Genomic DNA, 144,179 nt, shown 5'->3' with positions numbered 1-144,179 from the left:
AAGCATCTTCAAAGTGGAAGATTTTATTCATGTCCACATCATGTAGATCTTAGATTTGTACATGAATTACAGTTTCTGGGCTCCTTAGTTCAACATGTTTGAAATAAGAGCTGTGTTGCAACCCACCAGGGGCAGAGGTTGATAACATGACATGAGCTGGGTGTGTTTCATGCCTTCAGAAACCACCTGAGGGTACAAAGACTGCTGGGGTCATGTTGGAGGACTACTCTGTGTGGTGGAGAAGCCAAACATGGCACATTTTTTGCCATAATGCCTCTTGTCATTGTAGCCTGCTCCCTTCCAGACCAGGCCCAGTTATCATCTCATAGTGGGCTAACTGGGATAGATCAAAACCATGCCACATCCTGAAGGTCACTGTGGTGTTTAAGTTGCTGTTATTTAGCAGCATAGCCACAGTTTGTAATTTGTGAAGCAGCAGTTCTGATTTAGGGAGAATCAGCTCAGATTAAGAACCAGTATAGAAATGGGACCTACAGCCCCAAAGCCAGGGATTAGAGCTGGTCCATCTTTTCACCCTGGACTCACCAGCCCATGAAGAAGTCCCATGCCTGCTTGGCACACATATATGCAAACTGTTGGTGACTTAAGATGAATTTTCCTTGAACAGTAAGTTTTCTGAAAAGATGAAAAATGGATGGTGAAGGAATAAATCTGCCTCCTCCCCTCAAAAGCATCAATGCTGAATGAAGGACCAACCTAATTAAACACCACAGGAGATGCCTTGGTTCTGTAACAAGCTGCTAGGCAAGGGACTGGATAAATGTAGAATACCCTAAAATACCAGGAAAAGCTGATTTCAGTCAAGCTATACTGACACAAAACCTGAAGGAACATAGTTATTGATCAAGTAAAAACCATGGAGGCAATATTTTATTTGCTTTTGTGTCCTCATGCTCTTTTCACTGTGGCTTTGCCACAGCCATGAAAACTACTTGGTTTTGAAGAGTCATAGTTCTCTTTTAATATGTATAATATCTATCCAGAATCATAGATTGATGTTTGAAGGGATCTCTGGAGGTCATCTTGACCAAACTCTCTGCTCAAGCAGGGCCTCCTACAGCCAGTTGCCCAAGACTGTGTCTAGATCATGTCTAGACATCATAACAGTAGCATAAATATTTCCTCCTGACACTCATACACGACTTGGAATTAAAGTTTCATCACTGACTCTTAGTAAAAATAAATTTGTCTTTTTCATCATCCCCAGCCAAGTTCTCTGAGTATCTCTGAGTAAGACTTGTAACTCAGGCAGTGCTGAACTAGGGAGTTTTTGTGCTCTGTGATTCTGTCTTTGAGATCCCAAACAGAATATTTATTCGTTTGTATTGTTTGCTTTTTAAAATTATATTCATAAAACTCTTTTCAGTTCTTTCATCTGAGAAAACCATTTTGGAAGCAGGGACTAGGTCTGTCATGGTCTAGATTATTCTGCCAGTTCCTTGAAAAATCCTTTGGAGATTCTTGGTAAAGGAGTCTGCCACACCTTTTAGTCTTTCTTTCTGGATAATAAGATCTACTTTGCCAATGTGTCCTAAATTCCCCCATTTAAATTCAGCTCCAGGTTGATTCATGATAGCACAAAACATCTGTGACCAAATTAAAACCATGAACTAGCAGCAAGTCAATAGAATTTAATCTCTAAGTAACTAACCAGGGTGCTGCCTGTGGTCATGTTATTCATTAAAAAAGGAGGGATTGATTCTTCCTTCTGAAAGCCACACTACTGCAAACCAGAGCCTGCTGTACTCCAGGGATTTGCTGCAGATTTCCATCCAGTTTGCCACCTTGTAGGCTATGAAATGTTTCTCCCAATGGGCCTCGAATATTGAAGGGGGTTAAGTGGAAGAATCCTTTCCTGACAGTGTGTGTTTGCATGGGTGTGTAGTCAGAGGACAAGGGGCAATGGTTTGAAACCTGAAAGAGGAGATTCAGGTTAAACTTGGAGAAAAAAAATCTTTCCTGTGAGGGTGCTGAGCCCCTGGCACAGGTTTTCCAGGGAAATGTGGCTGCCCCATCCCTGGCAGTGTCCAAGTCCAGGTTGGATGGGGCTTGGAGTAACCTGGGCTGGTGGGAGGTGTCCCTGCCCATCCAGGGGGGTTGGGACTGGATGATCTTCCAGATTCTTTCCATCCCAAACCATTCTGTGGTTGTATGGTAAGATGGGAGCATGATCTCCCCTCTGCAGCCTGGGGACCAAGTAAAATGGGGCAGTTCCCTGGTCCCTAGTACCCCACTGACTGGAGAAGGCATCATCCTGTCTTCTTTACAAGCCCAGGTATCTTGAAGTTTAACACATTTTAAACAGCTCTTTGGACTCCTCCTGTGTTATGGACACAGCTTCTGCAGCCCTTAATAAAAACAATTACCTAGATACAACCACTAACAGCAAAAAGTGCTTCTCTAGATCAAATCAGGTTCCTTGCCCATCCATGAGGTTTGTTCTTCACCTGCCTCAAAGAGGTACCAGCAGAGCACAACTTTGAGATCCGACCTGTGAATAAGCAGAGAGAGAAACCTGAAGTTCAGGAAAGCTCTGGCACCTTTGAACAACCATGGCTCGGCAAGGTTAAGATGGATATTGAGGTAAAATATGTGGTGGCAATGCCAAGGCAGGTTATGGGTTTAAAAGGGTCATTAATTTTGCAACAGAGGTGCCCTTTGTAAGTAGGTCAGGAGAGTATGTGTTGGCCTTAACCCATCCCAATTCCAGAATGTGACCTTCAGCTGTAAGAGACTCACAGAAGAAATGAATGGGTAAAAAACAGGAGAGTGAGAACTACAGTTTTAAAAACTTGGGCTTTTTATCAGTGAAGATGAACTATGACTCTCGTATGGTTTTTAGTTTATCAATGTAATCTCATTTTTCCTTTTTGCCACTGTCCCTAGTAAGTAAGACAAGATGCAAGGGTTTGGAACAGGCTACTTTAGGGCAATTAAATCCCACCCACTGTAGTGGTTTTGGTTCAGCATTGAAGTTTTTGTTAAATACTGCTGAGGCCCTATGCTGCATATGATAAAGGGGTATCTACCTATCATTTTCTGTTCTCCTTTTTAAGGAAAACCAACACAAATTTTGAGCCTTTTGAAAAAAGAGTGCAGACATCAGAGATCTTGAAGTTCTTTTTCTTGTCCTAAAGAGGGAACCTCAGTGACGTCTTTGGAGTTTACATCCAGCTGCAGCTAAACTTTGTCTGTGTATTTATAATGTGTTCATATTCCTGAAATCTGTTTGAAGGGAGAGAACTGGCACATATTACCTGGGAGTCTGGATTGCCAGGAAGCTGAACATGAGCCAGCAGTGTGCCCAGGTAGCCGAGAAGGCCAACGGCATCCTGGGCTGGCTCAGGAACAGTGTGGCCAGCAGGTCCAGGGAAGGGATTCTGCCCCTGTGCTCAGCCCTGGTGAGGCCACAGCTTGAGTCATGTGTCCAGTTCTGGGCCCCTCAGCTCAGGAAGGATATCGAGGTGCTGGAGTAGGTCCAAAGGAGGGCAACCAGGCTGGTGAAGGGACTGGAGCACAGACCCTATGAGGAGAGGCTGAGAGAGCTGGGGCTGTTCAGGCTGGAGAAGAGGAGGCTCAGGGGAGACCTCATCACTCTCTCCAACTCCCTGAAAGGAGGTTGGAGCCAGGGGGGGGTTGGGCTCTTTTCCCAGGCAACTCTCAGCAAGACAAGAGGGCAGGGTCTCAAGTTGTGCCAGGGGAGGTTTAGGTTGGAGATGAGAAAGAATTTCTTTACGGAGAGAGTGATCAAGCATTGGAATGGGCTGCCCAGGGAAGTAGTGGATTCTCCGTGTCTGGAGATATTTCCAAAGAGCCTGGATGTGGCACTGAGTGCCATGGGCTGGGAACTGCAGCAGGAGTGGATCAAGGGTTGGACTCGATGATCTCTGAGGTCCCTTCCAACCCAGCCAATTCTAGGATTCTATGATAATGTCATAGCTCATTATCTGTAACTGACCCTGTGCTCTCACATGGTGCTAATATATAGGATGCTATTGGAAAACTGAAGAGTTGCAGAGAGTCTCTGCAGTCTCCCTGGCCAAAAAAAAAAAGGATCTTTTATGTTTAGAGAGAGCATTTTGTGGAAGTTAATTTTCTTCCTCCAAGCAGAAAATGTTCCCATAAGGGTGGGAAAGGAATCCCCTGATATCTACTTTCTTCCATTCCATCTGAGCTTCTAAGCCCTTTAGGGAGGGAGAAGAAGTGGTCCTGTAAACCCATGGAGAAGGCAAGATGCCTGCAGGAATAAGCCTGCACTTTGCAGCATTTTAAAATGCCTAAATACATGTGATTTAGTGATAACTGGACAGCTGGAAAACTCAATGAATTGTTTCTTTCAAATTAATTGTTTAGCTTAGATGAGCTCATCATTTCACTGTGTTCTCATCCTTGTTAATACCATCCCAGCTACCCCAAGAGAAGGGTTAACAGAGAGCATCTGTCAGCTCTTTAGTTGCCAGCCCAGCATTAAACCTTAACATGAAGGTTCTACTTGAATTTAGATAAAGAAAATTCAAAGTTATGCTTTATTGAGTTCATTTCCCACCACTTTTCCAACTGATCTGAAAGATTTCATTCCACCGAAAATGTAAGGAAAGCTGCAGAAATCATCATATAAGTGATGCCAATACCAAAATATTGGTTTCAAAAGCCCAGGATCCATATGAACTAATCTGATTTTCACTCCTTTGGTTTTCATCACCTTCTACAAATCTTGGGATCACAAAACTGCTTTAGACCTTGTACAAATGCCAAAGATCTTTTCTCTCTTTCTCTCTCCAGAAGTGCCCTTCATAACCACCTGTAAGATAAAAATCCAGTTCAAAGAGAACTCTGTGCCACATGACACAGCTGTGACAGCCAGGCCCAGCTTCACACCCAGGGAAATTCTTTGCTCTTAGGAAACTCAGATTATATTTAACAAGTTCAACAAGTGCATTCAAGGTTAAAACAGGGGTCCAGTCCCAGTGAGGGCCATGAGGTTGACCAGAGGGTTGGAGCACCTCTCCTATGAGGACAGGCTAAAGAATTTGGGGTTGTTCAGCCTGGACTGAAAAAAAGGGTCCAAGAAAAACTTCTAACAACCTTGCAGTACCTGAAGGGACTACAGGAAAGCTGGAGAGGGACTTTTTACAAGGGCCTGGAGTGATGGGACAAGGGTGAACTGATTGAAACTGGAAGAAGGGAGTTTTAGGTTAGACATTAGGAAGAAATTCCTCCCTGTGAGGGTGGTGAGAGGCTGCTCAGGGATACATAGCCACAGTTTGTAATTTGTGAAGCAGAAGTTCTGATTTAGGGAGAACCAGCTCAGATTAAGAACCAGTACAGAAATGGGACCTACAGCCCCAAATCCAGGGATTAGAGCTGGTCCATCTTTTCACCCTGGACTCACCAGCCCATGAAGAAGTCCCATGCCTGCTTGGCACACATATGTACAAACTGTTGGTGACTTAAGATAAATTTTCCTTGAACAGTAAGTTTTCTGAAAAGATGAAAAATGGATGGGGATGGAAGAAATCTCCTCAAAAGCATCAATGCTGAATGAAGGACCAGCCTAATTAAACACCACAGGAGATGCCTTGGTTCTGTAACAAGCTGCTAGGCAAGGGACTGGATAAATGTAGAATACCCTAAAATACCAGGAAAAGCTGATTTCAGTCAAGCTATACTGACACAAAACCTGAAGGAACATAGTTATTGATCAAGTAAAAACCATGGAGACAATATTTTATTTGCTTTTGTGTCCTCATGCTCTTTTCACTGTGGCTTTGCCACAGCCATTAAAACTACTTGGCTTTGAAGAGTCATAGTTCTCTTTTAATATGTATAATATCAGTGCCACCCACGTTGCCCAACCACCTCCTATCTCGTCGCTGCATCAGGAACTCCAGAAAAAAGCTTTCTTGTTCTACAATTTGAAATTTAAAAACAGCTCAGAAGCCCTCATTTCCTAGAAAATTGTTCACAATCACTAACAATAGGTAGAAGGCCAAACTTGGACTTCTGACAGCAGGGACAAGGCTGTTGCCTTGAAGAGCTGAGCCATAGGGCAATAAGTCCCATCACACAATACTTACTAAGGAGTCAACAGAAGTTACACTAGAAGACTCTACATTGAATTAATATATTAATATACTAATTAATATATTCTCAGCTTCAATATCCATGCTTCCTGGCCAGCAGCACTCCACTTGGAGGTCTTGTGATGGGATCTGATTCCCTGGAATTGCCCCACCTGTGTTGCTTCTCAGCCTCTTCTATGCCCTCTCCATCCCAACAGCCATTTGGGGCAGATGGGGAGAAAATGTTCCCAAAATGGATAAAATGGATAGCCCCATGCCAACGTGCTGACATTTGTCCTCTTCTGACATCACTTTTGATATTTCAAGTGAAATGTTCACTCAGTACAAATTGGAACCCAACCAAGAACTCAAACCTCAACTAAATGAGGCTAATGACTCGAGCACAGATCCTATGAGGAGAGGCTGAGGGAGCTGGGGATGTTGAGGCTGGAGAAGAGGAGGCTCAGGGGAGACCTCATCACTCTCTCCAACTCCCTGAAAGGAGGTTGGAGCCAGGGGGGGGTTGGGCTCTTTTCCCAGGCAACTCTCAGCAAGACAAGAGGGCAGGGTCTCAAGTTGTGCCAGGGGAGGTTTAGGTTGGAGATGAGAAAGAATTTCTTTCTGGAGAGGGTGATCAGGCATTGGAATGGGCTGCCCAGGGAAGTAGTGGATTCTCTATCTCTGGAGACATTTAAAAAGAGCCTGGATGTGGCACTCAGTGCCATGGTCTAGCAACCGCAACGGTGGTTCAAGGGTTGGACTTGATGATCTCTGAGGTCCCTTCCAACCCAGCCAATTCTATGATTCTATGATTCTATAAATGGGGATTCATGGCAATTCCTCCTTGTCAAGCAGCACCATGTGACCAATGAAGAAAATTTGTATTTTCTGTTCATGCACACACACAAAATGATTTTACACTTTCTCCAAGTCTCTGCACTTTAATTCTGTGCTCTCCTTCATTCAAAATATTTATATTTGTAGGATAGCTTGTGGTAAACTGCAGCTTTGATAGATGCCAGTGAGCTGGTGAGAAAAGCCTGACTCACCAGATTAAGAGAATTTTACTGATTTACTTTGATTCCCTTGTTTTTTGGCACTGGACTTTTTGGATTTTTTGAGATATTCTGATGTTAAAAATACAAGGGAGTCCATACTGAAAGGTCAGGGTGATGCAAATTGCATTAGATTGCCAGGAGATGTGTGATATTTCTAAGGACTCTGAACATATCCCATAGATCTGAGCCAGCAAACAGACAGAAAATAATTTAGGCAGGAAGTCACTGTCACTTGCTGCCTCTGTCTCTTCCCTGTCACATCTATTTTGGCATCAGCAAATTTCTCCTTCCCAGTGCTGAAAGTCTTTGATATATCAGAGAGATCAATCACTGCAGACAGGAATCAATCTAGAGGTGAGTGTTGATCTGATTGCTTACAGACTTGGTGTTTGTTCCTCCCCTCTGGCTTTTACAGAAAACTTTTGAACATATTATTTGTTTTCTCTGCTTCTGGAAAGGAAAGTTCCTCATACTCTCTTCTGATTCTTCTGGACCATTCAGGAAAGGATTCTTCATAAAGACAAAAAGATGCTGAGACCTTCAGGTTAAAAAAAATTGAAATCCTTACCAGCAGTGTTAAGAATGCTTATTTTTCATTTAAATGCACTTTTCTGTAAGAGTTCCTCATTACAGATAAATGTGAAGAGACACTTTAGAAAGGTAACCCAAAAAGAAGAAGTTATAAAAATTCAATCATTGAAAATGGGGAAACCAATCACTTTTTTTGTATTAACTTTCACTAAAGCAATAACTATTATGGTGTTTAAAAAAAAATACAGTTAAAATGAACCTGGAGAGAAGCTATTCCAAAGCAGCTCTGCTTATCAGTGTGCTTTGTAGAAACTCTTCTCTTTCTTCTTCTCATCTTTGCTCATTCTTCTCCTCACATCCTTTCACTGAGGGTATTCACATTTCCTGACTCACAGTTTACCTTTTAAAGCAAATGTGTAGAAAAAGGGATAATTTATATGTTGTTAACAATTCTAGTAGCCTTGACTAGTTAACAATAGGAAGAAAAGGAAGAAATATGAAAAGAGATCTGCTTGCTAGAAGTATTAGGACCCATAGGTCAAAGTCAATCAGCAAATCTTGACGTCATGATGTGGAGCTGGAAGATGTTCAGGTTTGAATAAGGGAGAAAAAAATTTTTCCCCAGGAAGTGGTTTCCTGAAAGTGGTGTGTTATCTTTGTAGTAATCCTGGAAAAAAAGGAGGGGTCACTTTTTGTTTCTTTAGTTTTTGCATTTGCTCTTTGTGTCATTTAATCTCTGTAAGAAGAAGGAAACTCAAGACTTACTCTGGTGGAAATGCCCCATGGAAATTAAGTAGATATGGACACAGACCTGAGTCATGCTCTACCTGTTCACCACAGGTGTGTTCTTCTTCTGGTAGCTCCAAAAAAAATCTGACTGTCTAAGCAGGGCATCTTGGCACTTTCTGGATTACTTCATCTCTGGAAGGATTTGTCAAGAACACTCTAATAGCATTTATCTTTAAACTGAAAATTCCTGAAAATATGGTCATTTGGATGAAAATTTCATTGAGAACCAGGAGAAAATGAGAATGGTGACTCTATCTGCCTTGCCCCCAGGAGGCAGAGTGCAGCACAGTGACTGGAGCCCTCTCTGGGATGCAGGAACCACTGAAGTGGCTTCTTGTTAGGAGACGAAAGGCAGGGGATAAACTGTATTAATTTCATTTCAGGGAGAAATCCCATGGCTGAGGCTTGTGCAAAGCTCTGATCTCATAACCTGAGCTTTCTTCCAACAATCTTGCAGTTGAGAGTTCTTGATGAAGTCGTTTAGAGTAAGAGACTCTGCAGCTGAAGGAGAAGATGAAGAATGATGTTATTTCTGCAGATATAACCCTTTGGTGCTGTTCTGTTCAGTGTCAGCTGTGTACCCACAACCCCTGTGCTGACTGCAGGCATTATGAAAGTGCATTTTAAGTTCAGAAAGAAAGCAAGAAAAAGCCTGATTTTTTTCTTTTTTTTTCTTTTGTTCCTAAAGCATTTATTTAGCAGTTTATTGCTACAGATCTGTAGGAATATACTGTCCTCATGTGAACATTGAAACCTATTAAAATCTCAACAAGTAGCAATGTCAGTGGTTTCCTTGATATTTATAGTGTAGCTTCTACCCTAGAACCTGTGACCAACTCCTGTCATTTACAAGGAGTTATTCTACAACTAAGAGGAACTTAATCCTACATAGATTCTTTCAAGGTGGACTGTAAGACCCTATACCAATTTCTATTCTTTGCACAGTATTGAAGAATCCCATTTCTGAATCTACTTCTAAAAGACTGTGATTTGAGTTGATCACAGCTCTTCCCCAAGAATCTAAGGGTCTGAGTCCAGTAAAAAGTGATAGAAATGGCTACTTCATTTTGCATTGGCTCTTGCTAACTCCCATGGCCTATTTCACCAGCTGAGAACTGACTGAACTAGCAAAGTATTTTTGCATTCTCTGTCCCAGAAGCTGGAACTAGGGGGAAAAGAACAGGAACTCTGAGAAAGGAAATTCCTACCCTTAAGCTGGAACATAGGGCCATGGAAAGAATTCCATGGATAACCTCTGTGCTGGTCCTTAAAGCAGTCTGTTGTTGCCACTTGATAATAACTGTGATATTATAAGTAATATCTGGTATTAGTAACAGATCTGATCTGATTTTTAATAAGCAAGGAAAAAAATCTGTTTACATTTGTATTTTTACCCCATTGCCTGAGTTCTTCTCTTACCAACCCCATAGCAGTCCCATTCATCACAGTGGGGTAGTTACTTCTATTGCAGAAAAAATAAATCACAGAATCCCAGGATGTCAGGTTGGAAGGGACCTTAAGGATCCCCTGCTCCAACCCTTCTGATATTATTGTTTATCTGAGATCTTTCAGCACCCCATGAGCTGAGACTTCAAACTTCCCAAAGTGGGGGAATCCATCCTTTCCCCTGGGAGACCATCCCAAGGTCTGACTGTCCTCATGAGGAAAAATTTCCCTCTTGTGTCCAATGGGAATCTCCCCAGGAGCACCTTGTGCCCATTGCCCCTTGTCCTGTCCAGGTGACTCCTTGTGAACAGGGAGGCTCCAGCTGATTTGCAGCCCCCACTTGAAGTTCTGGAACATCATAATAAGGTCTCCCCTGAGCCTTTTCTTCTCAAGGCTGAACAAACCCATTTTTCTCAGCCTTAAAAAGATTTATTAACATGTGCACTGTGACCAGCAAAGTACCTGGATTGTCAGGAGCTTGCATCAGTCAGTATATAATTTTTTTATCCCTCAGAAGAGGCCGTGGAGTTATAAGACATAATTGGGATCTGAACAAAGAAACTAGATTTTAGAAGAGTAAGGAGTCCACCTAGCACTGGAAGACTTTGGCAGGGGAGAGAAAAAAACAAAGAGGGTTTGGTCCTCAGCCAGATAAAAATTCAGTGGAGGAACTGAGCTGCACTTAGAGCAGCCTGATGAAGGAGGGGGACTTGGCTTTTTACATTAAAATCTATAATGCATGTAATTTACTGTCATAAATTGTAATATTGTCATACGCAAAATGTAATGACTTAGGAAGCCAGAGAAAATTATAAGCCTAAAACCTCTGACCTGCTAAATGCTGGACAGAGCTTCCATACACTGTAGGCTATTCATAGAATCATAGAATCATAGAATTGGCTGGGTTGGAAGGGACCTCAGAGATCATCGAGTCCAACCCTTGATCCACTCCCGCTGCAGTTCCCAGCCCATGGCACTCAGTGCCACATCCAGGCTCTTTGGAAATATCTCCAGACACAGAGAATCCACTACTTCCCTGGGCAGCCCATTCCAATGCCTGATCACCCTCTCCAGAAAGAAATTCTTTCTCATCTCCAACCTAAACCTCCCCTGGCACAACTTGAGACCCTGCCCTCTTGTCTTGCTGAGAGTTGCCTGGGAAAAGAGCCCAACCCCCCCTGGCTCCAACCTCCTTTCAGGGAGTTGTAGAGAGTGATGAGGTCTCCCCTGAGCCTCCTCTTCTCCAGGCTGAACAGCCCCAGCTCTCTCAGCCTCTCCTCATATTCCACAAGTTCATCTTCTCAGATCTTAATTGATAGGAACTCAATGAGAATGAATTAGGTTCTTCATTAATCAATATCTTGCAGAACCCAAAGGGAAAGTTCAGTATACACCATTAGCATAGAAGTGATAATTGGGCCTAAAACCAGACAGAGCAGGGTTGGAAGCTGCTCAGATTGCATTGATGTAGTGTAACCATGCTCAAGGTGCTTTTCATATGTGAGAAGACAGAAGTTTGATCATTTTTGCATCCTCCACAAGCTTCCAGTCCCAAAACTCTCTCAGCAAAAGTCCCATCTTCCAGTAAAGTTGAAGGAAAATCCTTTTTCTAAGCCTAGATATGGGAGGTGGAGGTCAGCTGCATTCTTTATCTGTTATTGCCGTGGATGAGTACAAATGAAGAGCCACATTTTATGAAGTAGAACCTCAAGGGTGATATGAGTGTCACACAAAAGAACTGCATATAAGAAAGCCACAGAATCATGTAATTGTGGAATTGGTTTGGTTGGAAAAGATCTTTCAGATCAAGTCTAACTGTAAGCCCAACCCTGCCAAGTCCACCACTCAACCATGTCCCCAAGTACCACATCCACACATCTTTTAGATACCTCCAGGGATGGTGACTCAAGCACTTCTCTGGGCAGCCTGTTCCAGTGTCTGACAATCCTTTTGATGAAGACATTTTTCTTGATATCCAATCTTAACCTCTCCTGGCACCATTTGAGGCCATTTCTTTTTGTTCTATCACTTCTTAGCTGGGAGAAGAGACCAACCTCCACCTCCCTGCAGCCTCATTTCAGGCAGTTGCAGAGAGCAAAAAGGTCTCCCCACAACCTCCTTTTCTCCAGGCTAAACAACCTTGTGCCCTAGAGCTTTCACCACCTTCACTGCCCTTCTCTGGACACACTCCATCCCCTCAATGTCCTCCTTGTAGTGAGGGGCCCAGAACTGGACAGAGTACTGGAGATGCAGCCTCACCAGTGCCAAGTACTGGGGGACAGTTACAACCCAGTTTGTGGGTTGTAGACAACAACCCCAGCGTTTCCCTCATCCACTAAGTGGGTCACCTGGTTATAGAAGGAGATCAGGTTAGTCAAGCAGGACCTGCCTTTCATAAACCCACACTTGGGTGCACCTGATGACCTGGTTGTGCCATGTGATGGCACTCAAGGTGATCTGCTCCATCCCTGCCACCCAGGTCAGAATGATGAGGCTGTAGCTCCCAGGTTCTCCTTTTGTCCTTTGTGTAGACCCACATAAATCCATGACACTCAGAGCAAAGTTTATGGTTTTATTGCCCATAAACTATGTCCTAGCTACCTAAAATAACCCTCTTTTTGTAGGCATTTCAATGTGTATATGTTGCCCTTTTTCTTTTTTCTTTCCGTGAGCTCCGTGACACGAATGTTTTATGAGGCCGTAGCTGATATATTTTTTTATGTCATGGCAAACTCTTCAGCAGAATCTGCTGATCCCACAGCAAGCAACACTGAGCCACACATCCAATATCTTAACCTCTAAACTAGAATTTTCCATCTGCTAATAGGTTGTCTTGGAAAGCTTCTAACAATGTGCTAGAAAAACTGAAGTCCAGCTTTATACAACATGGATGTGTCTTTTTCTTATTAGGTGAAGCAAGAATTGGCTCAAAATGCCTTTCATTTGCATGGTGACTCTAATTCAAAGTGATATATTTGATGAACAAAGGCCTGGGGAATCTGCCCCATGAGGAAAGACTGAAGGATTTAGGGGTTTTCTCCCTGGAGAAGACACAGAGGGGACCTCACCACAGCATTTCAGTTTTTATATGGTAAGTGCAAAGAGGGCAGAGGCTCTCTCTTCACTAATAACCCCAAGGGGAAGACAAGGCTCAAGTTGCACAAGGGAAGATTTTACTTCAACATAAGAAAGAAATTTTTTACAGTGAGAGCACCTGAACTGTGTAAGAACCTCCCCAGGGATGCAGCAGAGCTCCCATCATGGGAGGTTTTCAAGGTGCAGTTGGAAAGGATGCTAAATAATCTCACCTTTCCCATGAAGGGTTTGACCAAATGATCTGATATTCCTTCCAACCTGGGCTGTTCTATCATTCTGTAATTCCCAAAAAATGAACTCTTTTTTTTTTTTTTTTCCCCCTCCAAAAAGAAAAATCTCCTGGTGTTCAAGAACTTAAAATTTGAAATGTATTTGAAAATTCCTGGGAAATGCAACCAAAAGACATTTATCTGTGGGTATTTTTATTTTTAGATTTGTCATCCTCAAAATGTAAGACACTAAAGAAATCAGGATTCTTAAGGCACAATGAATTCAGACGTATTAAGACCACTAATATCAGGTCAAGGTTGAATGAAGACCAAGTCTCTGTATTGTAGAACTGTAAAAGAGTACAGAATTTTATAGTTCAAGAGTAGACCATAGTCCTGATACAAAAAGACTTCCCAGATATGTTTAGTAGTAACATCTGAGTTGGAGTAGTTGAGTTTTTTCAGTGCAATCATAAGGTTGCATGGATGAGATGAGAGGTGATTCCTTACTCTTGCACATCAATGACACTTCCGTATGGGCAATTTCTTCCCAATCCTCGTGTTTCTTTTCCAGTGAAGGAAAAAAGGACAGTGTTATCCCATGGATCTGTGCAGGGGGAGGAGCCATTCTTGCTCCTGAAGCTCGACGAGCTGCTGGTCTCTTCCAGGACTCCAGCCACCACACAGCGCTTCCAGGGTAGAAGTGTAGCGGGAAGAGCCCTTCTTGCTCCAGAGGCTCAACGAGCTGCTGACCTCTCCATGCCTTGCACCAGAGTGAACTGAGCTTCTCTCTGTGGGTGTGTGTCCCACCTTTATTGGCCCCCTGGTCTTGCTCATGCCCAATAGGGGCCTGTCCTAATCAGGCACAGGTGGACTCACACCCACTCACTGGCAATTCGAGGCACCTGGTTTATCTCGTTTCTCTACAGATCTGGATAACAAAATGAGTTACACTGCTACTAATACCAGCTCTGAGCTCAGCCCTCCCACCTGTACCATAGCACCTGGGTTGTAGGGAACCACAGGGGTTCCCAGCCTGATAACCACATTAACTTGTGCTTGTATTTTCTCAGCCAAATCTGAGAATAATCCACAATAAAACTACCAACACCTGGCAGCACCTGCATTTCCAGTCAACATGGGCTTTTTTATGTTTTTACAAACAGAGTCTGATTAACACTCCAGGTTGTAGCAGGAAGAGAATGCCATAACCCCTGTGCTTACAAAATGTCCTGTTTATTTTGTCACATTTATAGATAAGTCACACTTATAGATAAAGGAAAAGAATCCATCACCTCTCAATTGTGGCTGTTAAGTGAAAAATAGGCCAACTGGACTGGATAGATGAGAATGGCTTTTAAAGTATTAATAAAAAAAATTAGCCATATATAAGCAAGAGACTGAAATAAACAGAAGGAAACCCACAATTTACTCAGAGTTGGAAGCAGCTTTCACTGCCTGAAAACAAGGGTGAGTGGACTTGTCAAGCCAAGGTTTCCTGGCATCCTCTTCCACAGTTTCCCTCTATCCTTGAGGGAAAAATCAGAGATGTTGTGTTACAGTGCACTGGGAGAGCTCTCCCAGAGGAGAAAAGAGTCCTTAGTGAATTAGAAACACCCCTTTCTGGGGTGGAAAACAAAGGGGAAAAATAGCACATGGGCCTTGAGAGTACTAAAGAAACCAGAGGATGCCCAGGATTTCTCTAGAAGCCCTGGTTTGTGCAGACACTGAGGCTTCAACCTCCCAAGCTATCATTTTCAGATAAACCAGGAGGAATCCAATGCACACAAACCAGAAGAGCAGGATTTGAAAGGATCCCAGAGATAGACTTAGAATCTCTGTTGCTTATTTTACTTCACTTTAAGGTCCCTTCCAACTCAAACCTTTCCATCATTCTATGGTTATTCAGTGACATTTCTAACTGTGCCAAGTGACTCTCTTCCCAAGAGACTGATACAGAGGTGGTCTTTAGTAAATAGTAGGGGTTTATTCTGGCCTGAACTTCCAATTTTATCAATAAGTTATTTTATCATTTGAGGGTCATTTTTCTCTTCACTTGGCTTTTTTTCCCAGTTTACATTTACATGCACTCTGCTTTTGAGTTCAGACCTGAATATGCTTTCTGTATGTGCTCCAAAGTGACACTTCAAGCTCAAGAGAGGTCAGAATTGAACAAATAGTCCTAGCCTTAAAACCTCTTTTCAGTGAGGTCTTAATGTAGGACAGCATGAGAGTGAATATCAGAATTGTGGACCTGTGATTTCCCCACCCCAGTTTCCTCATCTCAAAGCAAGGGTTGATGATAAAGGTAAAATAACTACTGTGCTTAAATGCTGTGTAAATCAACTAATATATGTATAACATCTCAACCTGGAGGTTTCTTTAATTTAAAATGCATCTGAAGATCCACCAGCAGTTCATTTTTACCAGAGAAGGGGTAAAGTCTCCCCTCAGTTCTGTGTTGTTATTCACAAAATCAAAATATCACCTCCTTCAACACCAAAAAGAGTTGGAAAAGACCCTTAAGATCATCAGGGGCAGCTGGGTGGTTCTGGGTAAGAGAGGGCAGGACTTCAGAGCATGAGCACATGTGATGTGCTGGTGCCCAGCTCTATGGAAGGAAGGAAAAAAAGGATGTGGAATTAGGTTTTAGATGTAGCTGGACCAGAAATAGAGAAAACTAAACAAACAAATAGCAGGAAAAAAGAGATAAAGACAAATCTCTCTCTAATTAAGCAAGCTACATAATCACAAGAGTGTAAACCAGAAATAGGTTAATGTTAGGGTGTGAACAGATCTTGGCTTTCTGTGAACTGCTCCAGATCATTAGCCCTGTGTTCAAAATAATCTCTAATAGGAAAACAATTCATAACTATTATCCAGCTCCAACATTCAGGCCATTTCTAAGCTCTTATCCCAGGTCATGTTTACAGACTGGACCAAAAGCTTCCTCCATCTGCAGTGCAGCCAGGCACAAAGCAGAAACAAAACTTTACACAAGGTCATGGAATCCATGTTAAATTCAGAATTTGGACCTCAAAGACAGTAAAATCTTTATGAGCTGTAACTTCAGTTAACACCCTCAGTCCTGCAAAAACCTTCAGTCTGTCAACTAGGATTTATATTTTGGGGGATTGCCTGCTGTACAGATAATTCTATCGTTTAGATAAGCAAATGAAGTATGAAATAATTTAGATCCTGACCCATCAACTCCTGCATTTTAAAGGGATTTTTACTTCAAACATGTCAAGAAATCAATTGCTTTACTACTAGGATAACTGTGTGAGTTGTCTGGTGTTAACTCTTCAAGCTGCTCTACTTGCTTATGGTTATGCAGCCACTCCAAAAAGTGCTCAGATTTTCATTTGCCCTTGGAAAACTTCAAGATGTAAGGAAAATATGACTGGCAGACCACTTGTACTGGTTAAAAGTCCAGTCCAGAGTGGAGAATGATGAATAGCCTGAAATATTCTTTGGCTGGTGATGTGTTTTCCTCAAGACTTGATTTCATTTCTAGATTAAATCAGAGAGATTTAGGATTTGTACAAATATATTCCTCATGCTGACTGACACTGAGACTGGAGCTACACTAGGCAGGTGTCAATGGTTTCATTAGTTTAATTGCTTTTGTGGTCTTTATATTCAGGAAAAGCCCAAAGAGTTATTGAAATATGTCAGAGAGAAAGCATTTTTGGGGGTAATGGGATTTATTTCCCAATTAAAGAATTTGTGTGATTTATATTTTCAAGTGATATGTCTCTTAAAAACTCATTGTCACACAATCATGACATCATTGTGTGCATAATAAATGAAATAATAATGAAATAATTAAGACTTTTGGACTTCACCTGGGCCAGCTTCTTGGACAAACTCTATGGTTCTAACTTCAATGTTAAATCAGGTTGCTCAGAAGCCACTGCTTCTCCAGGTACCTTTTCCAGTGCTTCCCCAACCATTTTGAACTCTGCCTTTTCACATATCCAACCAGAATTTTCCCTCCTTCACCCAGAGATCATTGCCTCTGAGAAGAGCTTGGCCATCTCCTCCTCCAAGAAATGGAAAGCAGCAATTAAATTCACTCATCTCTTCTCCAGACTCAGCAAAGCCTGGAGGAGCATCCTCACCCTCTGCTTCTGATGCTTTGACCCCTCGAGCATCTTCAGAGCCCTCAGCTGAGGTCCCATCCATCTGATCCACATCTCACTCTTGTCCCAGGGGCTCCAGAACTTTAAAGGATACTGCAGAGGCAGCATCCCAAATGCCAAGTCATCATCCATTACCACTTTTCTTGACTTCCAGCCCAGGCTGCCATTACTCTTTCTTCTGTAATCACGTTTTAAGAGCAGCACTTACTCACATGGAGATCTGTTAGAATAGTGAGGAATCAAACTGATGAAATGCTGGAAAGTTCTCAGAGTTCTAACCCTTAATTCAAGAATTTCTACAGGTGGTGGGAGTTTTCATTGGGAATCTGTATCCATTTCTCAGGGCAGCTAAATTCCTACCATCAACTAAAGCTTAAATATACAAGGTAAGCATTATGGAAAAAAGTCAGGATTAGTTCTTCGTGTTTCTACAGAAGTCACCAACCATTTTTAATACTTAATTTTGCCTAATTTTGCTCTATTTGAAAGCAGAGCACTTCTGAAAATACTGAATAAACAGCAATGTTGGTTTTGCTTTCTTGAAATTGAAATTTATTGAAATGAATATAAATCGAATATTATTCCCATTATATTTTAATTTTTATTTTTCAAGAGCAACCTCCATAGCTGAAGGAAATTGGTGGGTTTTTTTCCCCAGTAGTCACTAGGTGTGAAACTTCCTCTCAGAATGGGGTTAAGAGTTCCTCCCCTTCCAGGAACAGTTGAGCAGAGGGAATGCAGCTGAACTGCTTTGTTTAATTAGTCAGTTTGTCTGGATTACAGATGGACTAACACTCCTAGGACAAGTGGTATAAAAGAGGGCTGGCAGTGCTCAAGAGGAGAAACTGAAGATTCACTGGAAGGATGTGTAAGAAAATAAATGTCAGCCTGAGTTAAGAATACAGTAAGTAGGATATTATATTTACTAAAATAGTTGGGTTTTTTTTTCATATATATTTGCTTGGTTTCTTGCAAGCTGAGATGGTGAATTGGGGCATACATTAGAATTATTTAAATATCTCCATATCTGTTTGGGTTTTTTCTAGTATTTCAGGCAAAGGTTTAACTTGCAAGTGTGACTTTTTAATTTTTTTTTTCCTTAAAACATATTTACTGTTTCTTAAAACATATTTACATGTTTATTTACATATTTACATATTTACTTAAAACATATTTACTCTTTTGGCTCTCATCAGACATGAGGTCTTTCTTCCACTCGTGTGTTCACCTTTCTATCTGTTACTCTGCTCCAGTGACTCAGGATATGGCTTCTAAATCAAAAAAGAAACACCACAAAATTTTTAAAAAACTAATTTAAAAAAACATTCATACCAAATCTTGAAATATTCCTGTTCCCTGACCTACCTCCAGCACCTGCCCAACTTTCAGGAGGGGTCTTTTCCTTTGGATAATGTTGTGGTTGCTACAGCTGCTGGGTACCTGACACTGGGGCTGTTGGCATCAGCACTGAGAACCCCACAACTTCCATCCTTTGAGACAGAAAATTAATCACAATTTATTCTTCAATAAAACTTTGCATTTACTATAAAACCCCAGAGGTATGTTTTTATTCCATAACACCTTAATTCATCCCCTTATGCATAACATAATATAGTTTGGTAGTGCTACCTCTCCCATGAACATGCATTTAGTAGTATCAGAAGAGAAAGTTCTCCTGCAAGACTAAGCTGGTTTGGTGCAAATAATCTTCATAAAAAGGAGCATTCAGTGACTGCCAATGTAAAGACTAATAGAGAGGAGCAGAAATATCTGTTACATAAATACTTCATTATTAAATAAATGTGGTTTTTACCAAAGTCAAGTAAACATCTGTGCATACTTAACATAGTTCTTTAAAGGGAAAGTAGCTTAAAAGTCAGGTCTTCAATTTCTCAAAATACAAATACTATCCACTGAAAACAAGTTTAGGTTATTCACTTATCTTCTAGGGTTTCTCTTTCTGTGTATGAATGTAGCACTGCTTTATATATACAGATTTTTATGGTGGTTTTTTTCAGTACTGTGCTCGTGTAAAGCCTTCTAGAAATTAATCCACATAGCTCTGTAAATTGTACTGCTTGTTCTGTGCTCCAAAACTGAACATGGCTTGGTCTGGTTCAGCAGAAAAAAATAAAATAATAAATATATATATATATATATATAAAGATTCACTGTGGGAAATAAAGGTATATTATCTGGACTGAATATATACTTGAGGGAGTATGAAATGCATTAAATTTCTTCCATTGTTTCAACAAGTTTCTTCTCCTATTCCATCAGAGTTTTAGTGTCTGGATTAATCCCTCGTGCAGTTCCCCAGAGAAGGAATTTTAGTACAGGGGTCAGCTTGCTGATGGCCAGGATGTCTCTTGAGATCAGAGATTAACCACTGGGTTGAATACTTGGGTATTTTTTCCATCTAGGGCCAATCTCCTTCCAGAATGTACCTGAACTCCTTGAGTCCTGTGTTCAGTTCTGGGCCCCTCATTTCAAGAAGGATATCAAGGTGCTGGAGCAGGTCCAAAGGAGGGCAACCAAGCTGGTGAAGGGACTCAAACACAGATCCTATGAGGAGAGGCTGAGGGAGCTGGGGGTGTTCAGCCTAAAGAAGAGGAGGCTCAGGGGAGACCTCATCACTCTCTACAACTCCCTGAAAGGAGGTTGGAGCCAGGGGGGGGTTGGGCTCTTTTCCCAGGCAACTCTCAGCAAGACAAGAGGGCAGGGTCTTAAATTGTGCCAGGGGAAGTTCATATTGGATATTAGAAAGAATTTTTTCATGGAAAGGGTGATCAGAGATTGGAACGGGCTGCCTGGGGAGGTGGTGGACTCCTCGTCCCTGGAGACATTTAAAAAGCAACTCGATATGGCACTCAGTGCCATAGTCTAGTGACTGTGGCGGTAGTTGATCAAGGGTTGGACTCGATGATCTCTGAGGTCCCTTCCAACCCAGCCTATTCTATGATTCTATGATTCTATAACTCAGCCTGCTGTGCCCAACAAGAGGCTTGACAGCCTTTGATGCAATATTTGCAACATCTTGAGTTCTTAATGTATGTGAGCTCCTAGGAAAACTCCTTCAGCTTTATTTTGGTGTCACCTGTGCACAGCCTTTTTTTTTATAATTTTTTCCTACCTGCAGCTGCTTCTGCTTCCCCAAAATTCAGGGAGCTGGTGTCACCTCCCAGCCCAATGGCAAAGGGGAAGTTTTGGGGGCTGGTTCTGTGCTGTGCCCTTCCCTGCTGACAGCTCTGTGCCCACTGGGCTGATGTCCCCAACACTGCCTCCTGTCCCTCAGCCAGCTTGGAGCCTCTCCATGTCCATCTCCTGCCACTCTGGAGCCAGACTGCAGATTAACAGGATTAATTGGGTTTAATTTGGCATATTGGGTTTAATTCAACACGGGATTTAGATGGAATTGGAACATTCAAAGCTGACCTTCTAAAAGCCCAGCAAACTTCAGTGAGTTTTAAACTCACTGGTGTGAAACTGATAGCTCCAAGGACAAATGCCCTTGGTTCCTCTCTCTGCAGCCTCTGCAGAACCCACAGTGCTCAGTTTGGGTTCAAATGAGATCAATGGTCTCCAGCATCAGTCTCCTCTGAGCAGCTCTCTGAGCAGATGCACTCAGAGCATCTGCTTTGCACCTCAAAAAGCATCTCAAAGCAGCAGCTAAGACCACAGCTGGAAAAAAAAAAGAAAAGAAAAAAAGGCAGCTGTGGCCATGTAGCTGGAGGAGCATCTTCAATGCCCTCTTCACTGGTGCAGGTTACTCCTGTGAAGGTCCCAATTGCACATCAGAAGAAAATTTGTCACCTTAAGAACAGTCAGACATGGGAACAACCTCCCCAGGGAAGTGGTAGATTCTCTTACACTCCACACTTTTTAGACTCAGCTTGAAGTGATGCTGAGCCAGCTCATGGAAACCATTGTTCCTACCTAGAAAGGTCCTTGGGATCCCTTCCAACCTGGCATTTATGATTCTAACACTTTCAAAGGATTCTATGACTTTCTCACCTCAACTCACAGGCTGCTCTCAGGTGTAGGAATGTGTTGTTCTGCAGATGACACAAACAGCATCCTGTCTTGTGCTTGTTCAAGCAAGAGTATTGCAGGCTATGAGCATGACTTTGTACTAGAGTGCCAGACATTCCACACCCTCAAGCTTTCCCTTAGCTATGTTTTGGGTTTTTTTCTCTCTAGTGAACCTCATCTTCATTGCTGTGCAGGTTGGAGTGGTGCCTTTCCAAGTGTCCCATAGCCTAAGCCTGCTCTGTGCAAGAAATGGAGACTTTCCAACTTTCCTTTTGCTGATGCCAGCTTTCCCACTTCTTAGGCTGTTAGGTGTGATGGATCATAGGTGTCTTGGGGTTTTTTTAGGGGAGAAAAAAAAACAGGCAGTGGGTATTAGTCTGTCCCCCCCAAAAAAAAACCCACAAAACATCTGCTGGTGGTGTCTTCTCAGAATGTTTCTGACCTGTGTCTCCAAAGCAGTAAGAATGAAGAGATGACACCAGACAAACTTGGCAGCATGCTCTGTGGCTCTCTGTCCATCCTATGTGCCCCTTTCAGAAGCATTTCCATAGTCCTGAGATGCAAACTCCTCAGCAAAGTTCATGGCTCAGAGAGAGCCCTGAAAACTGTTCAGTGCTTCTTGAAATCCTTCATCCCTTACTGGTTCCAGCAGGCTGAGATGCAAGTGACTAACTGGGACTCCTTTCTTCTTTTGCTTTTTGTTCTCATCTGATTTTCTTCCCCCCAAAATGCTGGGAATGCTCTACCAAGGGACTATTTACCTGGTGGACAGTGGAGCAGAATGCTAACCCAAGGGCTTGTAGTTGCTACTGTGTAAATATTTAATATCAGTGATAATGGCTCTTTGGGAAAAAGGGTGTCTCACCCCTAAGTGTTACTGGCACTGCTCTTACAGTCTCCTGGGTCCAAGCCAGAAGATCTGGCAGATGTTCAAAGAGGCACACTCAGAGCTCTCAGAGAAGCACTAAGTTAAATACAACAGTGTTCTCTCTCTGTTCAAGCTGTGAGGGGTCACTTTGGCTGAGTCTGGGAGCTGCCCATCTCTTGTGAGCCCCGTGGTTGAGTTCCAGTAAGGTCCAGGCTGGCAAAGATGCTGATCAGAGTTCAGAAACAACCAACTAGGTTGTGGAGTCAACTTCAAGTGTAATGAATTTGTTACCATCTGTGTGACTGAGGCTGAAAAATGCAGGAATTCTTAGATGTTTCTTCTTGCACTACTCAGCCTGTCTCTTCTTCAGAGCTCTCTATAAGGTAAGATCAAACAAAAAATAGCAAATGCAGAACTGGGTATTTCAATGAATACCAATTCTGTGTTAGTTTGTTTAATGTCAAATCCAGAAAGCTGTGGTTTTGTTGTTGTTTGGTTTGGGTTTTTTTTCCCTAGCCCAAAGACTTTTTAAGGTAGGAACTATTGTCTTTATAAGGCTTGGGTTGCAATAAAACAGATTGACAGGCAAACTAATGAAACAAAGCAAATAAATGCATGCTTTGTCTAGAGACTTACTATGCCTATCTTGTTCTTTCATCTTCATTCTAGTACACTTAATTGTTTAATATTAAACAACCAGATTAGCTATGCTGCCCTGCACTTCTTCACCTCCCACCTGACTTGGTTCCTTCTGCACCATTCAGCTCCTTCCATACAGGGAAAAGTTGAGCACTGATCAAGTCATCAAAAGTCCAAGACACGGGAAGTTTTCTTGATAAAGGAAGGTGGGTTTTGTGATGTCTTTGGTGCCAGTAATCCAGAGGGACAGTGAGACCTCAGGAGTTTCTGGCCTCCTGGGACACCTCTCCCTCCTCCATCACCCAGGCACTGCCTGAACCTTCCTTGCAGACAGGGCTTGGCTGGCTTTCCTATCCCTGTCCTGAGTCCTTTCTGCTGACTGGGAGGAAAGGAAGAGTTTTCTCAGTTTCTCATCACTTGTCATGAGTGTTAGCACAGCTGAGGATCCCCAGTGATCACTCAGCTGTTTACTGATTAAAAAAAAATTATTTGTAAGGGAAACCTTGTGATTGCAAGGAGTCTGTGTGTGCAATGCTACAAGCTTTTATCTTTGGAAGGCACTGTCTGTAACCACAGCAGTCCTTGGGGACAACAGGTTCTCTAATGCTTTCTTTAATGGCTGTAAGTATGGATTAATCAGATGCTGACTTGGCAAAGGGCTTTATTGCAAATTGCTTCTCAGCTCCTTGCATAAATGCTGAGCTGTAAACGTGGGGTCTGGCATAAATACCCTAACACCTACCCATGTGCTGTCTTTGAACCCTATGCATAAATACTTTTTCAGAAATGGTCTATTCAGTTGTCCACAGTGTGTTGGAGTACTATGTTTGTATGCTCAAGCCCCAAAATATTTTATTTGGAAGAACTAAAAAATCCACTTGCCTTAAGTCAAAGCTCTGAGGCTGGAAGTCAGGCTGGCTGGGAACTCCAACCTGGCAGTAAGTGCTGCCCTCTTGTTTTGGGTGGACTGTCCCACTGGATGTATTTTAACTGTAATATAAGGAGATGAGAAAAATGTGTATTAAATCCAAATGTTTCCAATAGCCTCAGATATCTGCACTGGTTACATGGTTTGCTTTGTACTGGCAGGGAACAGGGGAGCTGATGTTGGCTTCTGCATGGAGTCCTCTTTGCTTCTTAAGCAGCAAAACCTGACATCTCCCTGTCAGGACAGTATTAGCTCTCTCCCTATAAGTTCCTGTTCTTCCCATCTTTGTATACCCCATTTATCCCTTCCTTTCCTCCTAACTCTGGGGAAGTGTTTTAGGTTTCAGCCTGAGGATGAGATTTTATCTGGTTTGGACAGTTGTGAGAGGACAGGGGCAAAAGAAGAGGAAAGTGGCTGCAGACAAAAAACTGAAAGACAGAAAAATATGCTTCTCAATTCTGGTAATCTGTGCTTGTATTGGTTTGGTTGTGGGTTTTTTTCTGAAAGGCAGCACTGTGCTGAAGCATGGGCTGGTGTCCCTCATCCAATGTCAGATCCTACCCACATGGTTAACTCTGTACCACAGGGGTCTATGTTTCCTCACTGATTCTTATGTTAAGGTAACAAAACCTAAAAGTTATAGGTTCCACAAATGTACAGAAAATCCCTGAAAATTAATCTTCAGTCCTCCTTCACAGGAAAAAACAAGGGCAGGTAAGAAACAGAAAATAACTCCTTAGGCTGTAATCCTCATTGCTTAAAACCAGTTTATCTCTACTTGTATCTTCAAATCAGACAAAACTGATCCATAAATAAGCAGAAAGTGGACATGTAATGGAGTGGGGGATTTTCTTACTCTTCCCACTGCAATGAAACAGAAGAATCCTACCCAGAAGTTGTTCCTCATTCCCAACCCTGGTGTTAAAGAGCAAGAAATCTTCTGACTCATCCTGGACTTTTACTATAAAGAAACTTTATGAGCAGACCACAGACAATGGGGAGAGGGAAAGAGATTTGTTTAACTAAGGAGTTGTCAAATCAGCTTGTTAAAGTGCACAAGGATCCAGTGTTATGCTAAGAAGTTTGGGGAATAAGTGCTTGTTAGTGTTCTATCACTTTATTACTGCTTTTTAATTTACAAATAAGCAAGGTTGGTTTATTTGGAGGTTTTTTTGTGGTCACACCACAGCTACACATTTTTAATTGAAGTTTAAAAGGAAGAAGAGCTAGGTAATACTGGAAGATGCCTGAATTTCCAGGTGAAAAGCAACCTCAGATTCTGAAATAGAAAGCTATTCCAGTATAATTTTCTTTTTAATTGCAAGGTTTTTTCCAAACAGGATTAAAAAAAATAACTTATTGGAGCTCTTGTGCAGCTGAAGCAAATAGAATGAGATCATAACACAGTGTCTATTGTCAGAACACTTTGAAAAGCCTGGTGGCAACTTTTCCACTTAGGCAAAGGGGTTGGATTCATCCTTCACTGCTACAGAAACTGAGTGGATCCATTTGATGCAAAAAACCACCTAACAGTAACCTTGAGGAGGAGCAACTATAGTTAAAAATGTTTTGTCTGCCAAGCTGTCAGTATTTCAAGGTAATCCTTGCAAACATGAAAGCACATGTTGTAGAGAAGAGGGCAGCTTAAAAGCAAGTCACAGCCAGATCTCCCTCTCCTTGGGTTTTGGAAAAAAAGAAATTAAACAGCATATGACCAGAAGCTGTGAGGGCTTGTTCTCAATCTCTGGAGGTATTTGAAGCTGTCACATTACCCCTTTCACTACTCATATCTACAAGCTCCCTTGCTTTGATCTCCAAGCATTTCCTTGACAACTTGGAGAGAACAATTCCTATCAGTAGCTGAGATCACTTCAGCTTTAGAGGTGATGGAGAATTAGGATGGGCTTGGGTGGTCAGTGAGCAAACACAGTTGGTATCTTCTCAATGTTCCCTTTCAGGTGTAGCCCACCACAACAGAGAAACCTAAGCCTGCAGATAATATCTTACAGAATCTGCTATCTCCAAAATCTGTGGTCAGTCAGACTTGATCAACAAACAAGTCTTGATCTGGCCAGAGAGGGCTGTGGCTTCTGTGGGACTGTGTGCAGGCATGAATCACAGCAAAGATGTGCATGTAAATGTCCTGCAACATAACCTCTGCCTTGATTATCTTGTCCTTGATATATCCTAGCCCACAAAGGATGGCAGGCAGGCTTTAATCAGCCAGTGTAGGTCAAAACAGAGGTCATTTAATGAGTCCTGAATGTCATAGGGGCTGCTGTGGTAAGCAGCCTTGTGGGTTTGGAGGTGAGGTGTTGGGCATAGATGTCCCAGAAAGAGATGAGGAACAGCACATTAATTCCAGCTAGAATTAGGTTTAAATTACTCTACACATAGGAGATAAAGAGTTACAGCTAGGGTTTCAGGCAACACTGAGGCTGGGATAATTGCAGCCAGCAGGATGCTGTGGTAGTGTTTTGCACCTAACGAGAAATAAAGACTAATCAAAAGGATTAAAAGATAAACTAAACCACGAGGATGTGGGGGCCACGGGGCAGAACTGAGCCTTGGATAACACGATGTTCTGGTCTTGCAAAAATATGAGGAGAAACGAGATGGGGGCAGGAGCTTAAGGAGCTTCAGGAATGAATTTTGTGCCTTGGTTGAATGCTGTGGGAGGTGGAACAGGAAACTGTAGTAACCAAAACCAGCTGTAAGAGTCTGAATGGAGGAAACCACTGAAATTGTACTTCTCTCAAAACAGAGATTTGGACAAAGTCTCTCAGATCTGCAGAATATACCACTGACACCATCTTGTTGAGACCCTATCAAACCAGTTGCCATTGGCACTGAACTATTTCATCGAGTGACATATATGCAGGGCACTCCATGGAAATAGCATCCATGTCCATGGTGGATGGCTTCTGTACCCACCTTCTGATGGCAGAACTTCAGTGAGAGAGCTCACGTCCCTACAGCATCTCCTTTTCCTTCCCATGAGACAGGAAAAACACAGGAGTAACAGCAGCTACATTAAAAGCTTGTCTGGCTTTTCCTGCCACATTTTTTAACTGTGTCTTACAAGCTGTCTAGAAGAAATGTCTCTTTTGCAACAGTAATTACACAACTTAGGTGTTTTCTTGTGTTTTGATTTTTTTTTTTTTTTCCTTTTCCTGCTTCCCTGGGTTTTGCAGCCGAATGAAACAATCAGGCAAGTTTCCAACTGCTGGAGAATTGATCTGTTCCCTGTTAGGAAAGAATGGGGAATAGCAAACAGAGTCTGTGCTAACCAAGGAAACAACATCACGAGTTTCATTTTAAGCAGATCAATGGTGTTCCCCTCTTCTTTCCCTCTTCGCTCTTGAGTACACAGTGGTTAAAAAAAAAAAATCAAACCAGCAGCGACATTATTATCATGTTTGCTTGCAGATTATCAGCTTGTTCTGATGCAGCTGATAAAGCAGTATTTGGTTCTATTTAAATGTTATCCCCTTTATTGCTAATCAATTATAAAAATAAGGGGTGGGACAGGTTTGTGGTGTTTCTTGAAAGCACTGTGTTACACTTTAAAAGTTCTTTAGGCTGATGTTTGAGCACCATGCAGAAGATCCTTTCAGGAACAGGGTTGATTTGTTGTCTTAATCTCACCAGGTAATGGGCAGGTTTAGACTTAGCCATCTGTTGAGCAGAGCTCTTATTGTTGTATATCAGAGCTGCAAACCTCACGTTCAGAATGAAATTGTTAAGGGGCTTGGGGAGGAGAATAAAAGGAAATGTATGTAAGAACAAAGAAGTATTTTGCTGTATGTGGTGAATTAGTAAAATATCTCAGAAGCTGCTGTAAAATCTGTTTCTGCTGCTAGCTGAGCCAGACCTAGTCTGTAATTAGTAGACAGATAAACAGGATCTATCAGATCCCTCTTTCCTGGACACATTTAGGATCTGAAGCAGGAAGAGCATAAAGAATTATTAAATAAGGTGGGAGAGAACATTGTGAAATCCATTCTGAGATGAAGCAGACTAAGTATCAAGGAACTTTATTGCAGGAAGCTTGAGTGGGGGGGGAAAAAATGAATGAAATTTTGCCCCAAAGGCAAAAAATAATGATTTGGAATAGCGTGGTAGTAGTTTAGTCTTCCTCAGGATGTTTGAGTTCTCTGCTCTATCCACTCTCAGCCTCTTGGTCTAAGAGAGGGTATTTAAATTAGAAGTCTATACAAGCATCAGGCTCCTTCTGTAGGCTGCAGTGCTCCTTTTTGTTGCTAATTCCCCTTTGCTGGCTTCCCAGCAAGCAGGGATGCTTGGTGCCCTGCTTCCCTCTGACCTCCAGGGTCTGGGTCTAACTTGGTTTTGCATCCAGAGTGAGGAACCTCTTGCCCCAGCTCCTGGCAGGACTGCAGCACTCAGGAGAAGCAGAGAATCTCTACCAAAACAGGCATTCCCCCTGCAGAGCAATTCTGCTTGAAAACAGACACCAAACCATCACTGATAGAGAAGAAATCTGCCTGTTACAGTGTTAGATGAGAGGAGATTTCCTTGGCACGCTGGGGAAGTGAGGGTGCAAGTCACTGTGGTGCTTTTATTTGAACTGGGGTAAACTAAGATGTGTTCTGGCTTGTAAGGAAAAGGAGTCCTGGAGCATGTGAACTGGATGTTTTTCTAAAGGTTAGGAAAATGAGAGCTGTTTTAATGACTAATTTCGATACAGCCTCTGAGGCATAATTGCTTCATGTGGCACAACAGGAATGTGCCCAAGAGTTGATGTACAAATCTGCACCCGAACCAGTACAACTTAGTTTAGGAAGGGTATGGCTGATAAATCTCACAACACAAGACCTGGGGAGCTTGTCATCAGAGGAGTAATCAGAAAAGATGGACTTGACCTTGGGTGTTGATCCTGTGGCAGGAAAAATATAAATCAATTGGAGAAGTGAGATGGGAGCATGAAAAGTAGATTCAGAGAATCACAGAATGGTTTGGTTTGGAAGGGACCTTAAAGCTCATCCAGTCCCAACCCCCTGCATGGTTGGGACTATGCAGCCATAGTCCCAGGTTGCTCCAAGCCCCATCCAACCTGGACTTGGACACTGCCAGGGATGGGGCAGCCACAACTTCCCTGGGCAGCCTGTGCCAGTGTTTGCAGTACATACTTAAGGAAGTTCCTAGGAAACTGATAACCAGAAGCTGGGCAGGTGAATTGAGGAAAGCTTTTCCTATACTTGTTTGGTTTCCCATTGCAGCCTTGAATATACTCTTCTAACCATTAGAAGATGTGACTATGGAGCTGCACCAAACACAGCTCTGGGGAGTTTTAGGAAAGTGAGACTACGTAGTTGTCTCTACTACTTGCAAAAGTTCTGCAAGAAAATGACAACTCAAGGGAAAGGACACATCACTCTCCATATCCCTGAGAAATCCTTAGTCCTTTTAGTCTCCCTCTGTAGCATTCATCATTTTTGTCCTTCTCAACTATTTTTTTTACCTCCCCAGTACCTTTAAGAGAAGACCTGGGACAGACAGTACCTCTGGCTGTGTCAGGATTGATGGAAGCAGAAGGACCCTTAAGACTTATATTAATGCTTTGCTTGTTTTGTCTGAGAGGGAACTGAGCCAGGACTATCCCACAGTGATTTAAAGATCTTCCCAAATTAAAAACCTATCTGGGAGCCCCTTGCTCTATGTGCATTAAAGGGTTTTTTTCAGTATTCAGTAATATGAATGCATGCATAAAAAAATCTTTTTTCTCACTGAAAACACAACGTGACTTCCTAGAATTTTGGACTCAGCTTTAGAGCTGCCTGTCCCCAGTACAGAGTTATCCAAACATTCTGCTCTGCTTTTCAACATAAATCAATGATCAGTTGAGCAATGAAATCCCCAGATAGTGATGGTGCTGCCAGCATGACCAATATCCAGTCAGCATGGTGGCGTAGGACATAACTTGCTCCTGTCTTTAGATTCCATGTTCTTGCATCCTGCACTGGTCTGGAAGGGTGAATTTCCTTTTGCAGACTGGGTCATGCAAAGTACTTAAAACCTTGATTTTCATTATAAATAGGAAGTGAGAGGGATCTATACCTAAAACTCCACTATGCAATTACCAATTATTTCAATATATACTTGGGGAATGAACCCATGACATTCTTCCTGATGGTTTAGTGTGTGCTGCCTATAGATTCCTGTGTCAGTTCTCAGGTTAATGTTTTATGAAATAACAACATAAATCTTAACATGAAAGTAATGCCCCTTGAACCAAGAGCAGATGGAATGCAGAAACATGGTGTCATTCCAGGATTTTTTCAAATACAAGGCATGAGTCACACCCTTGGATATGATTCACTTCCTTTAACATCCCATTGGCACAGTTGGCAATAAAATTTGAATCTCCTGAAATGTCCCAGTTTCTTCTGATAATCTAGTGACAATCTTACTGTTAATGACTTGTTTTATGTTGGTGTTTCCCCTTTCACACCCCATCTTACACCAGGAAATCACAGTCGCTTGCTCAGCTTGCAAACTTCCCTCAGCAAGAGTGGGATGAGGTCAACTCCAAGTGAACTTAAAACCCAGAATTTAAGACTCAACAGACCCAAAGGTTGCTACCATGGGAAATGCTCCAGCATGAAAAGGTGAAAAGAAACTTCAGATGGTAGCTGACAACCCAAGTGGGCCACAACCCAAGTGACAACCCAAACAGAGGAGACCAAGCTGATAGAATTTTATGCAGATTTCTAACCTGATGTTTTTAGGTGACCTGAGAACTGTGCAAACACCTATCTGGAAGCTTGAGCAGTTACAGGGTAGGCTTCTTCTCCCTGGAAGAGCTCTTTTGCCAAGAGCCATTCACCAAATGGATTTTACCTTCCTGTGGGGCTTTGGGATTTTCTCTGAGGGCTCATCCTTGAGGAGCTCACTCTTGCCTCCTGCCCTTTGTTACAAAGTTGTGTTCTGTCCACCACAAGGAGAACATAAAAAATAGAATTTATGGTGCTATTTCATAATATGATGTAGGGGATTTGAACTGATGAGTGGTTATTCCTGCAAAGTCATCCTCAGCCTTCAGTCCCACAACAAGAGATGTGCTCAGTTCCTTGCAGAAATGGGCTTCAAATGTAACAAAATTTGTGTGATGAGTAGCAATATGAGTTCATCTGTCTTGAGTTATTCTTCTTTCCATATGAAAGATTTAGATCCAAAATAATGGATTTCTGTTCGTGTTCTTTCTTTCCATAAAGAAGGATACTTTATTCAGTTGGCATCAGTGAAGTTAATTTAATTTCTAGTGTCTTCCTGGAATATGCTGCTCTGCTTACATAGCCATTTCTCTTAATTATTAGATCACCTAAATAATTAGGTTGTTAAGAAGTATTATCACCTTGAGCAAAGACTTGGCAATTCAGTTTAATGCAGAAAAATTGCTTTAAAATTCATCTACAATTGAAAGAAAGATGACCCTTTTTTTTTCCATGGAGACATTCCTTTTCCTATTACTAATGTTAGTCAAAAGAGTTTTGTTTGGGCCCACTAAAGACACCATTTTAAGCTCTTGTAGGGTCATCTACCTCCCACTCTAGAGAACATAGTTGAAATTATCCTGGTTTCTGGAGTAGAAAAGCATGGGACAGAAACACCCTTATGCTCAAGATATTGCTTATGAGCAAAGAGGAAACACTCCTTGGATCTACTAAGAAGAATTTTTGTTAATTGTGGGCTTGTTACTATAAGTGGAATGTTAAGAATGTTGTTCTTAGTCCTGATATATTTATTTACAGAGGCAGAGAGAATAACAATGCAGTCAGAAGTTCTAGAACATGCTCACCCATCCCCTGCTCCTCTAGGCATCCCCTGAGGTTGATGGTTTCATCCTGGTGGAGAGAAGAAGTCATCTGTGCCTCCAGCACCCATGTTCTTTTTATTTTGTTGTTGTTGGTGGTGGTCTGCAGCTCCATCTGGTACCTGAATTTACCCTGGAACAGGGTGTTCTATGTGCCTTAGCTACCTTCTCTTTGTTGACTATTTCTTTGCTTGGCTACCAGTCACCTGGTGGCAGTGACCAGGTTGACAGAATCACAGGCTGTTAGGGCTTGGAAGGGACCTCAGAAGATCATTGAGTCCAAACCCCTCTGCCAGAGCAAGGTCACCTTCAGCAAGTCACACAAGAATGAATCCAGGTGGGTTTTGAATGTCCCCACGGATGAAGACTCCACAACCTCCCTGGGCAGCCTGAGCCAGGGCTCCCTCACCCTTACAGTGAAAAAAGTTTAATATTGATGTGGAACCTCCTATGGTCCAGCTTGTACCTGTAACCCCTTGTCCTGTCATGGGACATAACTGGTTGTGTCCTCTTGACACTCACCCTTTATGTATTTATAAATATTAATGAGGCCACCCCTCAGTCTCCTCTTCTCCAAGCTCTATCAGCCGTTCCTCTTAAAGATGCTCCACTCCATCATCTTGGTTGCTCTGCACTGGACTCTCAAGCCCTTTCCTGTCCTCCTGGAACTGAAGGGCCCAGAACTGGACAAAATTTTCCAGATGCAGCCTCACTAGGGCAGAGTAAAGGGGCAGGGGAACCTCTCTCAACCTACTAGACACCCCAGGGTGCCATTGGCCTTCTTGGCCACCAGGACACATTGTTGGCTCATGGGCATCCTTCCATCCACCAGCACACCCAGATCCCTTTCACCCATCCTGCTCTCCAAGAGCTCAGTCCCCAGCCTATCCTGGTACTTGGGGTTGTCCTTTCCCAGACAAAGGATTCAGGTTGAGTCAAGAGCATCAACATGGAGGGAATCCTGGGGTGATGAGGCAGGTCTAGGGTTCAGATGAGGATTGAAGTCAGCAAGTCAGGGTGATGCCTGTTACCCCAGCACCCAGGGTTGGGCAAAGCCCTGTGACCAACTCCATGGGGAGTCCTGTTTTGAGATGCAACGTTGAGCCTGCTGGTGGGGATAAAGGTCCAGATGAGACTGATGTGGACCAAGGGGAATGTCTGAGAATGACCACTCACTGTGCCCTTCTGGGTGAAGGTGAAGGAGAGTCCTCAAAGAGGCTTTCCTCATGGCTGGGTGCCTGCACCCACCCTCTAAGCTGACCCTGAGTCCAGGACAGGCTATGTTCTTTGGGTCTGGACACCAAGAACTGCTGTAAATAGTAATACCTAACAGACTTTGACCCTGAGCCCAGGACAGGCTATGTTCTTTGGGCCCTGACATCAAGAACTGCTGAAAATGGTAATACCTAACAGACTTTGACCCTGATAGCTTTGGAAATGCAAAGCAGGAACTTCAGCCATCAGCCTTTCCAGAATTTCATAACTCCTGAAAGCACAAGGGAGATTCACATCTTTGCATTCATGTAACTGAAACCTAATGAGTGTGATGAACTCTTTTTTTTATTATTATTTTTATTTTTAAACGTACAACAAAAGGCATTTCAATGCCCCTGCAAACCCCAGCTAAAGCTTGGGAGTGGTGGGAAGGTCTCTCATTAGTTTTTCCTTTCCTTCTTCAGTTCCTCAAAATGGGAGAAAAACACCAATGTTCACAACATACAAAAAAACCCCCATGTTTACATATGAAGCTTTAATTCCACAAATAAATGTAGTGGCCAACCTTAAAGACAGTTCTTATCTTGCATTATCTTTCCCTGCTTTTAAAGGGGACTGCATTGGTAATATCTCTTAGCTTTTAAGAGACTACAGGGTGAGCTGCTGCTTGGAAGGTTTCATGAATCTGTGCAGAGAATAATTTGTCAAGCAAATATCTCCGTGTTATTTTTAGTCCCTAGCTGAAGAAAAATAAGTTATCAGACCTAAAACTCCAGCTAGACGAGCTAGAAGGATCTGGGGCAGCTTGGAGCCAAGCTGGGATCAGGGCTATTTAAAGTAACTGGGCAGGTTGGACAGGGCAAAGTTTGGCAAAGTTTATTTTCCTAGCTTGATTTCCAGGACCAGCTTTCACAAGAAAGCAATAAGAGTGTCTATTTCTCCTCTGGGTTTGCTCTACCTCCTTTTTAGGCACATTCAGCATGGTAAGGAATGTGTAGACTCTGGGCTTGAGCAGCATTCCCTACTCCCAGGGGGCTGGAATTCGAGTCCTGCAACTCAGGCTTTGAGCAAGCTGGAGGCTTTCTGAGAGTGCAGGGCAGGCAAAGGCACTTGGGTCTCCTTTGCCCCTCCAGAGAGGTCAAGAGGGATGCCTAAGGCTGGAAGGAGGAGTCATTATCTTCTTGAACATGATAGTGAGGCAGAACATAGAGCTTCACCTGGAGGGGCCAGGTGTGAGCAGTTCAAGTGACCCTCCAGCAAAGCTCACCAGTTCTCTGAAAATTCCAAGAGGAGGAGTAAACAACTCCCAAGTGTAATAATACTTAGAACTGGCAAAGCTGCTTCTGTAGGAACTGCCTGCCTGACCTTGATGTCTATAATGAAACTTTGGGGAAAGCCTTGTAAAGAATTAATCTGCCAGGATATACCTGAAGGTGGTTTTGCTACTACATGAAGAGAGTGGGAAGGCTGAAGCCCTTGGTACCCTGGTGAGATACTTACCTGGATGCTTATGGCATTAATAAAGACAGCAGAAGCTGCTCAAACGTTGGGAATTTTGTGAGTGTTCTCTGAGGTTCAACCAAAAAACCCTTAGATACCCAAATTTCCCACTATAAAAGGACTTAATTTGGGGGATTAATCCTTCTTTGTAATAAAAGTTACTTTAAGCCTGTTTCCTTTCCACCTGAAATGACCCTGTGCCCAGGAGCAGCTTTGGTCTTAATTCGGGGCACGACCTTACAACATAAAAGCTTTCACTTGTCAATATTTAATTCAACATTTACTAAAGAGCAGGTGGATGCTAGGCTGACTTCATTGAAAACAATCTGGCAAAGATTTAGCTAGATGTGATCTACACAAAAAAGCAATGTTAGAAATAACCCTAACATAGACTCATGGCTCATAAGAATTTCTCCTAAATGATGACATGCCAGACCTGCATGTGTGAATGAGAAAGTGGTTAAAACAACACTAATGGCCAACACAACAAAAGCTAATTATTAACCACCTTTTCCTTCCAAAGAACTGGGAAATACTCCCCTGTAGCTGACCCGAGGCTGTTGGGTAATAACCAGTAAAAAACGTTTTCAAATATTCAATATTTTTCGTACACCTGCTTGTAGAGACATCCATATATTGGGAACTTTGACTTTTTTAAGCTACTAAAAGACTACTAAATAATAATGGTTGGTGTTGGCTTTTGTCTGAAAATTATGGTTTTATCAGTGCAAGAATACAATATACATTTGTTGAGGACATGCAGCCAGGAAAGACACCAAATTCCAGTGATGGAAGACCGACCAAGAAAGCAGCTAGATGGAGATTCTCACTTTCACTGGAAGAGTATTGTGTACATGATTAATTTTCTTCTGGAACCAGGTTTAAAGCTAGGTTGTATGCTACTGCTTTGCCATCTCAGGGCATTTTATAGAGCTAAAAATCTAAGTATTGGTTTGTTTTAGCAGTTTGAGACTAAATTTCCCAAGGGACCAACCTGTGTGAATGAGCAGGCTCACAGATAGCTACAGGTACCCTCTGGTTATTATGTGGACTCCAGCATTTCTGGTTCTAACATCCTGACAATGAAAAGATGCTGAGAGGCTGAGAGGCTGAGAAAACTGGGTCTGTCCAGCCTTGAAAAGAGAAGGCTTAGGGGAGACATTATTATGATGTTCCTGTACTTAAAGGGGGGTTAAAATCAGCTGGAGACTCCCTGTTCACAAGGAGCCACCTGGACAGGACAAGGGGCAATGGGCACAAGGTGCTCCTGGGGAGATTCCCATTGGACACAAGAGGGAAATTTTTCCCCATGAATCCTAGAATCATAGAATTGGCTGGGTTGGAAGGGACCTCAGAGATCATCAAGTCCAACCCTTGATCCACTCCCGCTGCAGTTCCCAGCCCATGGCACTGAGTGCCACATCCAGGCTCTTTTGAAATAGCTCCAGACACGGAGAATCCACTACTTCCCTGGGCAGCCCATTCCAATGCCTGATCACCCTCTCCATAGAGAAACTCTTTCTCATCTCCAACCTAAACTTCCCCTGGCACAACTTAAGACCATGCCTTCTTGTCTTGTTGAAAGTCTTCTGGCAAAAGAGACCAAAAGTCAGACCTTGGAATGGTCTCCCAGGGGAAGTGGAGGATTCCCTGACTTTGGAAAGTCTCAGTTTGACAGGGTGCTGAGAGATCTCAGAGAAACAATAATATCAGAAGGGTTGGAGCAGGGGATCCTTGAGGTCCCTTCCAACCTAACATTCTATGATCTTGAACCCAAAAAATAAAATTTCAGACTTCTGGCTGAAAATTCAGTTGGTGAGCTTTCAACTTATGCTTGCTTGTAAAGTTTCTAAATTTTTCTGTTGTCTTTAAAGTCAATTTAAGAAAATCTTTGCTTTCTTTTCATGTGTGGTATCCATTAAAGCAATTCTTATACATGCTCTTTCTTGGCCATGGCTGTGTCAGTTGTCCTGGATATGGTTTATTTGTGTTCTTGCTCAAGCTGATAGAGGCCACATTTATAAACTTGAACCAAAAACTTGGATCAAAGAGCTATTTAGTCTGAAATGATTAGCATGGAATGGACTGCTCTTAAAAAAACATTGTATTCATGCTTTTTGAACAGGACCATCTTCCCAAAGCTTCCTCAACCATCTCTACCTGGGTTTGTAATGTAGCAGGGCCAGCTTTATAACCTTGTCTTGCTTCTCTCCTTATGCTGAGCAACAAAGTGATGCTCAGCAGTGATGCTTTCCAGAAATGATGGATGCTCCTAGAAGCAGTGCATCCTGCCTTTAGATGTCAACAAACCTAAGCACTTTGGATTAATTTAAAAGTTGTGAAGATTTCAGTAAAAATGTAGATTATGTAAAATGTACTAAGACCACTGTAACACCTGTGCTATGAAGGGCTAAGTTACATGGCTTTACTTTTGTCCTGTTGATTATAAGGTTGTGGATGGCAAGTTTAAGACACTCCTAGAAAAAAAATGCAAGCAGATCTTATGGAAAACTTCTTCCCTGTCCCCCCAAACCAGGGTTTTCATTGACCAGAATCTTGTAACTGGAGCAAGATGCCTATGTTCAGCTGAAGCATTTTGATGGTAATATCTTTTGAGAACTTCAATGACATTTATGTAACAGGGTCCAAATGTGATCTCTGGGAGCTGCCAGAACAAGCAAAATAAGCACCACATGCCTGGTAATGCACCTTCCCCTAAAAAAACCAAGGTTACTTCAAATTCCAGACAGAATTTACAGTTTCAGACAACTTGTCTCTGTAGACCTGCCTCTTTAGAGTCACAGAATGATTTGGGTTGGAAGGGACCTCTCAAGGTCACCCAGCCCAACCCCTGCAGTATCAGGGACACCCTCACCCAGATCAGGTTGCTCAGAGCCTCCTCAAGCCTCACCTTGAACATCTCCAGGGATGAGGCCTCAACCCCCTTCCTGGGCAACCTGGGCTATGGTTCCACTGCCCTCATGAGAAAGAATTTTTTCCTAACATCCAGTCTAAATCTGCTCCTCTAATTTAAACCATCCTATCACTCCAGGTCCTTGCAAACAGTCCCTCTCCAGCCTTCCTGCAGCCCCTTCAGATACTGGAAGGTCACTCTTAGATCTTCCCAAAGTCTTCTCCAGGCTGAACAACCCCAGCTCCCTCAGCCTGGCTTCTTAGGAGAAGTGTTCCAGCCCCCTGAGCATTTTCTTGACTCTCCTCTCCATCAGGTCCGTGTCCTTCCTGTACTGAGGGCTCCAGAGCTGGATGCAGCACTCCAGGGAAAAAAAAAAAGCATCCATCTAAAGCATCTTGGGTAGCATCTGCAAGCTGACAGAGAAACCAATTAAATTCACTTTTAAGGTTCTTCAGGAAATGCTGATGAGCCTAATTTAACATCTATTGGGTTTTCAGAGAAAGTTATACCTGTACCAGCAGGGAAAAGCCAAAACAGAGAGCACCTTTTTCACACCAAAGAGCATTCTTCCCCCTGTTTAGAATTTAAATGAACATTACTATGGAATTCCTCTCTGTGGCACAAAGCCAGACCAGCAAATCAGGTAAATCTCTTCAGGAACCACTGTGGGTTTTGTTACTGTACAGTATGTCTTGTCCCAGCCTTCCTAAACCTTGTAAAGGTTTGGAAACCTCTTGACACTGTCTCTCCCATCAGTACAGGACCAACACATCACTGTCAAAAGCCATTTAGAGCACTTGGAATGCTGTGGGTGTTCTTCCACCTGGTCCCTTGTAATCAGCTCAGGGTATATGAATGCAAGTCCTTGCCTTGGGCACTTGCATTTCAAATATCTATTGATTGAAACGTGGGAAGCAAAGCTTGCTCAAGTTTTGTGGCAACCCAAACAAAGACCTTTTGTATGGGATTGCAGCCATACAAGGCAGTTTCTTTTCTCTTGGGTAGGAAAGAATGTTTTGCATGAATTCCAGCTGAAGTGTCATACTCTTTGTTTTTACAGTTAATTATTTATTGCTTCTGAAGAGGTATAAAAGAGTTAAAGCTGGCTCTGAATTGGATTCAGTGATTTCCATGTCCCTGTTTCAGAGAAGGGGGCTGCTGTAGCAATCCTGAAGCTTCTGAGCAGCACTGAACTTCAGAAAGCACTGGAAGTGAAGAACACTTTGGATAAGTGGTGAGTAGAACCTAAGCACTGGACTTGGTGCCTTGTAGCATCTTCTCAAATTTGGCAATATTGACTCAGGAAATAGATTTCTCTTAATATAAGCTAATTCTGCAAAATTTATAAACAATTTTCCATGCTAGTTGAGTACTCAGTTTTTATATAAGCTGTTATTGTCTCTGAAATCTCTGTCATCTTCTGGTCAATAGGTTTATATGGGAAGCATCTTTATTTTTTCCCCAAATTTATATTTAAAGAACAAAATACTTCATTTGGAAAAATCAGTTCAATCTTTCCCCCTTCTCATTATGAGAGATCAGATTGTAATTTGTGTGAAACACTGAAATACAGCCCCAAGAAGTCATCGCCTTGTAAAGACACTTGAGGACTGATACTACAGATAGAGATAAGAGATAAAACCTGTCAGCTTATTACTTAAGAGAACAAGTATTTCTGGAAGCTGAGGTAGCTACAATATTTAGGATTAACTCTTGCTAAATGGTTCAGTACCACAGGAATTCTCTGTGCCAAATTAGCCATACCCCACCTGACTCCAGCAATGGTATTGTAATATTGTGACTGTCTGACAGACTCTCTGAACAGCAGGACCAGCATTTACTTGAACAATTTTACTTGCACAAGAGTAGATCTAACTTAAAAAAACGAGTTGAGAAGACAAGAATCCTTTCCAGCTGATAATGGACCTCCAGAACCCTTCATTTAACCTGATACTTATTCCACTTATCAGGATCTAACACAAAGTATTCCTGATTTGGGGGACATAGAATCTTCAAATGGGTTCCTCACGTTGGATGCTCTAATGAATCAATTTTATCATTAATGGATGGTGGATTTCTTTTGTGTGAGTGTTTATGTGTGATTTACAGCACCAGGGAGAGAAGCCTGGTATCTACACTGAGGTATCCACAATATTTAAGATTAAATCTTGCTAAATGGTTCAGTACCACAGGAATACCAGTGACAGAACCAGCTCCCTGGAAGCACAGGGAAGTCCTCAGCTGAGGTTTGTTACCTTGCAAGGATGGCTTTAAAAATTTTTGTGGCTGAAAGCCACAGATGGTCAGCCACAGAGAACTGAGCCTTGAGCAACCTGGGCTGCTGGGAGGTGTCCCTGCCCATGCAGGGGGTTGGAGCTGGATGAGCTTTAAGGTCCCTTCCAACCCAAACCATTTTATGAATCTATTGTGCTTCTATTAATTTTGGCTGTGAGTTGAGCAGAAAAAGAAAAAATTTTTTAAAAAGCCTTAAAGCACACAAGGTGTGGGATAGGAGTCAGATTCAAAACCTTTCTCCTCCATCTTCTTTGTTGTGCTGAATCAGAAAAAAAAACCTTGTGAAGGACCTACCTATTTCCAGGTCAGTGCATCAGGAACTGAAGTTCTTAAGTTGGACAATTTTGCCTTCCCAAAGGCAAAAATTATTAGCTAGCAGTCTACCATGGCCCAATAGAATTTCTTGAGGTTATTTTTAGGTTACTAAGGTTATTTCAGCTTATTTTTACACTGTTTTCCAAAGCTTTGTAATTCACACCCTATCTCAATGTCATCTCTTAATGCTTCTTTTTCCATTTAAAAAAAAAAATCAAACTATTTCATGCTACATCTGAAAGCTTCCCCCAGTACAAAACTGTCCCTTTCCATCCCTGAGAGGCTGTGTTGGTTTATAATTACAAGTTAATTTTGTCTGTAGGAAACTGCTCCTTTGACTTCCACAGTTTCTCCAATCATAGCAGTGCCATGTTGACATGGCCATAAACTTTTTTAAGAGGTTAATGTGTTTTGCAGAGACAGACATGGAATCTTTGTGAGCCCATCATGAGAAACTTCCCAGCAGAACCTTTTATATTGCAGATAAGCTCTCTGAAGCTTGGTTGTGTTCACAGAAACACAGAATCACCTTGGTTGGAAAAGACCTTCAAGATCATCAAGTCCAACTGTTACCCTAACATTGACAAGTCCTTAGCTAAACCATATCCCTAAATATCATAGAATCATAGAATTGGCTGGGTTGGAAGGGACCTCAGAGATCATCGAGTCCAACCCTTGATACACTCCCGCTGCAGTTCCCAGCCCATGGCACTCAGTGCCACATCCAGTCTCTTTTGAAATATCTCCAGGGACGGAGAATCCACTACTTCCCTGGGCAGCCCATTCCAATGCCTGATCACCCTCTCCGGAAAGAAATTCTTTCTAATATCTAACCTAAACTTCCCCTGGCACAACTTGAGACCCTGCCCTCTTGTCTTGTTGAAAGTCGTCTGGCAAAAGAGCCCAACCCCCCCCCTGGCTCCAATCTCCTTTCAGGGAGTTGGAGAGAGTGATGAGGTCTCCCCTGAGCCACCTTATCTTTAGGCTGAACACCCCCAGCTCCCTCAGCCCTTCCTCATAGGATCTGTGCTCGAGTCCCTTCACCAGCCTGGTTGCCCTCCTTTGGACCTGCTCCAGTACCTCGATATCCTTCCTGAGCTGAGGGGCCCAGAACTGGATACAGGACTCAAGCTGTGGCCTCACCAGGGCTGAGCACAGGGGCAGAATCCCTTCCCTGGACCTGCTGGCCACGCTGTTTCTGATCCAGGCCAGGATGCCATTGGCCTTCTTGGCCACCTGGGCACACTGCTGGCTCCTGTTCAGCTTCCCGTCAATCCAGACTCCCAGGTCCCTTTATGGGAGGCCTGTATGGTTCTCAAACACCTCCAGGGATGGTGACTCCATCACTGCTCTGGGCAGCCTGTTGTGCCTTGGGTCAGTGACTGGTTGGTTAATCTAAGTCCAGTAATGTGAAAAAGATGGCAAATGGTCCCTGGTTGGGTAGTGTCCCAGGTGGCACTCAGACTTAACAACAACAAAAACTTATCTATTCCAGGTCTATAAAGGTCTTATAATATTTTTAGGGTTTTTTTCCTTCTTAAAAACTATGACTTATAACTCAGTTTTCTCAGATAGCCAACTCCTTGGTGGTTTTGTCATCGAAGATAACAAATACAGCTGTTTAAAATCAGAGTTCACCTGAAGCTGTTCCCTTTTTGTATATTTACAAACGTGACAGGTTTCCAATTGCTTCTGTTTTTCCTGACTTGCAGGCAGTTAATGAATGCCAAATGTTCAATAGAAGTTCAAAACCAAAGGTAGATCACAGGAGGTTTATTTAAACCTCTCTCAAGTCAGTTTGCTCTGCCAGTCACAGTGCTCCTGCTCTGCTCATTGCTGAGCCATCCTTGCCAGGGCCAACAGTTTGTAGGAGATGGTTGGAGTGCATGTCCTGATAATGAATTTAACCTCTACACTGCTAAATAAATTCCTGGAGAATCAGCTGGGCAAACTGTAGCTCTGTTTGTAATGCTGAAGGTGTCCCCTAGGCTGACATAAACAAAGCTTTCCCAATTCATGGCTTGCCTCCTGATCTAGGTAGGGAACAGACAGATCTAATCTTCCATGATGAAGAGTGAATAATGAATTAATGTCTGGACCCACAATTTAAGCAGCTTTTCTAGACCAAGCAATATATATGAACTTCAGGGAAGAGGAAGAGACTTCTCCACCCTGTCTGGTAAAACCAGGAGCAGCAGTGCAGGTCAGATGCAGATCATTCCTCCAAGTGGAGCTTCTGAAGATCCTGTGAAACATTGCAATCTGAAGACCACCTTTCTGCTTGCTGTGATGTTGTCTCTCTTCACAGAACCACAGAATCCTTAAGGTTAGAAAGAACCTCTGAGATCATCAAGTCCAACCATCAACCCAACACCACCAGCCAACTAAACCATCTCCTCAAGTGCCATGTCCACACTTTTTGACCACCTTTTGAAGTCAAAAGAGTGCAAAAGTAACACTGACTGTGCAGGATTTCAGTGATTTCTCCTCTTTCCCCAGTCCACAAAGCTAGCACCCCTTTCTGCACAGAAATAGAATAAAGAAATACCTTGGCTCTGTGTTATAAACTGGATTATTGCACACTGGATAAATGAACCCTGTTTGGGGACAACAGCCTGACATTATTTTTGCTGTCCTTGTTAAATGGGATGTGGCCCAGGTGACCTGTTTGAGATTAAGCTTTGCTCTTATAAAGGAAAATACATTTGCCTTGAAAGCTCTATTTTAAGAACAATTTAGCAAGAATTGGCTAAGCCTTTTTGCAGCAGAGGGAAAAGAATTGTTTGCAGGGTTTCAGTATTTACTGTACTGAAAGAAAAAGGCAAGAGGTAATTTTTCTGGCTGTTGCACTTTTAGGATACTGTCACATCTCTATCTTCTCTTGCCTAAAAGCTCAGCTTGATTTCTTGGAAAAATCTGAAATGATGGCCCCAGTGCTGCCAATGGCAATACTTTTATCAGACAGAATTTCTTCTTTGAAAACCTCTTGTGTATGTGATGGCCTCAACACAATTTCCACTCCAACCTGCTGTTTAACCACAGCCACTCTTCAGTGTTACTCCCAACATATCAAAAAATCATATCATCAAATGGTTTGGGTTGGAAAGGACCTCACAGAACATCTAGTTCCAGCCCAGTGTCTCACCACCCTCACAGGGAAAAATTTCTTCCTAATATCTAACCTAAATCTCCCCTTTTCTGGCTTAAAGCACTTCCCCTTGTCCCATCACTCCATGTCCTTGTAAAAAGTTCCTCTCCAGCTTTGCTGTAGCCCCTTCATGGGCTGGATGATCTTGCTGGGCACAGAGGTGATATTGACTGGTTTATGTTTTGTGGGTCTTCTTTCCTTTCTTCCTTCCCAATTGGAGTGATGTTTTCCCTCTTCCAGTCAGTGAGAATTTCACCTGATTTCCCTAACTTTCCAAAAATGATTGAAAGTGTCTTTGCACCTTTATCTGCCAGTTCTCTCAGAAGCTGCAGATGGATCTTGTCAGGTCCCATGGACTTCTGCACTTTCAGGTTCTTTAGATGGTCTTGAACCTGCTCTTCTTTCTCCCTGATCTCAGGGTGGTTGAAATCCCCCATGAGGACCATGGCCTGGGAATGAGAAGCTGCCAAAAGATTTAAAAAAAAAAAAAAAAAAAATAGCAGACAACCCATTGTCTCTGAAACCTCAGAAATCATCTTAGTTTCTTAAGAAATGATGATTAAAATTTCCTTTAACACTTCTAAAGCACACAAAGTTCTGTTCAAGCAGTAATTGCCTTCCCAGAGGAGTGAATTCATGCACCCCTCCTCTGCAAATGTGTTCAGGCAATGTCCCAGCCAATATGAGGTCTAAAAGTCAATAGAATCACACCACCAAATGCCCTGGCTTCAGCCCAGCTATAATAATGTAGTTCCACCTGATTTTCTAAACTTCTTTTGTAGCTGCAGTGATCTGATGTTCCTCTTCTGACAAAGAGAGAGCATCTCCTGAAGGGCCTGGTACTGAAGCTTTTTGCCTCCTCCTGCTTTAGTTGTGCTGGGAACCACTTTCCTGCCTCAAAAAGCATGCTGCCCAATTAATTAATTAATTAACACATGATTTTTTTGGTTGCTTTTAACTGCATTCAGCTCATTTCTGCTGTGCCTTGCTGGCTGCAGGTTTGACTCATGACAGAAGGAGCAAGGCTTCTTATACATGTTTTTTTCAGGTCTTTCCTGGGTCAAATTTGTGATTTTTTTTTTTTTAAAGTAAATAAATAAAAAGCCTCAGCTGAACACTACCACAACTTCCCCTCTTTTATTCCTCAGCTTTTGCCTAACCAGGTGACAGCATGGAGAACAAAGAGCAAAGCAATGGTGAGAAGAAAGAAAAAATAGTGGTGAAGAAAAAAATGGTGAGTGAATTCCTCAAATCTTCCATTTACACAGTTGCTTGCTTTGGGGGGGACTGGAGGCAGAAAACAGCTATTTGGAATCTATTTGAATACTTGTAGGCATGTGCTCAGTGTCCTTAACATAAGAGTGATGCTGTTTCCTTTCTCCCTTTGCTACCTGGACTGCTAATGGGATTACTGTGCAGCTGCACCACAGAACTCTCATTTTTGTTTCAGGTTTTTTTCTTGGTATGTGTGTTGACTTTTGAACAAAGCAAAAAACTGTTTAGGCAAACTCTTCTGGGGTTATGTGATTTTAGGACAGGTTAAAGCCACTCTTCAATGAGAGGGACTCCATCACCAAAGGCAGTGATAACATTTTGGAGAGGAGTTTCTGTGTCTTCGAAAGGAGTATTGGGGAGGATGTATTCTGTGGGAATAAGAAGCTTTGATTTTTGTCTCTGACACCTTTCTGCTACAGGAATCCACAAAGCTGTGTTTTATCTCTTTTTTTTTTCCCTTTCCCCACTAACATGCAAGAGAAAAGCCAACTGGTTTACTGTGTTTAAGTGTTCAGTTCTGGGCCCCTCACCACAAGAAAGACATTGAGCTGCTGGAGCATCTTCAGAGAAGAGCAACCAAGCTTCTAAAGGGTCTGGAGAACAAGTCCTGTGAGGAGAGGTTGAGGGAATTGGGAATGTTTAGTTTGGAGAAGAGGAGGCTGAGAGGAAAATTATTGCTCTCTACACCTGAAAGAAGGTTGTAGGGGGGTGGGTGTTGGGCTCTTCTCTCAAGTAAATAACAATAGGACCAGAGGAAATGACCTGAAGTTGTGGCAGGGGAGGTTTAGACTGGATATGAGGAAGAATTTCTTTACTGAGAGAGCTGTCAGGCACCAAAGGGGCTGCCCAGGGAGGTGGTGGAATCCCCATCCCTGCGGGTATTTAGAAACTGTGTGGATGAGGCACTTCAGGACATGCTCTAAGTGGCCATGGTGATATAGATAGATACTTTTGATTTGTTTTATTTTATTTGGGGGGGTGGGGGTGGGAGGGATGTTGACAGTTAGATGTGGTGATCTTAGAGGTCTTTTTCAACCATAACAATTTTGGGTGGGATTCTGGCCGTGATGCTTCATTCTATGTGAATACAGAGATTGGAGCAAGGGAAAGCTGCCAGGATGAAAATTTGAGGGGCGTAGAGAGGAACATGTTTAGTTTGAGTAATTTTCCAACAGCACTTATAAAAGGTCAAAAAATGAGTGTTAAGGTGAGAAATTATGTACATATTAACCACATGCAGCCATGTTATTTACAGTTGGGTATGAACTGAACTACTTTCACTGTGCTGTTTCAAATGAAACCAAACAAAACATGGATGCCTGATTAATCCCAAATATACCCCACGTATTTTAGAGACATGATTCTCCTAAACTGACTTTTTCACTGCTTCTGACCATTCAGAGATTATAAATTATGTCTGGGTCATCTTTCCATGCTGGCATTTCTCACTATGTACAACAATTAAACAACTTAATGAGTAGCATCTGGCTTTCTATTCAAACCCTGCTCATCTTGAGCCCAAGACCCTTCAGAGCTGCAGCATCATGAACTGCTTTCAAACCTGCAGTTTGCTTTATGCCATTATTTAGTGGGTCTTTGAGAGCTCTAAGCCTGCTCTGGAGGTATGTAGCACGTCAGAAGTGGAAACAGCACAGATTTACACCAATATGAACTGCATAATCCCCATCCATTGCCAACTAGAAGGTGTCGTTTAACTCCTGGCAGTTCAAAATCCCCACGTTTGCCACCAAATAACCTCAAATTCATAGCTGAAAACTTTTATTTCCACCAGGTAGGATGCCTAATGCCCAGCTGGTGCTGTGGTGGGGCAGATCTAAACCTCCTCGGGATGTAGCAACACCCACGCCCCGTGTGGTTAGCATCTTAATTGACTACAAGCCTTGTGCTAACTTTTCCCGGTGTTGCCGAGGCTGGAAGGAGAACTCTTCCCCAGCAGCTGGTAGAAGGGCACCCCCTGAGCCACTCGGCTGAGGGGAGGAGAGGGAAAGGTATCGTGACCAACACTCAGTCGCGACATTTCCTTTCTTTGCTGAGGAAAGAGGTTTGGGGGGGGGAAGAAACCAAACACACATTTGCTCAACTTCTGTCCAAGCACACGGATCAATCAGCTCGGCATCCTTCAGCCCCCAAGGCGGGTGCCAGGCACTGCCTCTCTCTCCTTCCCACCCACCCACCCACGCCCCGCGGGGGGCGATGTCCTCTTGCCAAACGGGGCAAGCTATATATCATGTCGTGGCTGTTTGTCCCCCCTTGTCCTCCCGCTGCCGCCTCCCCCAGTAGCCGCCCCTCCCTGCGCGCTGCTCGGCGGAGATGCGCGGGCTCTGCGCCCGTGCGGCAGCGATATGGACCGAGCGGCCGAGCCGGAGGCGGCCACGCTGGTGGAGGCGGCGGTGACTGAGGGGGGCGGTGGTGGCAGCAGCCGCGCAAGCAAGAGCGTAAGTTGCGCGAAGGGGGGGTGGAGGGAGATGGAGGTAGGGTGTTGTTTTGGGAGTGCCCGTGGGTGAGCGGAGGGGAGGCGGGCAGCCGGCCCGGGGCAGAGGGTGGGGAGCTCGGCCTGCGCTTGCCCGCACCTCGGGGATGATTAACTGGATCAGGGGGGAGGGGGGAAAAGATTAGGGGTCGTTTGGCAGTGTGGTGGGAAGGGGGGGGAAATGAGGCTGGGGGCGGGGGAGCCGGAGGGAATCCCCCTCTGCTTCCCCTGAAGCTCAGGATTGCGCCGGCTCTGAGTCTTTTCCCCTCTCGGAAAGTTGTGGGTGTGCGGGTGGAGGAAAGGCCGGCGGGAGTAAAGCAAAAAAAAAAAAAACGCGGCAGGCAAGCCAGGACCCAGAGGACAGGAGGGGAGGGCAGCGCCCGAAACCGGTGTGAGCCCCGACGGTGAGAGCAGCTCCCTCCCCCACGGGGATGCGGGGCAAGGCGGGGGCGCGTCCGGCTGTACCGCTCCAGCCCTCCCGTAGAATCCTCAGGGCAAGGAGAGACCCGGGGAGAAGGGGTTGGGGGGGTTCCCTTCTTCTGCCGACCCCCCAGAGAGTCTGAGCAGCCCCGGGGAGCGCGGTGCCCGTGGGCAGAGCTGCCGGCAGCGCCCGGCTTGAGGCGGAGCCGTGGCCCGGGGTTGCTCGCTCGGGTATTGGGTGATTTCCTAGAACTGGATGGCGTGAAGGGTACAGGTTAAGGTGGTCCGAAATCCGGAGCTGTCGAAAGTCTGATCAGAACGCGTTTAAAGAGCATCGAAGCTTCCTTACGTGTGCGTGCGGTTGGGTTTTAATGTGAGGAAGGGAGTTCTAACCTTCGGTCACACTTTCCTGTCCCTGTGTTGCCCTGGCAGCTATCCGTGGGCACAGGTGAAGTCAAGGAACACCTATGAGGGAGGCGTGGTGACCGTTTTCATTTCCCTGTCACTGTAAAACACCTCTTTCCCCCTTTCCTTTTGCTAACGTTGTCACAGGGTTAATATTTTTCTGAGCAAGAGTTTGATTTCTGCGTGCGTGTGTGTTCTTGCTTCATTGTCCTTTCTTCTTTTATCTGGCATTGCTGAAGCCTGAGCAAATATTTAAAATAGTGTGTGAGATGACAGGTCATGGAGAAGTTGAAGTTTGTGTTCCAAGAACTTTAAACTCTGAATCAGGTAAGTCTGAGATTTTCTCCAGCAGGCTCTATGCTTTCAGCATTCTTGGTAGCCTTTAAGCTGGGGCTATTCCCAGCTCTTGAAAATAAAGCAGACACGGGGTTTTTCTAATTTGGCAGCACTTCTGGGAGTTGTCCTGCATGCTCTTCCACTTAGCCTCACATACATGCAATGCAACTCTGCTGAAAGGTTGAAGCATTCACTGGGGTTTTTACATATATGGTCTGGGTAACTTTGCTTGCAGGACTTTTCTCATAGGCCAAGTGATGTTGGAGCAGAGCCCCCTAGGAATACTGCATCAAGATTATCCCGTAGAACTTGGGGATTTGTGCTTAGGAGCTGTGAACTCGCTGGGAGCAGCATGGGAGACCTCCAGGAACCTTCTGAGAGTCATTAATTCAGAGCAGCATCACTCCCTCCTAAGTGCAGGAAAGCTTGTGCACAGTGGAGAAATAATGGGCACCTAATAGGAGGTGTAATCACCACAAATTTAATAAAAGCTTGCATCAAAATTTCTGTTTCTCACTAGCAAAGTAATGGTGCAAGGCTTTGTGCCTGTGTGGTGGGTTCATTTGAAGAAGCAAATTGCATTTGGCTGATGTAATGAACTCCACAGGATCTGTTTCTTACACGGGGCTTTTTCCCCTCCCCGTACATTTCCTTCTGACCTGACTGAAAACAAGCTGGGTAATGAACTGTGTAATCTCTTCAAAAGTTCCCACATCACGTGGGAGAAGTTAAAACTGCTCGGGTTTCCCACAGGGAATGTTTTGAACCCTTAGGAGTGGCAGCTGGGCAGCGTGGCAGACCCCAGGCATGCTGTGGTCCCTTCCCTGGTACCTGGATGCTTCATCCCTTCTTAATGGAGCAAAAAGAGGCTGGGATGAGAGTGTGGAAATGTGAGCTCTGGCATGTGCTACCAACCTCAGAGTATTCCTTTGGCCAGCTCTGTCCCTCCTGAGGCTGGTGGAGCTCCTTCTGGTGTATCACTGCCACTGGGATGCCCTGTGCTAGCTACACAAGCCTGGTTCATGCTCCAAATCTTCATTTTCCAAAGGGAACACTAACCTCTTGTGTCTGCTAGAAGTGAGATCACTGAAGCTGGGTTCATTAGGCCTGCTGAAGCTCATTTTTCTCCTTTTGAAAGGCTTCAGTGAGTCTGGAGAGAAAAAAAAAATGACAGTGAGCTGTGCCTGACATTCTAGATGGTTAGTGGAGTGGGGTTTTAAGGCAAAATATTCAAAACACATTATAAAGCCTTTTACTTTAACATGTTCAGAAGTCAAGAAAGGTGAGTTCTCTTCCATGATCCACAACACAATGTTCACAACTGGCCAGACATCAAACATGTCTTGGGATTTTTACATCAATGCAATGGTCACTTCTGGCACTCTGTAATCCGTCAAGAGGGCTGAGTGGCAGGAGGTGATGCTGGGGAAGGTGGAAAGGACCTAGAAATGCAGTCCTTTATCCTGAACCCCAGTGTCTAAGCAGACCTACTTTTATTCAAAGCTGGCATAGAAGACAAAAGTGTCAGAGGTGGGCTAAAAACAAGGGCAGGGGGGTGGAAGGAGGAGGTGAGAAGGAGGAGTTATATTTGTAGCACTGGGCAAAAAGGGCAAATGGCATCTCCACTGTAATGTTTGTGTGTGTGACTGTTGGAAACTTGCTTTTGGGTCCCAAAACCTAGTTTGGAGAAACAATTTACCTTTTTTGGGGGGGGCACAGGTTCACTAATCCTCATACTCAAGGGAGTGGGGTGCACACCATCTGCCAGGCTGTCACTTAAGTCAGGTCTACACACAGCCCTGTTGCATCAAATAGGTACTGTTGGTGGCTTTGGGGCTTTAATGATGTTGTCAACAGTTTCCTCTGCTGAAACTGTGTTTCTCCAGCATTTTACTTTTTGCTGTGGGCACTGATGGGATGCTTGCAAGACAAATCTGTGAGGAAGTTCAGAGGCTCACTTACATCTTGGTAAATGCTAACTGAGATGCTACCAGTTCAGATTCAGTTTCTGGGGTTGCAGCAATGTGCTCTTGTGGCCAAAAAGGCCAATGGCATCCTGGGTTGCATTGGAAGGGGGTGGTCAGGAGTTTCTCCTTCCCCTCTACTCTAGTGAGGCTGCATCTGGAAAATTGTGTCCAATTTTGGGGCCCTCAGTTCCAGGAGGACAGGGAACTGCTTGAGAGTCCAGTGTGGAGCAACCAAGGTAGTTGAGGGAGTGGAACATCTCCCTGGTGAGGAAAGGCTGAGGGGTCTTCAGCTTGGAGAAGAGGAGATTGAGGGGCAACCTCATTAATGTTTATAAATAAAGGGTGAGTGTCAGGAGGATGGAGCCAGGCTCTTAGTTATGCCCAATGATAGGACAAGGGGTAACAGATGCAAGCTGGAGCATAGGAGGATCCACATCAATATAAAGAAAAACTTCCACTGTGAGGGTGAAGGAATCCAGGGATGCTGTAGAGTCTCCTTCTCTGGAGACATTCAAACCCCACTTGGATGTGTCCCTCTGGGGCTGCTCTGGGGTGATTTGCTTTGGCAGAGGGCCTTGAACCCGCTGGTCTTTTAATATCCCTTCCAAGCCCTGACTTTCTGTGGGTCTGTGAAGTGTTTCAGGACATGACTCTGCCTGCAGGAGCTGTGCAAGGGAGCACCAGGGGTGCTGTAAAACCTGGGGTCCACTCATTGAAAGCATACTAAAAGCAGCTGCATCTTTTCTTTGTCTTTTTGTTTTGGTTTTTTTTTTTTGCAGAACTGGTCTGGGAGTCTTATTGTAGCCTCTCTAACTGGTGCTTTTGGGTCGTCTTTTCTCTACGGCTACAACCTCTCGGTGGTGAACGCTCCCGCAGTGGTAAGTGATGGAATAAACCTGGAATTTCTTATCAGCAGAGGGCAGCCTTGTCCAGGCAGTGTGGGCTCCTCAGCATCCTGCTTGAATAATCCACCTGCGGGTGTAGGAGAGGTTAAATCCTTTTTAACCTCTTTTAAGTTTAAAAACTTAACTTTGCCTGGAAGCTTCTTTCTGCTGCCCTTGAGTTTTTTGGCATAAATTCAGTAGCTGTGAGGAAATGAAATGCTGGGGTGAGTGGCTGCATGTGATTTGCTTCTTAACTCTCCCCAAGCCCAGACTTCTGGTACACTTGTGTCTGAAAAGGCATTTTTAATACCTTTTTCTGGTATTTTAACACCAGAATAATCTGTTATTCTGACTATTGGGTGTTTGACCTGGTCATGTTGTTCAGTTCTTGAGGCTTGGATACCATTTTATTCTCCCAGTACTGATATAATAAATAATCCTTTCCTCTTAAATAATGGACCCCTTCTGTGTTTTGTGGTGATGCTGTGTTTGGTTCTGATTCCCAACTGCTCTGGTCACCATCTGTTGGCTACAACACATGGAATAGATTCGATTCAGAGTACTCTGAAATCCTTGTGCAGTGTTTGGAGGGATTTCATGAAAAAATCACTTGCCACAAATGGAAATCTGAACCTTTCTGGTTTTCCAGGATCTGTGCAGCAGTGTGTAATTTAGGGGAGTGGCAAGCCAACATGGTATCAGAAATGTATCTAGTAAATTTTGGGAACTAACTGTTGAAATTCTGTTTCAAAATTCCTCATTTCCAAAGCTAAGCTCCTTCTTTTATGGGAATATTTTACTAGTTAGGTTTTCACCTGAAGAGGTTGGTACTCCCAAAAAATGGATGCAATATTTATGCAAATAACAAAATAATATTTTAAAATAAAAATTATGCTTCACACAAGTATTTTATTTGGTAAACTGAGGACCCAAAGGACTAGAAAGGGACTCACCTTATCAGAAATTTAATTGATCCCTTCGTAACTGCTGGGAATTTTCTTGAAGGTACTTTTTATACCAGTAACACAGGGTTGGACAAATTAGGCATTTATTTTGGCATTACATGGCTGGGTGGGCATCACTTCACTTTGCAGCCATCAGATGGTAAGCATGGCTTAGAAGAACTAAGCAGGAAGATGTTCTGTGAGCTCTGGTATTGATTGTCCTGCTGGTAGATATCTGTACTGTCAGCAGAGCAGTCAGAATGATTCCATTTCTAAACTTTAAAGTGCAATTCTAAAAATTGGCTGTCCTGGTGACCAGAGCTCTCCTGTCACTTTCTGCAGGGGTAGAGGAAAGTAAGGATGATAGGAAATGACAGCACTCAGACACTTAGGTCTGAGCTGTCTGGTAGATTGTAGAGGTGACCAGAGAGCAGGTGAGGAGGTTGATGGTGCAACCATACCCTGATGAAGATCCCAGGTGTTGTGGTCAGTAACATTTCCAAAATTCTCCATTTGTGCTCCAGATCTCTACTGTTGCTTTTAGACTGAAACTGGGCACCATGCTGATGATCATAGAACCATAGAATGGCTGAGGTTGGAAGGGACCTTAGAGCTCCTCTGCTCCAACCCCCCTGCCATGGGCAGGGACACCTCTCATCCAGACAAGGATGCTCAAAGACTCATCCAACCTGGGCTTGAACACCTCCAGGGATGGGGCAGCCACAACTTCTCTGGGCAATCTGTTCCAGAGTCTCACCACCCTTGTACTAAAGAATTCTTCCTAAGATCCAGTCTCAACCTCTTCTCCTTCAGTTTGAAACCATTTCTCCTTGTCCCATCTCTGGATGAAGAGTCATCTCTTGTGAAAAGTCCCTCTCTGGGCTTCCTGTAGGTTCCCTTCAATCCTTGAATGCAGCCATGAAGTCCCCCTGAGTCTTCTCCAGGCTGAACAATCCCACCTCCCTCAGCCTCTCCTTGTAGCAGAAATACTCCAGCCCCTGGATCATCTTTGTGGCCCTGATTTTTTGTCATATTGTTGGCAGGTATGCATGGAGTCTGCCCTTTTCCATCGTGGGGTCTCTGATTGGGAACTTCTTCTTTTTCTTATTCATCTTAAGCCATGCATGAGTTGCAGCTAAGGAGTAGTCCTAGTGGCAAGGACTTGACAGGTGCCTAGTTCAAGAACAAAATACCAAGTGTATCCTCTGACCCTAAATTTTAACTCCAGGATTAATCTTTGTCATCTGTTTGCCTTGGAGAGGCCACCTGCCCATCCCTGTCCCTGGAGCTGCAGTGTCCAGGGTGAAGGAAAGAGTCTGGGTGCTGCTTGTAGTCAATGTGGAACAAACTGTCCCAAAGCTGTGCTTCCTGGAGCACAAGAAAAGAAACCTTTTCCCCATCTTTCTTTCCCCAGATGTCACTGAATCAGATTGCTGCAGGCTGACTACTGAATGGAGGTGCCAGGAAAAGAAAAGGGGAGCAGCTTCCAGCTGTAGATCAAGAGCACTCTTTTCAGAGATTACATTGGGAGTGTGCTAATTCCTGAAAGATGCAATCACCTATAAACTTGGACAATTTTTTTTTCTGCTGACATGTGGTCTGCATGGTATGAGGATCTCTCTGTAGGATGTTGGATATCTTCTACCCCTCTTCAGTTTATTTCCTTTTGATATCTAAAGTTCCTCCAGTGTTAGTTAGTGTACAGTGCTTGGGAAGGTGTTGAAAAAATGTTTTGTGATGTCTCTTAACAAAGAGGTGAGATGTTTCCAGGATCCTGCAACCACACACATCAGCACAATGCCAGCTGGAGTGAGGGAGGGAAGCTCACTTTAGACTGAAAGGTTGAAGAACTGTTTGTAAATTCTTGTGTACATTTCCTTTTGGTGATGGAAGTTGTGCCAGCTCCTCAAATAGCAGTGCAAAAGCCACAGAGTTCTCACAGGTGAACTTTACTGCAGGTCATCTGGTAAGGTAGAGTGAGTCCAGCTTCCTTTTTGTTACAAAGGAGGGGAATAAACTTCTCCAGCTCTGCCCAGAGCTGAGATCCTTTCCCACACCCCTTTCTGTGGGAAAGAGCATCACAGGTGTATTGGCCCCACGGGAACCTCAGGTAGAACTTTCCATGGGCTTGTTCAAAGAGCTACCAGAATTAACTAAAAATGGATGGGAGCATTTGGCAGTAGGAAGACAAATGATTTACATGGAGCCCAATTGGAAGCTGTCTTTTTTTTTTCTGAGCTGAATTTTTTAACAGCTCATTTCATGGAAAAGCTGTGGGGAAGGTCTGTGGAACAATGATGCTCTTTCTGCTCTGGGAAGCCAAGTCATGCAATGTTGTCCCCTTCCCAGAGGCAGCTGCAGCTCTTCATCCCTTTGAGAGCTGGGATGGGGAAATTGAGACTATTACAAAAATGTGCAGCCAGCTGTGGCAGCTGGTTCAGTGGTTTTCACTCTTTGTGATGCCCCTGATCACTATGGGTAAGGTCATTTTTCTTCTCTATAAAAGAGCTCATCTCTGCCCTTTGCAGTTAAAGAGACAAGGAAAATGATTTCCTTAAAATTCAAACATAACCTTGGTATTTATATACATATCCTTTATATTCCTCTTAAATTTCCCACCTTAGCACTACTGCCCTAATGAACTGGGGCAGCAGAAGACAAGAAACTGGTACCAGGCAGCTGCCAGTCCTTGTAGGCTTCAGTTAGGGGCTAAAATTTTTGTGTTTATGCTGCTAGCAGTGTTCCAGCAATGGAATAAAATCCCAAAGGAACCTTTCCACAGAATTCAGTGGATTCAAATCCGATGGATTCATTTACTTATTTTTTATTTAACTTTATTTAATTTCTTTTTTATTATTTTGGAAGTTTACTGTGAGATTTCTCTAAATGGGTCACATAGCAAATGAACCTTTTTTTTCTTTCTTGGCTTGATTTTTTTTGTTTTGCTTTGTTTGTTTGTTAGGGTTGGTTTTTTTCTGTCTGTTTGTATAGAAACACAGAAGATGTGATGGGAGAAATATTCCTGTCTTCCTTTTAATTCAGGGCACAAGAAGATATCTATCCTCTATCTCTCCTTCTTCATAGAATGAAGACAGTACAAAGACAAATACAAGGACAGAGCAAGAAACACAGATTAAAGTTTTGGACTGGAAAAATCTGAGGAGGTCCCATGCTGGAGCATCCTTTCATAGAATCATAGAATCCTTGGGGTTGGAAGGGACCTCGAAAGACCATCTAGTCCAACCCCCCCTGCCAGAGCAGGGCCACCTAGAGCACTTCGCATAGGAACGTGTCCAGGCGGGTTTTGAATGTCTCCAGTGAAGGAGACTCCACGACCCCCCTGGGCAGCCTGTTCCAGGGCTCTGTCACCCTTACAGGAAAAAAATTCCCTCGAATATTCAACTTGAACCTCCTGTGCTCCAATTTACACCCATTACCCCTTGTCCTATCACTGGTAATCACTGAGAAAAGCCTAACTCCATCTCCCTGACACTCACCCCTTACATATTTGACAACATTGATGAGGTCACCCCTCAGTCTCCTTTTCTCCAAACTAAAGAGACCCAGCTCCCTCAGCCTTTCCTCATAAGGGAGATGTTCCACTCCCTTAATCATCTTCGTAGCTCTGCGCTGGACTCTTTCAAGCACTTCCCTGTCCTTCTTGAACTGAGGGGCCCAGAACTGGACACAATACTCCAGGTGTGGCCTCACCAATGCAGAATAGAGGGGGAGGAGAACCTCTCTTGACCTACTAACCACACCCTTCCTAATGCACCCCAGGATGCCATTGGCCTTCTTGGCCACAAGGGCACATTGCTGGCTCATGGTCATCCTCTTGTCTACCAGGACCCCCAGGTCTCTTTCACCTACACTGCTCTCCAGCAGATCAGCCCCCAACCTATACTGGGACATCGTGTTGTTCTTCCCCAAATGCAAAACTCTACACTTCCCCTTGTTGAATTTCATCATGTTTCTCTCTGCCCAACTCTCCAGCCTGTCTAAGTCTCTCTGAATGGCCGCACGGCCTTCCGGTGTGTCAGCCACTCCTCCCAGCTTAGTGTCATCAGCAAACTTGCTGAGGGTACACTCTATACCCTCATCCAAGTCGTTGATGAAGATATTGAACAACACCGGTCCCAGTACCGACCCCTGAGGGACTCCACTAGTCACACACCTCCAACCAGATTCTGCCCCATTGACTACAACTCTCTGACTCCTTCCTTTCAACCAGTTTGTATTGGAGAAGCTGAAATGTCAGTGCAGATATGGAATAAAATCAGTGATAATTTTGTGCCAGGTTGTTAAAATCCCTTCACATTTGTTCAAGAGTGAAAAAATAACTCAAAATACAGGCTTCATATCACAGTTCATCTGCTTGTTAAACAGCCTCAGTAACAGAGAGAGGTTGAGTGGGTTAATTTCTGTTTAAGAAAATCGTAGTTTTTAGGGGGAAAACTTGGAACAAAAAATGCTAAGAAGTAGCTATTTCTACCTGAAAAACTAGCAGAAACTATAGCAGAAAAATGAGAACTGGAGGAAGAGCTGGGATGGGTGTTGCAAAGTAGAACCATGGGCTCAGGTATCTTTTGGAGTTCTCCAGAAACTCCAGGGGCACTTGGACTTCCAAAAAACACCATTGAAGGGCCCTTATGGGAGGAAATCAAACTTCCATTTGGGAGATGGAAGAGTTATAAGATCCCTCTCAGGTTTTCATTTCTGAAGAGAAGCAACTTGTCTGGCAGATTCCTACCAGGATCTTAGGTGTCTGATTTCATGTTTGATACATAAATCCTCAATGAAAAGAAATTGCTCGCCTTGTTTAGCAGCCTGAACTTTGTCCAGAAAGCAGCTGAGGTCAATTTGATGGGAAGAAGCTATACTTAGAAAAGTGATTTGGAATTCTTACTTTAAACAGTGTCAGACAACTTGTTCTTTTTGACTGATACTGTGAGTTGTATTTTTTTTTATCCCCATCTGTATCAAACCAACAGCTGCCAGCTCTTCCCTCTCTCCTCAAACAATTATTTATCTTGGCTTAGCAGTTCTTTGGGAGAAAAATGTTACCTTTCAGTGCTTAGCTTAGTAGTTCCTTGATTTCTGTATGGCTGCCAGGTTTGGCAGTGTCATAAATAAATCTTCCCTCAAACCATGAATGCTAATTCACTCTATTTTTTTTTCCCTGTCATTATGCTAAAGTAATTGTAGAATCACTCACTTTTACAACACTATCCCTTTTGGAGGAACAAGCTAGTGAAAGGCACTTAATTTTGAGCATCTGCATTCCAGGACTGAGACACAAAATAGAGCTGATAAATGTTGCCTCGTGGTGAGCACAGTGTGATGGTTTGCTAAAAGGATTCCTCACTTGTAAAATATCTTTTAAAATTTTCCAGGGAATTTCCTAAGTTACTTTGAACCCCCCAAACCTGTCAAAACCCATGGCTCTTGATGCTGTGTCTCTAAGAGAAGCCAAACTCTTCTCTAGATGCCAATCACGTTGTCATCTGCCAGGAATATTGTTGCAGCTCCCTCCCTCTCTTTGTATTTTTCCTAATTCACCAGTTTCTTCAAGCCTTTTTTTTTTCCTCTACTTTCTTACTGGAGCCTCCTCTTCCTCCTCAAGTTATTGGCACTATAGATCCATCAAAAAGTAGGAAAACTTCGCTCTTAAAATCAGGTTCTGATGAAGGCTGATGGGTGACTCCACAAACTGACTACTAATAGTTGGAATTTACACTTTTGTTGCTTGTTCTGTGATTAAAAGTCATGGCAACTGCTTGGCAGTGCCTTTTTGTTTACTTTGTCCCAAAAAACTGTTCTACCAAGACGTGGGGAGACACCTGAGGCTGTGAGGATGTGTGTGAACAGTGAGCAGAGCTCAGCTGATGTGCAGGGCTGTGCACGTGGGGCACGATGCTAGGGAGCCTCCTCCCTCATTAGAATCATAGAATCATAGAATTGGCTGGGTTGGAAGGGACCTCAGAGATCATCAAGTCCAACCCTTGATCCACTCCCACTGCAGTTCCCAGCCCATGGCACTCAGTGCCACATCCAGGCTCTTTTGAAATATCTCCAGACACGGAGAATCCACTACTTCCCTGGGCAGCCCATTCCAATGCCTGATCACCCTCTCCAGAAAGAAATTCTTTCTCATCTCCAACCTAAACCTCCCCTGGCACAACTTGAGACCCTGCCCTCTTGTCTTGCTGAGAGTTGCCTGGGAAAAGAGCCCAACCCCCCCCTGGCTCCAACCTCCTTTCAGGGAGTTGGAGAGAGTGATGAGGTCTCCCCTGAGCCTCCTCTTCTCCAGCCTCAACACCCCCAGCTCCCTCAGCCCTTCCTCACAGGAATTCTGCTGGATCCCTTCACAGCCTCCTTGCTCTTCTCTGGACCTGCTCCAGCACCTCAATCTCCTTCCTGAGCTGAGGGCCCCAGAACTGGACACAGGACTCAAGCTGTGGCCTCACCAGCACTGAGTACAGGGGCTCTTTCTTGATATTCAAACACTACAGACACAGTCTGGGGCAGCTGCTCTACGTGGCCCTACTTGAGCAGGAAGGTTGGAAAAGATGGGCTGTACATCTCCTTCTGACCCCAGCCATGGTCTGTGCCTGATCCCTAGGTTCCAATTGGGCCTGAAAGCATAGAATCATGGAATGGTTTGGGTTGGAAGGGACCTTAAAGCTCATCCAGTCCCAACCCCCTGCATGGGCAGGGACACCTCCCACCAGCCCAGGTTGCTCCAAGCAACCCATCCAACCTGGAGATTTGGACACTGACAGGGATGGGGCAGCCACAACTTCCTTGGGAAACCTGTTACAACATCTCACCACCCTCACAGGAAAGAATTTCTTCCTAATGTCTGACCTAAATCTCCTTTCTTCCAGCTTAAAACCATTCCCCTTTGTCCTATCAATCCATGTCCATGTAAAAAGCTCCATCCCAGCTTTCCTGCAGCCCCTTAGGATACTGGAAAGCCACTCTAAGGTCTCCCTGGAGCCTCCTCTTCTTGAGGCTGAAGAAATCCAGCTCTCTCAGCCCATCCCTACAGGAGAGATGCAGATTGCACACTGCTGGCTCTTGTTGAAGAGGGATTCCCTCAAGCAAGCTACTTTGTGTTTTTTTTAATTCTGTTCCTATCAAGTTGTGTTCTTGATGAGTGATTTTTACAAGAGTTGTGATGTGTTTTCTTTCAGTATATCAAGAAGTTTTACAATGAAACTTGGGAAAGAAGATATGGCTTCTCAGTGGATCAAAGCACACTGACTCTCCTCTGGTCCATAACTGTTTCTATTTTTGCCATTGGTGGCCTCGTGGGTGCCATCATTGTCACCCCAATTGTGAAGTTCTTTGGACGGTAAGTGGATTGGGAAAATTCTGGTTTCTAAAGCAGTTCCTCTCTTGCTTCCCTTCTCCCTTCTCCCTTCTCCCTTCTCCCTTCTCCCTTCTCCCTTCTCCCTTCTCCCTTCTCTCTTCTCTCTTCTCTCTTTTCTCTTTTCTCTTTTCTCTTTTCTCTTTTCTCTTTCCTCTTTCCTCTTTCCTCTTTCCTCTTTCCTCTTTCCTCTTTCCTCTTTCCTCTTTCCTCTTTCCTCTTTCCTCTTTCCTCTTTCCTCTTTCCTCTTTCCTCTTTTCCCTTTCCTTTTTCCTTTTTCTTTTTTCCTTTTTCCTTTTTCTTTTTTCCTTTTTCCTTTTTCCTTCTCTTTTTCCTTTTCCCTTCCCTTTCCCTCTTCCCTTTTCCCTTTTCCTTTTTCCCTTTTCCTTTTCCTTTTTTTTTCTTTTTTTGAGATCTGCATTTTCTTCTGCTCAATAATCAATTTGGCTTTTAAACACTTATTAAATATATGAAGCTGTGCCTGACTGAGAGTGATTAATTGTCAGAATTGTCACCAAGTCTTCTTCACTAAACAGTGAAATAAAAAAAAAAATTGTTCTTAAGAGTCTTGAAGTTTTGGTGATGAGCAGAACAGCTTTTGGTATGGGTTGGTATGGGCTGACCTCAGCCATATAAACACCATTTTGATGAGAGCAGATCAAATTCCCAGGGCAGAGCTTTAAGTCTTAGACACTCTGCCCCTGTTTATTATGTTTATTCCTATTCAATCATGAAAACAGCTCTCCTGGTGTGTGAGTATGGAAAAGGACACTGGATAAAGATTGCTCATCAAAGTGTGGTTCTTGAGTTTGCTTTTCCTCTGGTCCAGGACACCCAGACTCCCATCCCAGTCTGGGAGTTGAGGAGCAGATTATGAAACGTTGAGAAAAGAATAAAATGCTTCAGTGTGGAGTTGTTCAGGTGTAGGCTGGAGGGTTGTGTGCACGATGAAGCTGAGCTCCATTTAGGCTGACACTGAATAATAAACCACGGGGGATCAAAAGCATTAGTCAGAAATAATGTGTGACTTGCAAAAGAGCACCCTTGAATCATATCACTCTCAGGTTAATAACATAATTTCCAAGTTTCCAAATTCCCAGGCTTTACTTACTTCCAGAGAAATGTAATTTTTTCAAAGAGAGCCTTCATCCACTCCTGTCTCATCTTCAGGTCTGGCTTTGACACTTGAGAAATTCCATCCTCTTCTTCAGCCAAATGCTGCAGGTTCCTGAGAACCCTGGTAGGGAGGAGGTTGCAGGAGAGGGACCAAGGTCCCTCAAGCCCAGGGAACCTTTTTGAGGGTGAAGCAACTGAAGGAATGGACTTGGATTTACTTACTCATTTTTTGAGCTTTGTGTTATGCCTTCACTGTTCAAAAACCATTAGAAAGTGGGAAAGGTAATTAAAACACAAGTATGAAAAATATTTCCTCTCACAAACGTGCTGGTCTGTTGTAAGAAGCTGGATGACTTGTTCAATGAGTAGGAGATTTCTGGTTGGTACCCATGTGTTGAACATGGGAAGAATGGGGACTGCTGGGCTGGTTTGTCAGCTGCTTTGAAGAAGAAAAGGGTAGAAAGCTTTTTTAATTATCCCTCCTCTTTTGCATGGAAATTACAATACACAGAGACTAAAAAAAATTTATCTCACTTCAGTGGCATTTTAATCCAAGTGGTGCATTCTGAGCCTGTGACATTTGCTGTCAAAGTTGGTGGATTCCTCATCATTTACATCATCAGTGCTTGTTTATCTCTAGGTAAATTTGTTTTCAAATAATGTTTTTCCCTTTTCCTTCCAATGTTTGGAGTGAGACTGGAGGTTTTGGTAGCACATTGGACCTCTGGAGCCAAAACAAGACTGTGCTTGATTATTTTGCTGCAAAACCTGGCAAAGCTGAAGCTCCATTGCTTTACCAGCTGCAGTTAAGTGAGATTGAGCCATGGGTGGCAAACAGAGAGGGTATGATGCCACAAAACTGTGAAAATTCTGGTCTTTTGTCTTTTGTTTGATTAGAAGCAAGGCAAAGGAGCCTTCTCTTGGTGATGTGCTGTAGAGAAGCCACCACATACCCAGCAGATACCCCAAGAACTCTGCCTGGGAGCCAGAAGAAAGTCTTCAGTCATTTGCAAGGCTGAACTTGATGAGAATGGCACCTCCATCAATGCACCTGCAGGCTCTAATTTAGCAAAAAGCCACTTAAATCCACATTTTTGAGGGATATGTATAAGGTAGCAGTGATTCTCTGAGCTCTGAGTTTTCTGCTTCATCTTTTAGTGGAGAATCACTGCAGCAGAGTTCTTGGTCTCACATCATTAAACCACTCTTCTTCCTTGTCTTCAGGAAATGAGACCTTGGATGTCAGTGCTTGAAACTGACTATCAAAGGCTCAGGAAACTCTACATAAAATTTCTTTTCCCAGGTGTTTCCTTCTGCAGAAGTTGGAGGCCTCCAACTCACTTTCCTGAGTCCCTCAGACTTGAGCAGAAAGTTCTGAAAGATGTAAAAGATCAGACACACAGGTTTTGGGGTAGTGAGAAGGAGAAATTAAGATGTTCTGAATTTCTTAAATTATGTTTTTGTGACTTTTTGTGGTTTGAGTTGTTTTTTTGACAAAATAATAATTTTCCATCAGAAATATTATTTTCTTTGAAATCAGTGAGGTTTTTTTTTCCATCTCATTTGACTTCTATGGGATTAAAAAACGTAAGGGGGGGGGGGGGAGGAAAGGTAAATATTTTTTATTAATTTATTAATAAATTTTTATTAATTTCAACAATTTTTGAAAAAGGGTTGATTTTTACCACTTGTGAGCCCAGCTGTTTTTCTGCTAATCCTACAAGTAGTAAGTAATTTTCCTCAATGTATATTTTAATATCATGGATTTAAGGACAAATTATAATGATATCACTCTGCCAGTGTTGAGAAGGTCTCAAAATGACACAAGGTGTATATAATATAAAAATGCCTGTAGCTATATCAGCTTTTTACCATTGGAAGTGTATTCCTGGTTCCTACACAGACGTTTCCCCAGAGCAGGTTTGTTTCTCTTCATAGACAGAATCCCAGGTGTGGCATTTGGGTTCTTAGGATGTGTAGGATGCTGAATTGCTGTGAATTTGGAGTGCAGCTCTCCAGTTAACCATGATATGTTTGATTTTAAAGGTATGGGCTTAAAACTCTACCCATTTGGGTGTAATGTTGTCTTTGGGACCCTGCACAACACCAAAGAGGCAGTGGTGATCCTGAGCTGGTTGTTTGACATCCTTATTTCTGGATGGTGAAGAATTTAACCATCGTGATGCTTTTACCTACCAAAAAAAAATATCTTTTCCTCTTAGGAAATGTACATTGCTGCTCAACAATGTGTTTGCAGTGGCAGCTGCTTTGTTGATGTCCCTCTCCTTGCTGGTGGGGTCCTTTGAGATGCTCATTCTGGGCCGTGTTGTCATGGGTGTTGATGCAGGTAAGCTCTTAGCACACCTCCTGTGTCTGAAATCCCTGCTCCAGTCTTTCTCCTCTCCTCCACTTGGGTTTTTCTTTCAAGAGGCATTTCACAGCCCATCCACACTGATTTTACTGGGACAAACCAGCAGACTGAAGCTTGGAAGAGCTGATGTCTGGAGAAAACACTTGCATGGACCATTAGCTGCTGCTGTCCACCCTAGTTGTTCCCCCCCTCTTTCCTTCTCCAGCCCTGGTAAAGCATATTTTCCTGCCACAAAAATCCTCTGGCTGGAAAGGTTTAGCTTAATTATTAAATCTGCTTGCTGCTTTGTATTTGGAAGTTGTTGGATGCCATGTTACTACTAGAAAGGTTAAGTGGAAGGTTTGGTACATCATCATTTGCTCCTAGCAACGTGGTCTTCCTGGCTTCAAAACCAAAGGTGGGGGCATTGCTGCACCAGAATATTCTGGCAGAACCTCTGCTGTGAGGGTCTCCAGAACTTCAGGGATCACTAGATGGTGAGAAATATTTACCAAATGGGGAGACAGACCTGATGAATTGAGATGGTTTTATGCTCTCAGTGTAATTATGTGACTCTGAGCAATGGGAAAGGCTTTTCCTACCCAGCCCCCTTTCTGACAAGCTTTGGTGATGTTGTTTGTAAGAACAAATTATGGTTTTTTAGAAGGGGATGTGGCTCTTACTTCCAATGTGAAGTTCATGGGTAATTTTGGAGCTGACTGCTAATTTTTGTCTCAGATGACCACGAAACTACCAAACTTCTGGAGCTGTGTAAATATTGTCCTGGGTGAACAGGCCCCTCAGTTCAAGAAGGACAGGGAAGTGCTTGAAAGAGTCCAGCGCAGAGCTACTAAGATGATTAAGGGAGTGGAACATCTCCCTTATGAGGAAAGGCTGAGGGAGCTGGGTCTCTTTAGTTTGGAGAAAAGGAGACTGAGGGGTGACCTCATCAATGTTGTCAAATATGTAAGGGGTGAGTGTCAGGGAGATGGAGTTAGGCTCTTCTCAGTGGTGACCAGTGATAGGACAAGGGGTAATGGGTGTAAATTGGAGCACAGGAGGTTCAAGTTGAATATTCAAGGGCATTTTTTTCCTGTAAGGGTGACAGAGCCCTGGAACAGGCTGCCCAGGGGGGTCGTGGAGTCTCCTTCACTGGAGACATTCAAAACCCGCCTGGACACGTTCCTATGCGAAGTGCTCTAGGTGGCCCTGCTCTGGCAGGGGGGGTTGGACTAGATGATCTTTCAAGGTCCCTTCCAACCCCAAGGATTCTATGATTCTATGATTCTATGAACCAGAGTCATGCCTTTGGTTTTTTGTGGCTTTGACCCTTTCTTTTTTTATGCCTGCTATTAAGAGTTCATTGCAGCTATGAGCTGTATTGAGAGAGAAAACCTGCTCATACTCTTCTCATTAAAAAGCACTTAATCTGGCAGTGTCTGCTTTCTCTGTCTGACCCATTGGATTTGGTTTTTTTTCCCTTGCCTGCACCAGTGCTAATGAGATTTTTCTTGCTTTGGGAAGAGCAAATTTAAAGCATAAAACCTGTTTTTCTTGTGATTCTCATCTCTGAGTAACTTTTGGTTCTCCTCATCAAACAGCAGCCTGTGCACATCTCTGTAGATCTGTAACAGATACTCAACCCCATGGTTATTAAATGGTACAAGAGTAATTAAATATGCAGGGAAGGTCATTTATATTATCTGTGGTAAGATATAATTCTGTTCTTTGCATGGTTTTGTGCTGGTTTTGTGAGGAGATCAGCACTCAGACTCCTTTCAATAGAAGTTTGTTGCATACCTGATATAATGAAAAGGTATTTTTACTTAATATATGGATTTTTTTCCTTCACAGGCATTTCTCTGAGTGCCCTTCCCATGTATTTGAGTGAAATCTCTCCTAAGGAAATCCGGGGTTCCTTGGGCCAAGTCACAGCAATTTTCATCTGCATTGGTGTTTTCACTGGGCAGGTTTTGGGGCTGCCACAAATATTTGGGCAAGTGAGTATTTATCAGATGTTTTATTTGAAATAAGCAGTTTTCAAGTGTTAGATCTTCACATTTTGACTCAGATTGTTGTTGTTTTGAAGCATTTTGAAAAGTGGTTTTTTCCATGTCTTTTAAAAGCACATCCATGGGGCTGAGACAGGTGGATGGATGTGTTCTGGCAGCTTGAGTGGTTTGTGTGTTTGCACATGCAGGTTTTTGCATTCCCTTTCTTGATCTACATTTCTTTTTGCTGCTTTCCAGTTTCTGGGAATCCCATGGAAGTCCTTAGGAGTTTTTCTGGTTTTCACTGATAATTTTGCAGTGTGAAATAGAATGGGAAAAGGCTTGGTCAGAGTTCATATGAGGACCTGAATAAGCAGATCCTTGCTTAATGACTACAGTTTTCCTTGTAATGTACTCATAATTTTAGGAAATGGAGGAATAGAGCAAGAAAATACCTTTATCTGCTCTGCTACAAGAGGTTATCTTGCTTTTGTAGGCTGACTTTATCTGGGTGGCCACTGGATGTCATCATTCCTCTGACTAAATGAAGTGGAGGTTTATTCAGGTTGGCTCTTGGAAACTTTTCATCCAGAAATAAATATTTAAAGTGGTGTGGAGGAAATGTCTGCAGCAGTCTTCATGCAGGGAAACCTGGGTTAAGAATCCTTTCTGACAGCCAGAAATGGCACTGAACAACTGAAAAGCTTTTCCTCCTCCATCCTAATTCACCTCCCATGGAAATACAGGAAACCATCCTCCCTGACACTTTTATTTTTGCCTGATGACCTCCCCTATTCTGTCCCTTTCTCCTCAGGCTCTCCTGAGGGCAAGTGTTTTGATTCAAATTACCCTTTACTGGAGGGCAGATTGCTTCCCCTTGCTAAAGCAACAGATTTTAGGAAAAAACCTTAAAATGGCTTTTTACTGCCTGTCATGTGGCTTCTACAGAAATCACTTTTCTTGCTCTCAAAGCTAATCTGTTATTTAAAAAAATGTATTAAATATCAAGAGGCTGATTTGACTGCTTAGAGTAATGTCAGCTCATAAGTAATAGGTTTTGTTTCAATTTAATTTATTTTTGAAATATGCATAAACTTTAAGTTTGAAAGTTATTATTTCCCTGTTAGTTCTTTGGGATATTTTGAATAGGAAATACTTATTCCTTGGCTTTAGTCCACTCTTGCTGGTTTTATTTCTCCTCTCCCCTCCCTTCCACTCCCAATTTGCAGGTTGTGATGCTGCTTCTACAACCTGCATTATTATGCAGTTAATTAATGTTACACCATTAAAGACAGCCATTGATTTGTGTAAGCAGAAATACACTTTATCTGTAGATTTAGTTCTTTTGAAGTTGAGCAACATCAGCATGGAAAAGGAGGAAAGTTTTGGCTGTGTGAATTAGCATATTTCCAGGGAAATTATTAGAGCCAAATTGGATTTTCCAGTTGAGGATGTGGGTGTATTTCCCTTTTAACACATTAATAAATTTAGCACTGAGGAGAACCTCAGGCTGTTTGAAATATGATTCTCTCATGCAGCCTTACCCTTCTTTCAAGGCTTTATCAAAATTTCTTGGTTTCAATCAAGCCAGGGATTTTTTTTCCCAGCTTTATGTGCTTCCCATTGGAATCAGTGTTCCCATTGGAACAGCACAGCCAGGGAGGATTTCTGCAGGGGCTACATGTGAGGAGGTCACTTCTGTTGAAGTTGGGAGGCAGCAAACACGGTGTCCTCCTCCTCACTTCTTACCTCCTGGCAGCATTCTCCCCTCTCCCCTCCCCACCAAAGATCTTGCTCAGTTTTCTGTTGCTTTCTTCACGTTCAAAAGCAGGTCCAAGATTTTGCAGGCTCTTTTCTACTTATAGCCTTCTCTCTGACTGATATCACGACTTCAGCTCACTAAGGATGTAAAAGCTTCTTGACAAATTGCTCTCCTAGTACTTAATTTTTTCTCTTTTTCTTCTATTGGAAATGTCTGGGTGACACCAAGTGTTCTACAGACACTGTGTTCTCATAGAATGGGTTGGGTTGGAAGGGACCTTAAAGCTCATCCAGTCCCAACCCCCTGCATGGGCAGGGACACCTCCCACCAGCCCAGGTTGCTCCAAGCCCCATCCAACCTAGACTTGGACACTGCCAGGGATAGGGCAGCCACAACCTCCCTGGACAACCTGTCCCAGCATCTCACCACCCTCACAGGAAAGAATTTCTTCCTAATGTCTGACCTAAATCTCCTTTCTTCCAGCTTAAAACCACTCCCCCTTGTCCTATCACTTCATGCCAAGTCCATCTCCAGCATCTCTGTGGCCTCCTCTGGACTCTCTGATAGCTCCAGGTCCTTTTGTGTTGGGGGCTCCAGAACTGGACCTAGTACTCCAGGTTTCATCAGAGTAGAGAGGAGACAGCTGTGCATTCATAGTGTCTTACTGGTTTCACCTGTAAAGCAAACTCTTGCTTTCCTCAGAAGCCTGAGCTCATTTACATTACACTCCAGCCATTCTGTAATATTGACCAATCCATGGAATAATTCTGCCTCTGTAAAATTCATCACTAGGCACATCTGTGGTTGTACAGGGTGTTCAACATCCCATATATCTGACTGAATAAAAAAAAAATATTTAAGATTATTCAGCCATCTCAGTGCATCCCAGGCTGCCCTTCAGATGTTTCCATTCCCTCTGTTCCTGCCATCCTGCATGTTTAAATCACCCAGCCCATGTTTCTGATAGATTGCTCTCTTTAAAGCAAGATCCAAGATTCTCAACTTCAGTTTTGAAAGCACAAATTTACAATTTGGGCCTTGGTGGGGGGGTGGCAGGAACATTTTGTGGCCTGATTCTGGCATATTCAGGTTATCCTTAGGTATCTGTCTTAAAGTAGCTCATCCAGTTCTTCCTGCAGGTAATCCAATGTCCCACCACTCTCAAGGTTTCCTTAGGATGGAAACAGCTTTTAAATATTGTAGACCACCAGGCTGTCTTTTTTTCAGCTTGTTTAATAGAGATGGGCTTTAATCTTTCTTTAAGTGATGAGGATTTAGTTTATGAACACATCTGATGTTGTTGCATTCATTCTCTTTTTTTTTTTTTAATAACTTGAGGCTCAGTATCTCTTCCAGCTGTGTATGAATATAAGAAAGGGGAGGAAAATATGTTTCACAGTGTATATATGTGCTCAGGACAGAGAAAACTAGAGAACTTCCCTGTTGCCATCTTTTCCTCAACCTCTGCTTGGAGGTTTCCCATGGTATAGAAGGCTTTGCTGATTTATTTCCCTAGAGGTCCCCCAGTGGTTGGCTGGCTCCTGCTGCTGCTCTCTCTAGAACAGCTGTTTGCCATAGGTAGGCTAATGAAAAATTAGATTTTATTTACTTCAGGAACCCCATTTGATACACTCCAAGGGTTTCTGGGTCATACACCCACAGGCGTGTGTAACTAGATCACAGTGTTTCAGTAATCCCTATTGTTACTGTAGCTGTTCCCAGAATAAACAACTAAAAAAACCCAACAACAAACAAAAAAGAGAAAAAAAAAAAGAAAAAAGAAAAAAAACAAGTAGAGAAAACTAAAAAAGCCTGTAAAATTCCTGATGTGCCCATCTCTTGGATGTTGCAGGGAGTTTTGGTGATCCTACTTTAAAAACTGAGCAATCAAATCCTGCAAGGTCTTGACAAATTGCTCTCATATTACTTAAATTTTTCTCTTTTTCTTCTGTTGGGAGTGACACCAAGTGTTCTACAGCCACTGTGTTTTCATAGAGTGGTTTGGGTTGGAAGGGACCTTAAAGCTCATCCACTCCCAACCCCCTGCATGGGCAGGGACACCTCCCACCAGCCCAGGTTGCTCCAAGCCCCATCCAACCTGGACTTGGACACTGCCAGGGATGGGGCAGCCACAGCCTCCCTGGACAACCTGTCCCAGCATCTCACCACCCTCAAAGTGAAGAATTTCTTCCTAATGTCTGACCTAAATCTCCTCTCTTCAAGTTTTAGACCATTTCCCCTTGTCCTCTTGCTACACACCCGTGCAAAAATCCCTCCCCCAGCTTTCTTGTAGCCCCTTTCAGATACTGGAAGGTTGCTATAAGGTTGCTATAAGGTCACCTGGGGTCACCTCCTCTTCTCCAGGCTGAAAAGCCCCCATCCCTCAGCCTGGCTTTATAAGAGAGCTGGTCCATCCCTCTGAGCATCTTTGTGCCTCTCCTCTGGACATGTTCCAGGAGCTCTGTGTCCTTCTCCAGAGCTGAACACAGTACTCCAGGTTTCATGAGAGTAGAGAAGAGGGGAAGAATCCCCTCCCTTGGCCATCTCTCTGTGTATTTTTAGGGGACTGAGCCAAATATCTGTACATATATTTAAATCAATTAGGCTAAGACTAAGAGGCAACATGGAAGTGTCTGTAACCACATGGAAATGGCCTTGTGCTCTTTCTTGAAGTTAATGAGTGACATGATTGTGAGTGGGGGTGACTTGTAGGGTGTGTATTTGAGTATACAGAGTTTGCAGATTTTTACAGGTATAGATTTTGATGTTGAAGGAAAGGAAGGCAGAGGCTTCCCTGTCTCTGTCTGGCAGTCAGGGGATGGCTTGAATTCTGTCTGCCTTGGCTACAGTCATCCCAGGGGGATGAGTCCAGATTTCTTACCAAACTCAGGCAGAAGCCATCACTCTGCTCACTGACATGATGTGTTAAATGATGAAAAGTTAAGAGTATTTCCCATTAAAGGCATTTTTCCTCCTCGTGTCACTGTGGGAGAGTGTTTCTGACTGATGTTTGCATCTGTTTGCAGGAATCTCGGTGGCCTTACTTATTTGGAGCCATCATTGTCCCTTCACTGGTACAAGTGGTGATCCTGCCCTTCCTGCCTGAAAGCCCTCGCTACCTCCTACTTGAAAAACACAACACAAGCAAGGCAGAAAAAGGTATGATGTGCTGATTTCTTCCAACAAGAGGTGTTTGTTGAAGGGCTGCAGCCTGGAAAGTCATTTTGATATCAGAGTAGAAGCAGAATATCCCACTAGCAGAGATTCTTTTGGCAATAATTTTAATTTTTTTTTCCCTTTCCCTTTTTTGTTTCTCTGCGTGTGTGTAAATATCACAGTTTTAATTTTTGCTTTATTTTCTTTTTTTATAAGTGAAATTCTCCAAGAAACCTGACCTCTAGCATTATGCACAGTGATTCAAATCTAACCAGCTCAGCCTGCTGGTGTGTGCCAGTCCCTAGATGTAGGGTTCATTGAGGAGTAAAAAGGGTTTGACAAGGCTGTGATCTTGAAGGTCTTTTCCAGCTTGAGCAATTCTATGATTCAGACTTCACAACTTCTCTACAGTCTTCGCAGTTTAGCTTAAAAAAATCACCCACCCTGTTGCTGGGCTTTGTTCAGTTTTAAGCCCTCTGCATCTGTAACTCAATAACCTCTGCAGGTCTAATAAAATCCTCATATACCTTTTTAAATGAAATTATTTTTCAGGGCTTGCATATAGCTTGTTATGGCTACCAGAATGTGGAAAATTTATTTTTGCTTGTTATAAGGACACATTAAAGATAGGACTGTACAAACAAGGAAGGATTCTTGTCATAAAGTCATAATGATTGCAGAACATAACTGTGCTTGGAAAGCTATTCCCAAAAACCTGGTTTGAACACAACCCTGAACGTTTTCTTTCAGTCACTTAGTTGGTTGCAAAATTGATTGCAAAGTGTCAATCAGCCCCTGAGACATAAATTTAATAATCTTTTAGCACAAGATCAATACAACTCACTCTCTTCTGCTTTAAAATGAGAAACTCTCCTTTTTCTTTTATTGTTCTGATCATCACCCCAGGTGTAGAAATTGCATAAAGAGACTCCAGTGTTGTTTCCATCTGATGCTGAAGGAAGGATTTTCTAAATGCTGAAGCCTCAAGGGTTTATAGATCCAGCTCAGTGATTAAAAAAAAACCCAACAATAAAAAAAAAACAAAACCTCAAAACCCAACCCATTTTGGGTGCAAAGTTTACACTGGTAAAATTATTAAGGTCTTTTCAGAGCTATTGCTGGCAAAGAGTCTGGACCTGCAATGTCATTGCATAATGTCACCCTTGGTAGAGGGATCTACTGGAAATCCTTCCAGTAGCTGGAAACCTCAGCACTGAGAGCAAAAACCTGTAAAAAACTGGCAGTAAAGTAACACCACCTGCCTTGAAATTCACACCATTGCTGGTAATGAGCCAGCAGCAGCCTGGGATGTTCTGAAAAAGATTTGAAAGCTAATCTGGAAGCACTGGAGGTAGATTTTGGACTAGAAGACATCAGGAGGCTGAAGTTACCCACACCTTGGGTAGCTGAAAGAAAATGAGCTTTAGCAACTAGCTTATTGCTTTCCTGAGTTACCACAAAGAGAATAAATTTAGGCACTCAGAGAAAAAAAAAAAAAAGGCTGATATGAAAAGCTTCTAAAAATAGCTGCTTACCAACAGAAGCTTTTGGACCTGGTTAATTATAAAATAAATATTTTGTGCTGAGATGCATTGTAGCACAGGGTGAAACTAATTTGGAGTGTAATTTACTGACCTTCCAAAAAAGCAAGAGACCAGTGATTCTAGACAGAGACTTGCAAAGGACCCCAGGACACTGAGGTGGAGAAATCCCTCTGAATTGCCTTCCCATTCCTTGCCTGTCAAGCAGCCATGCTCCCAGAATTGGCTGCATGAGCATGGTAACCTGTAGGATATCAACTGCAAAATAGGTTAAGATGATTCTTAAATGTCATTTTTGAGTTCATAATCCATCAAACCCACCTGTAAGTCAGCATAGATCATATGCTGACCCCCGTGGCTTGGACAGGAGCACCCTGTGCTGGGTTAGGAACTGGCTGGAGGGCCGGGCCCAGAGAGTGGTGCTGAACGGGGCTGCATCAAAATGGCGGCCGGTCACTAGTGGTGTCCCCCAGGGATCAGTGTTGGGCCCAGTTCTGTTCAATATCTTCATTGATGATTTAGATGAGGGGATTGAGTCCATCATCAGCAAATTCTCAGATGACACTAAGCTGGGGGGAGTGTGGATCAGCTGGAAGGCAGGAGGGCTCTGCAGAGGGACCTGGACAGACTGGAGAGTTGGGCTGATCCCAACAGGATGAGGTTCAACACGGCCAAGTGCCGGGTCCTGCACTTTGGCCACAACAACCCCATGGGGAGCTCCAGGCTGGGCACAGAGTGGCAGAAAGGGACCTGGGAGTCTGGATTGCCAGGAAGCTGAACATGAGCCAGCAGTGTGCCCAGGTAGCCAAGAAGGCCAATGGCATCCTGGGCTGGCTCAGGAACAGTGTGGCCAGCAGGTCCAGGGAAGGGATTCTGCCCCTGTGCTCAGCCCTGGTGAGGCCACAGCTTGAGTCATGTGTCCAGTTCTGGGCCCCTCAGCTCAGGAAGGATATCGAGGTGCTGGAGTAGGTCCAAAGGAGGGCAACCAGGCTGGTGAAGGGACTCGAGCACAGACCCTATGAGGAGAGGCTGAGAGAGCTGGGGCTGTTCAGCCTGGAGAACAGGAGGCTCAGGGGAGACCTCATTGCTGTCTACAACTACCTGAAAGGAGGTTGTAACCAGGTGGACGTTGGTCTCTTTTGCCAGACGACTTTCAACAAGACAAGAGGGCAGGGTCTTAAGTTGTGCCAGGGGAAATTTAGGTTGGACATTAGAAAGAATTTCTTTACAGAGAGAGTGATCCGGCATTGGAATGGGCTGCCCAGGGAAGTAGTGGATTCTCCGTGTCTGGAGATATTTCAAAAGAGACTGGATGTGGCACTCAGTGCCATGGTCTAGCAACCGCAACGGTGGTAAAAGGGTTGGACTCGATGATCTCTGAGGTCCCTTCCAACCCAGCCAATTCTATGATTCTATGATTCTATGATATGTAGTTCTGGTTATAAAGTATCTATGTGTCTTATTATGTTAGGAACACAAGCAATTTCCTTACAACTGGATATTCTTTGGAATATTGTCCTCTCCTAATGTAGATTTGCAAGTGAGAGTGTCTTCAGATTTCTCTTCAGCATGGGGATAGGTGGGGAAAGAAGTTGGTTGGTTTGTGGACCATGGCCAAGGACACCTGTGATGGGTCAAACAAGTGGGTTTGGAGCCTTCCCTCCCACCCCAGGGCATGTGGAGGAATCCAGGCTGGACAAAATCCCAAGCCTCAGGCACCTGGAGTAATGCAAGGGAATAAAGAAAACAAGTGAGGGGGAATTCACAAAATAGGAGGGTGAAGAACTATAAACCCACACTCCAGAAAAATCATCTGGATGGTCTGCAGAAACAGGGGAGGGAAAGCCTGAGTTTCAGGGACACCAGAGGAGTTTGTGGATTATTAGAAAAACAACCTCCTGCTTGTAAGCCATATAATGACAATGTAATGTTCTCATTTTTAATTATGAGTACAGTAATACTTCTGAATTATTTGCCTCTTAGGCTAAATCTACATATTAATATCAGAAATGTACAAGTCTGCTGACTAAATTCTTTTTCTTTTCCCAAATGGATCAAGGCTATCCATGCAAATATACATTTCACTTTGAATTATTGCTTGTTGGAGATTTATAAAAATGTTATTTGTAAAAAGTCTGCTGTATTTAAGGCAGATGACTGTATCAGACTTTATAAAATACTCTAAAATGTTCACGTATGTCAGAGCTTCTAAAATGCAGATGACAACATTAATCTTCCAAATCATCTTAGAGCAATAAAAATTCAGTGGGATAATGTAGGTCATTGAGTTTCCACAAAGTTGGGCTCCTGCTTTCATCCCCTCCTTTTCTTCTGCCCTCAGGGAATAATCAGACTGTAATTACCAGAATACAAGCTGCATTATAATCTTTTTTTGTTTGGTTTTGTTTTAGTTTTTTGTTTTTTTTACAGGTGTAGAAAAGCTTGATGGTTTTAAGTGGGAAATACAAGACTGAAAGAGGGAGAAAGGCCAAAAATATGTTATGTGAGGGATGAAAAATAGAAGAGATGAGGTTAGAGCAGAGTTAGGGCATCATGTGTGAACATAAACCACACCACCAGGAGAGAAGTTACTCTGTGAGCACAGAAGGAGCTTGGCCTCAGATTAGGGCTGTCCCCTAAGCTCCACTAATGGGGATCCAACTGGTTCCACCCTTTCTAATAGTGCAAATGGTGCAGTGTGTGGGTTGCTGAAAGCAATGGTCCTCCTGGAGGTCACCCTCCTGTATCCTGCTCTCTGAGACAAACAGGAGCTGAGATTTCATCTGTGTTGTGCTCACAGAATCCCAGGATGTCAGGTTGGAAGGGACCTCAGGGATCACCTGGTCCAACCCTTCTGATATTATTGTTTATCTGAGATCTCTCAGCACCCTGTCAAACTGAAACTTCAAGCTACCCAAAGTGGGGGAATCCACCCCTTCCCCTGGGAGACTATTCCAAGGTCTGACTGTCCTCATGGGGAAAAATTTCCCTCTTGTCTCCCCAGGAGCAACTTGTGCCCATTCCCCTTTTATTTCCAGGTAACTCCTGGCAAATAGGGAATTTCCATCTGCTTTGTAGCCCCCTTTAAGGACAGAAACATCATGATAAAATCTGCCCTGTTGTGAGGGGCAGAACTGTTGACTGGACCAGCTGCAAAATCTCTAAACCTGCTTTGCTTAAAAGACCAAAGTCTGGTAGTGGGGTGAAGGAAGAACTATCCCAAGTTGCAAGCTAATGTTCTCCTCTCTTGGTAAGTACATCAGAGGAGAAAAATGCCTGGCATTTAACTGTCTGTGGGATCCTTCTTCATAATGCTGACCAGACAGCAGAGGAGAAATGGGCATTTAATTGGTTGAGGAGGAGGAATTTGGAAGGAGATGGTTATTTGGCAATGGGAGTGTAGAGTAACAGGGATGGAGACAGGAAGAAAAAGAAGAAATCTGCTGCTGTAATTACATCAGGGCCTTTACCATCCAAGCTCTAGGCTGGAATTTGACATTTGTTGTCTCAGCTGCATGCCAAGTGGGTCCCTGATCTGTGCCAATGAGGCAATATAAATAAAAACAGTAGTAATAGTGTGATGAAATAGAACAATTTTCTGACTAACAGCATCGGTTGTAAACACTTTCAGTTGGAGAGTTGATGTCTCTCTTTTGAAGAATTCTGTTACCAGGAGGAAATCTGCTTTTTGGATGTAGCTACAATAGCAAGGCATGTGAGACAAGAGTGGAATTCAGCTGGTATCCCAGCTTGCTAGAAAACAAGAATATTGTTCTGTCTTAAGGGTCAAATAACTTAGATAAAATGTCCCAGTAACATCTGTGGGTAATGTAGAAAATCTGTTCATCCAGCATGTTCAGTCATACAGTAAAACTCTTGTGTTTATGAAGGAAGGATTACAGCAGATATAACAAGAAAGACATTTAAATTCTCTTTCTTTATGTCTCTAAACATTATGATCTATTCTTAGGGAAGAAAGAGACAGCCATGACTGCAAGACTTGCTGGCATATGGTAGAGGTTCCACCTCAGATGGTTGCTGACTTCCAAAAGATTGAATTATGCCTGTCTTGTTTGTAAGCTTTTCCTGAAATGTCTTCTCAATATTTACATGCTAATTAAGGCTTTACCATAAGAGCTGACTTCTTTGCAGTCATGGAAATACACCAGAAAAAGATTTAGTAATTCCAGTTGAGTCCTGGAGTGTCCATCTTCTCTTAATTAAGGTTTGATTGGTTTGGAACATGGCACCAATCCAATTTTGCTCAGGCTTTTGAAAGGTTTTTCAGATGTTTCACCTTCACTTAGCTGAGATGGATAAAAGCTGGTGGTGTCTCCTAACTCCTTTCCCTTTGACTGGAACCATCCTCTCCTTTCCCCATTTATAAAGGCACCAGAACAGCTTTTGAAACCCAAGCCCTCCAGACCTTCTGATCCAAGGGAACTAAAAAGAAATCTGGGAAGGCTTTAAAACTTGCCAGAACTGCAACTTCTTAGATGGTTGTAAGCATGATGTGAAAACAGGACTTCCCTAATAGACAGAAGCAGCCAGGAGTGGAGGAAAATCAATCACTGCAGCAGGGAGAGGACTTCTCAGTGCCAATAATGCAGGGATTGAAAATGTCAAATGAAGAGAACTCAGCAATGCAGATTGAAAGCCCTTTGAGTTTCCCCATCTCCCTGCTAATGTGGGATTTATTCCCACATTAATTATGGATAAAACTGGAATTTCTTACTGTACTGAAAAATTGTTCATGGAAGAAGCTTAATGATGTGTGGGGTAGCAGGAAAATGTGGTTTTCCAAGAAGACTGAGAACTGGCTACTCAAAACTATGAATTCACAGTGTTTTCTTAGCATGTGTTGACTTCTGGGTAATTTTAAGGATCTGTCAAAGTTTCCCAGTAGCATTTACAGCTCTGGTCCCAATACCAGGAAGGGAAGAAAAAGAAAGCAGGTGTCTGTATTCTTCTTGCCTTGTGCTCAGTAATTTTGGTAATTGCAATATTTTAATCCTGGTCTCTCTAGAAACGTAGCAAGTTCCCTTGTGCAGAAAAGACAGATTGCTTGCTTTTTACTTGAATGCACCTATATTTTTGACTTGTGTGCCCTACAGGAATGCCAAGGATTCTAAGGGCAGGGAGAATAAAGAAAATTGTGCACTGACCTAATTTACACTGATAAACCAGATGCTTAAAAATCTGAGTGAATCATTTCAAGAAATGTGCAGTGATATCTGTCTGGTTGTTCTCATCTTTCTCTGAATTTTTCTTTAGCAGTGTTCCAGGAATATGGGAAAAAACATAATTCAGGTGTGAGAGATTGGCTGTAACATACCAGAGGCACACATTGTTCTAATTTTACATTTCTTGTCCTAAATACATCACGCTCATTTTAACAAGCATTTAGCTTGTCATTTAGTAAGTGGGCAGTGGCACAAGGACAGAACTCAGCATTTTAAAGTCTGAGTTCTGAGGTCCAAATTTGTTAGCTCATTTCTGCTTCTGAGGGATGTAAAACTCCTAATCCCTCCCAGGACAGAAATTGGGCATCAGAACAAATTAATATGAAATGACTCAATACCCAGGTGTGGTCAGTGTTCATCCCTTAAAAAAAAACCAAACAAAATCACCCTTCTTGTTAAGCAGCCTCATGCAGGGCCCATTAAAATGCAGAAGTGATCAATGCCTCTGAAAACCTTGAGCTCAAGTTATTTCCCCATGGCACCAGGTTGGGAGCCAGGCAGATTGCACAAGCCCTGAGCATTTGCCAAAGGGATGGAGGGGAATGGTCCAGGGAGGCCACCAGTTCATTTGTGTGACCTACCCCTCACAGCTTTGCAGTGCCACTACTTGGTCTTTCTAACTATTGGGGTAGAGGTGAATTTTGTAACTGCAAAACCCTAAATGCAGTCTGGGCATTTTGACCATTTCTAGTCAGTGTCTCTGGCTTGCTTGAGCATCCAAGTCCTTTCTGTGATCCAAAAGAGCATATGTGTACTGGAAAATGTTAAGGTCATTTATTCATAGGCAGTATTATGCAGAGCTCTGGATAAGACAAAAATAAATTTGGCTCTTAGGAGAAATAACTTACTCAGTGAATAAAAAGAACAATTTCAAGTGACCTGCTGTGTAAAGCATCCTACTGGGTCTCAAACCCTTGTTGCAGAGCTATGAGTAATGTAATTGTTTCTCTGCAGTCACTCCAAGCAAAGGTGCATTTTAAATGCACTTAGATCTCTTTAAAAGCCACCCCCTGGGGTATGTTTGTAAGGTTGTGACAAGAGTATCAGAAGCATATTCAGGATCTTTAAAAGATTGTAGGAGATACATCACCTTCAGGAGGCATCTTCGTGGAGATACACCACCTCCAGGAGGTATCTGTTTGGAGTACCTCTTGGAAGAGGTGTGAGTTGGAAAGGTTTTATTGTTCAAAGAGGGAGGACAGGTCAGTAAGTCAGTGATGTGCAATAATAAAATACTAAAAGGTGTGTTCTGGGGGGGCAAGGTTGTTGATTTTCTTACATCTCTCAGGTAAATTCACTCCGGTGTCTCCAGAGTTGACAAAGAGAAAGTCTTGAACCACTCTGGGTGAATTTTCTAATATTAATCAGCTTGACAAAGTGAATTCTTGCCAATATGCTACTAATACAAGAGTTAGTATGAAAAGTAGTAGCTGTTCCTTTCAAATGTCTGCATCACCTTACCAGACATGCATACCTATTTGCATGTCATTACTTCTCCATCCAATCAATCTCCAGCAATGAAATCTGCTATATTGTTAGAGTCCAAAAGTTGCCAAGTCCAATAACATTGGGAACTGCTTTGCTATTAAACCTTTTTTTCCAGAGTACACAGGTTTTTGACTCTGCACTGGACCTCTGGCTGTGTTATCTATGAAATAATACAAGGAGAAACCTGATATGGTGTCAGATAATTTATACTCTTGTTGTCATTTCTAACACCACTTGCAGGGATGAGCCAAAAATCATACCTAGAGCAGAATGATAATAATTTTGGAGAATAATTAAGTTGTAGCCCACTTATGCCTTCTGTTTATCTCATGTGCTTCCACGTCCATCAAACCCAGTGCCAAGGGCTTGGCCTAAGGTAAATGTCCTCACTTTGCAGCATTCCAGACCTTCCTTGGGAAAGCTGATGTGTCCCAGGAAATAGAAGAAGTCCTGGCAGAGTCTCGGGTCCAAAGAAACACCAAGTTGGTGTCAATACTTCAGCTCCTGAGAACCCGCTCCGCGCGTTGGCAGATTGCTACCGTGGTCATCACCATGGGCTGCTACCAGCTCTGTGGCCTAAATGCTGTAAGTGTCCTTTCTTTTTAATACAAAATTTGTTCTATATTATTCAGCAACCTCTCTGACTTGTTATTTTTTGGCTGTTTCTCCTTAGTCATGCTTTTGTTACAGCAGTGGGTGGGAAGGTCGATGGAGAGCTGTATCTTTTGGTAGGGGGGTTTTTAACCAAAAAAAGGAAGCCACATTTTGTTAAATTTGAAGGAATTAATCATTTTGTTAACTTTGAAGGAATTCATCATTATGTTAACATTGAAGGGATTCATGAATAGGTAACACAGGTGAGCACAGAGTGTCCAGCTTCTGATACACAGATTCTCTCTTTCTGGTCCATGTAGAGCTGGTCTGATACACACCATGTTCACATTAGGTAAATTTCTTCTTTTCAGTGCATGTTTCTGTGTGGATTGATTCAGTTCTATATTTATAGAAGCCCTCAAAAGTTCCTGGAAGTGATTTTAAGAGGCTGCAGTGGATGTTTCAATTTTTGTTATTTTTTTTCACACTGAAGAATAAGCTGTACTTTGATATATATGTCTTTCTTGGAAAGTGGAGCAAAAGAGGAAAAAAAGACACAAAATAGTCAATAGCAAGTTTTATCATTAAAGTTCCTGAGGCTAATGGATATCAGAGTCTCCTTTTCCATCTGTTTGAGCCTATTGCATCAGCTAGGAGGTCACAGGACACATTGGAAGGAATCTTTGGAGGTCACCCCTGCCCAAAGAATCAGGACTGGCTTCAGGGTTGTCTCAGGTTACTGAGGGCTTTGTGGAGTTGAGTTTTAAGTATCTCCAATGCTGAAAACTCCACAACCTCCCTAGTCAACCTATGCCAGGTGTTTTCACCACTTAGACTGCCAAAAAAACCCTCTTTTCTTTATATCCAGCCAGAACTCCCCTTGCTGAAGCTCATGGCATCTGGGTTAGATGCTTTGTGTTGCACAACACAAATGTTCTCATGAAGCCCCTCAAAGCAAAAAGGGGTTTTTATCACAGTTTAAAGGTGTTGATTGCTTCTGTGTGTGTAAGAAAGGCAACAGTAATGTTGCTGAAAGGAGGTCTCAGTGTGGTTTTGTGCAGGAACAGCGTGGCCAGCAGGTCCAGGGAAGGGACTCTGCCCCTGTGCTCAGCCCTGGTGAGGCCACAGCTTGAGTCCTGTGTCCAGTTCTGGGCCCCTTAGTTTAGGAAGAATATCGAGGTTCTGGAGCAGGTCCAAAGGAGGGCAACCAGGCTGGTGAAGGGACTCAAGCACAGACCCTATGAGGAGAGGCTGAGGGAGCTGGGGGTGTTGAGGCTGGAGAAGAGGAGGCTCAGGGGAGACCTCATCACTCTCTCCAACTCCCTGAAAGGAGGTTGGAGCCAGGGGGGGGTTGGGCTCTTTTCCCAGGCAACTCTCAGCAAGACAAGAGGGCAGGGTCTCAAGTTGTGCCAGGGGAGGTTTAGGTTGGAGATGAGAAAGAATTTCTTTCTGGAGAGGGTGATCAGGCATTGGAATGGGCTGCCCAGGGAAGTAGTGGATTCTCCGTGTCTGGAGATCTTTCCAAAGAGCCTGGATGTGGCACTGAGTGCCATGGGCTGGGAACTGCAGCGGGAGTGGATCAAGGGTTGGACTTGATGATCTCTGAGGTCCCTTCCAACCCAGCTAATTCTATGATTCTATTCTATGATTCTATGATATTTCAACTATTTTTTTTTCCCAAGGGCTAATCAGCATAAACACTTGTGATACCTAAAACAACTTGTTCAGGCTTATCTCAGGTATCCCTATAGCTTTAAAGTTCCTAAATACTAAGTAAATTTGTCCAAAAACCATTTGAAAGATTAATGCAATTAGAAATTTGGCACTTAGAAGTTTTTAGCAAAATACTAAGAGGGAGCTTGAAGATTCTTTCATGCAGTGGAGTGAAGAATAAAAATGTTTGCATAGGTGGTGTTTTCTCCTAATTGCAGGATTTCAGTGCTAATGACAGGCTATTTTGTCCCACACTGTGGATAATTTTTAAGAAATGGAATTATCTTGTCATCCAGGCTTTCTAAGATTTATCGATGTGTAAATGAAATCAAATGGCATTTGTAAGAAGTAGATTGTTGAGTAGACTGCTGAAAAAAAATATAATAAATGCCATAGCTAAATTTTCAGGGGAAAGAGAAGTTCTTTTTTTCTTTTGAAGAGATTTAATAGATGACAGAAATTGTCTGGTGTTCTGAATAATGCTACACACTCATAGCTTGGGTGGGGGCATGGCAGAACAATGAGACATGTCTGGTCCAAAACTGAGTTGTTTTAGTGTCTCTTCCTCAAAATACACCTCAGAAAAGCTATTTTTGTCAGGAAACCTGTGTATCAATTGGCTGGTTTTAAGCCTTAACTTCTTTTTAATTACTAAATTTTAATTACTAAATTAATTACTAAATATTCACTCAAATTTTGCATTCTGAAATTGATTTTTTTAATTGTTCATCCAGGAAATCCCAGCTCCCATCATTTGCTTTGTCTGTAATGCCCTGTTAGTCAGTTTGGTCTTTTCCACAGCTGCCATCTGGGCAGGATAACTGGGAAAGTTGGGCTTCTTCTAGGCAAGAGTCTCAGGTCACTCTCAGGAGAAATTCCCAACTTCTGCAACTATCCTGCTGCTATCTGAAAACACTTGCTTCCTTTTAAGCTTTACTCTACTTTACAAGAAAAATTCATTTTTGCTTAAAGACAGTAAATTTTTTGATTTTCACATGGAACTGAAATAAATGTCATCATGTTAATTTATCCAATTATAATGAAGGAGCAGACAGTCTGACCCAAGTTGACATAAGGAAATAAATCCGTATTAGATACTTTTCATCCAATAAAATGTATTTATGATGCATGTAATCCATAATAAATCTATTTATCTTCCACCATTATATCTCAGTCCTAAAGAAGACCTAAAACTAGGGTGAAGTTCTCACTGGGGTACTTTATCCTTTTTCATATCAAGAAATACATTGCAATAAATCCCCAAAAGGGATCTTTAGGCTTCTGTGGGGTCAGTCCATAAGGCAGGGATTGGATTTCAAATCACAAAAACTCCTGCTGGAGATGAGGTCCAGGCAGTGATGTTTGTTTCAAGGATGCAAAAGTCCTACCAGAGTGTGTGCTTCATGATTCCTCTAGGGAAGACCCCTCAGAGAGTGTAGGAAGGGATGAGGATACAGGATGCATCCAGTCTGGAACACAAGATATGTCTGGATTGTTGCCCATCTTTTCTATTTTTTTTTTCTTTTTTTTTTTTTTCCTGTTGAGGAGATAAATTTATTAGAAGGAAATGTATGTACATGAGAAACATAAGGACTGTAAAACTCAATGTAATATAGGTAGGGATGTAGGAAGTGTAGGAAGGGATGAGGATACAGGATGCATCCAATATGGAATACAAGATCTGTCTGGGTTGTTGCCCATCTTTTCTATTTTTTTTCTTTTTTTTTTTTTTCCTTTTCCTGTTGAAGAGATAAATTTCTTAGGAGGAAATGTATGTACATGAGAAACATAAGGACTGTAAAACTCAATGCTAGAGGGATCCTGATGTGATAACATTTGGCAGCATCACTGGTAATGGATCCCCTGTGCCACTTGAAGCCAAGAGCTTGTAGGAGGAAAATTTTATGATTAGCAAAGAAAACTTTCATGTGGATACCTGTAACCTCCAGGCAAGGATGCTGAAATGCTTCCAAACTCACAGAATTCAGGCTGTTCCAGGTACAGCTGTTCCCCATGGCAGATATTTAACTGAACAAAGTGAGGAAGTTCTGTGTCATCCTGGAAAGCCACAGAAACCCACACTGAAAGTTGGGAGGCAGATGTCTGTCACGGTTTAACACTGGCCCGGCAATTAAACCGAATAACAGACGCTCTCTATTAATCTCTCTCTCCTTGATAGAGAAAGGAGAGAGAATAAGGGAGAGAGACTTATGGGTTGGAAACTAAACTACACAACTTTAATGAAACAGTAGTGATAAATAGGGAAAAATTACTAAATATATACAAATATACAGGAAAATGGAAACCACATTCCTCCCTCCTTTCCCCCAATAACTCTCACATCACCACCGAGGCTGTAGGGCAGCCCTGGGAAAGTCCAGGCTGGACTCCTGGAGTCGGCAGCAGTCGGGAACTGGAGGCAGGAACACACAGATATGGGCTGGCACGGATCAGGACCACAGGCAGATGAACAGACAGGATCCTTCCAGGATGCCGGGTGAAGGAAGGGAAGCAGGAAAAGATCTGGAAAAGATCTGGCTCGGCCCACGTGATGCCTCAAATTTATACTCAGTGTGACGTATATGGGATGGAATACTCTGTTTGGTCAATTCTGGCATCTATCTTGTCCGTTCCTCCCTAAAGGAGGGTTCAGGTGGGGCCTCTGTGTCCTTGGCTCTGCACACCAGTCTCTAGCAGTAACTATAAACATCAAGTGTTATCAGTCCTAAAAACACACACACTGCATGAGAAACTTGCTGTTAATTTCAGCAAATGCAACTACTTACAAGGGACTTAGCTAAAAGCAAAAGTACAGAAACAGAAAACCACCTTTATCCTGGCCCAAACCAGGACAATGTCCCAGCAGGTTTGGGCTTTGGGACCTTCTGTTCTATTTTCCATAGCTCTTTTGTTCCAGAACTTTTAGCACAAAAAAAAATTAGCTAAAAAACCCCATGTTAGAAGATTAACTTCAGTAGGGTTATCATAGTAAGTTTGTCTCACTGACACCCTAGGGGAATATATTTCCCTGTTTAATGATGCACAGGCTGAAAAAAAACAAAACATTGGCTTTTATTGATTTCAAATGTGTCCATCTTGTTCATCTTTACCCTGATTTATTTCTGTGCTGCTGCAGTGACAAATAACTCAAGGAACCTCAACCTCTTCCAGTTTTTCAATCCAGCTGTGTTACTACCATTCTTGTCCATGGCCAGTCATGCTCTTCTCTAAAACCATTCTGTCAAACCATTACATTCTAGTTGTTACATTTTCATAGAATCATAGAATCATAGAATTAGCCGGGTTAGAAGGGACCTCAGAGATCATCTAGTCCAACCCTTGACCCACCGGAGCAGTTGCTAGACCATGGCACTGAGTGCCACATCCAGTCTTTTTTTAAATGTCTCCAGGGACGGAGAATCTACCACCTCACCGGGCAGTCCATTCCATAGCCTGATCACCCTCTCCGTGAAGAAATTCTTTCTAATATCTAACCTAAACCTCCCCTGGCACAACTTAAGACTGTGTCCTCTTGTCTTGTTGAAGGTCGTCTGTGAAAAGAGTCCAGTTCCCACCTCGCTACAGCCTCCTTTCAGGTAGTTGTAGACAGCAATGAGGTCTCCCCTGAGCCTCCTCTTCTTCAGGCTGAACAGCCCCAGCTCTCTCAGCCTCTCCTCATAGGGCCTGTGCTCGAGTCCCTTCACCAGCCTGGTTGCCCTCCTTTGGACCTGCTCCAGGACCTCTACATCCTTCTTAAACTGAGGGCAATTTTGGTAAATTGCATCTGGGAGTTGTCTGCTTAAGTGATTCCTTGCCTTCTTTCTTCTGGTTCTCTTTCAAGGTTTGCATCATTTTGTATTATCAGCATCATTTTTAGCTCTACCTTCCATGCTGTTATCAAGACTGGAATGCCTAAATTACATGGTTTCTAACTTCCACTGCATGAATTTTTTTCCAATCTTGGAGCTTCTGGTATGGAGAGGAAAAAAAATACTTTTATCACTGTTTTGTGCTACCTTGTTTTCCTTATAATCAGTGGTTTAGGGATATGGGAGGTGATAGGTTGTCAGAGTGCTGGGTTGAAAAAAATTATCAGTTGTCAGAAAAATTTCAGAGGGAAGCAGGAGCTGGTTTTGCTTCAGTTTGTGCTTTGTATCAGGGCAGTAAAATGCAGAATTAGCAACAGGGTGTGAGAGGTGAAGGCAGATTTCTTCACACAGAGGAATTTTCTGCCATCACTTATTGTCACTGTGTTTATTCTGGTGAGACTTTAGGTGCCAGCACTAGGCACAAAAGTCAGATGTTGGTTTTTCTTTATCTGTAAGGTTTTGCTTTTTGATATTTTATTTTACTTTTGTTTTATCTGGGATGAGCTGGATTTTTTCCCATAGACTGGGGCAGGCAGCTTTGCTCAAGAGCTAGTTGGGAATTTGAAATCTCTTGGGTTTTTTTTTTTAATTTTACAAAGCTCCTGACATAGTAGCTTGAGGAACAGATGTAGCATAATATGCTGGCAGGCAGCAGGGTTTTCCTCATGTGATCAAAACACTTTAATTCATAAAAAAAACCCTTTTCTTCAGCACTGCTCACCCTGCTTGGCCTTGTGGCATGGACACAAAACATCCCTGCTACTTTTATATTTAGTGCCATTAATTATCTTTGGTTTTCAGTTTTGTTGTCACAGGCAAACAGCTGTGTTTTATTTTCTTCTGGTAATCTTCTGATAATCAGTTGTTTCAATTGTCTTTTCATTTTCACCAGGAAATCAATCCTCTTTTCTCTCTCCAAGGAAATCTGTCCTTGGTGCATGCATTTATTTGGGTGCCAAAATCTTTGGCTAGTTCTTTGTTGTCACCTTGAGTTCAACATAAATACAATGAGGTTTTCACACTCTGGGATGTGAATGGAGCTCTGATACTTCCCAAATTTGTTATTATAAAGTATATATTCTCTGTCTGAATATTCTCACCGCTGGTTATGGTGGTGAGACAGATTTCCTGGACAAATACAAAAGCTTCTCTAGGCTGGAAAGCCTTTGCTCCCTGGGCTTCTGTCTATCAGTGACAGCTCCTTCTTGCCTATAATTCATTTAATCCTAAAACCAGATGTTTATGTTTCACCAAACAGCTCACACTCCAAAAATATCTTTTCTTTTTGATGATGATGAAGAGAGATGGAGGTGATTGCCTGACTGCAATCCACACACCTTCTGTCCAAAAAAAGAACAGTTCCTGCAATCTCTCCCAGGATTTCTTTCCTGTTTTCTCCTCTGTTGTTTTGTGCCATTGAATTATTCCCCAGAGCCACCCAGACCTGCTTTGTATGGAGTGTGACCCCTGTTTGTGTATCCTCTTGCTCAGGCTTAAAGTGAGTTTCTCTGATTTACTCCTAAAATGAATTAAGGTAAATGGATTTAAAGCTACTTGTAATTCTCTGCAAGCAGTTTAGCAGTGTTGGGATTAATTCACTTGAAATTTGTACCTTTCCTCCATTTGTTGTCCTCTCCAGACAGGAAGGAGTTTTTAGCTTTTAGTAGGTTTTTTTTTTGAAGTACTCAATATTTTAACAAGCCTGGTCTCTGGCAGAGCAGATGCTTGGACTGAATACTGATATGTTTTAGTTCAAGCAGTAATGATTGATAACTCATTTTCTTCTCTTTGATACAGATCTGGTACTACACAAACAACATCTTCAGTGGAGCTGGGATCAATCATGAGACAATTCCCTATGTTACTCTGAGCACTGGTGCTGTTGAGACTTTGGCTGCTGTTTTTTCTGTAAGTGTGATGATAAAAATCCATTAAGGTGCTTGCTGATTTATTATTAACATGCTGATACATGTTACCGGGTTTATTTCCTTTTCCAGTTTACTGGTTTTATTTCCACAGGTTAAAAGATAGACAGAACAGTGTATCGAGGATTAATTGTCATGGGTGCTGAAGCAATTGAAATTCTTATTTCTAGGTTTAATCCTAAAACCAGTTTTGCAGCTTGAGATTTTTTGTTTAAGAGGATGCTCTCTAATTTTGCATAAAAGGAGCATTGAAGGTTGAGGTGCTCTGTGAGTAAAGAGGAAGAAGGCAGGAACAGCAAGGCCTGAAGTATTTTAAGTGTGTCAGGGTTTAACACTGGCCTGGCAATTAAACTGAGTGACAGACACTCTCTGTTAATCTCTCCCTCCTCCCTGATAAAGAAAGGAGAGAGAATAAGGGAGAGAGACTGATGGGTTGGAAACTAAACTACACAACTTTAATGAAACAGTAATGATAAATAGGAGAAATTACTAAATATATACAAATATACAGGAAAATGGATACCACATTCCTCCCCCCTTTTCCCCAATAACTCTCACGTCACCCCCGAGGCTGCAGGGCAGCCCTGGGAAAGTCCAGGCTGGAATCCTGGAGTCAGCAGCAGTTGGGAGCTGGAGGCAGGAACACACAGATATAGGCTGGGATGGATCAGGAGCACAGGCAGAGGAAGGGATGGAATCCTTCCAGGATGTCGGGTGAAGGAAGGGAAGCAGGAAAGGCAGGAAGGGCAGGCAGCTGGAAACTGGAAGCAGGAAATCTGGCTTGGCCCTCGTGATGCCTCAAATTTATCCTGAGTATGAGGTGTATGGGATGGAATCCTCTGTTTGGTCAGTTCTGGCATCTATCTTGTCTGTTCCTCCCCAAAGGAGGCTGCAGGTGGGACCTCTTTATCCTTCTGGAGGGTAAAAGTTTTCCTCAGAGCTGAGCAGTGTCCTTGGCTCTGCACACCAGTCTCTAGCAGTAACTCTAAACATCAAGTGTTATCAGTCCTAGAAGCACACACTGTCTGAGAAACTTGCTGTTCATTTCAGCAAGTGCAACTACTTACAAGAGACTTAGCTAAAAGTAAAAGTACAAGACAAAATCACCTTTATCCTGGCCCAAACCAGGACAAAGTGATAACTTATAAAGTTAGTCCACTAGGGCAAGGTTGTCCCATATGGTGTTAAATTGTGCTGTCTCCTTCAGCGAGGGCAAGCAGGGATCCTTTAAAGGATGGGCAAGTCCCTAAGCAGGTCGTGTATCTTTGCTATGTGCCCACCATAGAAGATGTGAAGAGAAAAAAAATATCCATGCACATTAATTTCTTCTTTCCTATTTCAAAATGAAAAAGTTGACCAGGAAAAAAATATGCACTAAGTGAGCAAACTGAACCAGAAATACAAATTGATACAGGAAATCTGTTTCTGTTTGCATTGCAATAAAGAAGAAACAAGGGAAGAAGCCTCTGCAATGGGAGGTTGCAAAGAAGTAAATATTCTTCTCTTGCATTGTTAGACTTTTTCCTTACCTTCAGATTTTATCTACCAACTCTATTTGCACAGTACTGGACACACCAGACAACCATTTCTAAATGTCAAAAGAATGGTTTGGGCAAAAAAAATCCTTTCCAGGGGCAGAGCAACTGCTTATGACCTATAAGATGTTCAACTAAATCCAGCTATCAAGTACATTTTCTTATAGTTTAGGACATAAAGACTCACAGAGGTCACAAAGGACTTTTTCTAATCTCTGTAAATTTCCACAAATCTATTTTTGGGTAAACCACTATATTGCTTTTTTGCTTTTCTTTAATTAAGTGTGTATTATTTTTAGTAGAGGTGGAAATACTGAAGTATGGAAATCCTTACCTCTTACAATTTCCTCCTTATGTTTGCAGAAGTGCTACTTTGTTTTAAGATATGTGTAAAAATAACAATTCTTCCAGTTACTTAAGTGAAGAATACATTTTTTTTTTTACTTTTTTTTTTTTTTTTTTTTGTGGAACCAGATGAAAATTTTACACACAGAGATGGCTCCATGATATTAAAACCATTCTATAAATAGGGTCTGTCATCTTTTCAGCTCATTCTGTGCTATCAGCTTGTGGGGCTTATTCAGAGAACACTGTTCATCCATAATGAGGTGGATGTGTCTGCTTTGGTTTCTGGTATCTCTGGTAACTTTTTTTGTGCCCAAAGAGGGTGTTTTTAATACCTTTTTATTTGAAGCTACTTCCTGTGCCCCTGGAAATGCTCATGGATTGATATCTCCACCCCCTTCAAATTTAATTTTTCAGTTCAAGAGAAATGCTGCTTTGTAGCCTTTATTTTATTTTATTAATCTCTATTGCTGCTGTTTAAAGGAACAAAAACATGAACTTGCTTTTTCAATTGGAGTTTTTGCAGCCTCCCCCCAGTTCAGGAAGGATATCGAGGTCCTGGAGCAGGTCCAAAGGAGGGCAACCAGGCTGGTGAAGGGACTCAAGCACAGACCCTATGAGGAGAGGCTGAGGGAGCTGGGGGTGTTCAGTCTGGAGAAGAGGAGGCTCAGGGGAGACCTCATCACTCTCTCCAACTCCCTGAAAGGAGGTTGGAGCCAGGGGGGGGTTGGGCTCTTTTCCCAGGCAACTCTCAGCAAGACAAGAGGGCAGGGTCTTAAATTGTGCCAGGGGAAATTTAGGTTAGATATTAGAAAGAATTTCTTTACAGAGAGAGTGATCAGGCATTGGAATGGGCTGCCCAGGGAAGTAGTGGATTCTCCATGTCTGGAGATATTTCAAAAGAGCCTGGATGTGGCACTGAGTGCCATGGGCTGGGAACTGCAGCGGGAGTGGATCAAGGGTTGGACTTGATGATCTCTGAGGTCCCTTCCAACCCAGCCAATTCTATGATTCTATGATTTTTTTTCTACATTTAGAGCTAAGGATGAAGGATTTCCTCCCACTCCCAACCTCTTTTTTTTTTTTCCCAATTTGTTTTAAATGTATTTGACAGCATTAAGTCAGGTGTGTTTGTCTTAAGCACCACTCAGAAGACAGAAGGGAAGAAGCAGGAGAAAGCGAGGGGACAACTTAATTTTTCCAGCTATATTTTTATATATTCTGCTTGCTAGCAGAACCCAGCTTTTACTAGCAATAAACTCCAGGATTTCAACAAATACTTTTCTCAGGTTTAGAAATAGATAATTTTTTTTCTTGTAAATAAAACAGCTGTTAGGAAAGTCTACAATGAAATCCTGTTCCATCTCCAATCATTATTCATATGTTGGGTGGTGATGAGACTGAGCCTCAATAAGAATCCTTGGGGTTGTCCCATTGATGGGCCCGACATGAATGCTAAAAGAAATGACTGAAATAGCTGCATTCACAGAGAAGCAAAATAATATTTTGGAGATAAAATATCATTTGAACTGGAAAAATATGAAAGTCTCCCTTTAACATGTCTCCTGGGAGCAGCAGCACAATAGTAAGAACCTTGTTGTGGTCCTCAAGGAAAAGCCAACAAAATCCCATCCTATTCCTTGCTTTTTATTGCCTCAGATCACTTTCTGCCTGCTAGGAGCATGCTTTGCCTACAGCTCCATCCCTCTCCCTCTTGAGCAAAAGCCTCATGAACAAGACATGGAAAAATAAATGCACACATCATCATTTTCCTTTCATTCATAGAATTTGACTTCAGCTCCTGTTTGCACCATTACTTTGTCATTTAGTTCATTAAATACCTGTGTGCACTGCATACTTAGTGCCCTGGCTTTGGTTTGGGGGCAACAAACATTCTGTAATGGCTTTCTGCTAACTCTCCACCCATCATACAGAACCCAGATTCAGTTTTTAGGACTGGCTACCCAAGCTGCTTTATGATGAGAGTGTCTTTCACCTCAGTTTGCTCCTGAAGAAGCTTGACATCTTCTAGAAAGAAAAAGCAGAACTTTTTTGACTCATAGATATGTCACAGGAGTAATTTATCTAACCTCATGCCCTGCATTCAAGCAGGATGGAATAGACCTAAATCATTCCTTGACAAATATCTGTTTATTGAAGTGTATGCTTTAAATTCTTCACTGAGGGGACTCCATGAACTTAGTTATTCTTCAGTAAAATTGGCCACTGTGGCTTTTTTTTGTAACTTCCAGTAACTGAGGTTAATTTAATTGAGTTGTTGTCTTCCTCCTGGTGGACAAAAAGAACAATTTGCCAGTGTCTGACAAAGCAACAGGCTGACTGGGAAGGGAGGCAGAAGTAAATGTGTGAAAAGCTTCCTCCATGAAACTAGGAGAGAAAAAAAAGGAATTTTATTCAAATTAGCCATCCCACATCCTGCATTTTGCCATCTGTGGCACCACATTTGGTCTTTATATAAAGTTTACAGAAAGGCTACGACTGTATTGAGATGATTGTGCCTTAAGTGTTTCCCATAAGGTGAAGCCTCAAGGTGTTACTAATGTGCTTCCCAAAGCCTGTGACAGAGACAAGCTGTGCAGAGCCTGGGAAAAGTCAAATATAATTCAATAGTAGACCATAAAAAATATAGGAAAACATTTGTAGTATCACACAGAAGCCAAGAAACCAAGTTCCTTGGTGAGATGCTGTTGTTCTGCCTTGGGATGTCATGAGAAAGGGCTCTCAGAATTGGTCTGTGGGGTTTTTTGTGTTAATAGATCTTTAAACAACCAAGGATTCAATGCTTAGGGCAAGGCACATCTTAAAACACAGGTGGTCCTGACACTTAAGTAGCTCTTCTCATCCCTAAGACATTGATTTCCCCTGTGGTATTCAAATGATGATGCAAGATGTCTGCATGGAAAAAAGGGGGTGGCAAATAATCTCAAGATCTCTTAGGAAGTTTTGCTGTAATATCTTCTTTAGTGAGATCTTTAATGCAGCCCCATCTCATGTTGGTCACACCAGGTCAGAATCAGCCTTCAGCTACCTATAAACCCCAATAGGTTGTGAGCAGAGGGCAAAACAGGGGCAAAGATGCAATTTTCCTTTTCCATTCCATTCCACCTGACAGGTTGTTCCTCAAGGAGTATCAGAATTAGAAGCTGACATCTTAAAAGGAAAAAAATTCACTTTGAGGACAGTCAGACCTTGGAATGATCTCCCTGGGGAAGGGGGGGATTCCCCCACTTTGGGAAGTTTTAAGTCTCAGCTCATGGGGTGCTGAGAGATCTCAGATAAACAATAATATCAGAAGGGTTGGAGCAGGGGATCCTTGAGGTCCCCCCCAATCTGACATTCTATGATTCTATGATCTTGGCCTTTAATAGCCTGGATAGAGTTTTTTTCTTTAAATTTATCTGGTTACTTTTCAGGTTTTGTATGGGTTTAGAACCCATGGCTTCCTAAAGCAGTGAATTTCATAGGTTTTTATCCATATTGTGTCAAAAAGTCCATCATGTTGAGACTAGAGAATATAAAATACAGCAGGTGTGGGCTGGATGAAATGATAACAGTGAGGATTCTCAACTAACTGCAAAACTATTCTTAGAGAGCAGCTATCAAACTTTCCTTGTCATACAAAGGAATTTCAAGTCCCTTGTCTCCTGGGTCAGCTAATAATAAAAATATCCATTAATTATATGGGAGAGGTAGCAAAGAGACTTCTATAATCTCAGCTGTGTCATTCAAATGCCCCAAAGGGAGAAACTAAAAGGTATTTGCAAGAACTAGGGAAGATCAGAAGAAATTAGATGTGTGGTCTATAACTGGTAAAATGAAATTCAGGAAGGAAGGGAACAACTTTGGGAAGGAAACAATCATATGCAAAAATACAAAATGTCATATGGAGCTGTCAGAAAGCTTCCTGAAGTCAAAATCTATCATGTTTTTAATTTTCTATCAGCTCAGCCTCCTCCCTGACAGTGATTTGCACTGAGCAAATCTGTTTTGACTGCTCCTAGCACCTTCGCCTCCTCCAGCTGCTGCCAGGCTCTTTGGCCAGTCAATAATTCATCCTAATTCATTGGTTTTTGGGGTGAAAGAAGCAAAACCCTCTCCTCCTTCTCCCTGTGTAGCAGAAGATGACCTGTCTGCCAGATCCACCACTCTCAGATATTATCTTCAGCTCACATGTCTGAGATTTTCATTCATCATCATTAGGAAAACCTCTTTTTTTCACTGATAAATTGTGACTTGAAAAAAAAAATAGTCTTCAGTCAACGTGCTACATCTTATGGATTCGAAGGGAAAAGCTACCTGGCACAGAAGACCATTCATTTTATCCAAGAGAAATATTTATACAACTCATCATTTATGATTTGAAGAAGCCCTAAATAGTTCCTTACATGAGAGAACAGTTGGCTTCCCAAATTGCCTTCCACACTGATTTGTTTTGCCCATGTAAAATTCCAACTGCATGAATTATGTAGATTATTTAAATGTGCTTCACTCAGTCCTATGAAAGCACTGCTGAGGGTGTCTAATAAGTGGAGTCCAAAAAAAAAAAAAAAAGTGATTCATTTAGAATATAAGGTACTGAATTCTTTTAACTGCAGGGGGTCACTGGTTGGTCCCTTGTCACAAATTCATTCTCAGTTCAGCTCTCAAATGTAAATGTGTGAGATCTTTATGGAGACAGTTTCTGAGTGGAAAATTTTATATCAGTGGGCAAAATGTTATCAGAAAAAAATCAGCAGTTGAAAAGAGATATTGACCAAGCAGCTTCCCAGTATAAATTTGTTAGTGGCTGTGTTAATACATGGTAACTTATTAATCCAGATGTCATAAAGACATTATTTCTTCTTCATCATTTTATAAAGCTTTTGGGTAGAAAAAGATTTTGTAGTGATGCTGTAGTGCCTTCTGGGAGAAAAAAAAATGTCCTTGTGAAGGTAAAATGCTCCTTAGGAAGGTTTCTTTTACACCACCCAAGGTGTAGTGGGTTAGAGATTGTATTTGTCCTGTAGAAATCCTAAAGCAGGAACTGAAAGTTTTACAGACTTATCTTCTGCTTTTGAATACATACATACATATTATTTATATATATATATGTAAAAGGTATGTGAATAATTTTCCCCACTCTTTTCATGATCTGCATCTGGTCATTAAAACACCATCATTAGAAAATAAAACACCAGCCATGATAATCTGCTGTAGGTGAAGGTCAAGATCTGGTCTTGCTTTTATAGCATGAACCTGACACGAGACAAAACTTTGTGCTTTTAATAATTAATAAATTTAATAATTAATAAATCATAAGGAATTTTATTTCAGAAATCTCTACAGGTTACTGAAGGGTCACAATAGGAATAAAGCTGTGGGGGTTTTTTGTGCTGCCCCAAGGGCGAAAGCAGCCAGGTAGAGCAAATCCCTGCATGGATTATGGATAGGATGGACTATGTCTTGGTGATGCTGGTCCAGCAGGCACTGAGTGTGGAGCCTCTCATTAGCAACAAAATATTTTAAATGAGCTCTACTGCAAAGTAGTCCAGAATGGGCTTAGAAATTTACCAATTTATTCCTCCCTTTGCTGATAGAAATCTCTAGCCTGGTACCCACAGAACTTGTGTAGGGTCTTATCCTGATCATGGCATTAAGAGAGGGACAAACAAACTGATGTGAGAGGCAGGGTAGGCACAGATTTTTTTAAGGTTTGTGCTTATGGGGTCAAACTCTGTGCTAGTTCTGTAAATTCCAGTTTGGGTGCTTAAATAAGCCATTTGTTTGTTTTACAACTGCATGTTCATACAGTAGGAAAATGGATCTACATAAAAATATCAATTTAAAAGAAAACAAATTAACCTCAAAACAATTTATAGCCCCCAATCTTCTTTTTCTCTCCTTTTTCTGGATGCAAGATACTACCAATCGTGTCAGAAAAAGACCTGACAGTGACATAAATGTGATTATCCATTTTAATCCTGCTGTTTAAAATGGAAATAGCACACAAAGTTAGCTTGTCACATTAAGTCTGAATCTAGACACACAGTCTTACTCAGACCTAGATCCAAAATACATGAGAAAAAAACCCAAATGTGGCTACTCTTGATGTTCTCATACAGACCAAACCTCTGTACAGAGCTGAGATGTCAAGAAAATTTAATAGTGTTTCCTTTGTATAATTTAGGGGCAGGAAATAAGTAGGGAATGGGAGGTCACTGGGCTGTAGAACTGGTTTACATATTCATTTTATCCAAGGATCTTTTTTTAATGTGCTTTGCAATCCTTGTGTCAGCCCTGGGATCTGCAGCTGACTCAAGTGAAAAGATTGACATTTGCTTTTTTAACTCTATTCACAAATGTTTCCTGACAGAATAAAAGTAACTTGTGTGAGCTGGGAACTTAGTTTGCATATCTGCTGCCTTTTTATCACCATTGTTGAGAGATTTTTTTGGTCGTAATGTTTTTTTTACACATTTTCAGGAATTTAAGCTGTGGTAATGACAGTGATTGGGTATAGGCTTCTACAAATGCATGTTTATCATCACACATAAACAAGCATCAACCCACACAATTTGGCAGATTAACTCAGTGTGCTATCACAGAAAACAGATGTAAGATCCTTTTTCTTTTTTTTTTTTTTTAACTCTATTGAGCATATAGTGAATTTCTCATGAAATAAATTACTCAACCATTTAATATATTTTGACTTCTTACAGGTCTTCAGGAGGTAACAGCAGCACATGGCAGTGGAGCCTTCAAAACTATAAATACTTGAAAATAAGTGAATCATCTTTCACTTCTTATGAGTCATAAGCATCTTAGTGGGGTTTGCAAGTTAATAAGTTTCAGATTTGTTTGATCATAACTAAAAATGAAGTTGTTGTCTGCTTATAACCTCAAAACCAGCATTTTTTTCTCCTGAGAAACTTAATGCTATAGAAGACGTTAGACCTTTCTTTTCAAGTAGTTGCTGGAATTTTAGTTTGTTTGAGGGTTGTTTGCTTTTTCCTCCATGAAGAAAAGAGGAATAAAGAGTTCAGCAGAGAAATTAGAAGCAGTGATGTGGTGTTGTAGGTTTCCTTTAAGAAATCCTCAAAAGTCAATCAAATTGAGGGTTAAATTTTAGTTAGAAATGCTATAAACCTAACCAGCTTTACAGACTGGTTGTTGTTGAAGCATTTGTGCCCTTCAACAGTCCAAAAAAAAATTTTTTTTGGCCTTGATGAAAGGTGGTTGTTCCTTCTGAGAGGTTTTTCAGGTGTGAACTGGCTCACAGTGAAACAGCTTTGATTTGCTCATGGGTCCTGGAATGCTTCTGCATCTCCTCCTGACCAGGAAACCTGCACACCCATCTTTTTCCAAAAAAAGGCCACAGCCAAAAGAGGCCACAGCTTTATAATTTACATGCAGGGAGGGGGCATGGTTTTGACCACTTGGCTTTCCATGAGCTTGGCCAAGTGTAGTATTCTGATCCATCAGCCACTGATGGAGAATCTATACCATAGCAGATGTGTTTCGTTGGGTTGGAACTGGTGCTGAAAGAGGTAGGTTACACATTTCAACAATCTCTTATGGAATACATTTAATGAAGGAGTAACTTTGATACCTACCAGGTTAATGCCATTAAAGCTGAATGCACCACTTAGACGTTTTTCGTTTTAATGTGGTCACACTTGTTCTGGAGCAGGGAATCCAGGCATAAAGCTACAACAAGTATGGGATTTAACTGCTTATCCTTTTCCTTTCTTCTTTTTTTTAGTGGTTGTAAATAAGGATCCCATGCTACCTTGATTTTTCCAAGAAGGTTGAATGATGTAAAAACACAATTGTGTCCACAATTCCATCACAGGTGATCCACAGCACAAAGCCAACACTCATGCTTTGCTTATTGGTCTTCATATTTACTAGGAGAAGGTAGAACAGGGTCTAACTTCTTCATCAAGAAAGTGAAATGCCATTTTTTTTGTTTTCCAGGGCTTAGTTATTGAGCGGCTGGGACGCAGACCTCTCCTCATTGGAGGCTTTGGGTTGATGACTGTCTTCTTCGCAGTCCTTACCATCTCTCTGACTTTACAGGTAAAACTACAGTCACTACATACTTATAATATCTCTTTTACCTATTTTAAAAATAGGCCAGGCTTGATACCTTTTTGCCTTGCCAGTCCTTTTAATCAGTGTGACCTCAGGATGTGAAGGTCTCTTGTTTCTTGGTGAATCTCTTGGTTTCGATGTCCTATGGCCAGCCATAGCAGCTTTGGCATTAAAGAGCCACAGATTGTCAGATTTAGCCTCTTTGCTCAAAGATTCATGCATGATGAATTATTATAAAAACAGTTATACCTTTAGCTGAGTAAATAGTTTACTCTCATTCAGTGGTTTTGTCTTTGTTTTTACTGCAGTCCTTTTGAAATTTCTTTTTTGTACTTTCTATGTCGTTCTTACTCTTAGGCTTGCATGGTTTTTTCCATGAAAAGTTTCTTTCCATTGAAAAATTGTCATGTTTGCTGGTGCTTTCAAGTTGCATTCCTGATATTTTAATTGAAAATATATTAATTTTAATTGAAAATATCTTAATTTAAATTGAAAATATACAGCTTTTGCAGAACAACAACTGCACTTAAGTTCATTGGTGTTCCTAGCTGTCAGTTCCCCAGGTATTCCAAACAGAGGAAGATTGTTAAATACTGACCTTAAGTTATTCTTCCTTGTTTAGCTTCCATCATAAGGATGCAGGTTTTTTCTGTTCCTGAGGGATTTTGGGAAGTGAAAGTGGCAGGCTGCAATGGCATGGTTTGGGGTGGCCTTTCATCCAGTTGTTCTTCAGCTATTGTTGATTCCTATTTCTTGATATTTATTTCACTTTCAATAAGTAACTTTGCAAAAATAGTAAAATCCTAATAAATTTTTTTTTCACATTTTGCTGATGGAAAAAAAACCCAAAAAACAACCCAAAAACTGATGAGAGAGAGAGAGAAAGGAATGGGAACCCCTGTTTATTTCCCATCTGTTAGTATTTTTATCAAGCATTCCTATATATGATTTAGATCCTGAAAACTCTATGGAAATTGCTTGTCATGTTATTATATAGAGGTCTGAATAAAGCAGAATCTACTTTGAGGTAGGAAAAAAGATTGCCTAATGAAGGAAATACAATTCCATTTATTATTCCCTTAAAGAACCATTTGGAGTTTGTTCTCTTTTTCCCCCCTACCTCATGTTTGCACACATGGCCCTGCTCCTCTGGAAAACCAAATTATGTCCAAAAATCCCTTAACTGTGCTTTTTAAAGTTCAGAACAGCTGTCCTACCAAAAAGCAGCCTGTCAGGTCTAGACTTCAGCCCAACTTTTAACTATTGGTGACATTTGAGGCTCTGTGAGGCATCAAAGTTGTTTTTTTTTAAAACACAACTGAAACACCTGAGGAGGATGGAGGCACCAGTCTGATCAGTGGAAGGAAAAGCTCTTTTCCAGGTTGGCTGGAAAAGCTGAACTTTAGCACAGCAAGCTCTAAACTTTCAGACTTGTGACCTGGGTGGTGCAAGAGCTTGTCTGGTGTTTAATACAAACCATCTAAGTGCTATAGAAATACTGTGATTTTCTAAATACTAAATTAAATTCTGAAACAGAGACAGAATTGTCAAAAGCACAATTATTATCTATAATAATTTTTTATTTATATTTTACTTGATTAATATTTCATATTGGTGATATGTACAATAGACTTAAATGTCTTTTTATCCTCCCCAGAAATCCGTGGACTGGCTGCCTTATCTCAGTATATTTTGCATCCTTGCAATTATTGCATCATTCTGCATTGGACCAGGTATGTCTCTATTTTTTCACATTTCTTTGGACATCCAAGCACCATGTTAGCAAACTGGTTGTTGAAGACTTCACTTTAGCCTTACCTGAAGACCACAAGGTCTTCAAGACAATAAAAGGTGATAGCAACACAAAAGGAGAGAGAGAAAACTTATTGAGAACGAATGCCTAAACTGCAATCAGGAATAAATTCAAACGTTGGCTGTTATTGTAGGATCACTATGATTTTGTAAACCTATAAAAAACTTTCAAGCTGGAAGGTGAATGTTTTAAGTTTCATTTTCTTCAACAAAGAATATGCTTAAGGTATAAAAAAATGGAAAAAAAAATAGGAATAAAACCAGACCTGTCCAAGAAATGTAGAATGAGAGAACAAGAGCAATGATCTCATTAAGGGCAATTCTGACTGGATAGAAGAGAACAAATTTTACACTGAAGAGTGGTTGGAAGACATTGCTCAAAGAAGTCATAAATTTTCCATCCTTAGAGCTGTTCAAAACTCAGGTGGACAAGTCCAGGAGAAACTTGTCCTGTTTCACCCAGGTCCCTTGCAAGCCAGTTTATCCTTTTGAGTCTAATTGCATTATATCTTTGGAAATCACATTTTAATAGCTTGGTATAACGTGCAAATACTTGCCTGAGTGTAGTATTTCTCCAAAGTGTTGCTGTAGCCTTCATGTGCTTGATCAGAATTGGATCCTGCCAGTATGAAATAAAGAAATGTTAACAAAATTACTTGCAGATAGATAAAGAGAAATTTAATCCAGATTCGATTCACCAAGATGTCAAAACAGGAACTAATTTTTTAATCAGGGAAGTTTGGAATGCCAATGGAGTATCAAATTAATATAATTTATTTAATGGGAAAATCACTGCTGAAAATTAACCTTATCTTTCATTTCCTACTACTGTTAGAGTTTTAGCAAGAGAAAGTGGCTCTTAGTGTCTAGAGGATAAAGGACAAAGAGACACTTTTCCAAAACCAGTACATAGCTTAAGGTCTTAGAGACATAGTTTCTAAGATTCTCTGATCTTCCAAGGATTATATTCTCCATCTGAAACTGCAAAATTCTTTGTCCTTTGGCAAAGAAAATGACATGTCTACCACCTGATAAATACAGCCTTTGTTGTTCTTCGTGTGATGCCCTTGAAGTCCCAGAAGAAGTAGAAAAACTGATCCCCTTCCTCCCTCTTCAAGTTTCTTGTGGTCTTGTAGACTTCTTCTTTATCACCCCATTGTTTTCTGGACTGAGTGGCTCTTTCTTACAGCCTTATTCTCAGTGATATTTTATGGCACACTTTAGCAGGAAAATGTCACACTTCAGTATCTAGTATTTTTTTGTGGCACTCTGGTAGCTTAAAATGAGGCATGACTGAAATTTAATAATAACTTTCCCACCTTTTTGGTCAGTAAAAGGTCTTTTCCCCCCAAGAAAATTAATGCATATTCTTTACTGTTAAGTTGCAGGTTATTAATGGTTTTAGCCCTTTGTAGAAGTTGGGAGCATCATTTGTTTGTATTGGTTACCTGGGTACTGTTGTCATGGTGTTGGTAGCACTCAATATCTGATCTAATTCTTCCTGAGGTTTTTTAGAGCATTTCAGCATTCTTCAAATGATTTGGTTTGTAATGGTTTGGCAGATGCAGATCTTCATCTAGGATCAATCCAGTTTGTGTTCATTGGGCTATTGGTTCTTGTAAGATTTGTCCCATCTGAGACTAGTAAATGAGATCCCCCAGGGATCAGTATTGGGCCCAGTTCTGTTTAATATCTTTATTGACGACTGAGACGAAGGGATTGAGTCCATCATCAGCAAATTCGCAGATGACACCAAGCTGGGAGGAAGTGTGGACCAACTCGAAGGCAGGAGGGCTCTGCAGAGGGACCTGGACAGACTAGAGAGCTGGGCCGATTCCAACGGGATGAGGTTCAACAAGGCCAAGTGCCGGGTCCTGCACTTTGGCCACAACAACCCCATGGGGAGCTCCAGGCTGGGCACAGAGTGGCTGGAGAGCAGCCAGGCAGAAAGGGACCTGGGAGTCTGCATTGACAGGAAGCTGAACATGAGCCAGCAGTGTGCCCAGGTGGCCAAGAAGGCCAATGGCATCCTGGCATGTATCAGAAACAGCGTCACCAGCAGGTCCAGGGAGGTGATTCTTCCCCTGTACTCAGCGCTGGTAAGGCCACAGCTTGAGTCCTGTGTTCAGTTCTGGGCCCCTCAGTTTAAGAAGGATGTAGAGGTCCTGGAACAGGTCCAAAGGAGGGCAACCAGGCTGGTGAAGGGACTTGAACACAGGCCCTATGAGGAGAGGCTGAGAGAGCTGGGGCTGTTCAGCCTGGAGAAGAGGAGGCTCAGGGGAGACCTCATTGCTGTCTACAACTCCCTGAAAGGAGGCTGTAGCGAGGTGGGAACTGGACTCTTTTCACAGATGACCTTCAACAAGACAAGAGGACACAGTCTTAAGTTGTGCCAGGGGAGGTTTAGGTTAGATATTAGAAAGAATTTCTTTCTGGAGAGGGTGATTAGGCTATGGAATGGACTGCCCGGTGAGGTGGTAGATTCTCCGTCCCTGGAGACATTTAAAAAAAGACTGGATGTGGCACTCAGTGCCATGGTCTAGCAACTGCTCCGGTGGGTCAAGGGTTGGACTAGATGATCTCTGAGGTCCCTTCCAACCCGGCTAATTCTATGATTCTATGATTCTATGAGATGAAGAATTTAGCTAATAAAAATACTGCTACAACTTTCTGGAGTATAAAATTGCTTTAAAAAATACAATATTTTCTCTCTTTGTTAGAACATCTGATACTTTCTTGGTAGCTTAGATGTTGTATGGTCTCCCACTTTCTGATGGCATATGGATGAGTCCCATCTGCTCCTTTATAGTGAGGATCAGCTGTTGCCATAAACTGTGGGGTTGTTGGGTTTTTTTATTTATTTATTTCATTTTTCTGAACTCAGCTTTTCAGCTTGCAGGTGTTTTTCAGGTTTATTGCTGGGGACTGAAAGAGTGTTAGCAGCAGGTACATCCAGGCATGCATGTGATTTGGTACTTCGTTTTAATCAAAAAGAAAGATAAAAAGCAGAAAGCTTTCTTGCTTTTACTTAAAAACCTTATGTTCAAGATAGTCAATCTATGATCTGAAAGAAAAATACCTTTCAAAAATCACTTGCTGTTTTATATAACAGGGAGCAACACTGCTCCAGGGAGCTGCTTCATTGGCCCTCTTTGGTTTATTGCATATGTGTTGGTTGCAGAGAAAAATGATGCTTTCCAATATTATTTTTTATTATGGTAACATGTTAGTAAATAATCTTACCTAAGAAAAGGGCAGAAGCTTCATGGAAATGTTTTTCTTCATCTCACACTTGACCTGAAATAATTATGATGCATTTCAGCTGAAGAAGAGAAAAAGGGGCTGAGGGGATTGGTTCTGGTTTGTGTTCTTAAGGAGACAAAAAGCAAAACCAGTGATCAATAGAGAAAAAAAATCAAGGAAAAACAATAAAAGAACTTTCTCAGTATCTCCCCAAAGCATTAGTGGTGTCTGGGTTGGGTGTCCCAAGCCAAATGCACTGATTTGTAATGCATTTACTGGGTGGGTAAATAAGGTGCAGCAGCTTGGAAATTTGGGTGGTGAAAGACAAGCAGGGGTGAATGTGAAATGTCTTCCTTCTTCAACCTTGTCTGAGGTATTATTGAAGGAAAAAGCAAAATCTAAAAGAAGTTATCCCTGCTTGCCCAGTTAAATGTGTGGCTGCCTCTTCGTGGCCACTGACACCTGCTGGATGGGGCTTGCAGAAGCTGAGTCTTTTTCAGGAAAACCCCACTAAAATCTGACTTAAGCAGAAAATGTGTAGGTTCTGCTTATTTTTGCCTATGTACTTTTATTCCCCATTCATTCATTCTCCTTTTGCAACTGTTGCTGTGCAAAGAAGGGACTTTTCATTTTCCTGGGTGGATTGAAAAAGATCTGCAAGCATCAGGTGATTGGAGAGAGATTTATAAAGCTGCTGGAGAGTGATCCCTTTTATCTACCAGGCAAATTAAAAGAAACAAACCCCAAAAGCAACTGACCCAGAATGTGTCCAATCTAGGGACAGTTTTCTTATTTGTGATGTGACCTGGCAGGGAGGCTGCCTCATATTTTGGGATGAGGGTTTTTTAGTCTTTGCTGTTGATGCTGTTCCAGGGCATGGAGCCCATGATGAATTGACATCAACAGAATCATAGAATCAGTGAGAAAAAAGCTGGAGACTCTGCTTAATCCAGGACATCTGACTTGACTGTCTTTACACTATGGAGTGCCTAAGAAATAGATATTCTGGTCCTAAATTGTGTAGGTACTTGTGTGGATGAGTAACACATCCTTTCAGAAGGCATCTTGCTGACTTCAGGGGAGTTTGTGTAAGGTGGCATTGAGTGTGAACAGGAGCAAATGTGAATCAGGGGGATTTTGCTTCAGTTCCTGCTTTTAAAATAATTCCCTATTCAGTATGCATAAGGATGACAACAAGATCTGATCAGTGCTATGTTTCCAGTTCAGTCACGCTCTCAGCTCAGTGAAGGGAAACTGATAAAATTCACTCTCAGATGTAATTTGAAAAAAAAAAAAAAAGAAAAGAAAAAAAGGGAAAAAAAAGTCATTTTATGGTACTGAGATCTTCATTTTTCAGCTGCTGCTTTTTATGCACTCGTATTTTCACACACAGCTAAGAAATGTTAAGAAACCACTTCAGAGAAATGTTTTGCTTGCTTTTTGTATCTTCTTTGAGACTTTTGTCTTATAATTGAATTTGATAATGCCTGTCATGGTTAATAGAGTGAGTGAAGTCTTTCCTAGCACAGCTGAGCACAGGCACAATAGAAACCTGGTAGTGGTATATTCAACATGTGTTCAATTGACATGATGAAGCAAAGAAAAGAAAGAGTGGAGGAAATCACTGCAGTGCCCTGGGGTGTATCAGAGATATTTTGATATTTAAAGTTTAGGCTCTTACTCTGAATGCCATCTTGCAGCTGTCCTGACAGTGGGGAAGTTATAACAAAAGGGTCACTTTGAAAGTCAGGAGTCTGAAATGCTGTCAGGGAAGGAAAAAAAAATTCTCTAGGATGTGAAAGAGCAACAAAGGTGTAGCCATAAAAATACTGAACTGAAAGGCAGCATCAGTATTATTGCCTGAAATAGGCATTTCCAGAAGCTTTGTGTGCTGATGTGTTACCTTCTCCACTTAGAGTGGGATGGAATAATTTCCAGGGCTCGTAGCTACAGCTTGAGTGGAAAAGACTTTCTCTTGGTACTAGAAGAGTATATTGTGTTAAAAAGAAACAAATAAGCCCTTGCTACTATATATTCAATTACAAGTGGCAGATTTGAAAGTTACTGTTAATTTTCAAAATGTCTTTTATTCTCAAAACTCAAAGCCTTTCCAGCAGATAAGCATCCCTTAATAATGTCAAATAGTTCCTGCCTCGAATAGAAGGCTATTTGTGGAGAAATAACCTTTAGTTTTCCTGGGTATTTAAGAAAAAGTTTGGTTTGTTGATAGCTGTGGGCACAAGAGTAGATTTAAACCATGCTGCAGGTAAATATTTCAAATGTGAGTTACAATTCAGCTGGGAAATTCATAAAAACCTGGAGATCTGTAATGATCATGCAATACATACCAGTCTCAGCTGAAGATTTGTGGCTCCATCCTCTGCCCTGTTGTGCTGCTCCTTTGCTGCAGGTGAGCATCCATCCCACATGGATATCATGGAGCTTTAGGGTTGGATTTAAGCCTCCCAGCTGCCCCAAATCACAACCTGCCATATTAATGCCATTGCTTGAATTTAGTTGGGCTGTGAAGCACAGCAGCAGATGGGATTTATCTTTCCTTCTCTGCTTTCCTCCAGGAATGCAAAAAGCAGCTGCCTACTCTTGGGGGCAGGAGCATTTTCCAAAGCAAGGAGATGAAGGGATGGGAAGTGTAAAAGCTTCACATGACAATTTCTCTTTTGGATTGCTTCCTTTCAGTGAAAAAACTGAGTTCTGGGGCTGCTAAGAAATAAAATGAGAGTTGCTTTCAATCTGGCAGCATCTCCATTGGATTTTGGGGGGGAGAAGATAAAATGGCCTTCAAATAAATACAGCATCATTCACCATATACTTTGAGATTAATACCTGGTTTATGGTTTGTTTGACTACTTCTCTCTCTAAATAGAAGCATAGAGTAAATGTGTAGCCTTTAACAGTTCTGTTGCAGAAGTGATGTCAGTTTTTTATAATTAGTGGAAGCTTATAGAAAAAATCAGTATATGAAATGGAACCATATCTGTTGGAGAGAGAAACGACTGGAGATGGCACATGGAGTTCTTAACAGAAGGAAAACTTAGGAACTTTATCCCTTTAACAATAGATTCTAAATAGGTTATACTAATTAGCATCATTGAAGCTTTCAAAATGTGGATGCTTTGACACTTGAGAGCACTCCTCTTACATTAAATCTTCACTAAATCCATCTGCATCTTCATGGCTCACAGCTCCAACGTGTAAGAAATTCACTGCTGGAATTCATTGTGCTTCAGAGATTCACCTGACTGTGAAAAACTGATTTATTCAGAAGCTGTGTAAGTGACATAGGTACAGTATTCAGTTAAATGGGGAGGAAAGTTTAGTAAAAAAAATACATTATTATTCTGAGAATTAATATAAAATATTTGTACTTTAAAAAACTACAACCAAGTTCTTGAATTGCTGCTATTTGAGCCACCACATCCTAAAGACTTCAGGTCCATTGTTTTTTACTCTTGGGGTCCTACAGGATGAATGCAGCTGTATACTGATGAAATTGTGCATTGCTACAATGATTAATTAGTTAAAATATTCCACAAGGAAAGCCTGAGATGCCACTCTCAGTTTTCAAGCCTCTTTTAGTTTGCATAGGTTCCCAACCAGCAGCATTTTGTGCTAAGGGGCTGTCAGCCTGAATTCCTGGCAGGGAAATCATGTCTGATGAGTTTGTATTCCTTTCAGTAGATTATTGTAGAATTCATAAGCCTAAGCTAGATAAATATTGGTTTTTTTTTGTTTTTTTTTTCCTATTTTCAGTCCTGTCAAAGTGATGCCACTAGGAATATTTCACTTACCTAGAGCTGCTCACCTTTGGGAGTCTTTAATTCAGGTGTTTGCACAGTGCTGCCAGCTGTATAGTGGATGAGAATGTGCTTTTATCTGCTTTTATTGAAATCAACACTCTCTCATCACTGAGATAATTGTTTTAATAATGTAATTTTAAGTTGTGTTACTCAGTGTCTGCTCATCGTTGCTACTGAGAATAATTATAAAATTAATTATATCACAACAAGTCCTGGCTACAGCTCAGTAAAGGAGTTTTTTCTTCACATTAAAATAGGAGAAGAGAACGTCAGGGTATAATTAGGGTTCTGATATGATAAACTGAGTCTGTAAATACAGCAGGAAAACTCATAAGACTGTTTACACGTAGTTAAAAGTTAAGTGTATTTTCAATTGTATTTTATTCTTCAGTAGTTATGTGGAGTTATAATGGTAAAGCAAAAAGAAATATTGCTAAGTCTCACAGTAGAATTTTAATGTTGATGTTCAGGGTTTTCTTTTAAGAAAAAAAAAGCTATCACAAAAAAAAAAAATCCAACACCACCAACAAAAAAAAAATCACAAATTGCAGATTGAAAGTGTTATCAAAAGAGCAATGAAAAAGATGTACTGGAGGTGGCAGAATGGGCTCTGTCTGCACTGCTGGTCTCTATAACAAACTCAATTTAAAAAAAAAAAAAAGCAACAAAGGGAAAGTTATTACCTTCCAAGGAGCAGCTGCATTTAAAAGAATTATTATCACTTGTGTAAAGAATGATATCTTAAAAGCACTGAAATTATTTGGGTTCATCAGATACTTTCTACAGATGTGTAGAAAGTCTTTTTCCTTCCTTATAAAAATTTCCAAAGAATGATTCAGACCATAAAAAGCTGCTCATGAAATTCTGCTTGAGAGCACTGCCTCCTGGAACTCAAAATTATAAGAAAAGGCACTAATTGTTATTCAAGAGGGGGAGAAGTTCACTGAAGGAGGAGTTGTCAGATGGTTCAGATAAGGATATTCTTATGTATTGCAAAATCACACAGAATGTCTGCTGTAGAAATAATTACCTAAATGGAAGTAGAAAGAATATTTTGGTTTTTTCTTATTAGCTAATAGGCTTGTTGTTGGATGTCAGCCATTTTAGGGTAAATTACCTAACCAAGAAGTAACATATTAACTAATGATGGTACAACAGAGAATATCTGCACCATTTCTTAGTTTGCTTGGGTTTTTAAATTATTTTTACCCAGAATTGGCTTTCTACCTGATATTAGAGGAGCAGGTTTGACAGGTGCTAAACCAAAATCTCCTTAATCAAAGCAAAAATCCCTTTCCATACAATAATGTATTAAAAACTAGGATATTAATAACTACAGATACTAATCATTATATTACTGGGGGAGCTGCCAGGTTGTGTATTATTTGTCTTTGAATTTGGGGTTATGGTTTGCACTTTTGGTTTGCCAGGGGCTGAGCTGACTTTGAGTGTTCTTTATTTAAGAGGTGTTCAATCTAAGGTAGAAAAGGTCATGCTCTTCAAGTGGTTATTAATTATGTGCTTATTAAAATTAATGTGGTTAGTGAACTGTCCTGCTTTGCACAACTCTCCCCTCCTCTCAACAGGATTAGCTAGCAAACACAATTAATAAAACATTATTAACATAATATAAATATAATATTTATATATTAAATATAAATATATAAATATATAAATATATAAATATAAATATATAAATATAATAACATAATATAAATATATTTAATGTAAATATATATGTAAATATATATATAATGTAAATATACATATATATAGTTTATATACAATATAAAATACTTAGATAAAAGTTATCTTTCTAATGTCATAATGTATCTTTTGTAAAGTTTCTCTACAACTTAGATAAAAGATATCTATGGAATGTTGTAATTTGGTGGAGAATCATTTGATGAGGCACAAATTAAAACAATCTATCAAGTTATGCAGCATCTTTAAAGATTTGAGAGAATGACTGCAAAGTTCCCATTCACTCTCTAGACCCAAAGAGATGGGAGAACCTCAGTAGCTGCATTGCATCCCTCACTTCTGCAGTGCTCTTGCCCATGGGGTTTGGTGAGGATTTTGGGGGTTTTGATCTTTTACAGCTAAGGTCTAGGTAGAAACCAACAGCCTTTTGCTCTCTCACTGAAGAATACTGGGTTGTTTTTTCCAGCAGTTTTTTTCCAGGATCTTTCCCAGAGATGTCCCCTAGAGTTGTCTTGCAAATTTCCTTGATTCAGGGCTTTCCCTCTCTTCTAGTAGGATGTAATCATCCTTCTCTACATGCCTTGCCTTCCAGCCAAAAGCTGGTTTGCTTGATGTTTTCTAGAGCTTCACAGAGATTTATTCCCAAACAGAACAATATTCCAAAGTACCCCTCTGTTTTCTCAAGACATCTCCCTTTCAAGACTCCATCACTCAAAGGATGGAGTTGGAAAATCCCAGAGCTCTTGCCCTAACCTGTGCTCTCAGGGTTTTCAGATGCCCTCCTGGAAGGGCTGAATTTGGAGCTCTGGGTCTTGTGGGAGGCTCTGTGGCCTTGGGGTTCTCCTTTTGGTGGCTCTGGAAGCCCCAGAAAGCTCTGTGGAGCCCCTGCTTGAATGCAGAGCATCTTGGAGAAAAGATGGGCTGAAAGATGGGCTGCTGGGCCAGGGAGTGAGTTCCTTTCTCCTTGCTGATTCTTAGGGCACAAAGTTTTCCCCATCACCTTGAGAGCTGGTTTTCCAATGTAATAAATCTCCCTGATTTGTATCAGACATTTATTTTTTCCTCAGTCCCCCTTTCATAAATCATTTCTATAGCCATGACTTCAGTTCTCATCTTAGGGATCAGAGGATCTCAGTGCTTTCCTTCCTTTTCCATACTTTCTGTATTCAGATGCTTGCACTGAATCGTGCAGCTCCTGCTGAGCAGTATTTATTTCTCACTGCTTACTGAACAAAGCAGTAAACATATTTACTTAATGTTTCCTAAGAAAATGTGTTGATCCTTGTGCAGATGTCAATATATATTTGAAAATCTGTAGTGTGTATTCCAAGGATATTATTTCTGCTCCAGCACTTCAGCTCCATGCATAAAAAGACTCTTGGGTTGAGATCCTGGATGTCTACCAGCACTTAAGACTGCTTCTCAGAGTGATTGGACTAATTATGGAAGAAAATGAATAAAATACAGAGAAACAGCATTGTTGCCAGCCTAATTGTGCCATGTAGGCTTAATCTAGTTTCATTACACAGCCCACTGATATACAAGTCCTGCACTAAAGAGATTTGTGGTTTCCAATGCATGTAACATGCTCCACAGGTATAAAAATCTCTCTTTAATGGCACTGCAGTGTGTCAAGAGCTCCTTCCATTATGCTCACTGCAATGCTGAAAGGAATGAAGTCTTAGAAATTAATCGTTGTCATTATTGTCGTCAAGGCATCACCTCTTGAAATTCATGTTCAGAAGCCACCTTGCTGAAAAACTCCTACAGGAAATCCTAATATACATTTTTGATTTTATGATTAGAGCTGAAATAAAGCTATTTGACTGAAATTTGTGTGGAAAGCCTTTCAGGGGAAATGCTAATGCCAGGCTCATCCCCCATGGGAAAGAACATCGGTTAACTTATTGGTGAAATGATTTCACCCACGCTCAAACACATATTGAAGTTGGAAAGCTCCTGCCAAAATGTTTAAGACTGTTTAAAAAAAAATACAGTGGTTTGGTTGGATTGCTTTTGGCTGTGTTTCCAAGCATCCATGTTTGAGAACAGGTCAGCAGGGAGCCATCTGGCCCTGTTAGAGAGGAGACCTTGCAAGGAGACTGTAAGGAATGGTTGAGAAGATGCCATAATATTGTGTAGCCCAGATTCAATTGACCCAGTCAGAGCTTCCTAAAGCTTCCTTCAGCCCCATGCACCCAGATTCCTGACTCCAAGAAACCATATTCCAGGAGAAGAGGGGTTCTTGAGCACACCTGACACCTTGCAATGACTGAGGGACGACGTCTGGGGCTGGAGGTTCAGAGCTCTCAGGTGCCTTTGCTGGGTCTGAAGGCATTGGGTTTTTCCTTCAGCTTGCCCAAATCTCTTTTACCCATCACTCAGATGGGGACTGAGTTCTTCACAGTGTTATGGCTCCTCATAAGCCTTCTCATCTCCCACTTTGCATCCTAGGAATGCCAAGTTTCCTCTCTTCCAGGGATTTAGCCACATGCAGCTGTGACCAGGTTTCATTTGGTTCCTCACATTTCTAGACCTGGCCTGTTGGGAAGATGCCATAATATTGTGCAGCCCAGATTCAAATGACCCACTCAAAGACTCCTAAAGCTTCCTTCAGCCCCATGCACCCAGACTCCTGACTCCAAAAAAAAAGAAAGTTCCAGAAGAGGGGTTCTTGAGCACACCTGACACCTTGCAATGACTGAGGAAGGATTTCTGGGGTTGGAGGTTCAGAGCTCTCAGGTGCCTTTGCTGGGTCTGAAGGCATTGGGTTTTTCCTTCAGCTTGCCCAAATCTCTTTTACCCATCACTCAGATGGGGACTGAGTTCTTCACAGTGTTATGGCTCCTGATAAGCCTTCTCATCTCCCACTTTGCATCCTAGGAATGCCAAGTTTCCTCTCTTCCAGGGATTTAGCCACATGCAGCTGTGACCAGGTTTCATTTGGTTCCTCACATTTCTAGACCTGGCCTGTTGGGAAGATGCCATAATATTGTGCAGCCCAGATTCAAATGACCCACTCAAAGATTCCTAAAGCTTCCTTCAGCCCCATGCACCCAGATTCCTGACTCCAAAGAAAAAGGTTCCAAGAGAAGAGGGGTTCTTGAGGACACCTGACACCTTGCAATGACTGAGGAGGGATTTCTGGGGCTGGAGGTTCAGAGCTCTCAGGTGCCTTTGCTGGGTCTTAAGGCATTGGATTTTTCCTTCAGCTTGCCCAAAATCTCTTTTACCCATCACTCAGATGGGGACTGAGTTCTTCACAGTGTTATGGCTCCTGATAAGCCTTCTCATCTCCTACTTTGCATCCTAGGAATGCCAAGTTTCCTCTCTTCCAGGGATTTAGCCACATGCAGCTGTGACCAGGTTTCATTTGGTTCCTCACATTTCTAGCCCTGGCCTGTCTGTCCCACCACTCACCTTTTGCTTTTCAGTCTCCTTGATTCCTCCATGCAATTTCTCTCAACTCTGCCCTCTGCAGAATCTGCCTTTCTCTTGGTTTGGGATGGGATGGAAATGTTTGTGTAGTGGGGCCTATCTGTCCCATTCCTCTGGAGAACATTAGAAAGAGCTCAGAGGAGCTGCTAATTTTGGTTTTTTTGTTTGTTAGTTTTTTACCCTTTGCAAAATACTACTTTTACCATCAGTTCTTTGATTGTTTTTCGAATTAGAGTGAAAGGCTTTTGTGGCAAGTGTGACTAATAATTAATTTTAGTGAAGATTAATATCTATCAGGAAATTGCATTTGAATTTCAAGGAGCATTTTTCCAAGTTAGTACCTATGCATTTTTATTTCCATAACACTTATGCTTTCTGATATGTTTCTGTCCTTTTGTACTTTTTTTTTATTCCATTTTATTTTTTGCCTCTGGCTTTTTTTTCCTCTCTTGTACAATGTGTATTTTCCCAGCTGGGTTTCCAACAGCATTTTTTATTACACTGACAAGAACAGCAACACCTCCATAGATTGTCCTACAGCAAAGGCATGACAGAATAAATGAACATAAATAAATCATCTTACATGATTTCTGTGTTTCCAGTCCTTCAGTTCTTCTCTCCAAGGGGCAAGTACCAAAACCTCACATGGCATTGAGACCTGAAACAGATGCTGGAAGAGCAGATGTGATTGTTGTTTTGCTTGCCATATCTTAGGATTTGAACCCAAATCTCAAATGCATGATAGAATTAGGCACTGGAAGCCACCAAGGCTTGATAGACCACATATTGTTTAAATTTCATTAAATTATGCTTGTTCAGCTGTTCATTCTGTGTGTTCAAAGTGCTTCTGGGAGAGGGCACTTTAGTTAGTCCCAGATTTCACATCCTACAGCATGGCTTGTAGAAAGATGCTAAGCTGGTGTTTGGTTGGCCCAACCTCTCTATACCTCAGCCTTTTATGTTTAAAGCAGGCAAAAATAAATTTATTTCCTCTGTATTTTTTTGGTATAAAATATCCTGGCAGTCTTTGGGACAGAAAATTCAGGTGAAGCCTGACACAAGAATGAGATGAGATGCTGATGATGAGAGCTGACACAAGAAGTCGTATTAGCTGATGATGGAGACTGATGCCTACTTTGCCCCATCACATTGCTTTCCTTTTATGCACATGTTCATAGTCCCTGCATCTGAGAGATCTGGAACTGATGAATATCTGATGCCACTTGTCATTTGCACAGCTGTTAGGGGTTTACAGTTCCTATAGGGCTGATGGTTGGACCTGAGGATCTTGAAGGTCTTTCCCAACCTTGATGATTCTGATTTTTTTATTTCATTCTTCTCATAGGGCAGCTTCTGGTGTAAGTTTTAGTGAAGTGCCACTAAAAACAAAGGACTACATGGCAATGTGTTGCAAGAAAACACTTACAGATGTGTTCACAATTGTCCAAAAGTAACATTGGTGCAAAATATAAGCACAGAGATCAAGCAAAGGCATGCAAGGACAAGAGCCAGTGGATGGATAAAGCTTTGGTGGTGTTTTTATCTTAAGTCATATAATTTTTGGAAGTCAGGATTGCTGTAGAGGTTTTTGAGAGGAAGGATGTGCATTAATATGCTTTCTGATTGTCCACATGAACTTGTTAAAATGCTTAAAAATAGAGAAATGGCTTGTACAGGATGTGTGTACATGGGTCTTGCTCACAAAGCTAAGTGATGCTGATGATGCTGGCAGACATGAGGACCCAGATAAAGAACTTGGTAGCACCAGAATACTGAAAACCTGTCTGATGTTATGAGCTTTACAGCTTTCCAATCTGTGATGAAATAGTTCTGCAGGTAGGTGCACATCTGATGTGCAACATTTAACTGAAATATGTAGCCAACCAGCAAAACAAATCCTTTTTTTTTATTTTATTTTTATTATTCTATAAAAATAGAAATATTTCCCCTGAAATATCCTATTGGAACGAAGGAAGCCAAAGATCATAAATTGAGGCTTTCAGCTACCAGACAGCTCTTCCCCAAGGGTATTGTCAGGCCAGCAATATGCCAGGGCTGGACAAAACAGCCCAGTGTGGAAGTGGAAGGAAACATAAGTGACAAATGTGGTGTTCAACTGAGCTTGTTACTGGGGAGGTCAGAGTCCCTCACTGGTGGGAGAAACAGACCTTGCCAGAAGTGCCATCAGTATATTTAGTCCGGGGATGTGTTAAATCAGCATCCATGAGAAGTGTATTCATAGAGAAGCAAACGTTTTGCCTTTTTTATTGCTAAAATAAAGTGGGCAATAATTATCAAAAAATACTGTTTGGTCTCTTCGGAGCCTTCTTTCCAGTTGTTAAGGTCTAAAAGTATTTTGGAATATTTCTGAACTCCCAGCATATGAAAGGTTTTAGTAGAAACCAACCACTCCTTGTGGTACTCCTCCATCTTATGGTACTCTGGGAGTTGTGTGGGTTCAATGCTCTGTTGCCTCTGTGCCATCCCTGGAAAGATGTAACCCAGCAGATGCAGACAAGGACCTTAAAGCTCCTCCAATCCCAACCCCCTGCATGGGCAGGGACACCTCCCACCAGCCCAGGTTGCTCCAAGCCCCATCCAACATGGACTTAGACACTGCCAGGGATGGGGCAGCCACAACTTCCTTGGGAAACCTGTGCCAGGGGCTCATTCCCCCTTGTCCTATCACTCCATGTCCATGTAAAAAGCTCCATCCCAGCTTTTCTCCTTAGGGTACTGGGAAGCCACTCTAAGGTCTCCCTGGAGCCTCCTCTCCTCCAGGCTGAACAACCCCAACTCTTTCAGCCTGCCCTCACAGAAGAGGTGTTCCAGCCCTCTGATCATCTTTGTGACTGTCCCCTGGACTTGCTCCCAAAGCTCCACATCCTTCCTAAGGACCAAAGGGATGAAAAGTCACTTCTCTAAAGCACAATTCTGACCAATCCCACCTTACACCCCAGCAAAGAGCTGCAGAGCAGAGATCACCGAGATGCTGCAGCACAGAGTCAATGAGACAGCTGTTGGCACAGGATTTTTTTTACTAAAATCACTCTTTTTTTATTATTATTTTTTCCCTCTTTCAGGTGGGATTCCATTTGTCCTCACTGGAGAGTTTTTCCAGCAGTCTCAGAGGCCATCAGCATTCATGATAGCTGGGACAGTCAACTGGCTCTCCAACTTCACCGTGGGACTGCTCTTCCCTTTCATTCAGGTATCAGCAGCCTCAGTGGTGGTTCTGCTGATAAAGTGGAGCAGGGGATGTTTGGATGGTAACTTCCAGGTAGAAAAAATGTCTTTTTATTGAATTAAGCTTCCCTTTGAGTGGACTGCTTTATTTCCTTGGCCAAACTTGTTGCGTAGGGGACAGAAGTGTCACCACGAGTTGTCTGGAAACTAGGGTTTGTGTTTTCATAGGCTAAATTTATTTCCTAAAAGAATAAAATTTTAATTGAAAAAAAAATAAAGAAAAATATCAAATAAAACCCAAAGTTCATCCCAGAGCAGCATTTTTCCCCTCTGATTTTGAACACTTCATTACTCTTAACCTGTGACTGCCTGGCTAAGAGGCTTCCAAGCAGCTTCTCATTCAGAACCTCACTGAGCTCCTCTCCCTGCCCGTGGACCTCTCCCAAGGGATGTCTGCAGCCTCTGGAGTTCACACAAGAGCTGATTTTCTATTTCATGAGCTTAAGAACAGCTGATCAGGCTCCCCAAATAAGAAAGTCCTAATAGTTGGGGTTTTTTAATGCCTAGAGCAAAATACTAGGAGCAGGGGAAGGGCACTGCACGGAACCCCTCTGGGGTTCTTGCAGCTCCTCACAAGCAGGAGAAAGATTTTGGATTACCCTCCAAATCAATTTGAGTAAGAAGGAGAGGCAGGGAGGTGTTACTGTTGTTTGTGGCTTCCTACAACTGAAAATTATACAGTGTTTTATCATATGCAATGCTGGATAACATTGGCAGATTCTGTGAAATTCTCCTGGGAGACTAAATATGCACTTTCATTGGAGCAGTAAAGCTGCTTCCCCTGAGTAGTACTGTTTAAAATGGGATGAATGAGAGAATTTATGGGAGGATTTGAGGGTCAAAAAATCCAACCCTTGACCTAAGTTGGATACTTCATTTAAAATTTCTTCTTTTTTAAAATATCTTATATGAGAAAGTCTCTGCTCCTTTTAACTACCTGGATCACCCTCACCAGTTAACATGAGTATAAAGACTCCCATCCTTCCAGACTTTGTGTTGCTACTGATATTAACCCCAATAAAACTGCTCAGAGGTATAAGATTTAAGAGCTTGTTTTAATGCTGACTGAAATCAAGGAGTGTTTTCCAGCAGCATCATGACAGACAGGAAGGACTTGCCAGCTGAGATACCTAAGGTGAGGTTTTCAAAAGCAGGTAGAGCCATAATTCTTTTCCCACTGAGGTCACTAGAACATCTGGCAAGTTGGTAAAAATAATGAGATTATTCCCTTGTGCTTCTCAGAACCTGAGCTTGTTCCTCAGCATGGGCCAGGAGGCAGCCACAAGCTCATCCAGATGCTTCTCTGTGGTTTAATTATTTTTTTTTCTCCAGAAAGATGGAGATTGGGTCTTCAAAAAGCATTGGAAATTGCCTTTCACCCCTCAATAGATTCAAATAAAAAGGAAAATTATATTCTCCTCACTGTTCATCTGCATATTAAAGCTTTCCAAGTGATGCCTCCATATGAAAGATGCTCTTGACTTTGGGGAATTTATTATTTTGGTGGTGAAAATTCCCACTGTGTGACTGCAAAGTTACCTGTTTAGTTTTAATGAAAGCAAATTGTATTTCTACCTTGCCAGGTTTTGGGTTTTCTCTCCTTTAAAAAGCAGTGCAGAGAAAGATCTGTAGTTTGCACCCAAAGATGAAAGCAGTGTTAGTCAGACTTTGATTTTGAAAGTTTTTTCACAAGATCAAACTATGATGTCTCCTCACTCCTTAACTTTCCTTTTTTTTCCTATTTTGGTCAACTTTATTCTTAAAATTCAGCTTGTGAGTCACCTGTTCCTTTACAGAAGGGCAACAGCCTCTCCTGAACAAATTCTTATAATTCTAAAAAAAGGAAATAAAAAAAAAAAAAGCCTTCACAGAAGGAATACATAATCTCTGCTCAAATGCTAATTTGGTTGCTTGAGAGATAGCAGTCACTTTTTTGGTGTGCTCCTACAAAATTATCCCAAACCTTTGGGAAACAAATATCTTAACTTTAAAGTTATTTTAAAAAAAAATCAAGCAGGAGTTAGTCACCAATTGACTGCTTTGAATACTGAGGTTTTTTCCCCTTAACCATCTGTAGGTATGTGGAACAGAATGAAACAGTGGCTTGAGTCATGCATTAAAATGTATGGATGAGATTGAAAAGCTAATACACAAACCAATTTGGGGACAAATTACAAAAAAAAAAAAAAAAGGATTTGGTTGCTATTCCAGTCCCCTCACTGCCTGTTTGGGCAGGAATAAGAACTGAAGTTAAAAGGACAACCAATACTGCATTGAATTCAGTGAATTTGATTATTAGGAATAATCAGGATTATTAGGAAGGGTCAGACAGAAGGTGTCAAAAATGTGCATTTTTAATTTATTTTTTTTTCCAAATGTAATAATTGCAGAATTATTGTGTGGGATCTTAGGGCATACTGAGGAATTAGAAAAGATCTGGGTTTAGAGATGATTTCATATTGTGTTTATTATAGAGCTTGACCTTGTGAAATACCAAATGTGTCACCTTGAGTGACACCCAACAGGGTCTCTTTCCCTTTGTTATCACTTCAGAATGAAGGCAGGAGAATTTTCTGATCAGTAAAATCCAAAATTTATATGAACTGATGAAAAGCTTATTGGATAGGTTATTATATGTAAGGAGGTTTCTTGTGTCCTTGTCCTTATAGAAACACTTAATTCCAGTATTTTATTTAAAGGCATCTTGTGTTCGTGAGGCTCTCAATGTGCATTCATCTGCTTTGCAAAGATCTCAACCTGAAGTATCCAGTAGCTGTTGTTAAGTCATAGCTGGTTTCTGTTTATATATATATTTTTCAAGTTTTTAATACAGAGGTGAAAATGATCATTTTCCCATGTGCACTCTAATTTTTTTTACTTCCCTAAAAATCCATTAACCTTTTTATTATTATTTAAAAGTTGATTTAAATTACTCAAATTTAGAAAAAAGAAAGGAAAATATGTACAGTTCTTCAGTGTGTTCTCAGCATAAAGGAGAATTCTGATTGTTTTTCTCTGTGTTCTGCATACTTTCTTCCTAATAATGTGCTTTTTTTCACCCAGCCTTGCACTTGCAGGCCTTTTAAAATTAGAGTAATCACAGCAGTGCCCACGTAGCTTCTGGTTTTCCTCAGATAATAGATGATCTGGCTGAAGTTTGCAGACTGCTGTCCCTATCCATAGAGCCTGGGGGGATACAAAAACTTAACTGTCTGAAGTAACTCCACACTATGAAAGCAGAAATGTTTGTTCAGCAGACAGGAGAATAAATATTTTGTGAGTTCAAGGTCAGTTAAAAGCATTTTCATCACTGTCAGTCTGGAAAAGATGGGAAGCCATTTGGTTACTAAATAAATATTCCTGCCTGGGCTTCCCTTTTTCTAGGAGAACTTTACAGTCTCTAGCAGCAAAGCTTTATCTCTCCATCCACATCCACACCCAAAAAAAAGAAAAAAAGACCAGGGCTGCATTTCTCAGAAGAAGGTCTGGAAATTGGGTTTGCATCCCTGCTCTATGTCCTTAGGAATCTCACTAATGCCACCCAGGGCAGAGCTCCCAGATGCTGATATCAAAGCCCCTGATCTGCCAGGCTGAGCACAAGGTACCCAGAGGTAGATGAGACCCCTGGTAAAAGTCAGGTGGTGGGATTCTTTTAGGTGTGGTTATCCAGAAAGAAATAAATCACTTAAGAGATGGCAGTGTTTTTAAAAAGAGGATGTTGTTTCATTTCTGTCTGTAGCATCCCCATCAGCCAGACCTCTTTGGGCAGAGCTGAGCTCCTCAGCTCCACAAATCCTCATCCCAGGTGCCTTTTACTGTCAGATAGGAGCAGAGCTCATTTTCAGCCTTCTGCAGCCATCCTGAAGCACAATAAAATCTTTTTTATCAAGTTTATCAAGTAAAAGAATTAATCAATTCCTTTATTGACTAAAATCCCAGCCAGTGAGAAGTTTGGAGTTCAGGAGGTCCAGCACCAAGTCCTCTGTGTAACTGAGCATCTCAAGAGGGAAATTCAGGCAACATCCCTAGCAGGGAGATGCTTTGGTACCCAGCTTAGTTCAGAAAGTTTCCAGACATCCCAGACTCACTTGAAATTGCTTCCCCAGTCTTTATTTTCCTTGGGTCTCAGCCTGAGTCTGCTCACTGATTTCATCACCAAGAAGGATGCAGAGAGAACTCATGTTATCCTTTCAGATAACTGCATCAAGGATATTAGGAAAGCTTTTAATCCTGAGAATTTTGTAACTGTGTAATGATATGTAGAGAAATTCTAGCTTGTCCATCACTTTAGGTCAGTAAAAACCAGGCAGCTGTTTGGTGAGAACTGAGTAATAGGAGTGGACTGGCTGGCATCTGTGTTCCTGGTTCTCTGTGAGTTTATTGACATTTTTTGAGCCTTCAGAGCAGGAATTGTCTCTCATGAAGTGTACACACAGCACGTGGCTCTTTTGTGGCTCCTTAAAGTGTGGGGTGTTTTGGTTTTGGGGGGTTTTTGGTTTTTGTTGGTTTTTTTTTGTTCCTATGGCACTGCAAGAAGGGATGCTGCAGGTTGCATGGCAGGAGAATGATGTAAATGGTGATGGCACAGTAGGAGGATTGAACTGATGCTTTGGCCTGAATACTCTTGAAAAATGCAGGAAAAAAAATATAAGAGGAAGAGACAGCAGAAATTGCAGTGGAGTGAAAGAAAGAAACCTAAACACAGTGTGTCTGGAGGAAGGATTTGAGAAAGGAAAAGCTAATAGTGAACATCTGAGGAGGCAGAAAACATCCCTTATTTTCTTCAGTTTAAAAGGATCAGATAGTTTTTAACTTCTCTGACACATCAGAGAAAAGCTTGTGAATTTCAGAACTTGGGCAAGAATCAAACATCCATGGAAATTTGAGGAATCTCTAAACTGGAGGCCTTCAAGGTGATATTAGTCATCCTTCTCTGAGCTTATTACTATTTCATATATTCCCTTTTTTATGGATAATGAGATGAAACAGATCATTTTCCTTTTGGCAGTGGTGACTCATTATGAAAAAAAAACAAGCTTCAAATAAGACCTGAGGAGCCTCTATATCCCTGTCTGGTTTAAGGTGCAAGCCATCAAATTTCACTTAAAAAAAATTGTCTGACATGTACAGGACTCACTTTCCACTGAAGTGGATTTCATACTTCTCAATAAGGCACTAATGAATTCAAAATTACATCTGTTTATGGTTTAGCTTCAACTAACTTCATCCTCCAGCCATCAGATACTTTATTTCTTGCAACTTTTTCCTTGTTTAATCTTCTGCTGAGCAGAACAGGCTGGGGGGGGTTTGATATAGTTTTAATTGTTGGCTGAAGAGTTCATGAGATTGTATTTCAGGCAGTTTATATACTCACAACCCACATGGAGTTTGTGATAACCACAGGAGATTTATTCCAGTTCTTGATTTAATTTAGAACTTCCCAAACAGAAGAATATCAAATGGCTAAATACCATATAAACCAAATATACTTGCTTGTCCTTAAGCCTCCTGCTCTCTCCCAGGCCCCTGGATAAACAGAAACTGTTTCCAAGGCACTGAACAAGCCCCAAATCTTGTAAGTGTGCACAGACACAAATGGATACAGGCACATCCTGATTAATTTAGCCAGATTCAAAATTATTACTTGTGGGTATTGTTTGACATCACCTCCCTAGATATTTTTTTTATTATTTTCTGTTTGATTTTCATTGCTGGAAAAGAAATCTGAGGCCTTCTTCTGACTTTTCAGGAGCTTGCAGGTGAAAAATCTATTTTAAAGAGTGAATGATAGCTGGTAGAAATTGGCATGATGAGGAGATGCTGGAGTGAGAGCCTGAATTTTCATATCTTCTTAGAATCATAGAATCCTAGAATTGGCTGGGTTGGAAGGGACCTCAGAGATCATCAAGTCCAACCCTTGATCCACTCCCGCTGCAGTTCCCAGCCCATGGCACTCAGTGCCACATCCAGGCTCTTTTGAAATATCTCCAGACACGGAGAATCCACTACTTCCCTGGGCAGCCCATTCCAATCTCTGATCACCCTCTCCAGAAAGAAATTCTTTCTCATCTCCAACCTAAACCTCCCCTGGCACAACTTGAGACCCTGCCCTCTTGTCTTGTTGAAAGTCATCTGGCAAAAGAGACCAACATCCACCCAGTTAATAAACTTTTTGCTTACATTAAGACAGAAGGCATCTGAAATAGGTGAAATACAAATTGTCACTGGCTGGTGGCTAAATTTTGATTTTCTTTTATTTATAGACCAGCAAGAGTGTCTGGAAAAATAACCTCTTTGGATCTGTAGTCCAGATGGAGCTCAGCAGCACCCAGATGATTTAGGTGCTAAAGCCTTAGCCCAGATTGCTTACTAGAAAGATGCAAAGACCTACATGTGTGTTTTTTTTTTCTCCCCTTTCAGAAACAGATTTATTTAATTCTGCCTGTGAAATAATAATTCTGAGTCACTCTACTTGTTCCTGGAGCCTCTCCTGCACTTCTCTTTCTTCCTTACTTTTACACTTTAGATTTTTCTCATGCCTCAAGATTCATTTACCCAGCAAGTTTTTCTTCTGGTTTTCCTTCTGCTTTCCTTACTGTGTAATTATACCCCTTGACTTTTGTGATTATGCAGTACAAGAATTTCAATAACAAAGGTGTGCATGGATACCTATAGATAGATTCCCTCAGCAAAGCTATTTTCAGCTGATGTTTAAATGAACTGCAGTGCACCCGTATTAAGGGAAATGGCTGAAGTTCTCCTCAAAGATGAGAAAAAGAAGGTTAAACAGGAGAGAAAATGCTCTCAGAAGCAACCAACTTCAAGTATCACATACAAGGATCTATTAACATTTTAAGAGGAGATGGTGGATGTGAGATGGTTAGGACTGAAACTGCAGCTCAAGGCTGAAAATGTGTCTGGTTTTCACCTGGGAAATAAGTTTCATGGGTTAGATTTTAATTCTTTGTCTTTCTTCTTTGTCCTGCACCTTAAATTATGAATGAAACTGAAGGAGAACAAGGGGTAAAGGACACAAAAGCTCTCATCCATTTGTTTCAGCGAGTTATATAAATTTGAAGTAAGTTAAACTCTCTGAAAAATTCTGGTCTGTTAGGGTTGCTAAATCTGACTCAAAATTTCTTCATTTATTCATTTCTTTGCTGCCCTATAATAGCTGATTACCTGTTTGCAGTATGCCAAGCATTTCAACTTTGCTACAGGCTGAGTGAAGTCAATAAGAAACCATTCTTAAATAGCACATGATGATGTTCTCCTCAGCTACTTTTATATTTTTCCAGAATATAGTGTTCACAGCATGTAAGCTGTTAGCAGGAAGATTGTTCTCAGCTAGAAGGTTTTAAAAGTGGCAAATTGTTTGGTTTGGTTTTTTTTTAAATCAAAACCAGAAATCTGGTCATTTCAATGCCAGGTTTCTTTTTTATTATTATTTATTTGTTTCAATTTACTTTTTAGCTTTAAAAATTGAGCTCTTTCTCTCATTCATTTTGGGAACTTTATGCCAAATAGTAGAAATTAAGTTTTCTTTACCATGTTATTTAAAGGGAAGTGGAGGAAATAGCTGTGTGTTTGCACTGTGCAAGCTGGGAATATGTTTGTTAATCTCTTTGCTTAAGAAAATGTGGCTGAGCTGCACCTACTTATTCAAAGACCCCATTTCTGCAGCTCCATCTCATCCTCAAAGTCATTTCTGAGCACTTGCCATGCCTGGGATCTGGGCTGGGGGAATCCCCTGAGTCCTTCGACTTTGATTCTTTTTTCTTTTTGTGTAATAATTGCATGGGTGGCTCTGGCCTTGATAAAAAAAAAAGTCTATGAAGCCAGGATGAAGAAGTTGGGGTTGTTCAGCCTGGAGATGACTCCAAGGTGACCTCAGAGCAACCTCCCAAAATCTGAAGGGGCTACAAGAAAGCTGGAGGAGGGCTTTGGACATGGGGGTAGTGAGAGGAAAAGGGGAAATGGTTTGAAACTTGAAGAGGGGAGATTTAGGTCGGGCATTAGGAAGAAATTCTCTAATTTGAGGGTGTTCAGCCCAGGTTGCCCAAGGAAGTTGTGGCTGCCCCATCCCTGGCAGTGTCCAAGTCCAGGTTGGATGGGGCTTGGAGCAACCTGGGCTGGTGGGAGGTGTCCCTGGCCATGCAGGGGGTTGGGACTGGATGAGCCTTAAGGTCCCTTCCAACCCAAACCATTCTGTGAATCTATAAAATCCATCTGGCAGGACTTTTTCATAAATGCTGTGTTTTAAAGCAGCCTCCTGGGGAGATGTTGGAGTCACCATCCCTGGAAGTGTTCAGAAAGTGTGTGAAGGTAGCACTGAGCACATGGTTTAGTTCACTGGTGGGGTTGAGCTGGCAGCTGAACTTAGAGGTCTTTTCCAACCTTAATGATTCTGTGATTCTATGAAGGTTTGGGAACCTGAGCTGCAGACATGGAGCCTGCAGAGCTTTGCCTGAGTTGGATGTGGCAGGAGGTGTGGATGAGGCTGCTGCCTTCTCTGCTGCCAGAGCTGCTGCTGCTAGGAGCTGAGTGTAGGGGAGCAACCTGTCCTTATGTGGGAAAGCTGAGAAGTAACAGAATTTACATATTTTCCTTGAATTTAGCCTCTTTTCCTAAGAACTGGATTGCTTTTGCTTCTCCCCCCCCCCTTCCTTCCTTCTCTTTGAGCCTCTCCTCCAGCTGTTTGGATGTGGTATTTTTCATTTACCACTCTTCAGGTGGATACAATTACACAGTTTTCCAAGACTGAGGCAGCCCATTGAATGAAATAATGTCCCAAAGTATAGGAATATATTTACATTTTCAAATTTGACCATGCACGTTGTCATCTATCAGTCAGAATGCAGATGTCAGTAAAGGGTTTTGAGATCTCTCTTGCTGAGCCAGACACAGACACTTGCAGAACACCAAAGACTTGGATTGAAGTTCTTCCTCAGTTTTTTTGTCCCCATGCCAGCTCAAGAGAAGCAGCATTCTGGGTTTTTAGTTCTGGAGTGGCAGCTGCAGGGTCTGTGGAGGGAAGCAGCAAAGAGAGGCTCTGGGTTTGGAGGTTGCTGATGTCAAAGGAAGAGATGGAGGTCTCATGGCTGTAAAATAAATAAGAACAGGAGTTTCATGGAATAAAAACACAGATCCATTTTCCTATCAGTACCTCTCAATAACTCAGTATTTACCCTTTTTCCAGCACATTTTCCTACCTTCTGGATCCCCCAATGGGCATACCAGCTATGCTGTGCCTGTTCTCTCAGATCATTCCTCCAGCAGTTCAGAATACACCAGAAACTGATAAAAATGGAATGAAACCTCTAGGTTGAGATGTATCCCACCCATTAAGAGTTTCTATTGAGTTAGAATTCAGGATTTAACGTTTTTCATCCATTTTTCCCTGTTTTCTACCCTACATCCTTCATCACTGTGCAGTGCAGATTGGGGCTTTCAGGCTCCTAACAAATAATTGCATTTCCCCAGGATGTTTTTCTGTGCCTAATGCAGGGCTGGGTGAGAGGAGTTGAACTCTGAATGAGTTACCAAAGTTTTATGAGTGTTTGTCTTTCCCCTGTGTGTAAAATAATTACCAGTTTTAAGGAAATATTATGCCTGCAGACCAGCTGCTGGAAAACAAACAAAAAAAAAAAAAGGGCATTTTGTGATGTGTGATGGCCTTGCAGTTTTCCTGGCTAGGAATTAGGGCTCCTTTGTGTTAATTCTGCTGAACACAAGCAGTGCAATGTCTTGGTTTTGTCCCATGATCCCATTTGTAGGACTTGTAAAAAAATTTAATTCTTAGCTTACTCTCTGTGGAGCATCAGTTGAAGGTCCCTGGGGGCCACTTCTAAACAGAGCTGCAGAAATTAAGGAGAGCAAGTTCATTACCAAGAAATGTAAGTGCTTAATGTAAAATAATTGCAAATAAAATATGCACTCGTGAGAGTGGTCATTTTAATTAGAAAAGGTTTAAGGGGCAATGAGCCAAAGAAGACAATAGAAGCTTATTTAAGCCATGGACAGCAAAGAAATCAACAGGAATAAGGCAGGTAGGACCAAGTTGTGGCTTCACCACCAAGAATTATTGGTGGCAACTGATTGCCTGGATTATTCATACTGGGCATTAATAGTTCATTTTCATGATGGAGAAGGTATAGTTAAATATATATATGTATATATGTACATACACAATTTTTAAAAGGGAAAAAACATGATTCCAGGTGGGAGCTCTACCATCTGGATGAACAACAGTTTCAAATTCAGAAGATCCAGATGTAAAATTTGCATCCTTAACATGACAGGTTGATTTATGAGTTATTTTTCCCTGACTGCTAAATTCATTTGCTTCTGCCTCTGTATAAGTATGAAAGTCAGATCTGTTCACATGCTGGAATATTTCCTTCCCCCTGCCATCACCTGTGCTTTTGTCCTGTGATTGCCAGGTTGCTCAGGAGTTCATGATTTTAATATTTGACAAAAAAAAAAAAAAAGGCATTGATGATGTCAGGAGTCAGAGCTAATATCAGAGTATGCACTTCCCAGCTTGTCCTGTGACAGACAGGAGCTGGAGGGCTGAACTGGGTCATGAATTATCCATGGACATCATTGTGACTGGGTGGGCTGGCAGCCAGCCCTGGTATTCAAAAGCAGATGCAGAAAAGAGGTTTTCCTTTTATTTTTTTCTTTCTACTTTCACAAACAAACTCATATTCTTCTTCCATGTTGGAGCTGGTTGGAGTCCAGAGGGCCACCAAGATGCTCAGAGGTTTGGAACATCTCTCCTGTGAGGACTGAGAGAGGTTGAGAGAGATGGGGTTGTCCAGCCTGGAGATGAGAAGGATCCAGGGAGAATTTCTGGCATCCTTCCAGTACCTGAAGGGGCTACAGGAAAGCTGGGATGGGGCTTTTTACATGGGCATGGAGTGATAGGACAAGGAGGAATGGTTTGAAACTGGAATGATGGAGATTGAGATGGAATCTTAGGCAGAAATTCCTTAGTGTGAGGGTGGGGAGGCACTGGTACACATGGCCCTGGGATGCTGTGGATGCCTCATCCCTGCAAGTGTTAAGGCCAGGAGGAACTTGGTCTAGTGGGAGGTGTCCCATTGCATGGGGGGTTGGAATTAGAAGATCTTTAACATCCCTTCCAACCCAAACCATTCTGTGAATCTATGTGTGTTAAGTAAGTGGAAAAAAAATAAAAAATAGTCCCATGGATTGTGTGCAACCTGAGCTCCCAAAGCAGGGAGATTGAGCAGTGTAGGACTGGTATAAGTAAGGATGATGAGACTGTACCGGAAACCTGTGGAAAATCAGGGTTACATTGCTGTCAGGCTCTGTCTTGTTTTGGGTACATCCCTTCAATGTCACTTGTCAATACCCACGGGTAGGAACCCCTTCCTAGTTCTACAAATTGCAGCTGCATTATCATAATTATCCAATGTTTTTCATAACTGTTCTATTGCAACTTAACTGAAAGCTATTTAGGGATCTAATAAGCAAGAAATGCATTCCAGTGAAGCTCCTCATAGCTGGTTTACAAATAGACCTTTGTGTCTTTTTTTTTTTTTTAGTACTCAAAACATTCAAATAATATGTTTAATTAATTCCACACTAGTTTCTAGCATGAAACGAGTGCATTTTATGGATTTTTATCTCCCATAACCTTAGAAGCCATAAAAATACCTGCCATTTGGGTTATTTTTCCTTGTTTATTTTGCAGATCCCAAAGCTTGTCACTTCAGTGATGCAGATGCCCCTGGCTGTGGCAGCTTTCCCATGTGCTGGGTACAAGCACAGGGGATTGCTGAAGCATGGCCCATTTTTTTGTGCCTAGAAATTGCCATGCAATACGCAGAACAACTCAGAGAAAAACATCTGCCTCTTTCCCAAAAACCTCACCAGAGAACAGGGCTTGGGGAAGTCAGGCACATCACAGGAGCCCTCCTGCCACCTGCTCTCCAGGATCTCCAAGATCACCCAGATCTGCCTGGTTTTCCATTGGTGGGAATAGTGTTGGAGAAACTATCAAGTCATTTACAGAATCATAAAATGGTTTGGGTTGGAAGGGACCTTAAAGATCATCCAGTTCTGACCACACTGCATGGGCAGGGACACCTAACACTACAACTTTTAATGCAGAAGTTTTAAGAACTTCTTAAGTTATGAACTTCTAAGTGCTCTGACTGGTAAGAAATACCAGCACTTAATGCATACTTGCTTAAAAATTGCTCTATACCACCCATTTTGTTTTTTCCATCAAAACATTCCTTGTAGTGGAACAAAGCAATCAGACGCCTCTGATTACCGAGAAGTGGGTGTGAGCCGGTATCAAATCCACCTGTGCCCAATTAGGGCAGGCCCCCTATTGAGCATGTGCAAGACCAGGGGGCCAATAAAAGGTGAGGCTCACACCCACCAACTAGTGTACTTCTGAGCTAGTCAAGAGAGTGTGCTGGTAGCTCACTGAGCGGCAGACCAATCTTGCTAGTTCCACTTCGTGGGCAATAGACTTAGAGCACAGCTCACGAGTCTATATCACGACACCGAGAAGGCCTTGAGGCAAGGATCCCTGAAGAAAGATGTGTCTTGCTACACGTCTTGCTACAATTCCTGGTGTTGTGTTGCTTGTGAATTTTCTCCCTTTGTCCTGACCATCTCCTTTGTTTTTTCTCTTTGCAGAGTGGTTTACAGACCTACTGCTTCCTAGTGTTTGCTGCCATCTGCTTCACAGGAGCTACCTACCTGTTTTTTGTCCTGCCTGAAACAAAAAATAAGACATTTCATGAGATCAGCCAGGAGTTTGCCAAAAGGAATAAAGTATCTTTAGAAATGCAAGAAATGAACCACTACCCAGGGGAGAGGAAGTCGAGTGCAGAACAAGAATCAAACTTCACCTCTTCGGTGGACAACGGGGGAACCAAGAAAGGGATTGTGTAAAACCCAGGATGCCCTTCTGGGGGAAAACACTCTCTTTTCATTTGGTATGTTGAAAGCAGTGAACAACTTGTATTTTTTTTTTTTTTATGTGACAGCATGAACTGATTTGCCTTTGAGTATGTTTGTGAGTACGAGTGAATTTGTGAGCAGGTAGGGTGATGGGTGAGGAAATGAGAGGTGGGAGTAGCAGCAGCTGATGAAATAAGTAAGAGCTTATTTCATCTTACTGTGATGTGATGAAAATAGGTGCTGCAGGGAGTGGGGGATAAAGTTGTGGAGAAGTGAAGAGGTGGTGGGGAGTCAAGGTTCTGCTAAGAATTGTTGTCACTGAAGTGATGCCCACTGGCATTTCTCCACGTTCCCCAACTCATCAGGAGAGCTGAGGGCCTGAAAGAAGATCCATGATGCTCCTCTGACCTCCCATTTCTTTGCCAGCTGTTTTGACCTTCAATTGCTCCATCTGAACATCTCCCACCTTCTCACAACTGGGAGCTCCAGGTCCTGATGGGTTTCCTCGTCTCTCCTGCAAATCCTGATCAACTATTCATAGAGATGCCTCTGGGTTTGCTGGCACTGCATTTCTATGTATATATATATATTATTTTATTTTCTTTTTTTTCAGAATAGCTATAGAAGCTTTAATATGAAAGTAAAACTAAACCTTATGGTGAAGTGAGAAAACTCTGATGGTATATGTAGTGTATAGCACTAAAAAAAAAATATCAAACACCAAGTGTTGAAAGGGTCGAGGGTTTTTTGATTTATTGATGGTTTTGGTGGGGTTTTATGCTTTTCATTTCAAGTTCCTTTTAAAACAAGTCTTAGGAGCCAAAATTTCCCTGAGCCTTAATGTATGTATTTCCTTAACACTCAGCTCTCTCTAAAGGGATCCGGGTGCCTATTTCTTATTTAAACAGTAATTTTCATTTGGGCATTAGATTGTGGAGCTCCAGGCCTAGGTCACATTAATAACTTTCTAAGCTATTTAATGCTTTGCAAAACTCTCCTCAGAGTCAGCTTAAGCTGGTGATGGAAGGACTGTCAGGGGGATCCATTCCCTTCCACGTGGGATTTGGTTTTATGGGCATCATCTTGCCTGTTTGTAACTTTGATAATAAGTTGTTGTTTTTTTCTTAATCCTCTCTAGCTACCTGGATGCTGAGGGGATAATAAGGCACTTTTAATTTAATTTAATTAGAATTAGCTGTTTTAGATAACAAGTGAGTGAGTCTTAGAGTCTCTCAGTTAAAAGTAAGGCACAAGAGGCAAGTGCAGATATAGGTAGAGCCAGCTGCTCCCACAAGTTAAGATCTACTAATCCAGCAGTTTATACATTTGGAGCATTTTTTTGGAGGGGGGAAATATTTTATATATATATATATATTCATATGCATTGTTTTGTTCTGCACTGTAAATCAGAGATCCTAATGTTCAGCTGTTACTACTAAATTATGCATATGTTTTATACTGTGATTTATTTATATGTGTCATTTACTGCAAACATTGTGAGCTGACCTAAGAGGGCAATTTTACTGCTCAGTAATAGAAGAAAAAAATGATCTGAGCCTTTATGCCAGAATGACTGTGCTTTTACTGGGCCAGGGGTAAGCAGCCAGTAAGAAAGTGAAAGGAGAGATAAGCAAGAGAATTAAGAGTGAAGAATCAGTCTCATGATACTGGTGCTACTGTTAGGCAGCAGAGTGAATCAGGTTTATATCAGATAATAATTGTAGGTAGAAGCTAATAGACTATTATGGGAAAAACTGAAGATAAAAACATTTACCACTTGTAAAATGTCATCTTCCAGTGTCCTCAGTCACCCATTCCATGTCTTACATTAGTCTTGCTAAGGGAACAGCAATGTAAAAAAGGAGTTTGAAAGCCACCCACCCATAATTCCAGGAAGAAATCCTACCTGGAGAGTGAGACAGGGAAAACCTTCTCATTCGGGTTGAGGATTACCTTACTTTGCAGTTAGGGCTGCTAAAATGGTATGAACTGTGTTCAGTTCTGTGCCCTCACTACAAGAAGGAGATGGAGTTTAGAGAAGAGCATCCAAGCTGGTGAAGGCTCTGGAGAACAAGTCCTGTGAGGAGAGGTTGAGGGAATTGGGAATGTTTGGTTTGGAGAAGAGGAGGCTGAGACAGAATGGCAGAAACGGACCTGGGAGTCTGGATTGCCAGGAAGCTGAACAGGAGCCAGCAGTGTGCCCAGGTGGCCAAGAAGGCCAATGGCATCCTGGGCTGGATCAGGAACAGCGTGGCCAGCAGGTCCAGGGAAGGGATTCTGCCCCTGTGCTCAGCCCTGGTGAGGCCACAGCTTGAGTCCTGTGTCCAGTTCTGGGCCCCTCAGCTCAGGAAGGAGATTGAGATGCTGGAGCAGGTCCAGAGAAGAGCAAGGAGGCTGTGAAGGGATCCAGCAGAATTCCTGTGAGGAAGGGCTGAGGGAGCTGGGGGTGTTCAGGCTGGAGGAGGCTCAGGGGAGACCTCATCACTCTCTACAACTCCCTGAAAGGAGGTTGGAGCCAGGGGGGGGTTGGGCTCTTTTCCCAGGCAACTCTCAGCAAGACAAGAGGGCAGGGTCTCAAGTTGTGCCAGGGGAGGTTTAGGTTGGAGATGAGAAAGAATTTCTTTCTGGAGAGGGTGATCAGGCATTGGAATGGGCTGCCCAGGGAAGTAGTGGATTCTCCGTGTCTGGAGATATTTCCAAAGAGCCTGGATGTGGCACTGAGTGCCATGGGCTGGGAACTGCAGCGGGAGTGGATCAAGGGTTGGACTTGATGATCTCTGAGGTCCCTTCCAACCCAGCCAATTCTAGGATTCTATGACCTTAGTGCTCTCTACACCTGAAGGGAGGTTGTAGGGAAGTGGGTGCTGGGCTCTTCTCTCAAGTAAATAACAATAGGACCTGAGGAGATGGCCTGAAGCTGTGGCAAGGGAGGTTTAGACTGGATATGAGGAAGAATTTTTTTACTGAGAGAACCCCTTGAAGGGGCTTCCCAGGGAGATGGTGGAGTCCCCATCCCTGGAGGTGTTTAAAACCCGTGTAGATGAGGCACTTCAGGACATGCTCTGGTGCTTGTTGGGGGATTTTTCTTTCTTTTTTTTTTGTTTTTTTTTATTCTTGGGGGGTGTTGACAGTTGGCCGCAATGATCTTAGAGGTTTTTTCCAACCATGACAATTCTGTGATTCTGTGTGATGTGATTTGAGCCAAAGTGGCAAGATTGCAACCTGTTGTTATTATTATAATTATCAATTTAGCACTTAGTTCACTGATGTACATTACAGCCATTACTTGTTGATAACAGTGCCATTGGACAGCTTCAACAAAACACCATGTGGGCCTGACAGGGAATTTGTCTTCTTTTTTGTATTTGTCTTCTGCACCAAGATATGTGGAGCCCAGCTCTGAATGTATTGGTAAAAACCTCGCTCAGTTGAATTTTCTATCACAGCTCAGAAGCTTCTACAGCATTAACAACAAAAGGTTGTGATTTTTCTCTTCATCAACCCCTTCTTTTCATATCTTTGCCTTAGCTGAGCTAAGCACACTCCAGACAGGCACATTCTGCACAGCTACAGAGATGCTTTCTGAGGACACTTCTGCTCATCTCTGCATCTTAAGGAGAGTTAATCTGGTTCTTCAAGTTGCTCCATAATGTAGGTTTGTTGTTTTTGGGTTTTTTTTCCCATTGTTATATGCTGCTATAGCTTCTCCAGGAATGAGAGGACAGAAAGGAAAATATCAGCAATTTATCATCTTTTATTTTTTTTTCTTGTTGAATGTGTCAACTCCTGTACAGCCCCTGTGTCTGTCAGTCGGTGTCGTGTGGTGCCACCTTCCTGTCTGTCATTTTGGGATGGTGTTTGAGTCCCACAAGTGGGTTACATGTGTGTGATCAGCCATGGACATTGATGGCAAAAATAAACCTTGGGACTGAAGCTAAAATTATGTAGATTTTGTTGCTGTTGTTGTTGTTCTGCTTAAGTCTGAATCTTCACAGCTGGATAAGTTTCATCATACAATTCCCTGGTTTTTTGGATGTCCCAGTACAAGACTGCACAGTCCTACATCTGGATGACCCAAATCCTTGTGGACTCTACAGCTGGGTGGTTGGGTATTATAGGGGAGAAAATAGTCCCTGAAACTATAATTTCTTGAGCATTCTTTACATTCTCTTCTCAAATCAGATCTCACACTTCATTCTTTCACGTGTTTATGTTGGGCTTTAGAAATAATATATTCCATAAAATAAAAATGCAGATATATTAAATAAAAATACATATATATTAAATAAAAATACAGCTAGCAGTGAGAGGCAAATGATTTAAACTGTCTAGTAGTAGTAATAGCTGTGTGTAAGAAGTATTGAATCTGGTGAGGCTTTTTTTGCATCGTTTGCAATGGATGACTGAGTTGCTTAAGCTCTACTTGCTGATGAGAAATTCAGTCAGCTGCCTATTTCTGCTACAAAGACATGCAAAACTGATCTGAAATATGTATAAAAAATTGAATTTCATACTTCAGGTCCTGAAGCCAATTTTCCATCCACAAGGATCTGCATTCTAACGGGGGAGGATGTGAGTAGTTCAGCCATATGGGACAATTTTCATCTTCAGGGTAAAATAGAAAAGTAAAAATAAAAGGGAAAAAAAAAAAAGCCCAAACCATGCAAAAGCAACTCTTTGAAATTTGCTTTCTTCCCTTAAACTATTTCTGTGTCCTTTTCCATACAGAAATCACTATATTATCCATCTGAGCTCCCCTCAGCTTAGACAGTAGGAAGACCAAACCTGAGTGAAGCATTTTTGGCAAATACCTGTGGTCTTTTCCTTTCAGCTCCAAAAAACAGAGCTCAGATGCAATCTAAAAACCTGAACTATAACTGGCCCAAGCTAGGAAGCAGGTTTATTAATGAAAATATTCAAGCCCTTAAAAAGAATTCAGGTTGGAGTCCCTCTGTATGTTGTGTTTTTTTTTGGAAGCAAGCCCTGTGCAAAGGTGAATTTTATGACAACAGCTTGGTACTTGGACTTGCTAATCAAGTTATCACAGCTCAATAAGCAATCATGCAGAACCTGAGTCACTACAACCCTCTTCCTTGGAAGCTAAAGCTGCATTAACCTTGCTTTTCCCATGACCTAAGAGAAACCCAGCCAGGGGCTGGTTGAGCTCTTGCTTGAGATGCTCCCTCCAAAGCTGCACAGTCAAATCCTTTTAAACCCAGGGTTTTGATTTTTTAAAAAGCAGAGTAGGAAAGTTCCAGGAGACTTTTATCCAGTGCTTAGTGAAGTCAACAGAATCCTCCTCCAGTGGCTTCAGCCATACAAATGTACCCAAGAAAGGCACAGGAGGCATAAAGGAGTTCTAAGCTTAGGCAACATTTTTATCTTTAATAGCACCAAAAGTTTGCTTTCTCAGCCTGGAAAAGCAATCTAGTTATTCAGATGCTTCAAAAGCACTGATCTGATGCTTTTCCTGTGAGCTGGGAGGCCAGGAGGTTAAGAGGTTGGTGCTTTATTGAGATTTTCATGTGGGAGCACAGTTCATACACCAGTGAGAGTACCAAGCATGAGACTGCTGGAGCTGCTGGGTGTCATAATAAAATAAAATTAAAATAAAATAAAATTAAAATAAAATAGTTCCCAAATGGTAAACAGAAAAATAAAACTCTTCCAGAGCCCTGGAAGCAAATATGTTAGGTTCATGCTCTCATAAGGGTAGGATTTAAGTTGCCTGGTGCTATGTAAGCAGAGGCACTGCCATTTTTTCATTTTCTCTCATTTTTCTCAGCCAAAGAAATCAGCCAAGCTAAAGGCCATGCTCATCTTTGTACACTCACTCCATCTTTTTGCTTCTGCCTTATCCCACTGTCCTGGTTTGGGCCAGGATAAAGGTGATTTTCTGTCTTGTACTTTTACTTTTAGCTAAGTCTCTTGTAAGTAGTTGCACTTGCTGAAATGAACAGCAAGTTTCTCAGACAGTGTGTGCTTCTAGGACTGATAACACTTGATGTTTAGAGTTACTGCTAGAGCCTGGTGTGCAGAGCCAAGGACACTGCTCAGCTCTGAGGAAAACTTTTACCCTCCAGAAGGATAAAGAGGTCCCACCTGCAGCCTCCTTTGGGGAGGAACAGACAAGATAGATGCCAGAATTGACCAAACAGAGGATTCCATCCCATACACCTCATACTCAGGATAAATTTGAGGGATCACAAGGGCCAAGCCAGATTTCCTGCTTCCAGCTTCCAGCTGCCTGCCCTTCCTGCCTTTCCTGCTTCCCTTCCTTCCCCCGGCATCCTGGAAGGATTCCATCCCTTCCTCTGCCTGTGCTCCTGATCCATCCCAGCCCATATCTGTGTGTTCCTGCCTCCAGCTCCCAACTGCTGCCGACTCCAGGATTCCAGCCTGGACTTTCCCAGGGCTGCCCTGCAGCCTCGGTGGTGACGTGAGAGTTATTGGGGAAAGGGGGGGAGGAACGTGGTATCCATTTTCCTGTATATTTGTCTATATTTAGTAATTTTTCCTATTTATCATTACTGTTTCATTAAAGTTGTGTAGTTTAGTTTCCAACCCATCAGTCTCTCTCCCTTATTCTCTCTCCTTTCTTTATCAAGGAGGAGAGAGAGATTAACAGAGAGCCTCTACCACTCAGTTTAATTGCCAGGCCAGTGTTAAACTGTGACACCCACCCAATTATAGAAATATTTTTGCAGTCCAGATTTGAAAACAGGAAAGCAATAGTTACTTAGGAAAGAAAACAAATGTGCCAAAGACCCTAAAAATTCTAAAAGCAATTTTTTTTTCAAGGCTGACATTTGCAAAACGTTCACTGAAAAGTTTGTCAGGCCCTGGGACAGGATACCCAGGGTGGAGTCACCATCCCTGGAGGTATCTAAAAGATGTGCAGATGTGATGCTGAGGGATGTGGTTTGGTGGTGGGCTTGGCAGTGCTGGGTTAACTGTGACCTGAGGATCTTCAAGGTCTTTTCCAACCAAAAGGATTCCATGGTTCCATGATTCTAAGAGTTGCTGACTTAAAACCCAATTTAATGGGACCTTTTGGATTGAACTCTACAGATTATACCTATACAGAAGTACATAGACACTGGTTTATGTTATCCTGTGGGAAAAGCTGAGCAGCTTGAATTCCCATACTTAAAAGAAATTGGACCATTTGGATAATTTTTCAAGTTGGGAACCAGGCTCTGATGGAGCTCAGGTGCTAGTGTTAAAAAACTGCCCTAAAATTTGCATGGTGTTAGGTTTGGAGAAGTTGGCTAGCAAGGATGTCTCCTTTTGACCAGCCTCAGAGTCTAACTTTTGCACTTCTCTAAACTGCTAAGTGGAGACTACTGTGCTAACACCTCTATAAAATTTAGATTTTTTTTAATATCTACTTTAAAATCCACTTTAAATGTAAATATATGATTAATATTTATGTGTGTATGTGTGTAACATCTTAAAGTAAATAACATTTTGATATAGAGATAGTACTATAATATATAATTTACTTTCCTCAAAGGAAAAAGAATGAAGTTTTTCTACATTCTGTGGAACTATGTTTTGTTGGACAAAAATGAGTCAAACAGCTAAAATAAGAAATTATACCTTACTTTAACACAGCACTGCAATAAACCAAAGTTAGACAATTTATATTCTATTCCTGACTAGCTGAAGCCTTATTTTCCTCATTGATCCATTCTCTGAGCATCTGGGGAACTAAAAGTAAATAAGACATTTTCCTTTTTCCCTTTTTTTTCCTTTTTTTCCTTTCCTGTTCCTTGACACAAAGCTGGGAAAAATCCTTCTGAGATTCTTCTGGGCAGCTCCAGTTCTGGACATTGATGCTAAAATAATTAATATGCAGTAAGAGAACCAATTTCCTTTGGCTTCAAGAGGAATTTCTGAATAAAAGAGTTATCCTTGATGGTAACTTTGGGGTTCTCTTTTGAGGAATTAATGCTGGGGGGAAAAAAATGAACTGGAAGGTGGAAGAGACTCAGAGTTTGTGACCAAGCAGCTGCTGACAGATGAAATCCATGTCTGAGAAATCATCCAAGTGGCATAGACATCTCTGCTGATGGGTTAATTAGTATAAAACCAGGAATAAACCAATATAAAACCAGTAAACTGGGAATATAACCAGTATATGCCACCAAGAAGGCATCTCAGGTCCCACTGTGAGGTGGTGACAAGAGCTCTGCCAGCAGAGAACATAAAGGGACAAAGGACATCACAAGAAATCTGTAAGATTGCAAGTCTGATCCCCCTCTCTAAAAAGGATAATGGGAGGAGACAGGTGATAAATATTTGAAGTTATCCATTGGAAAATGGGAGTTAAATAAAAGGTAAAGAGGAAACATGGCTGGGAAAGTGGGGATGGCTTGATGCTATGGTACATGACACAGGACCAAGTAAAGGAACAAGTAAAACTGAATTTAAAAGCAACAGAAAAATTCCAAACTGCATAACTAATGCTGTGTAATTCACTGGCACAGATTAGAATGAATGAATGAATTAATTTTTATAGGATTAGATATTTAAATTTATAACTTTGGAATTGAAATCAGGCAACAGAAATGAAAAAGGGAAAGCTGCAGCTAACAGGAGGTTAAAAATCTCCCTATGGATCTGAGTAGCCATTAGATCATTCTTTCACCTTCTTTTTGGGTTATTTATGGAGACATAAATATCTCCATCTGGATCAGTGCTCAGAAATGCTGCTGTAATTCTTCCATGTTGCAATGAGCACTATGAGCTGATAGAAGTGAGGAAATCCCATCACTACCCAATAAATACATAAATCAGACTCTAAGTCTCACAATCATTTAAAAAAAAAAAAAAACAAAACAAAACAAATGAACAAAAAGCAACCAAAAAACCCCAGCCAAAACCAGATGAAAATTAGAACCTTATGCCTAATGTTAATGATCAAGGAATTCTGTGCTTTCTTTGCTCTTTTAAGAGCTTTTCTTCATTTTATTAACTCATTCTGCAAACATGGCATAAGTTTCAGCTCAGTGCCTTAGCTGTAAGTGTTAGAAATGGGTATGAGGAAGACAGGAAAAAAATGGGAGCAGTTCAGCTGCAGGAGGAGGAGAATCATCCTGTCTGGCAAGCCTGAGCATTTCCTATGAATTAGGACAGCTGGCTTCAATAATTTAAAATTTACAAAGCCTAATAAGTAGATTTCATAGATATTCTCAAACTATATTGCTAAATAGTGTGGGCTGTGCAGTCCAAACTAAGGACTTGGAGAAATGGAGTCCAAATGAAGCAGGAGATGCTGGCACGCTGGGTGTAGGAGGTGCTGAAGAGAAGATCTGGGATGCAAAATTGTTCCCAGCTCAGTGAGAATTTTAATTCCTTCTAATTTAGGAGTGACAGAAAATTGTAACACATCTATGCTTGCACTGTCACTCAGCTACTCAAGACTACTTCAAAAGGAAGAGTTTTGAAGGCAAAGATGGTGATTTTTTATTTCTTTCAAATGAAAGATGTTGGTGACTCTTTTTCCCGAATGCAGCCTCAGATCCTGGTGGTCCATGTGATGGCCACTTTGGATCAGTGATGCTATGAGCAGCTCCTCCTATGAGCAGAAAGCTCTTTCTAAACCCTCATGATAATGAATCATAAAATCAGATTTTATCTGATCGTATCAGATCATATCTGGAGGGGGTTTTTTTATTTTCTAATAATGAGCTTTGGTTTTTTTGTAATAATGAGATGTTTTATTATTTTCTAATAAGGAGATGTCTTCCTGCTACATGATCAAAGCAAAAAAACCTATTAAATAGTCAAATATAAAAGCCATACAGCTCTGGAGTTCCAGACCAGTCTTCTTGAAGAGGGTTTTCCATTAAATGCTGTAGATGGGACCTCAGGCAGGTAATGCCTGAAGGCACCTAATGAGGATTTTAGCTTTCTCTTCCATTGCAGGTCAGGATTTCACTCCAAACTGAACAGCCACAGAAATGCTTGTGGCAGTGTGGAAGGGATTGATTACCAACACAAATGAGGGTTAGTGAGAAGGTTAAAAAATAGCAGCACTGGGTCCTTGTTCAGTGAACAGCAGCTCCAGCATCACCAATCTCCCCCTTCTGTGCTCTTTATGATGGAGCTCACCAGAAAACCTACTGCTACCACCTGCAGAGAGGGAAATTAAAACCACCCCTGCAATTTGCTTTCTGCCTGGAGAAACTGCTCTGTAGGAACCGATGCAATGACCAGATTTGCCCTCAGCACTCATCTGTCACATTTCAGGACCCACAGCCTGTGCTCTGCCCTCCTGGCAGCTGCTTGGGGTTGTCCAAGTTCCTACACGTGGGCACTGCTGGCAGCAGATCTTGGTTTAGTCCTTGGGAAGTTACTTAAAGCACTAAAACTTTACAACTTACTGAGCTGATACGTGGTAAAGGCTCTACAACCCGTGCTCCAGATTTACAGAACTCAGGAGCTGCTTTATTCTGTAGTTTTTGGTGGGCACTTCACTTGTCCACACGCCTTTTCTAGCAAAAAAAAAAACCCTCTTCCTAAGCTGCAGATACTTGGGAGATCAGGTTCTCTTGCATAATCAAACTGAAAAGTCACTTTGTGTTATACTTAATTCATACCTCATCAGTACATTCACACACCCTTTCAAAGTCTGTGTTTATGTCAGCTGGATTTACCTGGGGGTTGTAAGAGAACAAGGACAAAGCAACACAAGAATAAGTGTCATAAAGGTCCACAAAGGTGTTGAAGCTGGAAGAGACCCTTTTCCACCATCTGCCTCTGTCCTGGAGGAAACCACCTCCCCTCCCACCTGCAGGACAGAAAAGTGTAACTCTGGGGTCTGCACAGCTCCCACCAGATGTCAGAAGGAGCTCAGAATCACAGAATGATTTGGGTTGGAAGGGACCTTAAAGCTCATCCAGTCCCAACCCCCTCCATGGGCAGGGACACCTCCCACCAGCCCAGGTTGCTCCAAGCCCCATCCAACCTGGACTTGGACACTGCCAGGGATGGGGCAGCCACAGCTTCCTTGGGCAACCTGGGCCAGGGGCTCAGCACCCTCACACTGAAGAATTTCTTCCTAATGTCTGACCTCAAGCTCTTCCAACTTCAATCTGGTTTGTCTTGTCCTATTACTCTATGCCCTTGTGAAAAGCCCCTCCCCAGATTTTCTGTAGCCCCTTTAGGGTCTGGAAGACCACTTTGAGGTCTCCCTGGAGTCTTCTCCAGGCTGAACAACCCCAACTCCAAGCCCCATCCAACCTGGACTTGGACACTGCCAGGGATGGGGCAGCCACACCTTCCCTGGGCACCCTTGGGCCAGGGGGTCAGCACCCTCAAATTAAAGAATTTCTTCCTGATGTCTGACCTATATCTCTATTCTTCCAGTTTAAAGACCTTCCCCCTCATCCCATCACTCCATGCCCTTATAAAAAACCCCTTCCCAACTTTCTGCAGTCCCTCCAGGTACAGGAAGGCCACCAGAAGTTCTCCCTGGAGTCTTCTCTTCTCCATCCTGAACAACCCCAACTCCTTGGCAGCTTTCAGAGCAGCTCCACTCTACCTCGCTGCATTTTCCTTCTGTTTCCAACAGCTTCCCAGACAAAAACCAAACCGTGAAGGGGATGTGAGAAACAGAAACAGCAGATAAATACCAAGCTCTGGCCAGGTAGGCTCTGCCAGCTGACCCTCTGACCTCAGGTGCATCCTTACCACAGCAGCCTGAACATGTTGCATAAACCTTTACAAAGCTTTCTAGCCCAAGGAAAAAACAAAAAATAAATCACTGCTTGAGAAAAAAAAAAAAAAAAAACACAAAAAAGATGTGTAATGGGCAAAAGTTTGCTTAGCTTGGGGTGTGATGTTGCTCTGACTGTGATACTGCAATCACAGAGCAGTTGGGTTGGACCTCAGCTTTATTTTGGCAGAGGAAAGAAAGTCACTGCAGTGACTAATGGCTCTGCATCAGATGTGTCCCAGTGCTAAACAGAATGCAAAATGTACACTAGACAGCTAGATATTAGTCAGTTATTCCTTGTAGACATTCAGTAATGAAGAATGCTCATGAATTTTAAATGCCTTCTGTTGTTATGATGGCAGTTGAATTCTTTCCATTTATTTTTTTTTTTAGTTATTTAACAGTTATGGAACAGATAATTGCTGTTCCCACATGCTGCTTCTACCATATATCCAATGAATAGTTCTGCATGAAGAAACAGGAACCTCAGGCTCAAGAAAAGTCTTGCTCCTGGGTTAATAGTGCATAGCTATGTGGTTCATTTCCAAGCTAACAAGTGCAGAGATCTTTTTATTCAAAACAGAGAATGTGTACAAAAATCTCCTGTTGTAATAATTGCATTCAGTTGCCAGATCCATTCCCAGAATGATGGAAATCATATGGACAAAAGGCAATAATTACTTGTTTTCATGTGCAGATATCTTTATACATGTTATTATATATATCAATAAGTATATTATATATAATATATATTATATATATGCCTATATATAATAATTTATAGTTTTATGTGCCCTGCAAGATTTTATCCTAATAGCAGTAATCCATAAACCCCAGAAAACTGACTCCTTGCACACAATGGATTTTTGGACTTTATACAATTCCACACCCTGAATCACTCCTCCAGACCAGTTCACATATTTTAAAATTAAATTATTTATGTATCTGTCAAGAACTTGGTGATTTGCTACCTTTAGTTACAAAGAAGTCCTAGAAGAAGAACAAGGAATAATTCTAATTCTTGGAATACAAAAGCAACTGTGCACAATTAGCAGAGAGGGATATCAGCTCCCTGCTGGTTTGGATATTTCTGTGTTCATTCCCAGTTATTGATGCAAAGTTTGTATTAATTATCAATGCACTTCCATGCAGTGCCTGGGCCAAACAATAATTGGCTGCAAATCATAGCTCTAGCTGAACCTAGAGCAGCTTAAAAAGCCATTGAAAAAAAAAAAAAAAAAGGTTTTCATGAGTTATTTTCAATCTAGTCCTATATAAAGCATACTCAGAAATTCTCACAGAGCTTAACTAGAGGCTTTGAATGCCTCATGAATTTTTATGATCTTGTTAATACTGAAATAGTGAAGTTCTCTCTGTATTGTTTAGTTTCCATTGGCAGTAGAACAGGGGGGGGTTATATCAATCTATTGCTGCCTGCATCATTTCATATGCTTTAGTACATTGTTTATAGGAAAAAAAGTGTGTGATAATATAGATTCAGAGTCTCTGGGGTCTGACAGCTAAAGCCTAAGCTTACACATGCCTGGCTGGCTCAAGTGCAGTAAAACAATTTGTAATGTGGTCCTCCAAAGCAAAATCTTTTTTTTTAAATTTTTTTCTGTAAACACAAACTGGAACTGTTCTCCACATCTGAACTGGCCAAAGAGCTTTACAGTTGCTCAGTGGGTGCTCACAGCCTGCCTGGGCAGCTCAAAAATAGAAGAGGTTTCATAGATTCATGGAATAGTTTGGGTTGGAAGGGACCTTAAAGCTCATCCAGTCCCAACCCCCTGCATGGGCAGGGACACCTCCCACCAGCCCAGGTTGCTCCAAGCCCCATCCAACCTGGACTTGGACACTGCCAGGGATGGGGCAGCCACAGCTTCCTTGAGCAACCTGGGACAGGGGCTCAGCACCCTCAGACTGAAGAATTTCTCCCTAATGTCTGACCTCAAGCTCTTCCAACTTGAAACTGGTTTGTCTTGTCCTATTATTCTATGCCCTTGTGAAAAGCCCCTCCCCAGCTTTTCTGTAGCCCCTTTAGGGTCTGGAAGGCCACCAAGAGGTCTCCCTGGAGCCTTCTCCAGGCTGAACAACCCCAACTCCAAGCCCCATCCAACCTGGACTTGGACTCTGCCAGGAATGGGGCAGCCACAGTCTCCTTGTGGCTCTACCAACCAACCAGTGCCAGTGTCTCATCATCTTCAGAGTGAAGAATTTCTACTTTAAATCTCCCCTTTTCCAGCTTAAAGCCATTGCCCTGTCACTACACACCCACATTTGCAGGGGAACCACCAAAGATATGGAGGGGAATATCACATTATTCAGACTCCCTGTTGATTCCATTGCAAAACACCAACCCATGGAGAACGTTGGAGAGTGGTGGAGTCACCATCCCTAGAGCCATTTAAAAGGCATTTGGACCTGGTCCTTAAGGACATGGTTTAGATTATGGTGTTGCTCAAAGGTTGGAATTGGTGACCTTTGAGGTCTCTTCCAACCTAAACATTCTGTGGTTCTGTAACATCCTTTTTTCTTACACTCAGCTTTTTCTTCTAAGCATAATTCCCACTGCACCTTCACTCTTCAGCCAGATCCAGATCCAGATCCAGCCCTCTGCTCATGCCACCCATCACCTACAGAGCTTCCTTCTTTCTGCACCCCTGGCACAGACTGGAGGTTTTCAGGACTGGGGTCCTGCAGGGTTTTTATGAGAATTGGGATTTACTTAGACCTCAAGTCCACCCCACTACTCAGGGTTCACAACAAGGTGCAGCTCAGGTCACAAAGCTCCTCACTCCGAGGACATTGAGGTGCTGGAGGGTGTCCAGAGAAGAGAAAACAAGCAGGTGAAGGGTCTGGGAAACAAATCCTATGAGGAGAGCTTGAGGGAATTGGGAATGTTTAGTTTGGAGGGGGCTGAGAGGAGGAATTATTGCTCTCTACAACTGCTTTAAAGGAGGTTGTAGGGAGGTGGGTGCTGGGCTCTTCTCTCAAGTAAATAACAATAGGACCTGAGGAAATGACCTGAAGTTGTGCCAGGAGAGATTTAGGTTGGATATGAGGAAGAATGAACAGCCAGGAACCATGGAGCAAGCAGGAACATCACGATAATTCCTCTAAATCTTTGAAGGCCCAAGGCCCTGTCTGGGAGAAGAGCTGCAAAGGGTCAACCCTCCAGCCACAGATGTTCCTACCTACCTGTGAAATAACCTGTGTTGGAACTCCTTTAATCTTTCACCTTTGTCTTTTGCCACACTGCAAACAGAGCCTTTCAGCACCGTTTCCTTAACAGACAAAGCCACAAGGGAAAACTATTGAATTTTTGAGTGACTTCACCCACAAAAGCCTCTTTCACCAATAGATTTCTGTCTCCTGCAGGGGCAGGGTGTAGTGATGATTTCTTTTTTTGTTTTGTTTCAACTTGATCTGAACTTATTTTAGCCTGAAACTGCTCTACAGTGCTCTAGAGATAAAACTAACCCTAGTGATGGTGAAGGCATCACTTGTAGCTGACACTGCTTCAAACACTCTTGTCTGTGTGTTATCCACACAGAGAGGGTTTGGGAGTGTTCCCCTTGGCTGTGATGGAAAAAGTGACCAAAGGAAATCAATGGGAACAGGAAAAACATTTTAATTAGCATCTAAAATTCAAAATGCTGAACACATTGACCTGGAAAGTCTTTAGTAATGACATCTGAACATGACAACATAGAAATGCCACAATGCTCAACTACACTGTGTTTTAAAGCATGTGGCAAAAAAATCTAAGTAGCTGCTGAACAATTTTATTCTCTTGGTTGAGCTTTGGTGGCTGCAGAGATTTGTGTTAATAATCTGGAGTGGGAGAACCCAATCTGTGCCATCTGGTTGGGACCAATGGGTGCTGTAGATGCACTCCTCATTAAGCCAGTGTGGGCAAAGGAAGGAGCAAACTCAACCATCAACCCACTGAGAACTTTCAAGGCACCATAGCAGGCCCTAAGAAGTTGTTAGGCACAAGTTAAACCTTCCCAAATGAGTAATGACAACATATACTCAAGCTACAAATACCATGCTGAAAATAAACAGAAAATGGAGTCCTTTCTATACAGATCCCAAACCCCAACATCTATTCCCCAAGAAGCATCATAGCACAGTTGTAGAATATTAGTGCTTTCATTACCAGAGGTAACCAACTTTGAGTAGCTGATGATCTTCTAGTAGTTAGAGAGTGCTTTACCTTACACAGCACTGTTTTGGGAGAAAAACACCTGTCAAAAATGGTTTAAAGGTCCTTTTCACAGCATGATGCCAGGTGACAGATGGTCTCTGTTATTCCCCCCACTGCTCTCCCAGGGGAAGATGAAGCAGGGAATAAGGCAGAGAGACTTTAAGGATGGAAGAAAAAAACTAGAGATTTAATCAATTAGCAATAGTGAATTACTACTATATAAAATTTGGAAATAGGGAACTTGCCCTCCTCAGCTGGTAATTACTTCCCAACCTGAAAAGTCCCACACTGGACTCAGCAGCAGATGTGGTGCCCATGCCCAGGGTCCCAGGGATGGTCCCCAGCATCCTGAGCACAACCAAACTGGTCCTACTGGGGAAGGCAGCAGGTGACCAGTCCTGATGAATGATGTTCAGCTCCAGGGAGGGAGCAAGAGCAAAAAGCAGCAAACAGATCCCAACCCAGCCAACACACCAACCAGAGAAGCCACCAGAGGCTTCTTTTGGGAGCCATTTTATGCACCATGAGAAGGAACACCATGGATGGTCTTTTTGGAGAGAGATTTTGAAGCTTGTCACTTCCAAATTATTCAAAACAATTCTTAAATGTTATGATCTGAGCTGCTCTTTAAGGAAGGAAACTCAAGTGCCAGCTTTTTGCATCCAGCTTCATGCAGAGATCAAATCTGTCTCGTTTAAATTTCTCTCCAACTGCTCAGTAATCTAACAACCATTTTCTGATTTTACAGGTTACACAAATCGATATTAAACAGAAATATATGACAGACAAAGGGGAAAATGAACCTATGAATTACCTCCATTTTTCCTTCCCTGCCTTTCTTGGCCTTGACTATTCTGTCAGATACTGGAGTTGCTGGACTCATGGTTTTGATCACTTTTTACCAAGAATACCAAGCTCTATCACTGGGAAATGTGTGTAATTTGCAAGAATACTGAGAAAAATAACTAATACCTGGATACCATGGTGATAAGTGAATGATGGGGTTACATTGCTTCCCACCAGAAGTATTGCTCCAGCTGTAGCCAGGACCAGGTGCAGGGCTTCCTCTCCACAGTCACATAATTAAATTTTAGATCAAATAGTTGAGAAAAAATCACAGTATTTTCATAAAGTTAAACAATTTCCTCTAAATTCTGGTGAGAATCTGACAGTATGAAAGTCTTCACATGTTGGGTTTATGGGTTTATGTGATTAAACTGGTGATAAAATCCTGGTCCTTTACACTCCCAAGAAGAAATGTATATTGCATTCTAAGATGAGACATGAAATATTAAAATTCTCCTGATGATAAAGGATGCTAAGAAGAGGAAAAGGCTCACAAGCTTGCCATCTTACAGATGTAAACCCAGATACAACATTCCTGGGCACAGAAACCTTCCAGGTGTCTGTAATGTTACATCAGAGGCCACTGAATCAGTTTTACCCCACACCAGCTGAGAGCCTCCCAGAATTTCCCAGGCAGAGTCTGGGAGCTGGGACAAGCCAAGAGCAATTTCTCATTTTCTGTCATTTTGTGCTGCAGAACATTATGATGAACTCCTGCATCTCAGTATTAAATCTTATTCCCCCCACTTTTTGGAGCCAATACCTGTGTGCAGCATCCCTGTCTCTCAAGAAAAAGTCATGCAAAGCTTTCTGCTCATGGCTTTATCAAACAGTTTGTAGGTTCACACTTGGAATTTTTTTCCTATTGGCTGCTCCCTAAAAAGTTACCACTGGCTACACAGATCCCTGTATGAGACAAAGCCCACTGATAACAAAACTACTTTTCTTTGACATTTCCACATACCTTAAAAAAAAAATCCACCAGCCAATGCCCCAGTGATCAGCCAGAGGGTAAAACCAAGCACATCAGCACCAGCCTTCAGTTCATCATCTTTTCCATGCTGGACTCAAGCTCTTTAAAAGCAAACAGCTGCCTTCACTTTTGTGATCATCAAGTGGCAGGAGATGACTCATTCTGAACCAGCAAAAAAAAAAACAAAACAACCCCAAACCAAAAAAAAAACCCCACAACAAGAAGAAAAAAAGAAAATGTCAAAGTTCCCGAGTTCAGCATTCCAAAAATGACTTTCTATTTGACAAGCATGAGTGGAAAGAGCTCTGCATCAGTCTGAACTGCAGCTCAGGAGCTGCAAAGCCCAGGTCAG

At 42.0% G+C, this 144,179-nt stretch overlaps 1 protein-coding gene across 5 annotated transcripts; it reads left to right on the top strand.

Moving 5' to 3' along the window:
* Nucleotides 1–38,425: 38,425 nt before the first annotated feature.
* On the top strand, nt 38,426–128,179 carry SLC2A9 (solute carrier family 2 member 9). 5 transcript variants are annotated; one of them, XM_008496129.2, is made up of 13 exons: nt 38,426–38,521; nt 44,194–44,279; nt 50,719–50,817; nt 58,964–59,124; nt 62,478–62,602; nt 64,460–64,605; nt 69,385–69,517; nt 78,184–78,371; nt 85,760–85,870; nt 95,745–95,846; nt 97,519–97,594; nt 112,960–113,087; nt 125,804–128,178. In XM_008496129.2, the coding sequence occupies exons 2-13, from the start codon at nt 44,217–44,219 to the stop codon at nt 126,059–126,061; spliced, it is 1,590 nt and encodes a 529-aa protein (XP_008494351.1). In that variant the 5' UTR covers nt 38,426–38,521; nt 44,194–44,216; the 3' UTR covers nt 126,062–128,178. The 5 variants fall into 5 exon arrangements, with proteins under 5 accessions (XP_008494351.1, XP_030305545.1, XP_030305544.1 ...); XM_030449684.1 differs by lacking the exons at nt 38,426–38,521; nt 44,194–44,279 and adding an exon at nt 46,539–46,776 and having other exon boundaries at nt 125,804–126,105; nt 126,497–128,177; XM_030449683.1 differs by lacking the exons at nt 38,426–38,521; nt 44,194–44,279 and adding an exon at nt 46,539–46,776.
* The last annotated feature ends 16,000 nt before the right edge of the window (nt 128,180–144,179 follow it).

Source organism: Calypte anna, chromosome 4A (genome assembly GCF_003957555.1).
Source record: "Calypte anna isolate BGI_N300 chromosome 4A, bCalAnn1_v1.p, whole genome shotgun sequence".
Lineage (NCBI taxonomy): Eukaryota > Metazoa > Chordata > Aves > Apodiformes > Trochilidae > Calypte > Calypte anna.
The sequence above is the reverse complement of the archived record's forward strand: the minus strand, read 5'-3'. Positions and strand labels throughout refer to the sequence as shown.

Excerpts from the sequence above, each read along its gene's own strand:
- SLC2A9 (XM_030449683.1), top strand. The coding sequence starts at position 46,684 with ATGGACCGAGCGGCCGAGCCGGAGGCGGCCACGCTGGTGGAGGCGGCG. Across the intron at positions 50,818-58,963 it reads TGGTGAACGCTCCCGCAGTG|TATATCAAGAAGTTTTACAA; the intron begins GTAAGTGATGGA and ends GTTTTCTTTCAG. Across the intron at positions 97,595-112,959 it reads ATCATTCTGCATTGGACCAG|GTGGGATTCCATTTGTCCTC; the intron begins GTATGTCTCTAT and ends TCCCTCTTTCAG.